The sequence below is a fragment of the Lycorma delicatula genome, chromosome 10, assembly GCF_047948215.1.
Source record: "Lycorma delicatula isolate Av1 chromosome 10, ASM4794821v1, whole genome shotgun sequence".
Taxonomy (NCBI): Eukaryota; Metazoa; Arthropoda; class Insecta; order Hemiptera; family Fulgoridae; genus Lycorma; species Lycorma delicatula.
This window is the reverse complement of record NC_134464.1, coordinates 29,182,734-29,326,912: the sequence shown is the minus strand read 5'-3', so window position 1 is coordinate 29,326,912 and position 144,179 is coordinate 29,182,734. Positions and strand designations below refer to the sequence as shown.

The 144,179-nt window shown below is 29.7% G+C and overlaps 3 protein-coding genes across 3 annotated transcripts; all 3 read left to right on the top strand.

Moving 5' to 3' along the window:
* Positions 1-23,156: 23,156 nt before the first annotated feature.
* On the top strand, positions 23,157-38,961 carry LOC142331164 (endocuticle structural glycoprotein SgAbd-2-like). Its single transcript, XM_075376873.1, has 3 exons — positions 23,157-23,313; positions 34,809-34,948; positions 37,995-38,961. The coding sequence occupies exons 1-3, from the start codon at positions 23,305-23,307 to the stop codon at positions 38,269-38,271; spliced, it is 426 nt and encodes a 141-aa protein (XP_075232988.1). The 5' UTR covers positions 23,157-23,304; the 3' UTR covers positions 38,272-38,961.
* A 16,298-nt stretch (positions 38,962-55,259) lies between these two features.
* On the top strand, positions 55,260-55,952 carry LOC142331696 (uncharacterized). Its single transcript, XM_075377728.1, has one exon. It carries the CDS (start codon positions 55,260-55,262, stop codon positions 55,950-55,952), a length of 693 nt encoding a protein of 230 aa, XP_075233843.1.
* A 17,501-nt stretch (positions 55,953-73,453) lies between these two features.
* LOC142331162 (endocuticle structural glycoprotein SgAbd-2-like) lies at positions 73,454-98,873 on the top strand. Its single transcript, XM_075376871.1, has 3 exons — positions 73,454-73,656; positions 87,528-87,877; positions 98,454-98,873. Exons 1-3 carry the CDS (start codon positions 73,645-73,647, stop codon positions 98,770-98,772), a joined length of 681 nt encoding a protein of 226 aa, XP_075232986.1. The 5' UTR covers positions 73,454-73,644; the 3' UTR covers positions 98,773-98,873.
* The last annotated feature ends 45,306 nt before the right edge of the window (positions 98,874-144,179 follow it).

Sequence of the window (144,179 nt, the reverse complement as noted above, 5' to 3'; positions counted from 1 at the left end):
TGAAATATCTAGGGGTAACTATTGATAGCAATCATTCATGGGAAATATATATTCTTAATCTAATTAATGAAATATTATGTTACGTGAGAAAGTTTTATTATCTTTGGGATTTCTGCTCGACTGGTGTTTCAAAAATAGTTTACTTAGCTTTGGTTGAGTCTCATTTAAGATATGTAATTCAGTGTTGGGGGTGGTGGGTATTTTAATAAAATCCGACCTATAGTGATAAGCTAAAAACATCTTATACATATAATATGTAGAATACCTCTTAAGACACATTCATTCCCGTTTTTTGTGTCTTAAACTTGCTCCCTTCTAGGCATTTATACTTGTTTTAAATACTTGAACTTTTCTTTCTTAGAATTGGAGATAAGACTCTTAATTATAGACTAACTGACCGTGATATTCGAAGCAAGGGTAATTTTGTACTTCCTAGACCCCGGAAGAAGTGTTTTCGTAGATTTTTCACTTACATGGCATCAAAAGTTTATAATTTTTTGCCAAATTGTGTGAAAGATTGTCTAGGTTTAAATTTGTTCAGAATTTCACTTGAGTGCTGATTCATTCAGTATGAAAACGTTGAGTTTTTTTGATTCAATTGTGACTAAAGTTGACAAGTTATCCTAGGGCTTATAGTTTAAAGCGTAAAGCTTAAAGCTTTCGTGAATCACCTTTTGACTTCTAATTACAAACTGAATGATTTTCCTTTTAATATTTTCATAATCTTTTGTAATTGTTTAATATCAACTCAGCAACTTCTGTCTTAATTTATATCTTTATATATCCTTCAATGTTTTAATCATAAATTGATGGTAACTCCTAAACAGGACTTTTGTCCTTAAGGAGTATGTAATTTTCCAAATTATTATTAAATCACAAAAACTATTATTTCATCATAAATTATTGCATCACAGTTTTAAATTAGAAAACTATAGTTACTCTTGTTAGCCTGTTGTAGATCAAGAGAAGAATTTGTATAATTCATAAGCTATGTCTAATTTGTAATTCTGTTGTACGTTGTAAATGATATTGTATTGTTTATCTTAAAAAGTGTATTATTAGTTTGGAAAATAAATTATTATTATCAGTTATCAGACGCCATGAAAATAACCGTGTGTTTTAATTGGTTTACACTAAACGTAATCAACAAAAAACTTCCTTATGTTATTTGAATCAAACCCATTGAAATACAGGCTTTATTGAAATTTATTGTTAATAAGAGTCAATCAGATAACCTACCAATGCGTTTCTCAAAGCAGATACTAATCGTAGTAGATTTTAACGTTTACATAGATCAATAAGTAATAAGGAATGCAATTTCTTTAGTGATTATATCGACTCGTTTATTGACTAAGATTTTTATAAACCTTGAAATCAAGCAGAAACTGATGTACGTATTAAAACGGCTGTGATTGCATCGGATGGAAATGGATAGCTAATTCTTGTCCGATTTTTAACTGCACCCGTCAATTATTTTGATGTGCTTTCAGTGATTACAATATTTATAATCGATGATGGATATTATAACATCGTTGATGGATGTGATGTAATAATCAGCTTAGCAGTGAATATGTCACTACATTAAGGGTATCGAATTATAAATATTGTAATCACTGAAAGCACATCCAAATAATTTCATCTCAGTAATGTAGTTAATAGTAAAAAATTTCACATAAATGATGGATAACTTAAACCTTAGTTGTGACAACAAACAAACAAGCATAAATAACTTTAATTTTAGGTAGATTTCATAAGAAACTTATTGTAATGGGTAGCATGATTTGACTTCCGGAAAATTTCGACATATCTTTGCGTTTCACATCACCCAGACCCCAAAACCACCGTCAACTCAAAAGTTTATGTATAAATTTATATATATAACTTTTTTGTGGACACGAAAACTGCCGTAATTTTGCACCATTCTCAAATTGTTCTTTAAAAATAACTCGTCCAAAAATCTCGGTAATGTTCATTAACCCCCAAAATCGGACCAACGGGGTGGAAATGGGGGGATTTAAAAAAAAAATATTGCTATAACTTTCTTATTAAGTAAAATATCGAATTTGTTTAAAGTTCCTACTATTCTTTTCATAAGGGCCTGAAACTTATTTAAGTAAATTCTTTTGATATCACCATCCATTGTCCCAGGGGGTCGAAAAAAAAAGGGTTTTGTAGACAAAAAAGAATCATACCTCCCTTAATAGGCACAGTATCTAATCGGTTTAAAGTGGTTGTTAGTCCTTTAAACATTACCTAAAACTTTTGTGTGAAACAATTTTTCATATGGCCAATCCTTACGGCAAGGGATGACCAAAATGTTGCTGGAATTGTAAGAAGATGGGACTGTCGTATTCTAAACATGTGAAACTTTTTTCGCATGCAACCATTGTCGTATTGAGTAAATTTGAAGTTTTTCTTAACTTTATGGAAATCGTTTTTATTCCCTACTTAGCACCGGTGAAATCTATCTCCGCCTTTTGAAAGGCCTTTTGCCGAAAGGGTTTTTTTTTATTTTGGATACTTTTTTAAAGTGAGGTATATCAAAAATGTTAATTAGTAGCAAAAAGGTGAAGTAATGTAAAAATGGTGAGAGAAATGATTAAAATTATAAATAAGTACTAAGTAAACGAACATAATTCATTCATAAGTTTGACCAAAGGTAACACTAAAATATACTTCATTTAAGTTACTATTTATTGCTCTCGCCGTAAATATTCACATACAACCTGTTTTATCAACGTAGTATTTTTCCGGATTGTTTAATAGTATTTTATTTTGCAATTTATATGTTTGTTGGTCTGAATAGTTTCGATTTTACATAAATAAAAAAATAAATTATTAAAGAAGAAAAATATCCAGTCAGATAAATTATCAGGTGGACATAATATCAAAAACTGTTATACGACAACGGTGATAATCCTATGCAAAATAAACAGGTCTAATGCAATTTAAATTTTGTGCACATATTGCCAAAAATATTCTCTTTATCATTATATATTTATTTTTATTTCTTAAAAAAAAATTAAAATAACAAACATTTTCTAGTATCTACCTGTTTATTGTACATTGAATTTATTTTTAATTTTAAGTGCGTTATAAATTACTATTCAACTTAAAGTAATGCAACCGTTTATTAAAAATAATTTAATATGTTTTTCAAAGGATGCATTTTATATTGAAAAAAAAAAAACAGATGAAATTTAAATTATATTTTTCTTTAAAAAAAATTAAGTAAAATTCCAATCCACACTGGATGAAGAAGTTTTGTTGTGATTTACTTGTTAAGAATATGTATTTTAGAAAATAATATCATATGGGATCATTAATAAAAAAAAAATATTTTTAACCCTTTTTGAATGTAATATATATTATGTGTATTTTTCTTATAAGACAAAAGGATCCAGTTGATCTTCAAAAAACGTGTTTTATTACCATTTCCAATATCAGGAAGAAAAACAAATATTATTCGGATCTTCTCATCCTACTAATTATGATATGCAGATTTTTTAATTCCTGAATAATTTAGTGCAAAGTTTTCAATAAACATAATGTGATGTATTTATCAAATAGAGGAACGAATTCTTCAGGATTCTAATTATCAATACTTTATTTTGTAAATGAATAATTTACAATAAAACATTGAAGATTGTTCATTGAAATGTTGTGTAAAAAACTCTTTGGGAAATCCTAAATATAACTGAGGTTTGAACTCAGGACTTTCCAAATGAAAAGCTGAAACATTACTGTGGGGAAACTGGCACTTGACTAATGAAGATGATAATTGTTTAAGCTACTTAATATAACAAAAGTAGAAACTTGAGAATAATTCATTTCATATCAATTTAATTTATCCACAAACATGGAGAATTTATGAACATTTGAATATTCTGAAGAGCGAACGCAAGCTTTACAAGACTCTGTTTATTAGTCGAGAAAAACTTAAGATGTTGCATGATTTTATAGATCAATTGGTGAAGCGGCGAGAATTATCTTTTTTAAAAATAATTTTATTTTTATTTTTCTTGCTTATAGAATTCTACATATCTGTAGTTTCGTGGACGTAATACAATTGTCAGAAAGTAAAGAACCTTCTATTTTGTTTCTTTTATAGTTGTTACTATTTGAAAATCTGTATGATTGGATTTACTCCTTTACTTCCTACGTGTAGCAATAAATTTCAAGTATGTGTCTAATTCCAGGCTGAATGGATCTATTTATAATTAAAAATTATAAGAAAAAATCTGATGTGACCACCACATGACTTCCTTTTACACCTATTATATTACATATACACATCATTTCTAGTTAAAAGAAGAGACAGACTTATAGGCCACATACTAAGGCATCCTGGAATAGTCGATTTAATATTGGAAGGACAGGTAGAAGGGAAAAATTGTGTAGGCAGGCCACGTTTGGAATATGTAAAACAAATTGTTAGGGATGTAGGATGTAGAGGGTATACTGAAATGAAACGACTAGCACTAGATAGGGAATCTTGGAGAGCTGCATCAAACCAGTCAAATGACTGAAGACAAAAAAAATAAATCATTTCTGCACTTAATTTAAACTTATTTCATTTGAAAGTGAGATACGATCATCCAGTTTAACAAAAATGGAGAGTTAAACAATTGTTAAAATGTTAGCTTTTATAACATCAAATGTTTCTACAATTATTAATTTAACAGTCTTACCCAAAATATTAGGTTAGAGTAAAAGTCCCTTTATTACTCTTTAAATAAATGTAAGTCTTAATCTATCTAATATTATGTCTTTTAAATTATTATGATGTAACCATCAAAAAAATAATGAAAATAAAAACGAAACAGGAGAAGGTTACTAAATTTTATGGCGATAGTTATTACCAAGAAGACTGAAACAAATGCATAAATAAAAATAATATGAATCTAAATTATAATTTTCAATTAATATTAAATAATTAGATGTTTCACCAAATCTGATGTGGACACCATGACTTCCTTGTACGCATAATTTTAAAAGTACATAAAATTTTATTTCACTAATAACTTCTAATTTTTTCATATATTTTTTTATTGTTATTATTTAATTAATATTTATTGCATTTTTTTTATAATCAGAAGTTAATAATTACTAATAAATCAATACATTTAAATTTAAAAAAAAGTCGGAAAAAGAAGTCGGATTCGAATCGATATGACTTCTTGTAAAATCCAAATATTTTATTAATTAAAATTTTGTTTGGGTATGACTCCGGAACCAGAGAAAATAAGTACCATGTATGATATATCGTTGAAAACCTTTCAATGAGGGCTTATTACTACAATTAAGAAAAAGTACAAAATCCAATCCTTGTTTGGATTTTGAGCATTTTTGGATACTTTTGGTCCAATCGATTGCAATCAAAAGGGGAGGTGACAACTAGATGTTATAAAAATCCTAAATCCAAAATTTCAACATCCTACGGCTAATCGTTTTTGAGTTATGCGAGATACATTTGTACATACATTCGTACAGAAGTCACGCCGAAACTAGTCAAAATGGATATTGGAATGGTCAAAATGGACATTTCCGTTGAAATGTGGAAACCGACATTTTTCGCGATCACAATACTTCCTTTACTTCGTACACGGAAATAAAAAGTTTATTTCAAGAATATATAATATTACCGTAATGACAGTAGGCTAGTTACGGAAGAATGATAGGTGTAGTTAAGGTGTCTTCTCTGGTAGGTATCTCTTCTTTCAAGGTTATAGTAAATAATTAATTTCTTAGTAAAACTTCAGAATTATAAATAATACCTTCAAAATATGTAATATACTTTAGGATAAATAGCCCTAAATACAGTTCTAAATTTAGAGTGCATGAAGTACCTACAGATTGCAAAAAAAAAGTGTAATTGTTTCTATATCAAAGAAAACAGGAATAAATAAGTGTGAATGAGAACTTCACAAATCTGTGATTCAAAAATATTCACTAGGATTATTTACAAGCTAATAGGATCGAGGGTTAAAAAATTAGTTATATATTGAAAATCCATGGACATTTACAAATATGAAAAATGCATTTAATAATTTGCAGTATATCCGAGGAAGAAGTTCCCTTATTCATAAACGATATACTTTGCTGAATTAATACATATTTTAAATATTTATCTACAATTGTATTTGTGAGTGATCTATTCAGTGGATCGTGTATAGAGAGCTATGTTACGAAGCATCTCCAAAGTTATGGTTCAAAAGGCTACTTCTACACTGTTATACTGCTCTTAATTTCTTGTATATAGAAATTTAAATATGAAAAAATATTCATCAGGTGTGAAAAGTTGGGAGCTTTGTATTGGTAGTTGTAATGAGACTAGTGATGCTTATGAATCCCTGCCAATCCAGCGGCCTGGAAATTTTTCATTTAGGAAATCACGCTCTTAAGAGGAAAATGAGCTGAATCCCCATAATAACCATGTTTTGAAGTTGTCATTAACTACTTTTTCAATATTTGTTAATCAGAATCACCAAACATGTATTCTACAAAAAAAAAATTGTTTCGAACAAGTATCATAACGTCATTCCGGCCCAAATCTGACATTTTGTGGATTCCGTTTCAACTTAAAAAAATATAACAAATTTCTTTAGCAAAAAAATCAGATTTTTGGCTTACAAAATGGGTATAAATTTTTGATTTGTAAACTACCCTATATATTACACATTCATCCGAAAACAACACTCACGTACGGATCAAGGCATTTAGAAATAGTGCATTAACAAGGTTAATATTATTATTTTTTGACCACTTTATATTATGTTCAGCCGTTACTTAACGAATAGATTTGATTGGAGATTGTTCAACTGAATCGGCCTCGGTGATACAGGCTGGCATTCAGATCTTTTCTCCTACGCAGCCTAAATTTAACATTGGTGGAAGAAAATGGATGTTTTCGCCAATCAAGGATTTCTAATTTACTAAGAAGATCCTTATTAAAGTGTTCACAAAGTGCATTATTATTTATAAAATTGTTTGCCCCTTACGTCTTCCTTCTTACACCTGAACATATATCACCAAAACATCAAGGCTTTACAAGATACAAAAGAACAAGTCAGTTTCCTACCCACCGGGTTCGTTTAGTGGTGAACGCGTCTTCCCAAATTAGCTGATTTGGAAGTCGAGAGTTCCAGGGTTCAAGTCCTAGTAAACTCAGTTATTTTTACTTGTATTTGAATACTACGTCATGGATACCGGTGTTCTTTAGTGGTTGGGATTCAATTAACCACACATCTCAGGAATGGTCGAACTGAGACTGTACAAGACTACACTTCATTTACACTCATACATATCATCCTCTGAAGTATTATCTGAACGGTAATTACCGAAGGCTAAACAGGAAAAAGAAAGAAATCAGTGTCCTGAGTGGCTTTGAGAATAGGGATACCAACTGTGGTTAAGAAATTATTCTTTAGGAACAAAATACCTCGCGACTTTCAAAACAGTAGCAACATGTTAATTGCAAAGATGGGTACAGGAATTTATGTTTATTGTAAAATTGAAGAAAATTTTAAGTAAAGTTTGAATATATATCTGTACAAAAATAAGATAAGAGTAGAAAATGAAGAAAGTCCTGTGATTCAGGAAAAAATGAAACGAGGATGTATTTTGTCCAAATGTTTTGTCAGATATGCAGAAACTAAAAGACAAATTTGAGAGGGACTAACTTACTATGAAAAAAAATGATTCATCGATTACAAATGAAACCTCTACATGAATTAGAAGAAATTCTGTAATAAATAGATTTATTTATAGGAAATTCGGATCAAAAAGAAAATAAAAGTAAAAAAAAAGATGATAAAAAATAATATGATAATGAGAAACTTAATATTAAGATAGCAGAACCCAATACATCAGAACTGGAAAAATTTTATTATTTGGGAAGTGAAATCACAAAAGATGGACAAAGTAAGGTAGAAATCAAAAATGCCAAATGGCTTAAACAAATAAAGTTTTTATGCAGAAAGAACACTTGTGGAATATAATACAGATTAGAAATATAATTTTCTTAAAAATATTTATGTTGAATAAAGTGCTTTAGGAATACGAAATATGAATTATAGAAAACAATAAAGGTGTTTGAAATGTAGTGATTCAGGAGGATGTTGAAATTAGATGGGTTGATAATATTCGAAAATAATTGGTCTAATTACGAACAGGAAAAGAGAGAAGTCTGTAGCAGAATCTTGTACAAAGGCAAAAACGTTGGTGGTTTACTTATTAAAATATTCAGGTTTAATTAATTTGATGACAAATGGTAAAAACTATAGAAGAAAAAATTAATATTTATAAAAAAAATAATAAATGAAGATGTAGGAGTTAGTTATATACTAATGAAATGAAATTAGCTCAGAGCAGAAAGAAATAGAGAGTACAACCAAATCAATCAAATAACAAATTCTAAAAAAAATAAAAATAAAATATAGGATACCTGACTTAATGAGTTTTCAATCATTATTTATTTGGTTGTATATTGAAATATAAGACTTGGATGACTAAATTTTAGTTTTTCTTTTTACTTTTCCTACGCTACTTCGAACTCCAAGGATTTTCTTTAAAAAAATAATTAATAGATAAATAAACAAAGTAATAATAAATTTTACAGGATTCATAGTAATGTAATGTTAAATACTAATTAATTTAAATATTATTAAAATGACAATTTACATTATTAAAGAATGCACATATAACTGTTTGCATATTTCTTGTGTGTAAATCACAAATGGACAACCAAATGGTATAAAATCCGATTGGAACTGAATAGGCCTATATTACAAAATAGTCATGCTATTAATAATTCATAAGCGGTTATTTCTTTCAGTTTTATAAATATTATAAACAGGTTTACTTACTAGCACTTAATAAATATATACATATATATATATATATATATAAAATACATTTACTGTTAATTGGTATGAAGAATAAATACGTAAGTAAACTATGTTTTACTCACTACACCCAGTAATAAATCTTTATGGAAATTTAAGATTCTTCAACAGTGAGGTGCTGCCTGTAAAGCATGCTTAATGTTATTAATTTATTATCACACAAAAACATCACGTTAAAAAAAAAATATATGTAAATAAATTCTAAATAAAAATAATTCTAAAACTATCGTAATTTCAGTACCAATTCTACAAGAAATATTTTCACTTTAAGTAATAACAAAACATTAGGTTAGTTAATATAACTTCGTCCTAACCTTCTGAAATATTTTTAAAATATCCTAATTTTTTTATATAATGGGATGGTTACATTACATAATATGTAAAAAAGTTTTTTTTTTATTAATTAATATTATCGCCACACAGAACTAAGGAAGAAATAAAAATGTAATAAATATTTCAATTGAATTCCAAAATACGTAAATAGAAATAATAAAGTAATATTATGATTACAATCAATTTATTTAAATTTAGTTGTACGTTGTAAGAACTAAAGAAAAATACTTATTCTAAATAGTTCTGTTTAAGGAAGCATTAAACTAAAATAATTTTTTACTTTAATTTTTATTTTTTCATACGATATTCCGAAAACTCCTGAAATTCAGCAAATTTAATTGATTTGGGAAGCCATATGAAATTATTTGAGTGTACCTGTATTTAATGATTAATGATTTGTCAGGTAAAGGTTGTATTGTTTATTAGAAACCAAAATTATAATAATGCTCGGAAACAGTATCAAAGAACTATCATTAAAGTATTAACACCGGGCCAATTTGTTAACTTCCTATACGGAAAGGCTACGATTTAATCAAGAATTACTCCAAAAAAATGCTTTACATAGCTAATAATATTAGAATTTGACGAAGTTATAAAGGTGCAACATCATGAAGAAAAGCTTTTATCCAGTAAAGACGAGTTGTGGTAAAAACTTAGGTCTAACAAATTGGTTTGCTTGGCATTTCTCCCGTCACCACCTCATTCGCTCATCCTAAAGCAAAATACCGAATGTCTGTGCCACAAACAGGTACTGAGCTCGAAACAGCGACCAGTGTATTAACTAGCTCCTAGAACTAACCTAAAAGCGTAACCGGAATAAGCCTGGTACCATACACCACTCGCTTGCGTGTCCCACCGCCCACTTATCACTAAAATAGGTAGGCGCACCCCGTCAACTACTAAAACATATATAACTATCAATAATTAAATTTAAATTTTCGTTAAAGACACCAATTCGCTGCCACGCCTAAGTCGCTGATTGCCAGCAAGTACCTGTCCACCATTAAAGCGCTTGGAGCCTTAATTTGGCTGATAGCCAGCCATATCTCTCGGTTAGCTTCCTACAACAGCGCGGTAGGAGTCTTCTCTTAGGCAAACTTCTGATGTCGGTTGAACAAAGCAACCGCAACAAGGAACTCCCACACGGTCCAACAATGCGGCTCTCACCACATTGACTCGCCGCTTGTGAGTGGCCAATTTTCCCCTTGGCCAGTAACTTCCAGGGTGGCCTGAGTTTTGGCCCTCTCCCAAGAACTGCGCAGTCGAACATCATGAGCTCGTTCGACTGAACCTTCCCGTAGACGCACAGCTCATCAGCTGCCAGGCGGAACCGAAACATTTTTGGTTTAAATTTACGTGGTTGGAGAGCCCTCGGGTTCCCGTTGCCCTTTCAAGCAAAAGAGAGGCATACCATCCCTCCAGATCCTGTATAAATCTATACAAGGATAATGGCACGCCCTTAGTAGTGGCATGCCATGCTTTCATCGTGAGGCAATAAAGCCTCCTTCGCAGGCGTGAGATGGGCAACTTTTCGAAATTTAGAACCGGTACAATGAGATCACCGTTCCGCTCCGGTACAGGCCCGCCTGGAAACCACATCCCAAATACTTCGGCCTCACTACTTCTTCGCAATTTCCACATGGCCGTCCGAACTTTCATCACTAAATCGATTGGGAGAGCCTTTTCTAATAAATTAGTACCTCGTAGGAGGTTGTTTTAAAAACACCAGTGTATACAATTAAGGGTCTGCGCTGGGCACTCCTTAAATTTTGAATAAGTGTTCTTTTCAACCTATGCGCCCAAATGGACGCCGCGTAAGAGGTCATACTCTCGAAGACACCTCGGTACACCATGTACAAATGACGGCCCGACAGTCCGTAATCCTTTCGAGCAATCCTCCTAAGCTTGTGCATCACAGAGACGGCGTCCGCCGCTACTTACCTAATGTGATTGCTAAATAGTAACTTATCATCAAACAAAGCAGGTCTAAAAGATAATAAATTAAAGTTTGATTTAATAGAATATATAACAGTCAAAAACGCTAGTAATATTCATTCATTCATAGTTTTATGCCTTTAGGGCAGGTCCTGTCATGGCTGCTGCTCTCCACCTCTCATTTGCTAACCTCTTTGTTTTCGCATGTTTTCACTTTTCCATAATCCCATCCATTATTTGAAATCTCTTCCTTGCAATTTCTTTCCTTCCAGTCAGCAAGCCTTCTATCGCATCCACTATCTTCTCATAAAATGTCCCAGTCAGTTCCTTTTCTTATATTCAATCACATTTAGCATTTTTCTGTTCTATCCGATTCTCTTTAATACTTCATTTGTTACATGGTCTTACCATCTGACATTTATCATTCTGCACCACAGCCGCATCTCAAAAGTCTTAGTTAAGGATATAAATAAATGAAATCTTAATTTAAAGATAAAAATAAAATGAGAAAATTTAACATAAAAATATTATATTCCTTTAAATTATAATGCACACAGATATAAAATTTTCTTAAAAAAACTTTTAAATAACTTTTAAAAATTGCTTTTAAGATTTATGTGTTTATTTAAAAAAGATGTTGAAGTTATTAATTTATTTTTGTCTATATTCATTGTATTTTTCTTTCGTTTATTTTTTTTTAAATTTTGAATTGTTTTACTTACTCTTTTCTGTGGTACAATTAAATGAAGAATGCTTATTAATATTTTATTAATTGATTTTAAAATTAACAAAAAAAAACTTAGTTATAATAAATCTAACTGTAATATCAATAATTAAAGGGGTATCTATAAAATGGATTGCGAAAAGCAAAATTATATAAAGTTCTACATAGGAATCACAAACAAAGACCTTTTTGTTTTTTTTTGGTGGTGAGGGGGGCGTTTCAAGCATCGACTACTATGTTCATCAGCCATTTTTCCCAAAGAGAAAAAGATAAAATTTCCTTTTCCTCCAGAACACTAGCGAACTAGTTAGAAGACGTCTTGTCAGACAGATCATCCAGAAACAGACTTATCAAAGGATATTAAAATACCAAAACGAAACAAATGATGAAAAGGGTATAAAGAACCCTTGTAACTTAAAATCACAAAATCCATTTCTAAAGAAATATCAGATCTATCAGAAGAACTGCAAAGTCATACAGTTATTAAAAACTCATTCTTTCATTAAATTTGTCAAAAGCTCACAAATTATTCATGTTTTTTATTTTAACACCTAGGTTTACTCTTAGGTCATCCTTTTTTACTTCTTTTTTCGTCTACCTGAAGGTCTCAACGATGAATTCGAGTGTTTCTTAGGCCTCGAAAATGATTCTTCTGATCCTCCGTAGTAAATTACGGAGGATGTCTTGCTGCCAGAATCAAATGATACCTGTTCCAATGCTGCGGTCAGCAATACATCAGGGTCGAAATGATGTACTCTCCGCTAAAACGTGTGGGACGGCTGGAGTGCTTGCCGTCTCATTTTAAGATGAGAGGGCCAGCACGTAGAAAGGTGACAGCTAGTAGAGGATCCAGTAGAAGCTTACAGATGAGTCATTTCAGAGAAATGATGTAGAGTAAGTGATGACCGTAGACTAAGAGAGAAAAATATTCAGTTTTTTTTCACTAAATAAATTCATAATTTTATGTTAAGTTACATATTAATACTGACATATTATATGAAGTTATTAAATCATTAATTTCATTTTATTTTCCTGGCATCCTAGCTCTAGAGCTATGCTGCAAGAAGGAAAATATGGTAACAAGTAAAACAATTTTGCATTCCTCGACGTTTCATGACCCAATAATTCCAAAATTAAAAAAAAAGTAAGGGGGATAATGTTAATAAGTACGTACATGTGTTGACATGTTTGAAGTTTAATAAATTTTGACTGGATAAACCAATTTTGATGAAATTTGGCACAGATTTTCATTTTATGGGAAAATTTGTTGGTAAAAGTTTGGGGCCAACATCTACGGGGTGCATAGTTTCTTTGGGATCAATTTTCTCAACATTTTTCTAATATAACCCCACTTTATATTAAGCTCAGTACATGCATAAATGCTTATCTTTCAATTTAAAAAAAAAAAACATTTGTTCGCAAATTCTCCCCCTTTCTCAAACATCGTATAAATCTTTTTATTTATTGAATAATTTTAAACCGAATTTGTTTTTACGTCTTCCTAAGCATAGTAGTTGTTGAAGTGTACAAAAAAAAATACTTTGGTGGCATTATTAGAGTAAAGGAAATCAATCAATCATATTTTAAAAATATCGATTTTTTAAATTATTTAAAACATTTTTCATGCATCATTATTTTTCCACTATTTAAGAATAAAACTTATTATATAAGAATAATAAATGCCTGAAAAGTATAACTTTGTTGCCAGCTTTTTTATTTCATAGTTATTTATTCATTTAAATAGCTTAAATTCAATATTCTATTTATTTATTATCTCTCATAGTTTCTACAATATTATTTCATAAAACTGATAATTCTATTTATTAACATTAATAATGACCGCCTGTTTTTTTTATTTATTATTTTTTTATTTTTAAAGTTTATGTACTGTTGTAAAGTTTTTGTCACGATTCCCTTTGATCCTTTCAGACTAGTGTTGAACTCTTTCCTTTTTGTAATCTATGTAGTAGGAAATCTACGATTCTTGACTTTATTATATAATGCATACATTACGCCATGTAATGTCAGATTAATTTTAATTTTGTATTAATTATGTAACATGTAGTAATCTTAAGATATGAATAAAATATTAGTTTAGTCATTTAACTAGATTGTAATATTGTTATAAAAATTTTTATATTTCGATTTTGATTTGATAGTATGTGTTTAAAAATACATATATAAGTGTATACATACATATATGTATGTGTTTAAAATATATATATATATGGAAAGTATGTGACGGTATATAATTTTTTTTCATTAATAAATTAGGAAAAGTTTCACTATTTCGTTATCAACACGGAAACATATACTCGTATATCGTACTACAAAATTAATCATCCATTTTAATAAAATATATTTTCAAAATTTTAGTCTAAAAATAAATTATATAAATTATACTAGTTGAGTTATACCTATGATGATAAGTTTGAAGCTAAATATTGCACTAGATTACAACAATAAAATAATTCCATAAAAATTATCTTATTTTTTACTTCTATCTTTTTACTTGTAAGAAGTAAAGGAAGTATTGTGATCATGAAAGATCGGTTTTCAGATTTCAACGGAAATATCCATTTTGACCATTCCTGAATCCATTTTTACTATTTTCGGCGTGACCTCTGTACGTACGTAAATATGTATGTGTCTCACATAACTCAAAAACGATTAGCAGTAGGATATTGAAATTTTGGATTTAGAACTCTTGTAACATCTATTAGTTGTACACCTCCCTTTTTGATTGCATTCGACTGAACCAAAAGTATCCAAAAAAAGTCCAAAATCCAAACAAAATTTGAATTTGGAGTTTTTCTTAACAGCAGTAATAAGCCCTTCTTGATAGCTTTTCAACGATGTATCATAAGTAGTACTTATTTTCAATGGTTCCAGAGTTTGAACCAAATGAAATTTTAATTAATGAAATATTTAGATCTTAGGGGAAGGCACACTGGTTCGGATCATACTTCATTTCTTTTTTAATTTAATTATATTGATTTATTAATAATTATTAACCTCTGATTGTAATAACATTTTTACGATAATACTTCAATAATAAATAAAAAAAAATATATATAAAAAATATCAGAAGTTATTAATGAAAGAGAATTTGATATACTTTTCATTAAAAAAAAAAAAAAAATGTAAATGTAATTTAATATGCGTACAAGGAAGGTATACGTTGCCCAAATCAGATTTTTTACTTCCTTGCACGAAAGAAAGGAAGTATTGTGATCGCGAAAAATTTTGGTTTTCAATTTCAACGGAAATATCCATTTAAACCATCCCTGAATCTGTTTTGACTAGTTTCGGTGTGATCTCTGTACGAACATATCTCGCATAACTCAAAAACGATTAGCGGTAGAATGTTGAAATTTTGGATTTAGGATTGTTGTAACATCTATTTGTCCACCTCCTTTTTTGATTGCAATCTAATGAACTAAATGTGTCCAAAAAAGCCCAAAAATAAAAAAAAATATGGATTTTAGACTTTTTCTTAGCTGCAGTAATAAGCTCTCATTGAGAGATTTTCAACGATATACAACGATATAAGTACTTATTTTCATTGGTTCCAGAGTTACAGCCAAATAAAATTTAATTAATGAAATATTTGGATCATATAATGGGAAGACAGATCGGTTGGAATCCGACTTCATTTCCTTTTTTCTTTTAACTTTTTTGTTTAATTTAAATATATTGATTTGTTAATAATTATTAACTTCTGATTATAAAGAAATTACGATAGATAATAATAATAATAAAAATTCAATAATAATAAAAAATGAAAATATATCAAAATTTGTTGATGAAATAAAATTTGATGTACTTTTCATTAAAAAAAATGAGTATATGTAATTTAATAGGCATAAAAGGAAGTCATGCAGTGCCCAGATTAGATTTTTTTATTTATTTCAAGTAACATTTCTTGGGCGTTTCTCTTAGCTAATTTTCCCTATAACTCTATGGAATAATTTATTTACAGTTCAAAGAAACTGCATTTTGAGAGAGAAATATGACAGATTCTAGGGCTTTTTTCCTTTTTTTTCTGGGGAATCGGGGGAACGCCAGTTACGGGCGAATTGTCGGGCTCCCTAACTGGTTCCGCAAGATGCTAAAGTGTGTATGTGTGCCTGCGCCCTATTGAGTAAACCTCCTATCTCACCTACTCACCTCCCGGGGCCGGACCCGCAATTAAACATAACACAGCCCCGGGAGGTGCCTTCCAGTTCAGGGAATCGAGAGTTCCCGTGCATCTTCACCGTCGTCCGTCTGCGCAAGGTTGTAGGCTTGTAGTTAGATAAAAATACGTGGTCCAAACCTTAGTCAAACCAGAATTGGTAAATGTACCTCTTGACAACAAAGTTTTTAAGGGATATTCTTGTTATTCCGTTGGCAACATTGAATATCTAAGTAACGTGGCATATATAATATCTTTTTCTTAACGTAGTATACATACTTTCAAATAAACACTTTTAATTTTTTTTTTAAGTGTACATTATATAAAGTTGTAAAATGTAACTATTTATATTGACTACACTTGTATTAGACGCAAAAATTTATTACAACGAGGTGTAATTTTAGAACATTATTTGTGAACGAATTCTTATATGTATTTGTAACTTTATCTGTACATGTAAGGGTTATTTTTGAATATATTTCCTAACATTGATGTGCCGAATATATCGAATTAAAAATATTACATCAATAATTTTAGTACTGTGGGACAGAAACTCATAATATTCGTTTCAGTTGTTCTTCAAACGCTAACGGTCGGAGTTGTTGACGATGTTGTTGTAAGATTTAAAAAACCAGATGTAGTTACACGAATTAATTACCAGAAGAGTTTCAAATATTTCATTAAAAATACGCATACAGTAATGTTTATTCCAATGATGTAATTAGGTTCTACATAAATTAATGCACAATTACGAGTAATATAAGAAAACAATAATTTTTACAGAGATATTTTAATTTTTATTTTTATTTTAGTATCTGAAAAAAAGTATTGTTTAGATAAACAAGATGGATTTACAACACTTACAAACATTTTTTGAAAGAATTTCCTGATAATATCAAAACGATGTAATTCCTCCAGATTTTCTGACACCCATCACCAATTTTTTTCCTGTGGTGGCTATTGAAAAATAGCATGTTTAATAATAATAATCTTTATACTACTGAAGAATTGAGAGCTAACATAAAGAAATAAACTGAACAAATTAAAGAAACTATGATATTAAAAGGCTCAAACATGATTAAAAGAATGTACGATTATGTAGTGAAAGATAACAAACATTTTAAGCAATTACTTTAAAATTCTGCTCTAAAAGAAAATTGTATTGAAATAACACGTTAAAAATATATAGTTTTATCTGTCTATAAATTTCTTTTGGGTATGGAACTCCAATATTTAAACTGATCAATGTAAAATCGTTGATCATTGATTTTGTTGATACTACCCTGCGAAAAGGTACCATGATTTTCCAAGGAAATGTTGGGGAAATGGGCATCTAGTACTTGGAATGAGTTTTCGAATTATCTCTATGAAATGAGTTTGATTCGTTTTTCATACCCTCTATGACCATCACTTTTTCATATCAACATTTTAAATTATACTTGATCACTAGTTCCTGTGGGATTTGACCAGAAATTTGCTGATTACTTACCAAGGATGTAGGGTTGATTCTATTTATCAATCCATCCGCGACTCAATCATGTATTTATAAGTGATTTGTTGACTTTTTTCAGTGGTTTTACAAAATCGTCGTAGAGGTATATTTGTTTGCTTGATAAAATTGGATGTCATACAACTGACCTATTCCTCACTTCATAAATAGCCATTTTTTATAAAATATATTTTAAAAATTATTTAGCTGGTTGAATTTTAAATAATACACTCAGCTGTGTTAACAAGTGTTTCATATGCATATATATAGAACTTTTAGAGTCAATCGACCATTAATATTTGTAATTATTTTTATTAGAAAACCCTTTAAGTAAAATATCTTACGTATGGCCTATAAGAATTTAATAACAGTTTAAAACATATAGATTTATCCAGGTTAAATATAAAAACATAGCAGCGCTAAAAAGATCATTGTAACATGTTATTTTTTTAGGATCTATTTCAATAGTTATTGAAAAAAGACCAGATCAATAAATTCACTGATCTGGATCTGGACTGAGATCAGTCCATTAACCCAGATGAACTTGATAAATTAACAGTTTTATAAAACATAAAGAGAAGTTATGCCTGATAACAACATCACCTACCGGGTTGGTCTAGTAATGAACTCGTCACCTCAAATCAGCTAATTTCGAAGTTGAGTGTTTTAAGGTCCAAATCCTAGTAAAGGTTACTAGGACTTAAAGGTTACTAAAAGGTAACTTTTATACGGATTTGAATACTAGATCCGTGGATATCGGTGTTCTTTGGTGGTTGAGTTTCAATTAACCACACATCTCAGGAGTGGTCGACCTGAGATTGTACAATACTCTCTACATTTCATACATATCATCCTCATTCATTTTCTGAAGTAATATATTACGGTGGTTCCGGAGGCTAAAGAGAAAAAGAGAGATAACAACATGAATCCATGATTTATTGAAAACTCAGATAATACGAAAATTATATAATAAAACGAGAAAATTAAATATAATACAATAAACGAAAGAAATTTCACTTCAAAATAAGATGTTTAGTTGGGCATACAAAACTGAAAAATTTATTATAAAATAGAAACAAAAACGTGAGATATTTTACGATTAAGTGTATTATTCCGATTATCTAACAATAATTTTTTACTAATAAAAAATTGGTTGATATGGTAGCTTTTAAACATTAAATATTTAAAAAAATTGATCTTACAAAATAATGTTAGTGGTAAAAAAGAACTATCAGATTTCGATTATTATTAGTTTTACCATTAATAACGTAAGCAATAGCAGATAATGTGATAAGTAGCTAACTATAAATTTATTATTGTTTTTTTTTTTTTTTAATTACAAGACAATCAGTGCGAGCGAAGTGAGGTCTGTTCGTCATGAGTACAGGACACCCTGTACTCATTACCCTGATGGTCGTGAGAATAATACTGGGTAAATAACAATTAAAGCCTGAAAAGCTCTCTTTCCGCCAACGTTTCCCTTATTCTTGACGTAGAGGTTCTGATACCTCTTCATACCCCCAAAAGGGCTAGAAACCTTCTTGGTTTCTGTTGCTTCTCTGGGATGACACAAATGCATTGTGAAAATTTGAAATCAATCTCTCGGTTGGTTCCAGTGTGATGCTTTGATACCCCTTCACACCCCTCTCGATTATTTCGAAAACTATCAAGTTTGGTACAAAGTGCCAGTTAGTGTCATCAGATCAATTTTGATCCTTTATTAGAATATAACTTTTGTTTTGTTCGATTTCATATTAAAGTTACTGGGCACGCGCGCGCACACACAGAAACATAAACACACACACACATGTGTGATCATAACACAATTTTTTTTTAATAATATAAATTATCTAAAATATTCATAGACAAGTAGAACAAGAGATTTAAGGAATAAAAAGTAAATCTGTACGAGAAAACTATTGAATACTGTTAGCAATTCTGTCCTCAGAATTCTTTTAGAAAAGAGCCTAAAAAAAATCACAACTACTTAAATGACATTTGCAGATCTTAAAATGTTATTTGACAATGAAGTAGAATGAAACAGAATATTTAATATTTTAAGAAAATAAAATTGAAGGTGACAAGGAAGAAGTTTATATATATAATTTTTACTTTCCTGGAATCATAGTTCTAGAGCTATTCTCTAAGAAGTAAAGTATGGTACGTTTCATGACCCAGGGACACCAAACAATATTGAAACATGGGTGTTATGTTCGTTACGTACGTACGTACGTACGCATGTTTGAGGCCCAATCATTATTGACCGGATAAACCGATTTTGACGAAATTTTGTACATGAACTGGTGTATTTGGGGAAGTTTTTGATAAAATTTTGGGGGGGTCAATATCTATGGGGGTGGGATAGATAATTTTTTGGGATTAATATTCTCAAAATTTTGCAAAAAAAATCCCATTTTATATTATGCTCACTACAAGCATACATGGTTTCTTATCATTTAAAAAAAAAAAAAATTGTCCCGAAAATTACTTTCCTTCCCCAAAAATTAAAAAAAACTACCTTTTTATTTATTGCATATTTTTAATGTCTTCCTAGTTATAGTAGTATTGATAATGACACCCAAAAAAAATATTGGGGGTGGGATAACCGATCAAAATTAAAAAATATCGATTTTTAAAATTTTATTATAACTTGTTACTTTCTTGTACGAAGTAAAGGAAGTATTGAGATCGCGAAAAATTTCGGTTTTCAGATTTTAACGGAAATATCCATTTTGACTAGTTTCGGCTTGACGTCTGTATGTAAAATACGTTTCTCACACAATTCAAAAACGATTAGCCGGAAATTTTAGATTTAAGACTGTTATAACATATAATTTTGCATCTCCTCTTTTGATTCCAATCGACTGGACCAAAATTGTCCAAAAGAGCACAAACTTTTCTTTTCTTAACTGACCTTAATTGCAGTAATAAGCCCTCATTGACTGCTTTTCAACAATATATCATAAGTGGTACTTATTTTCATTGGTTCCAGATTTATGCCAAATAAAAGTTTAATTAATGAGATATTTGAATCTTACAAGGGAAGGCACATTCGGTTCGAATCCGACTACATCCCTTTTTTTAACTTTTTTTTTTTTAATTTAAATATATCGTTTTATTAATATTTATTAATCCGTGATTGTAAAAAAGGTGTTACAGTAATAATTATTCAAGAATAACAATATAAAAAATATGATAAAAAAAAAGTTATTAGTGAAATAAAGTTTTATGTACTTTTAAAATTGTGTAGATGTAATTTAATATTCATTATTACATATGTGTATATGTAATAGATTTGTTGAAACATTTGATTATTTAATATTAATTGACAATTATAATTTAGAATCATATTATTTTTGGATATTCTAATTTAATTTCTATTCAATTTTATTTAATTAGTCTGGAATTTCTGTTTAATTTTATCAACATTAAAGTAATTATAGAGTGACCGAAAAATAGACCTTCACAAGAACAACATATATACTGAGACATACATGCGCGAACTTTGATAAATTACAAAAAAATCTTTTCTTTTGGTTCATTATTCCTCTGATATTGTCGGACAATATTCTTCTTTAGTCGGAGTTGATCATAATTTCGTTTATTTGTATTTTGTTACCAATCATTTAATCACTGATTGGTTTGATATAATTCTTCTCTTCTTAATTTGTGTACACGTTTTCTAGTTTTTAAATTTTCTTTCTCTTTATATTCATCATCCTCTCTTAATCTTTTTATCCTATCCTTGGTCTTAACGTTTTCTTCTTCTTTATATTTATCATCTTTTCTTAATGATTTTTTCTTTCTTTGTTTGCAACCCTTCCTGTTTATTTTTTTTTTGTTTTGCAACATTTTCTTCAAAATGGTTTTTAATAATTTTTTTTAATATATATATTTTTTAATTTAAATATAGTGATTTATTAATTATTAATAATTAACCTCTGATTGTAGAAAAAGTTTTAGAATAAATAATAATTCAACAATAATAATAATATAAAAAAAAAAAATTGAAAGAAAATCAGATGTTATTAGTGAAATAACATTTAATGTACCTTTAAAATTGTGTATATGTAATTTAATCGGCGGACAAGGAAATTATGTTCTGTCCACACCAGATTTTTTGGTTTATTTTCATGTATTATTTTTCTAGTATATAAAAATAAATAATCAATGTTAGGAAAGTATTACAACTTTGTTACCTACTTTTTTTTTATATAAGAATTAGGTAACTATAACAAGAATAAAGAATTATAATAGGGAGGCACAGAACAGAATGAGTTGAATTTTTAATTCTTGTACAACAAAAAAAAAATAAATAAATAAAAGTAGAAAAAATGTTTAAAGCGGAATGAAATTCCAGGGATAAAGAGTAAAGCTCTTTATCTTTATATTCGTTAACGAAAATGTTATTTTGTTGGAAAATAGGAACATGGAGAATAACGATATTGATTCATTCATAGAGGGGGGGGGGAGAGAATTCAATTTTTAAAATAAAGAAAAGAAGAAATATAACAGAAAAGTAAATAAAAAATAGATGTTAGGATAAACAATTACAACATAGTGAAGATTTTTTTATTAAAAAAATAAAATTGCAAAAAAAAAACGTTTGATATCAAACGTAGAATTATCAATAAGAAACAAAATTCTCAATATAAATTTTTCCAAACTGTATCCTCTTAAAGCAGCAAAACATGACCATAGGGAGCCAGATAAAAGAAGATCATATGTTTAGTATAACAACAAAATGAAAAACAATTAGATTAGTTTGCAGAGTACGAAATAAAATTAAGTTAAGACGAACTGGGGAAGAAAGAATTTTTTAATACATATATACTTACTTAATTTTGATTTAGAAGTAAATGAAGAACATAGGTAAAAGAAGATAAAGGTTAAAATATTTGAAACAGAAAATTGAGTGTGTAAGGATGCTTTAGAATAAAATAATAATAACGAATGAAGAAGTGCACAAAAGAAAAAAACCTCTATTAAGTCGTATACTTGGATAATTGGAACTGGTAAAACGAGGAATTTACTATATTTCAATTTTATATTTCATATATTTTAGATTATACAGACAATGTAATGCAGTATTATTTGTTAATAATAATAATAGAACATGGTCAAATCACTCATCATAGAAAGTTTATGCATTAAATAATATGCATCTATTTTTTTATATCTACACAAATACATAGATATATGTACACACCCACACACACACACACACAAGTTGTAACTATTTTACACTGAACAACATGAATGACGATTACCATAAAATATGTAAATGGATACAAGAATAGAGAAATGTAATAATAGCGGGAGGGATAGTTTGGAGGAGGGGTAGTGTTAAAGGAAAAAGGAGAAAGGATGATGAGTACACGCAAGAAGAATCAAATGAATAAGAATAAGAAATGATCGGAGGAGGGGTGAGTGGTGATGAGAATGATGTACAATATGATACTTTTGCGCGGTGGCGTTTAGGAGTGGGGGAGCAAATCATCTTCATTTAATACTAATGTTACGTTATTCACTTACTACTGCCCGCTGCCTTTTTTTTTTATCACTATTACTATTATTATAATATACCTTCCTCTTCTATTTTGTACTTGTGATAAATATATAAATACCGGCGACTGATTTTGGTTCAGCATCATTCCGATTTAAAACCAACCACCATAAACAACACAGTGTGTTCGGGTCTTCTTCATTGTACGGTGGTGCAAAAATACATTCATCAAATATGAATATGGTGAGTTTTTGTTTAGTTTTTTATTAAAAAAAAATTCTGAAGTTATACAGTAAACACATTATTTCAGTTCTTCATATTATCTATACGCAAATATAATTTCGAATGCAATATTATGTTGGATTAATTTCTATTATTTTTTTATTTTTTTGGGGAGAGTAAAAAAAAAACAATTTCTTATATGAACCTTAATATTACAATTAATTTCAAGTTTTTATTAAAAAATATATGTATAATTTTTTACATTAATGTACGCTAAGATTTTCACAGTAACGCCATCTATACTTTATAGGTGGTCATAGTTGGAACTAAAAGATTTTCAACGTTTGCATTTAAAATATTAAAATAATTTATCAAAAGGTTCAATATTAATTAAGAATTAATTTAAAATAATTTATCCCTTGTATTTTTATAAGCACTGAGTTTAGCTATTTATGTGTGTGTGTATGTGTATTCACTGGTTTATTATTTTTTGTAAAAATTAATTCTCTACATAAGCTCGAAGTTTCTGCTACGGGAATAAGTAACAGAAATTTTATACTGTATGAAAAATTTCATTTCTGACTGGGATTCGAATCTGGAACTTTTAGATGAAAGACCGAGACGTTATCACTCCTACACTCAGTTTAATTCTATAAGTTTATTTATCCATCCGATATAAATTCTCTCACAACAAAACAAATTTCATTTTTCTTAAACAATTTTTTTACTACATAAGTCAAGACTTGTGCACAGGAATATAATATTTTAAAATATGTAAAATTGCCAATATTTATCGGGTTTCAAAAACAGAATCTTCCGAATGAAACAATAATACTCTGCCACAACGGTCATATTTCAGAGGTCATTATCCATTAGATATAAGAATCACGAGATTCCATCTTCTACTGATTTCATCCCCCTTTAGCACCCTTTTTTTGATAATAATTAAATTATATTTATGAGAAAACCGTTTATTTTAGTCTTCTGTTAAATAAGGATGGAATAAAGGTTAGGTAGGTATGGATTCCAGTATGTCATCCTATTCATTAAGAAGGGATGAAAAATTGAAATGCATAGATATGAAAACATTATGTTTTAAAATTTAAAAGGCAAATGGTTTAATTAAAAAAAAAATGTTTTCCATAATATTTTCCAATTAAACTATTAAAATTTAATAATTAATTCGTGTTATTCGCTTGACCGGGATTTGAACTCAGGACCTCCAGATGAGACCTCCAAAGGCTGAGACGCTACCACTCCGCTTCGGAGATCGGCAATATTTTTATTTCATTTGAAAATGTTAAAATTTGAAAATCAACAGAAAATTCAAAATTTAATTTCAAAGATTCATATTTATAAACCACCTTCTTTTTAAGAGAGAAGTAAATAAAAATAAACAGTAACATAATAACAAATTTGTTCAAATAATATCACGTTGTACCACGTTTATATTGAGTACAAGGATTATCACTTAAGTAGAAAAAATTCTTGTTATTGTTATATGTAATCTTCTCAAGTAACTTATGTTAACAGCCTAAGGCTAGTTTGATGCCCAACAACTACTCATAGTACACATAGAACCATACTAGAATTACGAAGTAAAAACCAGTTCTACTATTAATAGGATATTTTAATTTTAAATACACTAAAAATTTTGTCATTGAAAGAAGAAAATCCATTAAAATTTTTTTTACCTAATATATTTTAAGGCATTGATTGAAATATTTTTTTAATTTAAATATATTTTGCATACATTAAATGAATGGATTCAGAAAATTCTTTTTTTTCTTTTCAATTATTATTATTTTTTTAAAACTTGCCAAATATGTTAATTTGATTAATTAAAATAATTTTTTTTTATCTTTGGCGACTAAATAATTATACAAGGTCCATTCTCCATTCTCGTACGTTAAAGTACTAAATTGCACGAAAATATTTTTCGTACCTGGTTTATGCAGGTAAATATTATAACTCGTTTTTAAAGTAAGTAATTTTGTTTAAGAGTATAAGGTTTTATAAATCTAAACGCGGACAATTTTTTAAAATTGTTGTATTTTTTATATTTCGATTAATTTTTCCGAGTGCCAAATAAAGATCGGAAGGGCCATTACTAAATTCCGAAATATCGTTATAATTTTCCGAAGACACCCCATTGGGAAATATACTTATGTATAGTAGTCATATTATAACATAAATGTATTTATCATCTTTCAAGTAGAAAGAATGAATAATACATAGGACTGCTTCTCAAAAGAATGGATAATAAATTTATTCTTTTACACAATCATTCTTAGTGTTTCAAAAGGCAGTAGCACATGTAAAGCACCTGAAATACAAGAGATAGTAATCAGAATTGCCTTTCTTGAGGAAATAATGCTCATTCTACAGTAAATATAGTGAAGATGTCGCTTGTAGAATTAATCATTTTCTGCATTTTGATAGGCATCTATATCGGTACGAGATTTAGTACATGAATGAAGACAACGGGAAATAATTTTTTCATTGAAATCAGCCATGATTTTCCTTAATAAATCTAGCATGAGATAATTTTTTGAACCAATGAAAATGATTGAACCAATTATTAGGATAAAATGTAGCACATTTCAAATCGTTGAGAAAATAAATATTTTTTTTAGAAAAAAAATGTACCAGTAATTTATATAAAATTTTAAATGAAAATTTAATTAATATTTTGTTTTGTTTCGTAATTTATGTAGAATTTTTGGAAGATAAAAAAAATTGTTTTCTATTACGGCCATTTTTATAAATATTATAAATTTAAATATAACCAATATACAAGTCAGTATGAATCTTACATATTACATACTGGAAACTAAAATTCAAATAAATTTCAATTTAAAACTAATGTACGAAAAATAATTATTAATGTATTCCAGACACAATGGTTACGTTTGAAACTCTCAGAAAAATACATGTTGATAAATGAAAAATCACTGCCTGTAACTAAATTCATGTAGCAAGCAGTTCAGTGGATGTATCTCTACCCTATTCTATCTATGTTACCAGGTTTAAAAGTAGGCACGTAACTTTAAACCATTAAATATATATATATATATATATATATAAAACTATGATAACTGAAAATAATTTAACTGATATTAGTTGTACGAAAAAAAATTATGAAATTTTTCATGCAAAATTATGAAAATCCATCAATTTCATCCTTAAAAGAGACCTAATTAAAATATTTATTTAAAAAATCTAATGTGGACACCACATGATTTCCTTGTACGCCTAATAAATTATATATACACATTTTTACTGTACTTCATTTAAAGGCTTTGGGAATAAAATTATTCTAATATACTAAGATCATGCTTAATGTTAAAAAAAAAATTGTTTTTCGTAAGCAAATTAAATAATTCTGAAAGAAAATAATTATAGTGACCTTTTTCTATAAAAAGTTAAATAATATAAGGACCTAAGATCCATATTACTGTACCTAACAAGGGGAAGACACGGGCTTCGGGACACCGATGCAAACCATTTTGCTAGTGTGAGTAGTACACGGTTTATGTGTCTTCATCGCAAAATACTAACACGCAACATTCAATTATACTCAAGAAAAATGGCCCTAAAAATTTCCTTAGCATTCTATGTTAGTTTATAGATTAATTTTGTTTCACGTCGCTCAAGTAGATATGTGGTGTAAGTGAGAACGTGTTGGATCGGTAACCATGGACACAAAGGTTCGAATCCGACTTCATTTACATATATTTTTTTACCTTTTTTTTTTTAATTTAAATATATTGATTTATTAATAATTATTAACCTGTGATTGTAAAAAATTCTCAATTAAAATGAAAAGTACATGAAATTTTATTTCGAAATAATTTCTGATTTTTTTTTCATACTTTTTATCTTGTAATTATTGAATGATTATTTATTAATTTTTTTTCAATCTGAGGTTAATAATTATTAATAAATAAATATATTTAAATTAAAAAAAATTAGAAAAAAATGTATGTATGTATGTGAAGTCGGATTAAAACCAATGTGTCTTCTCCTTGTAAAATCCAAATATTTCATTAATTAAAATTTTATTTGGCTATAACTCTGGAACCAATGAAAATAAGCACCACTTATGATATATCGTTGAAAAGCTCCGAACTAGGGCTTACTACTGCAATTAAGAAAAAGTCAAAAATCTAAATGTTTCAAAATTGAAACCCCGCTTTATTTAGAGTTCTGACTGTATACACATTTTTGGCCCACTCTATTGCAATCAAAAGGGGAGGTCCACAACTAGATGTTACAACAGTTCTAAATACAAAATTTTAACATATAGCTAATCGTTTTTGAGTTATTCGAGTACATACGTAGGTACTCGAACATTTATCAAAAGTAACCATTTAAAATATGTACGTTATAAATATCTGAATAAATAAATATATACAAATAAATAATAGGAAGATATATCATATAAATGGTAATAAAATGATAATTATTTTAAGAGAATGGAATGCGTTTAAAATTTCACGATTTTGAAAATAGATATCTGAAATTTATTACATTAAATACCCGCAATTTTATTATACAGTATTAGAAACTATACTTATACTATATGAGATGCTATATTTATATAATAATTCGATAAATTAAAAATTGAGTAAAAATTAACATAATGTAAATTGTGGCAAAAGGCCAAAGAATATAATAGATTGGTTTAAAAATAATAATAAATAAAAGGTATTACATGAATAATTTAAATAAATGCATCGTGCAAATCTGTAATTTATAATATTCATCTTCACTCATTTTAAATCCATTATAAGAAATAAAAAGACTCCAAATATTATTTTACAAAATTTAAATTATGTGTTATTATAAACTATTTATTTGTTTGTATTTTTAAAATAATTATTTATTGTTTTGGAACTCATCCTGAAGTACTATAACATATAAAAAAAAATTTACAACAAGTAATGTTGCATATTTTAAATATTAATCAGTAAGCATCACACAATATAGTACCGTAGATATAGATGCAACGCAATACTAAAATCTCATCTTTATTGGGAAAATGAAAGTTTTAACATTAATATGTTTTTTAACAAGAATTCAGTACTTACGAAACATTTAAAATAAGTACTTATATTTTGTAACCAATGAATTATACATAGACTAACACATGTTGTTTCTTACTATTCATGATTTATGATCAAAAATATAATAATAATTACTATTTTTTTTATTGACATGATTCACCTGAAATTATGTTTATGTAATAAAATTGTTAAAACAATCTTTAAAAAGTTTTACACGTTAATTATTGATTATACAACAAATTTAAAATTTAATTTATTGTTAAATTGATTTGTAAATACAATAATTTATGTTTCTTTTAAATAATATATTGATAGGCTACTTTTTAAAGTAATTATAATTAAATATATGTGTTAGGTAGTAACTGACCACTACATTAATTTTTAAAAAAATAAAATGAAAGACAAAAAAAGAAAAGAAATTACAAAAAAAATTTATAACAAAAAAAATTATTTTTCTTTTTTTTAATATTTTTATTTACAATCATTAGTGATTTAACAGTGTTACGTAACTGTACCGGTAGACATAAAAATCATGTCTACATCTTACAAAAAAACTTGGCTTACCATTCCTGAGATGTGTGGTTAATTGAAACCCAACCATCAAAGAACACCGGTATTCACGATCTAGTATTCAAATCCGTGTAAAAGTAACTAACTTTATTAGGATTTGGACCTGAGAACTCTCGATTTCAAAATCAGTTGATTTACATCGACGAGTTTACTACTAGACCAACCCGGGAGGTAAATTAGATTTATAGCTCCTATAATTAAAAAAAAACTCACAAAATAAAACGTGATCATTTAAATCATATCCATGTAAATAATAATACCAACAAAAAAAAATCTAAAGGTAAGTAATAAAAACTAAACTCTGGCTGGCAACTCTATATCTTTTAAAATGGTTTATCAGCACTTAAAAATAAAAACCCTAAACTAACAAATTATTACAGTTAGACTATACATCTACACCATCGTTAAGAATTATGACGTCACGTTTTTCATGTAATAAGCGATTCAGGTGCGTACACAATATTTTGAAATTGTGTATAGTAACAATATAATATAAATTGTACGAATCTTAATTTTCTTTAAACAATTATTGTGGTTCCTCTGGGAATACATTTTATCTATTTTTTTAATTTTGGATTTAATCGGTAGTAAGATTTTCCAAAATTATATATTTTTAAAACGGCTTATTTAAAAAAAAAATAAAACCTTTTAAATTTTTTTAATGAAAATATTCTTTCCCAAAAATTAGAATATCTGATGATGGGGAAATATTAGTTGTTCACTTCTACTAAATTAAAATTATTATTAATAAAAAGAAAAATATGTATTTATAGATCTTATCTAAAGATATATTAAACTTGATCAGGGGGAGAGAGAGAAAGAAAGGGAGAGAGCATATTATACTAAAGAGCATAAAATTAAATTGCCGTTGTATGAATGAAGGTTATAACAGTGAGAATATTAATAAAATTCGTTAATATAAATGGAAAATTTTAGTACTTAACATAATGTCAACAATAAAAGTTGTCTATTTCAGAAGAAATAAAATTAAAAAAACATTTAAAAAGATCATAAAATTATAATAATCAAAAATTATTTATATTTTTTTTAGTTTCATTATCTGATTCTTGTCACAAACATTCCTTAAAAATGGATTATTGCCTTAAAATAATAAAGAACGCATTAAACTATTACAGGGCTATACTATTAATAAAAAAAAAGAAATATATATATATATAATCTGATATATATATATATATATATATATATATATATAAACTTACGTTTATGTGTAGCAGCTACATATTTTATGACAATAAAATTACACTTTTACGACCTGACAAGAAATAATAATTCTTATGCCTACATAAGTACTATTTTACATTTATTTTAAGTTCATTTATTCTTTACAATTCAATTACGAAATCACATGCACACACACATACACACACAATTTTTTTCCCTCTCGCTCTTCTCTTAAAATATGGAAAAAAAACAATAGAACTAAAATAACTGTTCAGGTTCAATTGTTAAATTATTTATATTTTATGCCGACGCGTGTAGTAAAATAACTCTTTACTTTCCTTTCCTGCAGATTAATAGTATTATCTAATTTTTATTTTAAAATATCGAACAAAAAATAGAAAAAGATTTTGCAATAAACATTAAAAAAAGAGTATAATTAAATAAAATAACAATAAAAATGTTAATTAAAATATTAATTTTTAATTATGAATGAAAAGTAAATTAAATATTAAGGTTAAAACTTATGGTGTAATTACTCATAACGAATTTCTTCAGCTATATATTATTTTAATTTATGTAACATATAAGTTATAATTTTTATTATAATATTTATATATTGTGAAATAACATAACATATATGAGTTATTTTAATTCTGTACTGTAAATTATCATTTCCACATTTATTTAGTAATTTTTAATAACAAAAAAACATATCCAGATTTTAATATTAAACTATAACGTACACCTAGTATTTTTAATTCAATTTAAAATTTGTTTTTAATACAAAATAAATAAATTATACCAGTAAAAATTTATATTTAATACTTCAAAATAGTTAAAACATTTTTTTTTTAATTTTTAAATAATGTATTTATAAAATTTAACTACGTCATTTGGTTAAAAATATATAAAAATATTAAATAATCCTTTTAATAGAAGATAAAAGATTCTATTTAATAATCTGTTTGGAGAAACGTATGTAAATGATGCTTTTCAAAGATAATAACCCTAAAGAATTCTTTAATTATATAAAATATTCATTTATTAATATAAAAACAATCTTATAGAGAAATAATAAATATTATTAGAGAAATAGTATTTCTCTAAATAATTTATTAAGGAAGAACACCATTCCAACCCCCATACTGGAAGACACCCGCCTTGTGACGGTTCCGGTCGCCACATCACTACCGACCCGTTCCTAGTCCTGATGGGCTTTAACGGGAATCGTCTTTTGCCCTCTGTACATCTCACTGTAATAAACCAGGCCTCGTTGAGATACCACCGATGTAAATGCCTAGGTAGACATTTGCATCAGTGAGTTAATGACTCAGCCTTCGGCTGTAGGCTTCTTTCGGATAATCTTGACTGTCCTATTTCATTGCCCTCTGAACTAGCTAACCGAATTCTTGGAAGCACGAATCCCGCGCCTAGTTCTACACTTGATAGAACCAATTTATGCGTAAATGTCTCATAATATTTGAGATGGTTGAATAAATAACATATCCCCAAAAATGCTGTTTGCAATAACGAAATTTATTCCTAGTTCCCTTACTGAACTTAACTTTAGTTCATACCCCTGACTTGGTAAGAAGGAATACCATCTCAATTCCCCCCCGAGGGAGAAGAATACCCGCCTCGCAGCGTTTCTGTTCGCTACACCACCCTCTCCGTTGACTGGCTTAATCGGAGGACATCTAAAATTTTAAGGATAAAAATTTTTGATTAATTCTTCTATTTTCTTTAATATTATCTATTGTATAGGTTTTATTAATATTTTGTTATTTTTATAATTTTTATTAAAATTACACAGATTTTAAATCCGATTATTTATAACATTAGATCAACCGATTTATGAAATAGAATTACATCAACTGAGACCAAAGAATTTAAACTAGTATCATCAATTTCAATTAATAATAAATACATCCAACAGATTTCAAACTAACTCTCTTAACATAAAAGAAGTGATATAAATCAATGTTATATATTATCCTGCACAAAATAGTATAACAGTTCAGGAAAAAATAAATTGCCCAGTTCTGCGTAAGAAGACAGATTTCAAACTAACTCTCTTAACATAAAAGAAGTGATATAAATCAATGTTATATATTATCCTGCACAAAATAGTATAACAGTTCAGGAAAAAATAAATTGCCCAGTTCTGCGTAAGAAGACCGATTTTTTGTAAATTTAATTTGATTTTAATATTTTTTTAATATTACAACTATCAGTAGATTCGTAGATAAGGGAACATCAATATCCAAACATGCAGCATCATAACGTACCACTTTTCTAACTTGCTCCGCTCAAATCTTTTCGATCTTAAATTGAGCGTAACTGAAGTACGACTCAACCAATCTTCATAAAATCTTTACATACACAACTTTAAATACAGTTACACAACATATCTAAATTTCAATGAAGTTGATTTAGTATTTTTGGAGATTTTTGAGCCACAAAATTCTATACATAGGCCTGTGTATGCATATATATATATATATATAAGGAAACCCGAATTTAAGTGAACGGTATTTTCATAATGAAAATTCATTTTCACCACTTCTTCCTACCAAGCGACCGAAAGTAATACCGTACTTTTCTTCGAAAAGTGGATAAAAAATTTTTCAAATGTATCTAAAAATTTTTATAATATATAAACATACATAGAAATAGAAAAAATAATTTATTAAAAAAAATAACTAATGATATGTAAATTAAGTAAAAGTTAAATAATCACATTAATTCTGTTTAAAAAAAAAGTATTGTAATATATTTTGAATAATGTAAATCACTATTTATTTTCTCTGCTTTTAAATTACAAAACAATAATATAATCTAAAGACAGGTGGACGTAAATACTGGGAGCTGAAGGGAAGGTGTAATTATTCTTTCATAAGATTATTGTCTCAGTCAGACAATGGAATATACATAACTGTTTTTTTTATCATTATTAACTGCTGTTTTTCTTTAAGTTTATATTCTTGATGATGTGGCTACTGCATAATGAACTAATATAAATATTATGTTGTTTTTTTTTTTTACTTAACATTTTTACGTCGTAAAATGGAATAAATAATAAACTTAACATTTTTCTATACACTATTATTATTTTATTTTTTTGTCTTGTTTCATCTTAATCTTAATTGTAAACAATCCGTTACCCATTATTGCATATTTGTTCAACAATCTCTTCCTTCATACTTCTGACATTTAAAATTGTGCTTGAGTTTGCAATGGATAATATACACACATATATATATATATATATATATATATATACATACTATCAACACAGTGTTTAAGATAACTTAATGATGATTTCACTCAATTCATATAAGTGAATCAATTCATACTCATCTCTCATTCACCTCTGAACCCAAATGGCAAAATGTGGTATATTATTCTTTTTATATGTATGCAATTCTATTTTAAATTATTATTTCTTTTTTTTTTTTAGTTGCTTCGTTATTTAATTATTTTTTGTTTTTAATATTTTACATTGTATATATACATAAACATGACTGGATCACCTTCCCACGCCTTCAACGTAAATATGAAGGTTATATTAAATTGCATTATTAAATAAATTCGTGCGAGTGGTCCTGTAAAGAAATAATGTAAGAAGATTCACATATTTGTAATAAAACAGTACTGTATAGCCATAGGTGTATAAATTATTTTTTATTCTTAAATCTTTTTATTTTTAACCTACTTAAGGTATTAAGTCATTTATTAAAATTATTATTACTTAAAATTTATTTACATAATATTATTAAACTATATGTTAATATGATGATTTACTTTTAGAATCATGATTGTTTTTTTTTTTACTTCAATTATTTTTTAGTTGAAATTTACTTTCTATTGTGATGTAAAGGTTAAACTTTTTTATTATGAAACTTGAATAAATTATTATTAATTACATATTTGGTTGATTCATTATTTAAGCTTTAATCTCGTATGTAGAAATATGGAATGAAAATTTTGTAGCATATAAAAAATACCATTTATTAACCGGGATTCGAACTGGGCACCTTTCCCATGAAATTTGTTTTTTTTTTTACCTCCGGGTCTACCGTTAGGCATTCTTCAGAGGATGAAACCGAATGATTTACAAATCATTGAAAATAGCGTATGTGAAAATGCCATGCCTGACCGAGATTCGAACCTGGGACCTCCGGATGTAAGGCCGAGACGCTACCACTCGAGCCACAGAGGCGGTCCTCCCATGAAATGTTGAGATGCTACCATTTCATCACGGGACTAGAAAAATATTATTAAATTAAATTCACAAAATTTAAAAAATATAATTATATATATACGTATATATATTTTTACCAATTTTCTATAAATATTATGATCAGAAATTATCAAAAATTTATATTACTTTTTTCTTTTTTTTTTACAATTATAATTTCATGTATTATTATTTTTTTTATTAAGTCAAAATTCAGTAATAATTAAAATGAATATATATAAAAAATAATAATTTAAATAAAATGAGTACTATTAGAATAACTTTCATTATTTATTTAATTTCAGATCTTGAACTAAAATAATTATTAAATGGTTGAAATATAAAATAAATAAAATGGATTAAGATTTGCTATAATAAAAATATACTTTGAATTGATAAAAAATGTATAATATGTATTTATAATATAACGAATTTCAATTTTTTTTTTTCAGTTAATCTGTTTAGTAGCTGCATTATTTGGTTGCGTATCAGCCCAACTTAGAGGACAACCGCAGCAATATTCAAACCTGAAAGAAGTACCAATTGTATCTTTCTTAAACGAACACAATTATGATGGGTCATACAAATATAGGTAAATATAAATTTATATTTAATATTAATTTTATTTATTTTTTATTTTATTAATTTATTTATATTTAATATTTTTTATCGTTCCCGTTATTCATCCCCCCTGGAGCAAGATCCGGAACTAAGCTTGTACACAGCTCCAAGGGTACCATCGCCTCAAATTACCTCGGCAGGAACTAAGGTTACCCCTCAGGAAGCCGAGATTCGGTCTTTAATCATTCGCCATGCCTTTAATGAGTGGACCTGAGGGAGTCCCCCCACCGGGACTACGGTCTTACTTTACACCCCGTCATGAAGTTCCAAATGGAGTCCCCGTCCAATCATCAAAAGTAGGACACCTGAGTGTCCCACTCCTCCTGGACAAGGCTGTCCCAACCCTAGATTATATTATATTTAATATTTGTAATTGTAATTTTCAACGATCAAGGAATCAAAAATATGTTGATATGGCAAATAAAATGTTTGAAATATTATTTGTTAAAGACAAATTATTTGGCTAAGTAAATTTTTTACTGAAAACTTATTCTAGATCATGAACAATAAATACGTTTCATTTAGTATATAAACAGTTCCTAAAAGAGTACTAGTTTTAAAAGAAACTTAGCTCATGGGAAATGAGTCAAGATTTATAATTGTATTTAAATTATTAAATTGTATTACAATTGAAATAAATAGAATGAAGTGGTACATCGGAATCAATAGTATAACTTTTACCATAAAATAGATTATTTGGTAGATTGTGAAAAGAAAAAAAAAACATAATTTACCATTTTTACCTATTATTTTTTAAAAATTTCAAAAAAATTTATGGGGCAGATAAAATAACTTCCTTTCTTATAAACTTAGAGAATTTACTGTCTAAAAAATAAAGATTCCTATAAAGATTTCTATAAATCGTCCTTCATAGTACTCGTAATTTTAAGGATAAAATAAAGAATTTGAATAAACTTTTAGCTAGTAAATATTAATGATAGTTTTCAAAATAAATTATGAAAGAGCAAGAAGCTACAGTCCGGTGATAATTGATAACGTATGAAAAGTTGCCTGACCGAGATTCGAACCCGGGACCTCCACGTGAAACACCGAAACGTTACCCATTACGTCTTATTGTAATACATTAAAATGGATTAAAATATAACAGTTATCAATACCCGTTGAATAAATTTTAAAAATATACCTTTTTCCACCTATAAAAGTAATATTATTTAAAAGTTTGTATTTAAAATATAATAATTTTATTTAGTAATATTTGAAATAGTAATATAATGTTTACAAAAAAGAAAAATAATATTATTACTTCTTTCTTAATTTATATTAACAAAAATTTGTAAACGATGTAACTTAGGTATAGAAATAATATTGAAAAATTAATTCAATTTTTTTGGAAAAACTAATCGTTAAAGAAATTACTACTCAAAAAAGGTTGCAAATTTAAAAATATATTTATTGTTTTAAAGGAAGAAAGTGAGTATATTTTAAGGGCTATGTGTATGTAAAAGCTAAATGTGCACTAGAATGTTATTATATAATAAATTATAATAATAATAACAATTTTTTTTACAAATAGAAATTTAAATAAAATTATAATCCGATTAACATTTAGTTGAGTAGGATTCAGTAAAAAAAAAAAAAAAATAATAAATATATATATATTATAAATGAAGATAATATAAATAAAGCTGCAGTTGATGTAACATAAACTCATTCATTAAATCATTGAATGCACTACTTAAAATGCCATGTATGAATAAATAATGGACATGAAAGAGTATTTTATATATGTATATAAAGCTATCAACACGACAGAGTGACATATAAAAATATAAACTGAATATTTTTTTTCTTCCACCTACAGGAAGAGAAATTGCTTCCTGTTAGCTGGAAAAATGATAAATCGTGCTCAACATGTCATCAATAAAAGTATATGAATATAATTGATATTATTAGTTTAACTGAAAAGTAATTTTATATAATTTTTCTCTTTTATTTTAAAGAGGATATATAAATAAATAAAAGTACGAATGAATTAAAAAAATAATAAATAAATAAACAGGATTTTATTATTTTTATTTTTAATTGAAATATGATCACGCTGAAATCTCAGTTTTGAAAACAAAGGGATAAAAGAATATTATATAAATAAAAATCATATAAATTAATATGAACATAAAAAAATAAAATATGAATACGTAATTATGAAAGAAATGTTTAAACTCTACTTTAAATGACAGAGCTAAAAGTTTTACTCGTTAATTAATAGGAATACATAACATAAAAACATAGATTAAAAAGATTAAAACTCACACATACACATACACACACACATTCACACATTAACACACACACACACACACACACACACACACACACACACATATATATATATATATATATATACACGTATATAAATCTAGTATTTTTTATGACTGGCCAAAATATAAATCATCTAAAATAAGTTTATTCTTCCTTTTTCTGAAAAACAATGATGTTCACTATACACCTAATCTCAGTGGTGAACATAGAGAAGGAATCACTTGTTTGGTTGCATATAATCTACATTTATTTGAGTTTTACGTCTTGATTATAGTTTATTCGGCTTAATAAAAAAAAAGAAAAAGAAAAATTAGTCGTTGCACGCCAAATTTTATTAAGAAAGCACAACATAGGATGCTTATTCTTGGGAACGTTTATATTATTTTCAAGAATAACTTGATTCCCATGCCAGGTTGCCTAAAGCCTTTTGGTTTTATGGTGCCCACTTTACATAATATTTTATATATAAATATATATAAAAACTTAAAATACAATTTAAAGTGTACTTGTATATTAAATTATTTTAATTTAATTAATCATAAATTATAAAGGGGTAATATGAAATTATAGAGTAATATGAATGTTTATACGACCTCCTATATTTCAGTTCATCGGTAAAAATATTCATCACGCTATTCGGATATATTCTATACAGTCATTTTTATTACCTTATATATTTATTCGGTAGATATGAACAAACCTAATAGCCTAATTTACAAAATTATTTTTTTTTTCAGCTACGAAACTGGTAACGGTATTGCAGCATCAGAAGAAGGTTATTTAAAAAATCCAGGACAAAAAGATTTAGAAGCCCAAACCGCTTCAGGTACATTTTCATACACAGCACCAGACGGTAGTCCGATCCAAGTAAGATGGTTCGCTGATGAAACAGGTTTCCACGCAGAAGGTGCTCATTTACCAACACCACCACCGATTCCAGAAGCCATCGCAAGATCGCTTCAACAACAAGGAGCAGGACCAGCGCCCGCACCAAGACCATTCGGCAGGAAATAGACTTTAATATGATTACAGAAAACCATGAAAATTCGATAACGAAATCAATCACAAAAAATGACAACTGTTACCTGTCGCCAAAATCAACTCCCTCCCCAAAACACTAACCCCACCTTCGACGATATGAATGACAATGTACCTAAGTTAAAGGATATAAAAAAAAACTGGCTGAAATTTATCTGAAATTATGTTGTATTTTCAGGTGAAATTATATCAAATAATTGTGTTAGAATTTCTATTCATATCTAACAACATTTTTAAATAATTTTTTTTTTCATAAAAATTATGACTATTAAATTCGGAAGAATGAACAGTTTGTAAAATTTAATAAATATTTTATACAATTTTAATATATAAGTTTAGCTTAAATAAAAAATATAATTTTTTTATTATTATAATTAAATTTTAATATTATTATAATAAAAGAGGACTTTCGGCCAGTTTTTCTTTATTTTGACATCAATTTTACGCCTATCATTTCAATATAAATTAATTAATGGGAATGTAAGAATATTCCACTATATTTTTCTCGTTTATTCTAATTAATTAATTATTTATATTGAAATGTTTATATTTTTTATACGTATATTTTTGTACTATAGTTGATATTATTATTTTTTTTTATAATATTGAATGTAATATATTATTATTGTTACATAAGCTGCAATAAACACAAAAATTCGTGTTAATTTTGTTTGTTTTTTTATTTTTTTACTTCTCTACAACTATTGATTTTCTATCCCATAAATACGACAAAAAAACGGAAGAGAGAAGAAAATTTTTTCATTCTGTTCTGGTGATAAAAATTCATAGAAAATACTTACGTAGTAAAGGATATGCCATAAATAAGGCATCTTAGTAACTTTTACTTGGAAAAGTGGTGATTACAACATATTAAATGCTGCTTTAAAATATTATTACGTGGTTACAGTTTAAGTTAAGCTCATTTTATGTTTTTTTTATAAATTTAATTCTATGATTTTAAAAAATTAGTTTATGATAAAAAACTTCAATTTTTGGAGGATTCAGAAGTAAAATAAAATTATCTCTCTAAGTTCTTAAAAAATGGAAATATATTTTTGACTGTTAACATTTTCTTAGCGATAAAAGTACGAAAATAATCTTTATTAACTAAATATATAATAATTTCCACTTATTAACAATTTTTATTATTATGTCCGAGCGCTTTCGGATATTAATCCGTCATCAGGAACATTTATGTGTTATGTATTATAATTACTTCCATCACAAATTAATATATTAGATGAATTTTGAAATTTTTTTTAAATTTTATATTAGCAATAGATTTGTGAAGGTTTAAAAGTAATAGAATTTCATAGCCGTAGTTTTTTGGTTACCATTTAAATTAATTTTATTATTAATCATGGCCCGTTGGTATTGATATAAATTAATTATATAATAATTTCCACTTACCGACTATTTTTAATATTCGAAAGCGTTCGGACATAATAAAAAATTAGTGGAAATTATTATAAATGATCAACGATGATTGATAATAAAATTCATCTTTATTAACCAATAAAATAACCAAAAAATTAATTGAATTAAAAAAATTAAATAATTTAATATGAGATAATTAAATCTACTGTGGAAGAGTTACATGAATTCTAGAACTAACTATTGAGAAATATAACAAAAGTTCCGTTGTTTGCAAAAAATACTGAAATATATGATTATCTGGGATTGCCACCATTCGAGAGAAGCTCCGGCGATTCGGTATAAGATACAAAATGAAACTGAACAAAGATTTAAATTGGTTTATGGTAACCTTCTGGATAACAGCGAAAAAGTAGGGCGCCTAAAGCGACTGCATATAATTTAGATTTGTAAGTTCTCTGAAATTTGAGGTAATTCAGCTACCCTAGGCTGTTGTGAATCGTCACAATTCTTCATTTCGTTTTGATACTTATTTTGTTGGTTTTTTTATTGTTCCACTGTTCCTTTATTTTTGTGCGATGATAAGACTATGTTTGGGTGCTTTCTTTGCTTTTTATGTTCTAAACTTTGGATTTTTATCAATGTCCTTTGTATGTACTTATTTTTGTTTAATATATATTTATTATTCTGTATAAGATATGTTTACGTATGTAACAGTTCTTTGAGGGATTTCAATGGAAAAATAAAAACTTTTCTTGCATGTCATTTTTTTTGTATTCAAATTTACTATGGTTCCGATTAATTGGAATCGATAATAAATTTAACACTACGGCAAAAAAAAGTCAGATTCAAGACATTTAATTTTATTAACTATGTTAATTCATTTTAAACGTAAATCAATCAAATTGTAACTCAAATTAATGTAGATAAATGATGAAAATTCGTTGTTGGTAATACATATCATTTTTGAAGTCATGGTATTACGAATTAATATCCCGATCGTAAATATACTAAATTATATTTTACGCTCAATAGTTTATAGAATTTTAAATTATTTTTCTGTTGATTTTACGATTCGTAGGAATTACAATTCGTTGTTATCCCAAACGTATCTAAGTTATTTTTTTGTTCTGTTTTCAAAATAATTTTCTTGGTTTGCAATCCTCCATCCCTTCATATTCACTATTAATTTTTAATATCAAAATATTTATTAAATGTTAAACTCGTAATTATTAACATAAAACATTTTACATATTTATTTTTCTTTATAATTTTTATCCTCTACATTAATTTCCTTCTAATGCAAAATTAACTAAACCTGAATCTATTTACTATAAAATAGAATATATATATTAAACGCATAGTTTCAATGCATATATTCGATGCTACTACAATTAATATTATTTTTTTTTATTAAATTCATTTCGAAATATTTTTATTTATTTTATACAGTGTCTAATTTCAAAATTCTCTAGAAATAATCCATTTTTAAAAAAACCTTCTGTTTCATTCCCTTCTCATTTCCTTATCATCTAAGTTTTATTTTTGTAAAGGATTCTCCTTCTTTCAAATAATTAAAACAGATTCTTATTAATTCCTAAAACCTATATTTTATACAAACAGATTGTTTTTTTTGAAGAAAATTTATTTTTCTAAAACATTTCTGCTTTTTATCTATTTTCCTTATATAAAACGTCTTTAGTAATAACTGATTTGTTAAATAATGAAATTCTTCAGCTTTTGCTACATTAAGATCAGCTGTTTTGCTTCAATAAAAAACTGATTTTTAAAAGTTTTTATTTACTTGGCTGTATTTACCATTAATTTTATCAGAATTAAATTCTCTACAAGTTTTGTTACTACTTTTTCAACATATATTAGTCATTTAACAAAGCTAAATTACACTACAAACCTAAAAAAAAATCTGATGTTGACACCATATGCCTATTAAATTACACGTACACATTTTTTTTTTTAAATGAAAAGTACATAAAACTTTATTTTATTAACTTCTGACATTTTTTATATTTTTTTTGTTGTTTTTCAATTATTATTCATCTTACATTTTTTTTTCAATCAGATGATAATAATTATTAATAAATCAATATATTTAAATTAAAAAAAAAGAGATGAAGTCGGATTTGAACCGATGTGCCTTCCCCTTGTAAGATCCAAATATTTCATTAACTAAACTTTTATTTGGCTATAACTCCGGAACCAGTGATAATAAGTACCACTTAGATATATTGTTGAAAAATGGTCTCGATGAGAGCTTATTACTCCAGTTAAGAAAAAATAAAAAATTCATTTTTTTGGGATTTTGACCTTTTTGAACACTTTTGGTCCAGTCCTTGCAATAAAAAGAGGAGGCACACAATTAGATGTCACAACAGTCCCCTAAATAAACAAATTTCAACATCCTACGGCTAATCGTTTTTGAGTTATGCGAGATACATACGTACGTACTACAGACGTCACGCCGAAACTAGTCAAAATGGATTCACGAATGGTCAAAATGGAGGTTTCCGTTGAAATATGAAAACCGTAATTTTTCGCGATCACATTACTTCGTACAAGGAAGTAAAAAAAACTTGTTTTTCGACACCGAATTTTGTGTTTTAGTTGGATATCTTAAAAACTACTGGAGTACCAGTTCTGGAATCTATTTTATCCTATTTCCCACCTCAAATTACAGTACATAAGAAACCACCAATTTTACTCCTTAATTTGGGTTCCAAAACAATTATAGTAAGACTTCTTTTTATTAGAAGAACTGAAATCACGGGGAAATATTTCACTAGCCGTAGCTCGAAAACAAAGCGACTTATGTTTAAATAAATCTTTTTCATTAGTTTCACCAGTAGAACATGACCTGAAAGTTTCTCCGTTTCTTTTTTGGGACATATCAGTAAATCAATGTTATGAAATATATCAGTAGCATCTCATTGGACTCACATACTGATATTCAGTGGTATATTTGAATTAATAAATAAGACCACTTTAATTAGTAAATGAAAGATCACTTCACTCTCACTTTTATTAGCAGGCCTGGAATGGAATCCTTATTATTCTTAAAAATTGCAAAATAATTTTCAATAATAATTTGTGATTCATACCAAGTCGTCTAAAATCAATTCGGTTATGGTTTTTAATAATATACGTAAAAATTAATTTATTTTATCCTACTTTTGATTTTTTTAAATTATAAATAAAACACCAATTTTGTTTTTCGCTTTTTTTGTGTATCTCTAAAATTATATTAGTATTTCTTGGTCCCTGAAAATACCTTCTTGTAAAATTTTCATCATTATGTACATAAAAACAAAATATTGTAAAGTGAACATCAGTTTCATATTAAGACGAAAAAGACAAAGGTAATTATTATAGGTATATAGATTTTTGAAGTGTAGAGGTTGTTTAAAATTAGGTGGTTTGATAAAGTTTGAAATGAAAAAAGAGGCTTAAGGTTAATAGGAGAAGAGTGAAATTTGCTAATCTTAATGCTTGATACAAATTTATTGGCAGATATAAATTCAGTACCACGTGAAATGGAAAAGGGGAGGAAAAATGACTAAAATTTACAAACATGAAATACACCTTTTTGTTACTACCAATAAAAAAAATTAGATAAAAGTCTATAAAACCGTTATATGTTTGTTGATAAATTTTGCATATAAACCTTACATTCTAATATAACAGCTATGGCCATTAGCCCGATGGAAATTGGAAGCCGATGAAAACTTGCCATGGTTGATCTGGATTCGAACCCGGGACCTCCACACGAAATGTCGAGTCGCTACCTACTCAGCCACGAAGATCGTCCAAATTAATATTATTTAATTAAAGCTTTTCCCTATTCAAACTAGGCGTTTTCTTGAAAAAAAAATACATTTTTGGTTATTGGCCATTTTGTAAGTTAAAGAAATTTGTATTTATTTTTAACAATTAAAACAATTTGTATTTTCGTTTTAATAAACTCGGTAAAAAAATGGTGTATTGTAGTGAAGAAATGATATTATTACATCGTAAATAGAATTATATTTAATATTTTTAAATACTTTTTCTCCGTGCGGACGATGCACCACAATACATTTTGCAAGAAAATAATAGTTGTTACGTCTAGACTGTGGGCGACACTACCCACATATCAGGTATCATCTTTGTTATTACCTAATCTAACAGAATTTTTTCTGGGTTATATAAGTTGTGTAACACTTATTTTGAAATATTTTCTTTTTACTTCCTTGTACGAAGTAAAGGAAGTATTGTGATTGCGAATAATTTAAGTTTTCAGATTTCAACGGAAATATCCATTTTGACCATTCCTGAATCCTTTTTGACCAGTTTCGGCGCGACGTCTGTACGTACGAAGTACGTACGTTTTTGCGTATGTGTTTCGCATAACTCAAAAACGATTAGCTGTAGGATGTTGAAATTTTGGATTTAGGACTGTTATAACATCTAGTTATGTACTTCTCCTTTTGACTGCAATCGACTGGATTAAAGTGTCCGAAAAAACCCAAAATAAAAAAATTTGGATTTTTGAGTGTTTCGTAACAGCAGTAATATGAAGAGCTTTTCAACAATATTATACAATAAGTATAATAAGTGATACTTATTTTCAAGGGTTCCAGAGTTATAGCCAAATAAACCTTCTTTTTTTAATTTAAATATTATAATAAATAACAAACAAAAGAAAAATATCAGAAGTTTTTAATGAAATAAAATTTTATGTACTTTTTATTTTAAAAAAAAATGTGTACATCTAATTTAGTAGGCGTACAAGGAAGTCATATGGTGTCTACATAGATTTTTTTTTTTATTAATGTTTTATTTCAGTTGTTATATTGATTAAATTTAACTTCACATTTTTTGTATTACTAGTTAACTAATTAACGTAAAAAATTATTTTTTTAATGAAAAAAATTTATCAAGCCTGTTAAAATACTTTGAAAATAGGCAGTTAAGGGACTGCGGCATTACTCCATAATGCGTCACACATGGACTAGTATGTGTGAGAAAAATTAGTTACTAGGTAGAATTTATATACCATTTAAAAAACACTTGAGTGTTTCATAAGGGTGTAAAAATAAGTTTAAGATAAAAAAGTAGTAAAAAATGGTATGTTTTAACTCTATGAATTTTAATAATAAATGATTAATGATTAAATTAATTAATTATTAATAAATATTTACAAATTTTATAAGTTTTTTATATTTTAATATTAATTTTATTTACATTTTTAGATAAAATTTTCATTTTATTTACAAATAAAATGAAGTTGAGTAGTTTAATAGAAAAGTAGTAGGAAATTAATACAAGATCTCTTAATTATTTTACTGTTATTATGAAGCATTATTATCCTTCAGACTCATGGGAAAAGATGTAATAAAACTAGTATAGTATGTTAGTCAATATTTTCTTCTTCTTTTAAACAATCATATATCCTTAAATTAATAACTTTCATAATTACCAGTCACTCCCAGAAATATATTTTAGAACAGCCTTCATTATAAAAGGTGTATTCAAGTAGCAGCACACAGATACACACACACACACACACACACACACACACACACACACACACACACACACACACACACACACACACACATACACACACACACACACACACACACACACACACACACACACACACACACACACACACACACACACACACACACACACACACACACACACACACACACATACACACACACACACACACATATATATATATATATATATATATATATATATATAACGTATATTAAATGGCTGGATTCAAATAGTATCATCAGTACTCTGTACTCCTTGAGACCTTACCATACTGAATTCTTAGAAGATCATGGAATATATTCAAGGTTGCCTTCAAGATTCCAATTATTCTGCTAATTTAAAAATCGAAGTTGCAAATATTTTATTGATTTTTAACTTGATTAAAAAAAAGAGGAGTTTACAAGTCACTGAAACTAAGTAGGTAGTAAAAAAAAAAATTGTTTACACTGATCATGCAGGTACAAATAATGAATAGAAAAATAATAATAATAAACTAGGGAAAGATCTGAATACTGTTAGGTGGAAAACACAAATAAAATTTAAACAGTAGCTAATTTTAATAATTATTACGTTTATTTAAATACATATTTGTATTAAACCCTAGAAATGACATTTTAAGTACTTGTTTAATTTTTACTATTAGAAGACGCTGCCATATAAAAACAAACAACTTGCTAATCCTTATTTTCTGGTCAAAAGTCAAAAAGAGAAAAAAAAAAACGAAAACGTATTAAATTTTTTCTTAGTTTTACTGTTTTTATTTTCTTGTACGAAATAAAGGAAATATTGTGATCCCGAAAAATTTCGGTTTTCCAACTTCAACGGAAATATTCATTTTGACCATCCCTGAAGCCATTTTGACTAGTTTTAGTGTGACTTTTGAACGTACGTATATATATATATATATATAAACATACATACATATTTATATATATATACATACATACATATATATATATATATATATATATATATATATGTATGTATGTATGTATGTATGTATGTACGTATCTCGCATAATTGAAAAACGATTAGCCGTAGGATGTTGAAATTATGGATTTAGCACTGTTGTAACATCTAGTTGTGCACCTCCATTTGATTGCAATTGACTGAACCAGAAGTGTCCAAAAAAGCCCAAAATCCAAAACAAAAATCTAGATTATGAACTTTTTCTAAAGTGCAGTAATTAGCTCTTATTGAGAGCTTTTCAACGATATACCATAAGTGGTACTTAATTTCACTGGTTTCAGTGTTATAGCCAAGTGAAATTTCTGTTAATGAAATATTTAGATCTCAGGGGGAGGCATATCGGTTCGAATCAGACTTCATCACCTTTTCTTTTTTTTTTTAACTTTTTTTTAATTTAAATATATCGATTTATTAATATTAACCTCTGATTGTAAAAAAGCTTTTACGATAAATAATTCAATAATAACAGTAAAAAGAAAGAATATGAAAAAATATCAGAAGTTATTAATGAAATAAAATTTTATGTACTTTTCATTAAAAAAAAATGTGTATGTAATTTAATAGGCGTACAAGGAAGTCATGTAATGCTCACATTTTTTTTAAGTTGATTTTATTTTTTTTAAGGTTTATTTTATTTTACATTTTTTAATTTTATTTTTACCTTGAATATTAATAACTCTATTAAAAAATTTCTTTTAACTAAATATCTCAAGTGAGCAATCGTTTGTTAATTCCTAATTATATAATGCAATTATTATTTTTTAATCAATAAAAGTTACAATTAACATTCGTTCTTTAATAAACATACCTCGAGAACTGAAACTCGCATATCAACTACCCTGAAACATCTACAATAAAGGTGCATTTCAACCTTTACCAACTCCAAGATCTGATACTAAAAAACCGTTACCAAGTCTGAATGTTTGTATGAATCAGATTGACTGGGACCACTAATAAACGCAACACACAAGTACTTGAACGCAAAGGAAGGAAAATCCTAGGCTCAAGGAAAATCGATGATAATGCAAACTCCAAACCTATAAGGAACATCACATACACTATGAAAACACATCGATGTAATCTGAAAGCACAAGATCCAGTTCTATGACCACATTTCTCGCATGAATGATATAACTCACAAAACGTATCATCATGTACATCAAAACTCATAGGAAAAATAAAAAGATCGATGATATTCGTAAAGAGAAGTTAAAAATATCACCGATGAAGAAACACAAGATTGAAACTCATTTTGAAACAAGAAATACAATGGGTTTGAAGAACTAATAAAACAAGCCACTACAACTTGGCGTAGTCTGAAGAGATAAAACAGCTCCATTCACAAATAAAAAAACGAAAAACGATGTATTACTGTAGTAAAAAAATTAAAAAACAGAGGTAAAGTTGTTCATACGGTCCATAGATACGCTAAATTGAGAATTAAATAAGCTAGAAATAAGAAAGATGAGAGAGGTTTGTGGTTGACTCTTGAAAAAAGAAGGCCAAGGTTGATGAACTATATGTTCATATCCATGGTTAATAAATGATTTTGTTCTAGAAGGAAGTTTAATTAGTAAACATAGTAAAGAAGACAAAGATTAGAATATTTTAAAGATTATTATAGATGTAGGCTTCGTTGAAATGATTTAATGTCTAAGAGATTAATATAAAAAAACCTGAAAACAAAGATTTTATACTTTCCTGACAATGGTTATTTATTCTTAAATCGTAGAAAAGTAATTAGATAAATAGCAGTTTTAAAACATTTTAGAAATCGATAGTTTTTACTTTTTTCTGCTCTCCCAAAATCAAAAAATCACCACCCAAGAATTTTTTTTTATTTTTCTACGTTACTATGATTAATGGAAGAAACTTAAAAAAATACCACTGAAAGATGTACAACCAATAACAGATTATCTAAGATCTCTTCTTTGGGAGAATCTCTTCTCTTTGGGAGACCTCTTCTTTGGAGGTGAATTATGATAAAATTTTATTGTAATATTATTATAAAAGTTTAAACAAACTAAACAAATTTTAAAAAATTAAAAAAAACGGTATTTTAATCTTTGATCGGTTCCACATTCTCAGTATTGCCCCAAGCTTTGTTTTTTTGGCCAATTTAAGTACTACTATTTCTAGGAAGACATAAAAATTCGATAAAGAAAAATGCAATAAATAAATTTAAAAAAAATTCGTTTTTTTTTTACATTTTTCAGAAAAAGGGGAATTTTGAGGCAAAAATATTTTTAAAAAAATAATAAGATAAGCATGGATGCATGTTTAGCTTAATATAAAGCTAAATATTGCAAAATTTTGAGGGAATTGACCCCAAAAAACTATCTACCCCCACCTTCTGTAGATATTAACCCAAAAATATTATCAAAAAATTTCACCAATACTTCATATACTTAAAACTCTGTAAAAAATTTCATCAAAATCGGTTTATCCAGTAAAATGTTATTAAACTTCTTACACGCCAACGCACTTACATACGTACAAACATTACCCCCACTTTTTTGTTTTTTGAGGTTCCTAGGGCATGAAATGTCGTCGAGAAATTCAAAAAATTCAAATCCTATTTTTGGATTGATACTGTACTTTCCTTCTTGTAGCATAGCTCTTAAGCAGCAGTCCAATGGTTTTTTTTCGCGTACCCCTAAGACGAAAATAATTATAAGTTGTACCCCATATAATATAATATATTTTATATATATATATATATATATATATATATATGTGTGTGTGTGTGTGTGTGTGTGTGTGTGTGTGTGTGTGTGTGTGTGTGTGTGTGTAGTCAAAAATCAAATTATTTATTATTTATACTGCTTGTTTGGCATACCCCCAAGTATTACTTTCAATATCCTCTGGGGTACGCGTACCCACTTTGGAGACCACTAGTCTAGAGCTAGGATGTTAGGAAAGTTCTAGCGGCGGTTCCTGACGCTAGTAGATATAGGCATACCAATGTATCAATGAATATAATTTTTATAAAACATTGTTAATATCATACAATAATAATTAGAAAATATAAAATACACTAAAAACGGATAGTTGTTATGCTTATACATGTTTTTTATACACAAAAATATTCGAATTATATTGTAAGAAGATCGGTAAAATGAACCTGAGTAACGGATTCCTGCCAATTAAGAAGAAAGTAGTTGAAAATATAATAATGGAAGGAATATAATAATGGCAGAAAGGGACTAAAAGGAACCTTTATAGGAAAGGTGACAGGTTCGTTTAACAATAGTCCTTTGTAATACTGCCTACTGACACACTAAAAACATGTCGTTCCGTGAGAAGAGTTACCGGACCAAGGTTTGGAATTTCATAAGAAAATAAGAGGATGGTCGATCATTTGAGTTGGGTCTGGTCCGGCAGGTAAAGGAGGTAGGAATACAAATACTTTGGGGAAGACCAGTTAAACATCAGTTCCGCGAGAGAGTCTGCCCAGATGAGAGTCTGCGAGATGAAGCCTGCGAATCAGCGAGAGTATTCTGCAAATTCAGTGAAGGAACGAATTTCGAGTGCAGGTTCGGTGCAACTAAGGTTACGCCACGAGTAACTCCAGTACACAAAAACAAGAAATGGGTCGTCGAGTTACTGTAAGACTATAAGTGAAAGAGATAATAAACTAAATTTCATTTATAAACTGTTAGGGTAGTTTTATTTCTGAACAGCGAAGGTATTTGCAGTTAAAGAACTTTATACTTGTCTTATCTATTGTACTGTTGTTGTTAATACAAGACTAGTGGTTAAAAGTGTTAGGACTAGCGGTCATGCTATCTCTTTTTTCAATGGGATTAAATTCTTGTTTTTATAATTTATCTATCTAACCGTGAATGAATCCTGACGATTACTTAAATTCTGTTTTGTATGCAATCTCTGTTTATTATTATTATTGACCTTTACGATTATTTGTTTCTTATTGACATTTAATATTATTATTGTTAACTGTAGCGTGTATTGTCATTCTTTTAATTATTATTGTGGGATTTCTTTTGTTACTATTATTATTATTATTATTGTCTATTACTATTGATTTGTTTGGTTTGTTTGGTATCAATTGTCAATCACTCAATATCCTGATCGAACCGCGAACACGCTACAATATCAATTTTAATTTAAAGAAAAATTTAATATTTTCTAATTAAAATCAACTAAATTGAATTAATTCAGTGGTTTATATCTTTTATCTAAATAATTTATTGTTTGAATCTTTTACCTAAATAATTTATTGTAAAATAAAAGATCTGGATAATAATCTATCGATTCATTTTATTTATCTAAATGTTGTATGTTTAAAGTCTATCCAAGTATAAATTCGTTAACGTATACTACCTTGATTCTTTTTTAAAGATTTTTCAGTTATTTCTTAACATTAATAAATCAAAATATTACAAATTTAATAATACATTTATAAAATCGTTAAAATCATTTTATTTATAAAATAAAAACTTCATAATTTATTATTCAACAGATTTTAAATTACTCTATCCGCTCTTCTGAACGAATTACAAAAAATAAATATTTTTTTAGATTTTGAAACGATTTTTTGTTTAATCTTTGGGTTAGATAGTTTTAGTACTTTTTTAGAAATAGTTTTTACTACAGACAGAATTTTTATGTTTATTTATATGTGTTCTTACATCATTAAACCAGTTATACCGGCATATCCTGAAACGATTTGTTTCAATTGTTAGATAGCATTAATCGTGTAATGGTTGAAGATAACAACGATGACGGTAGTTAAAGTTTAGATGGATTTTTAGACTACATTTTTAGCTTTTGTAAAACTTCTAATGCCATTATTATTTTGTAACTATATTTAAATAGAAAAATTATATAACAAAACAATAAAAGCGTACTAAGAACTAATAAATTTCAAATATAAATAGGCCATTCAACCAAATTCGGTTAAAATAAAACTCACTTTGTATTCTACTGTACATATATTCAACGTAATATCAATTTACACAATTATTTATAGGGTATTGTTGAAAGTTAAAAGTTAATAGAGAGTGGTAGGTTATGACCTTTTTGGTCCCTTTGTTATTCAACAAATTTCATGATCCAAAGATTGATCTACGATATTGAGTATAGGTCACTTTAGTTTCATTAAAAAAAAAGAAAAGAAATAAATGATAACTATCCCACTTATAAATTTATCTTGGAATAAATTAAAATAACTGGTGAATAAAGAAAAAAAAATCATATCGTGATTGAATTTCATGAAGAATTTAAAAAGAGTACACAGTTAAAACAACATAGCACGGATAATAATAATAATAGTTTTAATTTAAAAAATAACAAGGAAAATGTGATGAGCATGTAATACCTCCTTCTGTATAATCGTAAAACTGCTCCATTTACATAATAAATATGAATCAATAAGTAGACGATCAGAATTTATTTTATACACACACACACACACACACACACACACACACACACACACACACACATATATATATATATATATATATATATATATATATATATATATATATAAATACACATATATACACACACATATATATATATGTGTGTGTGTGTGTGTGCCCCGTATGTCCCCCATGGAGAGGTGTACGCCTTTGTTTTAATATCACTCGCCCATACCACCACTGATTCTATTGAAACTTTACAGACATTTTAATAGAGGTTCTAAAACTGATTTGTTAAAATTTCAACCTTCTAGGCTTTATAGAAACAAAATGGCGGGTTTCAAATAAAAACATCAATTTTAGATAAACCACATTTTTTATTATTACCATTCTTATATTAACTCGCTCTTAGACTATGTTTGTGACATGGAATATATATGTGAGATTCATGGTACGGAACCTTTCAGTAGAAAGGGGAACGCGTCTGCAGGACCAAGACCAAATAATGAAGTGCTTTTCCTGTGTTTTGGGGAAGACCTGGGTTGGGACAGGCTGTTGGGAAGGAACGTCAGTTCTCAACTAGGCAGTTAGAGGCGATGGCACCCTCCTGGAACTGTTTTCCAGCTTGGTTTCGGGTCTGGCTTCAGGTTGGGGTAAAAAGCACTTGTACTTATTCATTAGCTCTGAAATTTTGCACACAAGTTTGCTCCTGATTACAACACATTTTAGTAACATTTTCAAGTCGCTAATATACGTTAATTCGAAAAAAAAAATTCCCTCAATAAAGTGAAAAATGTGCCGTTGAACGTATGAACCTCGTTTACATGAATATTTTCTTAGTGAAAGAATTATCTATGTTTGTGATATTGCCGTTCCCCTATTTGTACGAGCTTAAAAACGAAAACAATAATTTTATTTAACGAAAACTGAAGAATATTTTTATCGATATTTAAACTAGACATACTAATTTTTACTTCCTTTTCCGAAGTAAAGGAAGTATGGTGATCGAGAAAAAGTTTGGTTTCCAGATTTCAACGAAAATATCTATTTTGACCAACCCTTAATCCATTTTGACTAGTTTCGGCGTGACGTCTGTGCGTACATATATATATATGCATGTACGTACGTATGAATTTCGCATAACTCAAAAACAATTAGCCGTAGGATGTTAAAATTTTTTATTTAGGACTGCTGTAATATCTAGTTGTGCACCTCTCTTTCTATTTGCAATCGACTGAACCAAAAGTGTCCAAAAGAGCCCAATATACAAAAAAATTGGATTCTGGACTTTTTCTTCAATAATAACTTCAATAATAAACCCTCATTAAGAGATTTTCAACGATATATCATAACTGTTACTTATTTTCATTGGTTCTAGAGTTATAGTCAAATAAAAGTTTAATTAATGGATCTTACACGAGGAAATCACATCAGTTCGAATCTCACTTCATCTCCTTTTTTTTAACTGATATATTTATTAATAGCTATATAATTATTAGCTTCTCGTTGCAAAAAAACTTTTACGTTGAATAATAATTCAATAAAAAAAAAAAAAAAAAAAAAACATATCAGAAGTTTTTAGTGAAATAAAATTTACATACGTTTCACTTTAAAAAAAAGTGTAAATGCAATTTAATAGGCGTATATGGAAGTCATATGATGTCTACATCAGATTTTTTAAGATTAACATTTTAGCAATATCTATTACTTTTTAACTTGAAATACTTAGCAGGAGGCTGCTCCCTGTCACGAATAAAATTGTTATCTTTTACCGAATTACAATATTTAGTTAACATTTTACGTAAAATCAAACTGAATAGTCGAGATTATTAAAGCCCACGACAGAGTTATATCTGCTCAAAAATCGCCGTATGGAATCCAAAGGAGAATAACCGGGTACTGTTACGCCAGAGTAATAAGTTAAATACCTGGTACAGACTGAGTATTAGATTTGTTAGAAATACGACTTTATTTAGATTATGAAATTACTGGAAGAAGGAGGGAGATTACGTAACTGATATTTTTCCAAATGAAATTCCATTGGTAGGAAACAATGATAACTATTGTATATAATATATCAGAGGCCTTAATTTTTAATCCTACATTAGACATTTACCTACAAACTGATACGTAGAAAATGATTTAACCGATTAATACCGTGATGTTACGTATTAACGTGTTTATTTTACTTTTTATGCATTGTAATATATTCTGTTGCATGTTTATTAATTATATTATTAAACGCATCATTAAAAAATCAGTCACGATTTTATCCAGGATAACCGATAGAAACGGATTTATTACAATGATCATCAATATTTAAGGTAAGAAAGCACACACATATATATTTACAGAATAGTAAATTCTTCAGTACACAATCAAACGTATGGATGTGTATATAATAGAAAAACGCCTTGGGTGTATGCCCTCTCACTGGCCAGTAGTAATGTCAAGGCTATTAAAATGGGGAAAAAAGAATAAATTAAAATGTAATTATTAGTTTTTTTTATTGGTTATATACTCTTTGATATATATACACACCACGAGGTCTGTAAATAAAGTAATGAGACTGGTTCAGAAAAACTTTTTATTTACAATCCAATTATACATGGACTATCACCTTGAAAATAGTTCCCTTGGTAAGCCACGCAACGCTTCAAACGGTTTTCCCGCTCTTCATAGCAGTGTTGGAACTCAGAAATCGAAATATTCTTCAGATGTTTGGTTACATTTTTTAATGTTTTCTGCTGTTTCAAAATGGTGTTCATTGAGTTTTTTTAAAGTCAGGAACGGGAGAAAGTCGTAGGGACTCAAGTCAGGTGAGTAAGGTGGTTGAGGAACCACCTTATATCTTTGCCAAAAACTCATTAACTGAGAGTGCAGTGTGACAGGATGCATTGTCATGATGCAGCATCCAGTTGTCTTTGATGGTTGGTCTCACGCGGGCAACTCTTTTCCGTATATTCTAACCTCAAATACACCTTAAAAATCTAGTAAAAAAAAGCTTTTCTCCTCACTTTTTTGTTATACAGATGACACTACAAGTTCACTAAAACACGGTAACTTAATATTACCTATTATAAAAAGTAATATAACAGGTAAAAAACATCATACGAGTAAGTTATTGTTTAAACTCAAAAAAACACAAAAAACTGGGTAAGTCCGTATCTGTAAACTCTTAAAAAGTGGTAGTCCAAGTCCAGAAACCAATCCTCTTTTGTATCCAATAGCCAAATCCAAAAAATTAACCGTAAAACCAAAATAATAATAATAACTCGCGGAGCAGTATACAAACACGTCTATTCACTGTGAAATCTCCCACTCGACGTCAGGATTGTAAAGGCCAGGATAGAACTAACCTCTGCTTTAATAGTGGTGGAAAAGGGCACCTGATAGCTAACTGCCAGGAACCTAAGAAATGTCTTACATGTAATAGTCAAGAACACAGAACAGGGGCTTGGCAGTGTATTAAAAAACCAGAATGCTTAGAATACTGCAGGCTAACGTCAACAGGAGTACGCTGTCTCACAATCTAGTCTCCAGAATAGTTGCGAAAAAGAATGCTGACCTTTTGGTTATCACCGAGCCGAATATCTATGAGGCTGCAAGATCCGGATGGCAGACAGACACGGAGGGAGACGTAGCTTTTAAGGATATCAGCCACAGAATTGCATGGAGACTAATTTACAGAGACAAGGGCATAGTGGCGGTAGAGACGTCTATGGCGCTAATTGTGGGCGTATATATATATCACCTAATGTTGATTGTAGAGTATTTAACAGTTCACTTGATGTGCTGCAAAATGTAGTTAACAACACAGATAAAAAGATTATTATGCTTGGTGATTTCAACAGCAGATTGGTGGCAACCGGCGGTCGACGCATGAATAAAAGAGGAGAATTGTTAACTGAACTTATGGAGACCGTTGGTTGCCATTGCATAAATGATGATACACCAACCTTTGAGGCCAGGGGTCACACCTCCATTCTTGACCTAGCAATTTTGGATAACAGATGGAGGAACCAACAGTGGAACTGGGAGATCCTCCAGCAGGACAAAGCAAGCGACCATTATGCCACGATGTTGATTCTGGAGGACATCAGTTTCAAGAGTAATGATCAAACTCCTGTACTTAGATTTTCCGTTGATCAAATGGACGTGATAACCAACAGAGTGGCTGCCAGACTGTCAACGATGGAGAACTTTGCGCCAGAAGCATTTTCTAATATTATCAAGCAGGAAATGGACAAGGAATCACGCAATGGAGTCAAAAAGCATATGGTTTATTGGTGGACAAGAGAGATAGCGTACCTGAGGCAGACGTTGCAAGCTAAAAGACGCATCAAACAAAGACTCAGACAGTAGGTGGGCAGAGATATCAGGAAGCATCCATTAAATACATTGATGCTAGAAAAGCCCTTAATAGAACAATAAGGAGAGAAAAAAGAGAGCACTGGGCTAGGTTATGTGCTGATTTAGATAACGATCCATGGGGGATTGCCTACAAAATTATTACTAAAAGATTTGGAAGATGTCTCCCCGTTCTTACAAAAGAATGTGCCGAAGCACAAATACCCAGTCTTTTTCCTCGCATGACGGTTGAGGAGAGTATCCCTACTGAGTGTGACAGTAGACGATTTGCCTTAAGTGAGCTGCAAATGTGCTGGGGGCATGTCGGTCGTTAAGAAAAGTCCAGGACCGGACAAGATTCCAGCGGCAATCATCAAGAGCCTTATTAAAAAAGCGCCATGGGAAATGCTTGAGGTGGGCAGCCATGGGCTGATTAATAAATCTTTCCCGGAGTGTTGGAAGGAGGCTAGGGTTGTCTTCTTGCCCAAGAACACAGGTTATGGGGGACAACCGACCTTCAGACCTTTGAGCCTTCTCAACACGATGGGGAAGGTTGTTGAAAAAGTGCTGGCTGGCCGTACTGTGCAGGAGGTGGAGGAGGGTGCTGGAATTAGTGCAAATCAATATGGTTTTTGGAGAGGTAGATCCACCGTACATGCTATCAACAGAGTAGTGAACTGGGCTGATGAAGCTAGAAGCGGCACTAGGCGGACGAGAAGTATTCCTCTACTTGTTTCTCTCGATGTGAAGAATGCGTTTGTCCACCGCATGGAAACATATAAATACAGCACTGGTAGAGAAAGGAATTAGTCCATACTTGCGGAGACAGGTATAGGAGTATCTCAGAGATCGAAGATGTGCAGTCAGTGCACAAGAAGAAGAGGTACTTTATAGCATGTGCGGTGGTGTGCCACAAGGCTCAGTGCTCGGTCCACTGTTATGGGTCCTGGCCTTTGATGGAATCCTCCAGCAGACATACAATGAAGGGGTTCAGCTTTTGGCTTACGCTGACGACTTGGCAGTACTCATTCAGGCCAAAACAATTGATGAGGTAAAGGATAAGGCAAATTCAGCACTCGAAATAGTCGGTAGATGGCTGCATTCAAGAGGACTACAGCTCTCGGTGGATAAGTGCAAATATATCAAATTTACCGGTAGAAGGGTGTTGGAACCAGTGGATATATATATAGAAGGTAATAATATTGCTGAAGTTCAGGTATTGAGATACTTGGGAGTTACTCTGCAAAGAAATTGTCGTTTCACTGAACATGTGTTGAACGTCTGTCATAGCGCAGAGAAAACGATTAAAAGCTTGAACGTTATTATGTCAAAGCACAGATCTCCTAGGGTATCGAAAAGGAGACTACTTGCGACAACCGTGTCTACTTGTCTTACTACTTGTCTTAACCGTGCATTCTGGTATGCCCCCTATTGATCTCATTGCTAGGACATAGGGTTGAGAGGTTTTTAGGACGTGTAGATAATGAAGTCAGACAAGATATTAATAATATATGGCAGGAAAGATGTCTGCAGGCTGGGGTAGCCAGATGGACCAGATCCTTGATTCCTGATATAGTTAAATGGACAGACAGACGCCACGGAGAAATAGATTAACACGTCACACAGTTTTTAACTGGCCATGGGTGCTTTAATGAATACCTACACAAAGTTGGCAAAAGAGATCAACCTACGTGCATGTATTGTAACGAACGTGACGATGTAGATCATACTTTCCTGAATTGCCAAAAATGGCAAATGCTAAGATACAATGCTGGTATTGACGGAAAGACTCCGAGAGAGATAATAGATCATATGCTCAGTAGGGTAGAGAATTGGAGAAAGGTTGTAGAGTTCATAAGGTCAGTCCTTAAACAAAAAATTATAGATGAAAGGAATATGGGTTTTTGGATTGTAGTTTGGGTGGACAGCCTCAGTGGTGAGAGACAGCATGCTGAGGTGTGCTGGTTTCGATGAGCCGCTGAGGACTCCTTGGGTTGACTGTTAGGTTTTCTTAACTAAGTTAAAAAGGGAAAAAAATTCTCAAAAGAGCCAACCGGTAGGCCTGACCTGCCATGCCGGTAGGTTGGGAGGGCTAATTAGAGTAACGGACACTCCCCTGGGTGGCGTAATACCATCAAGTAGGTCCGGCCCAGGGGAGTAAAGAAGTTCAAAAAAAAAAAAAACTCTTCCGTAGTCTTTCAAGAATTTCTCCGTAAAGTGTAGATTTACTTTGTGAATTTAATTTTTTGCTTGCAGGAATTCTGTCCTGTAAGCAAAAACGTTTTATGGACAATGCCATTACTATCGAAGAAACAAATTAACATGGTTTTGATTTTTGATTTGCTCAATTTCCCTTTTTTGGGACGTAGTGAGTTTGAAGTGTGCCAGTCCTTGCACTTGCGTTCTGTTTCTGGGTCGTACTCAAATATCCAAGATTCATCACCAGTAATAACATTTTTTTAGAAAATCAAGATCAGTTTCAATTCACCCTAGAAGATCGCGGCACACTGCCACCCTGCTGTTTTTCTGTTCAACAGTGAGATTTTTTGGGACTTTTTTCATATCCAATTCCGTTTGTCAGAATTTGATGGACTGTGATATAGTTCACATTTAATTGTTCTTCAATCATTCTGACAGTTAATCGTCGGTCGTACCGTATCAAGTCATTGATTCGCTCAACGTTGTCGTCACTTTTTGATATTAACGGTGTTCCAGAGCGTGGATCGTCCGCAACTAATTCCCGGCCATCTGAAAATGCTTTAAACCACCTAAAACCTTGGGCCCATTCGCCCCTTTCAACTTTGAAAAAGTTTCAGTGGCATTCTCACCGAGTTTAGCTCAAAAATTAATTGCACAACCTTGCTCACAAATAGTAACACTCATTTTTGTACGCACAACAAAAACTCGTTTCACGAAAAGTTTGTATACGTCTCACGTGGCAACAATAAACTAAAAATATTAATATGTAATGTAAATCAGCAGTTCATATAACCATATGTTTACTAGCTTCTTTACAGTGTTGCCACTTTCGCTACCAAAAAAACTTTTCTCATTATTTACAGACCTTGTGTATATATTGTTATCACATATATGTCTAATTTAATATCGGCGGGCGATAACGGTAGCAACGATGTGAGAGGGGCACACAGTATACTGACGCGCGGATAAAAGCATCACTCCCACCGCGCAGTTGCATCATAGCGGCGTTGCAACCCCTTCACTCACTCGCTCCAATAAAAAAGCGTGCACGAGAGTGAATTGGCAATTCGTCGTCGACCACCACCTGGAGAAGACCAAGAAGAAGATGTAAGAAAACAGAAGTTCCCTGGCCGGCTCAACGTGGGACCTCCCTGCGGATGCCAATATCCCCGCGGAGCAGCAGGCCTGGTCGGCCCGCCGAGGGAGTCGCTGGATGCGGACGCTACCTTCCCGCTCCAGCTCCAGCTCGCCGGGCTTCAATCGCCCTGGCCGGCGGTCTCAGCCGCAGGAACCGGCCCGGAGTGGGATCACTCGGGGAGAACCGCCTTGGCCGCGCCGGCGAAGGACGACCGACGCCGACCCGACACTGCGGGGATTTGGGGGCCACCACTGCCACGCTGTACTGGGGACCCAACTGCCGCTGAGGGAAAGCCCAGTCAGACTTCAATGGACGAGCCGCAATTCCCCGACTTCGCCGGAGACCAGCTTCGGAACCCAACAGCTCTTCTCAGAGCTAATGCAAAAAACGGCCCTTTTCAGGGCCACCATGAGGTTAGTAAGTGCCACGTACCGTCGAAGCCATTCGGCGACAATATATACATATATATATATATATATATATATATATATATATATTATGTACCCTTTTTTTTTATTTATTAATTTGTATGTGAAGTTTTGTATGAACTAACTGGTATACATCTGAGATGTTACATGAAACTAAAGATTAATCTGAATAGTAATACGAACAATTAGAAGTGCAACCATCTCTGTTAGAGAGCAACCAGTTAATTTTATTCCAACTACACACATGAGAAGGGGAAAAAAAATAATGATTAAACATTAGCATTAATTTACTACACACGAAAAAACTGTATGTAGAGCCAAACTATTTAATATGAGTTTTCTTTTTATAAATAACTTAGCAAATTACATCCTAGCAACAGAATTTAAAAAAAAAAAAATATTTTTATTTTCAGCTTTTATTAGTTATCTCTGTTTAGCTCTTTCTTAGATCTCTGCATCTACAGAAACATTTTTCATTATAAAAAATAATTAAAAACATTAAAACAAAAAAAAGTATACTACAGAGTGTTCAAAAAGTGAAGCAACCATATGGGAAAATGAGTAAGTTACAGAAGTTGTTGAAAGTAGCTTTCATTATGCGATTCTCATAACTGAAACAAATCTTAAACACATGTTGAAACATTTTTTGAGGAATTGCGACAGGAACAGCGACACATCGTTTAATTTCGGTCTACAATTAGGAAACGGCGTGGGGATGAGTTTTGTAAGCAGCATCCTTAAGGTATCCCCACAAGAAAAGATCAAGAGGGGATAAATCAGGAGACTGAGGAGCTCACAATCCCATCGAAATCACTTGTCCGTGCAAACACTGATCCAAGATAGTCATAGTGTTGTTGGCTACATGAGCGTAGCATCGCCTGCTGAACAAAGTGCCCATTCACGAAGATTGTCTGTTACATAATTGATTTTACTGATTCTAATTAATCTTTCATTAAGAAAATCTGGTACTTTTCGTATTACATCAACTCGCATGTAGTTTACACTGTCTGACTGATAATAATCAGGAGACGGTGATTTTATGTAACATTATCAGCAATCATGGTACGGTGAAAATAAAGAAAACTGATAATCATGTGAATATGAAATTATCCATTTGTTTTCCTTTTTTATCCATGCTTAATTTCCATAGAACAATTATTATAAATAATTTAGTCATGTTATTTGTTTTGTTTTATTTAGTAATATTCAATGAATCTTTTCTATATAATAAACAGATATTTAAAAAATTTCCATTGTAAATAATCGTATTTCAATATAAGTAAAAATCATAAAATTTCCAATTCATTTACTAAAAATAAAATAAAAAATTAAATTTTTTATCAACCCCTTTCAAAAAGAGAGAGAGAGAGAGAAAATCGAATAAAATTGGTTCTTTACCAATTAACATTTGTAACCAGTATATAGGAGTTCACTAAACGGAATAGTTTAATTACTATTAACTTTTGTTTATACGACACATCAGAAATCTAATACTTTTGTTAATCAGAAACTCACGAAGATACGAATAATACTGATCTAGTAATACGAGTAATAAAGGGACTTTTAATCTATCCTAATATTTCATTTAAGACTGTTAGTTAATAATTGTATAAATATTTAATGTTAATAAAAACTAATATTTTAACAACTGCGTAACTGTCCACTTTATAAAAGAATTGGGGGATCATATTCCACTTTTAAATTAAATAAGTTTAAGTGAACTGCAGAAAAAAATGTGTATATGTAATTTAATAGGCGTACAAGGAAGTCATGTGATGCCCACATCAAAATTTTTTATCTAAGGACATAAAAGCCGTCACATAAATGTTTTATACATAATTTAAATCTCTAAAAAGAAAAAGTTCACTTAAAGATAAAATCATAAATATAATGTAACTATTTCAAAAGAATATTATTAAATTACGAAATAAATTTACCTACAAGTTCTAAAAATACAAAAGAAATTGTTTGATACAAGTATTTGATGAAATAATATTCTAGTAGTAGTAATAAAGTCTATAATTACTGATCGTAAACAGACATAAAACAAACCAGTTTCTTTTTATTATTATGCTTTTAATTTTTTAATACATAGCTTACTGTTATATAATATCTACACAAAATATAGTACGCTTGGATAACGCTGATAAACTTGTTCATAATAGGATTATTTAATGCTGCCGCGCAGTCAGGATGATACATCTAGTACTATTAAAAGTAAGGCATAAGCTGTCAATTCGAAAAAAAAAAACATTTAATATTCATAAAACGTTGTCGAGATGAAAAGATAAAATATTACTTATCTTTTTTTTTTTTTAAATAAATGATTTTATAATCGGCCTGGAATTATAAATTAATATTTGTATCTTAATACTAAAGAAGCAATGAATCTATCACAGAGAGAGATACACAAATAATATCCGGGCATGTTCATAGAAGACAGTACACATTTATTTTTTCTAATATTAATTTACTCAGAGTTCAATTGATTATCGTTATTAGTTACTTTAATTTTTTTTTTTTTTTTTTTTAATAATACGTTCTGAAGGAAAAAAGCTGACAACTGAGTTGTAAGACTTTCCCGTCACGCGGCTTTTTTCTGATGCACGGTTTACACACACAACTTAATTAAAAATATTTGTAATTTTATTTAAATATAATATTTAAGTTAGTACGGTACGGAACCTGGGTTTTTACCTTGATTATCGTTTGACGTGGAGGGATCATGTTAGGGAGAAGAGGAAGTTCCTTGATATTAAGTTTAAGATGTACTGGGTGTCGGGTACGAGATTTCAACTTTTTTTGTCCAATAAGGTTCTGCTCTACAAGGCTTTCTTGAAACCGATATGGACGTACGGGATTGAACTACGAGGAACCGCCAGTAACAGCAACGTGGAGGTAATTCAACGGGTTCAGAACAAACTTCTACGGAACATAACCCATGCGCCGTGGTTCGCGAGGAATGCTGAGATCCACGATTACGTAGGCATTCCATACGTTCGAGAGGAAGTTAGACGTCTAGTTTCGAGGTATGTGTCCAGGTTGGATAAGCATATTAACCATCTTGATTTGAATCTGTTAGACAACAGCGTGGACATTAGGAGACTAAAAAGATTCCATGTCTTGATCTTGTTGATGGCCAGTTATGATAATCCGGTTTGACGGCTTAGTGCTTTATTGTTTCTTGGATGTTCAAAGTTACTGTTTCGTTTACTGTTCTATTTAAAGTTAATATTTATTTTGTTGTTTTAATGTTAATGTTGACTGGACATTCAAAGGCACTATTAAATGCTATATTACTTATGTTTTACTATTATTTGCTTATGTTATGCTTTGTTTTTGTATTACTTGAGGATTATCATTGGGTGGTTCTCTTTCACATGATGGTTAGTTATATGACTTGCTTATAGCTTCATTGTGAAAGCTGACTGTAAGTGAATAAAGGAATTTAGCAAAAAAAAAAAAAAAAAAAAAAAAAAAAATATATAAAATATATTTTTACAGGTATAAGTCAATGCTACACTAGCGTTCCTTGTCGTGACAAGGGGTACTATTGATACTGTATCCTCCCTTAGCCACTAATTTAGAGCATTTTTTGGTATCCGGGTGCGACTTTTGAAATTCTTTTTGCAAATATTATTATTTTTTAATTGTTAAAAAATGTGCCTAAGAAAAATAATATCTTAATTAGGCGAAATCTCGAGATACTGAGGGTGTCCTTGTTCTAGCCTCACCCTCCTTGACTTTTAAAGTTGAAAATTCAATGGCTTCAATGCCCCATATACAGAAGTAATCTGACCAAATTTGGTCAATATCGGTCCAGTTAGTTCAGAAGATATAAGGTGTGAGACACGGAACACACACACACGTACATACCAACATCCGGAAAATTTCATACCGGTTTTTTGGGTTCCTTAGGTGTCAAAACATCAAGATCAGGTGAAGACCGAAAATGCCCAAACTAGACTGGTTACAATATTTTCCCTTCAACAGCTATGCTATAGCGCTAGACGGCAAAGTATAAATGACAAAATAAAAAAATAATTACTCTTAAAAAATGTGTCAAAGCGGTATTTAACAATCTAAAAAAACATCTTGAACAAAGATTATAGAAATATTTACGGATTTACCTTATTTTTATAGGTATTTCCAATAAATTGCTGCCTGACCAAATAAAAATCATTTATGGGAGAACCTCAAAAGGGATGTTATTTCTTTGTTAGGAACAAAAAAAGTTATTCATTTTTATACAAAAAAAAGAGGAAAGAAAAGAGAAAAACAGGGAAAGAGAAATTTCATAAAAAAAAAAATATATATATATATATATATATATATGTGTAAAAGCAAGTTACAAACAACATTAGAATTATAAAAATATTAATAGTCTAAAGGCTTTAAATTAATAGTAAAAGCTGGCAAAAAAACTATTATATTTTCCTGGAATTTGTTGTTTATTCTTACATAGTTGAAAAATAATGATTCATGAAAAAATTAAAAGAAAATTCGATAAGTTTTAAATCGATATTTTAATTAATAATTCAACAACGACTAGAAAATATGGAACAGAAAGATAGCTTTTTGGGGAAGGGGAGAATCTGGAGACAAATTTTTTTTAAAATAGAAAAATATATACATTTAATGATTTTAATAGAAAGTGAGGTTATGTTTACAAAATTTTGAGAAAATTGTTAACCGTTATTTTCTGCTATTTTTCTCCGTTACATACTATTTTTAAAATAGCAGAAAATAACGGGACAAAAAAGAAATGATCATAAAAATGAATAAAAATAGAAATAAATTAAATGAAATTAAAATAACAAACAATAGGAACCTTTAAATGGAGTAAATTAATATTTACTGGGAAAGAAATTTACCCAAATAAACTTTCTTTTTTTTTTATAAATATATATAAAAATGGTTATAAATACAAGCAATACACTAAAGAAAATTTTTAATAGTAACATAGAAGAAAAAGATAAATTCAACAGAAATGGTATATACAAAATTAAATGAAAATGCAATGCAACATAGATTGGACAGACGGGAAGAAAATTAAAATTAAGATATAACAAACACATGAGATCTTTTAAAGATAAAAAAAAATGATTCTAATTATGCAACGAATTTTATAAAAGAAGGACATATCCCAATGAAAATGGAAAAATCAATAAAATTAATTCACAAATTAATTAAAGGATGAAGAACAAACATTTAAAAAAAATCTAGAAATTTTTTAATTAAAAAGTAACAGTAAAACGATCAGGAACCTCAATTTATTGAAAACGGGAATAGATAAATAAAATTAAAAGATAAGTATAACCATTAATAACAAATAACCAAGAAGAAAGTCAGAAGGCATGATGTCAAAATATAGGGAGGGGCGTTGACTAATCGCTATACAAAAGTTAAGTTAGTTTCCGTGAAGCGAGTGGTAGTGTCTTGGCCTTTCATCCGGAGATCCGGGGTTCGAATCCCAGTCAGACATGGCATTTTTACACGCTACTCGTCATTCATCTCATCCTCTGAAGCAGTACCTAACGGTGGTCCCAGAGGTTAAAAAAATAAATTTAAAATACCAGGACAATAAGTTTTGCCAATGGAGTGGTTCCGAAACGCGTCAACATGTAATGAAAGAATGAAGCTAAGAAACGTAAACAGCACTCAACATTGAAACATTTTTATGTTATATTTATTAAACAATACTCAATCTTAGCAGAAAATATAATAGTAATTATTTTCGTAATAACAATTTTAAAAAAATATTTACTTAACCAACATTATCACCTTCATTACCGAAAATTCTACATGATAGTTTGAATTTTCTCCGCGAAGGCGAATAAGATATTCGGTCTAAAAGAAAACAACAAACCATTACAGAGCAGTTAATAAGAGGAAATACTGTACTATACGATAACAGAATCTGTTACATTAAAATTTTTTTTGCAAGCATAAACGATAAAAAATAACTTCTTTGCGGTGACTATCTAGCAAAATTTCCACGGCGATTATATCTTATTGACAACAACGTCCAACCAGTCTCTCTCAATTTCCTTCAATCTACTTTTTACAGAGTATGTAAAATCGGAATTTAACTTATCTATATGAGATATATGTACACGTAAATCTGTCAGTGGCGTGAGTTATATACCAGCCACTGGATATACGTTCCCATTGGACCTACCAAAAACACACTAGAAGAAATCTTAAATCTATCCGATTATAGGTACAACCTTATTAAAATGTTCTGATCATTGATTGATCCGTTATTCAATTATAGAAACAGAAAAAAAATGTGGTTGGTAAACTAACTGAACATACACATGAGTCTTATGACTATTATGCATTGTATGATTGTAGGATTATTACTGTACTATATGTGTATATTATGTTATTTATTATTTGTATTATTTAATATATTTATTTACAATTCTATTGTTATATAAGTTAGAGATTACAAATCAAGCATTACTAATATTTTCATGTTATTACTATAACACTTTCATTACAATATTAAAAGGGGAAAAAAATCATCTGATTTTTCGACGGGCAACTGCACGTCAAAACATAACTACGTTAAGTCACGTATCCTCTCCTTTTTATTCATTGTAAATAAACTAACTGTTTCATCTTCGTCTTATTTATGTAAAGGTATGTAAAGTTTTTACATTCAGCTGGCCTAGTTCACTGGCTGACATTTATAATATTTCTATTAATTATTACATTGTTCAGTTTAAATTTATTTCTCACAGTCATGAACTAAGATGGCTGAGGCGGCCTTCAAGGCTGATTGTCGACTGTTATTCAAAACGGGTAGGCGCGAGGTAGAGCGTTACCACGGTGTCTTCGAGGTGAGTTCTGAACTATTAAAAGGTTTCGTATCTGAGAGCAGGTGGTTTATTGACTTCTCTTCGTATAAGGTAAAAGAATATGTCGATGTTCAACGTTGTTTCAAGTGCTGCCAATTTGGACACACAACTAAACTGTGTAAACATCTGGTGGTAGTATGCTCCCACTGTAGGGATGAGGGACATAAATGAGAGGAGTATCCTAAGAAGTCGGAGAGCCCGACTATTCTTAGTTCTTGCAGTTTGTATAAACTCCAGACGTCTTTGGAAGGATCATAAGCACTCTGTGAATAGCAAGGATTATCAGAGGGCTGTCACAATGTATTAATATCGTTAGATGGTTAAAACTGGGTAATTAAACGCACAGGTGGTTACGTTGTACAGATTGAACTTGGCGGGAGGTTGGATGAAACTTAGGGTGCTGGATGTTGTCTTGTTGCAGAATCTGTGTGTTGTGTCCGGTGAACTGCCAGGTTTTTCTCGTTGGAAAAGATTTTATTTTGGTTCTGAGAGCACGTCTGCTGTACTGTGCAGAAGGGAACTTGACTGTGTCTTTATTCGATAGCTCTCAACGATCATCATATTTTTATTCATATGGATGTTAAAAACTTGCATCTGTGTGTTACAAGTTCATATTTTCAATATAGAGATCCTGCTGATCGTCATCTTGAGGTCTGGGATTCTCTAGTACCAGTCCAATCCTTATCGGTGCGGATGTAACGCTACGTCACTTTTGTAGCATAGCGGCTTCATCGATGATGGTGGTAAATTAATTGAGGTCCTTATAGCCCAATATGGTCTGCAGGTATATAATGTACCTGGTGAGTTGCCCATCTATACAGGTAATGTAAACGGGCGTCGGGTTTTTGGTGGAATGAACATCGACGTTAGCGTTGATGGGTTTATTCCTGCCAATGTTTGTAACTGGAAAGTGGTTGACGATAGCTCAAGAGATCATCGATAGATTGCGTATGAGATTGTTGGTGGTTGAGTGAGCGCTACCGATGCAACGTTCAGGTACAGCGGGGGGTCGTTTCCTGCACAGGCAGGAAACCCCACGAAAGGTGTAACCGTCAGACTTTTTGATTTACTGCCTGACGATAGTGAAGTAGGTGAGACCACATACCATCAGCGGGTGAAGCGTGAGGTTGCTCAGTTTTGCGGGGGTGCAGTCTCCTTGGAAATTATTAGAATATCTTTAGTTAAGGTACACCTGGATCTCAAACAGGCGAAGATAAACTTTACTCAACATATTTCCTTAAAATAATTTAAGCTTTTTATATATGATGCGCCAATAAATTTATGATATATTTATTTATCATAAGTAAATAATTTTTTTTTTTTTTTAAATAATTTATTTTTATTTATGATCAATTTATGATTATATTTATTATATACATATAGATAAAACTGGTGGTTAATCTGACTCAACTAGTTAAAAAAAAAAAGTATTTTAAATATTTAATAAATAGAACATTTCTTTGATTCTCGTTATGTTTATATTTAATTTCATAAGGATTGAAATATTAAAATTACAACACGTTGCGGTTCTTTTGTGTATTTTAAAACCAAAGGGAAACGTCTCGTTTTACTGCCGTAAGTTACTTACTGAGGAAAATAACTATTCCTAAAGTACATGATAATTTTAAAAGATATATTAATTTGCCTTTCACAAAAATACTTTATGAAAACTACAGATTATCAAACGTAATTTAATGAAAATATTAACGGATTATTCCCGACCCTTTAATGACCAAGATGAAAAAAAAAAAAAAACACATTATCATTGTTGTAACTTTATTTTATGCATGATATCTGTTTTAATGTTTATTAATCTATAAAAATTGTAAATAAATAAAATTAATGGCCGTTTAAAAAAAAATATAAGAATGTAATCGGATGAATATTTCGACTATTACAATCAGTAATAATAAAGGATTAATTTAAACACACACACGCGCACACGCGCGTTTTGTTTTTTCTTTCAGTTCGTTAGTAGCGTTTCTTTCTTTTTACCTATTTATTTTTGTTTGTTTTTTGTATATAAAGTACATAAACAATTTCTTTTTAATGCTTTTAATTTTTTTTGAGGTAAACCTTGTTATCTTTTTTATGTAAGGGAAGCGGATTAAATTGAAGTGGTTAATTATGTGGTAAGTGGAATAAACTATTCTGAGAGTTAAACTCTTTCTTTCAAGTTGAACTCTCCACAAATTGTATTATGCAATTTTTTATATAATCTTATGTTTTTATCCTATAAAGAATTGTATAGTAGCACTTTATTAATGTTTGTTATTGTTTATTAGAACTTCACAGATTTGTGTTTAATTTTAATAGACACATTATTTATATAAATTTCTCAGAATTATATTCTTTACAAAATTAACTAGAAAATCTTTTATTTATTTATTGGTAAATTAACAAAATTATTTCATTCCAAACCTTTTCTTTTTCCTGTTTAGCCTCCGGAAATTACCGTCAGATATTACTTCAGAGGATGAATGAACATGAAATGTTCGAATGTAAATGAAGTGTGTAGTCTTGTACAGTCTCAGTTCGACCATTCCTGAGATGTGTGGTTAATTGAAACCCAATCACCAAAGAACACCGTTATCCAAGATCTAGGATTCAAATTCATATAAAAGTAACTGCCTTTACTTGGACTTGAACGCTGGAACTCTCGACTTCCACATTAGCTGATTTGGGAAAATGCGTTCACCACTAGATCAACCCGGTGGGTTTCATTCCAAACCTAAAAAAATGTATTTTCCAACAAAATGCTTTCGTGTTTTCCCGCGTTTTTCTTAAAACCTAAGTAAGATAGAGGTCTAGGACTACTTTTATTCAATTTTTTAGATCGAAGCACCAAATTTACCCTTCGATTTTACTCTAAGAACTTTAGTACGATTTAATTTCACAGATGGAGCAGAAAGCAGGGCTAAATGTTTCGCGAGCCGAAACTCGTTAACGAACCGTTTTTTGACCTTTGTTTTTATGAACGTTTTTCTTATTTTTGGCTATAGAATCATCTCCTGAGAGATTTCCGTGCAATCTGGAATCACTCTGCATATATTACAAATTTTTTTGAAACCAAAACACAAACTGTTACCACATTTCTGCACGATTTATTCAGAGTGATTTTGCTTTTTTAGATTTTATTATAAATACAGATAAATCCAATTTTGATCGAATCCCTTAAAAGAGGAGATTTTTCTTTTTGTCTAATTCCTTTTTTAGCATCGTAGCTCTAGAACTGTTTTGCAAGATGAAAAGTATTGTAATCAGTAAAAAAAAAATGGGATATGTTTTCTTTTTCATTTCTTGACGTTGACCTATGTTTATATGAACTCTTTTTATTATTTATAGTTATAGAATCATCTCTCGAGAAATTTTCATGCGTGATTTGGAATCACTCTGTATATATTGTCCGTGAATGGATTTTAGGAAAAAGAGTAAAATATTATTTTATTTTTAACGAAGTACTATTTTAATTATATTTGTACTATAATTAATGCATTAGGCATTTATGGTATACTATTCTAATGAGGCTGTTAATTTCAGTGGGATCTACAATACTATGTTAATTATAATTTATTTAATTGGAGTAAAAAAATATGTTCCTTTTGGTATTTAATTCTTAATCGGCCTGTACATACGTTAGAAGTGATCGACATCCGTTCATGTTCTTGGATTATTTATATTTCCGCGCATTAACGCTGGTAACTATTTTTATTACTATTTTCCTAGTATATTTATTGTTCTTAATATATTAAAACGTTTAGTTAAATTTTATAGAATAAATAAAAAAAATATTGTATAAATTAGTGATTTGTTATTTTATATTTATTCTCATTAATGTAAAAGTATAATTGATAATTCTATGTCGTTTAAATAATGTAATAAACAAAATAATCATTTATCAAAGATGTAGTTCATTAAAATATTGAATTTTATAATACTCTTATGTTCTACAGTACATTTGACTGCAAAATTTCCTTACTAACTAGTGTCGTGAACTGACGCTAGTATCGATCAAATAATTTTCATAATTATAATGTTTTATTACCTTGAACTCAATTTAATCCCTGTCATTAATAAGAATTCAAATAATCCATACGTAACAAATACTTTATTGATAAGTTAGTCTACTCGAATGTTATGTTATGTCATTCATCATTATTATCAATAAGGTATCACTAACGTCATTATAAAATTAATCTATTTAGAACGATGAAATCTTTATTATTTGAGTTTAAAAAATAATTAATAAAATTAAAAATGAAATTCATTCTTGTTACATATTTATAACAAATAAAATACAAAGATATAAAAAACATTAAAGAAATAAGAAAGAAAAATGTAATGAAATGCTAATTAATGTTATCATACATTATATACACGATGATTAACACCTAAAACAATAGCATAAAAATTTGCATAGGCTACAGTCTGCATGTATAAGCCTACATAATGATTTATGTACGAATAATTTATTTAAATATTTTAATAAGTTATGACGTAATAACAAAAATATTTATTTAGGCTTAAAATTTAAATGATATAAGAATTACTCTACTACAAACTATTATTTCTATAGGAACTCTTGTTATTAATTTAACAATAAGATCCAAAAAAATGTTTAGGGCAAGTTAGTATGTTTACTGATTACAAGAAGTGATCAATATATAAAACGTTTTGTAGGTAGTAGTAGAAATAATAATATTATTATTATTATTATTATAAATTTATTTTAATATTTGTTTCTTCATACCTCTTACAGCCAACCACATTTTCCATATGGATCGCCAGAGAGAGGCTGTGAAGAGACAATTCGCTAGCCGTAACTGGAAAACAAAGTGTTTCCAAACCTATGTTTTTTCTAATTTTTTCATTATTTTCACCAGTAGAATATGACCTGAAAGTTTCTTCGTGGAAACTCTGTATAACAAAACTACCCGAATGTTCTCCTGTTACAAGGTATCTGAATTTAGTAAACAGATATGTTGATTCAATCGATATACTTGAGAGAAAAGACAATTAAATAAATCCTTCAGAAATAATAACTGAGTTGTCTGCCTGATCCATGTCGTTTGATTATTCTAAACTATTTATTGTATCTATTTTTATTTTTTTCTCCTAATTTTATAATTATAACTTTATTGCTACAGTTTTATGGATTTTGTAGGATTTTATTAAAAAGAATTTTCTTTTCTTTTGCAGTTATTCTACTGGATGGTTTTAAATTTTTATCTGTTACTATTATTTAAGTATAAATTTATAATTTAAGAATAAATTTTATGATATTCATGATATACAGAATGTTCCCGGCCGTATTCGCCGAACTTCAGGGACTGATTCAGGACACCAAAATGAGCAAAAACGTTCATATCCAGATAAGTCCTATTTTGCTTTGTTTTCCTTCTGGAGACCATTTTGTGATTTTTAACAAAAAAATATTTCTTAGAAACGGGAAAAACCTAATTTAATTAAATTTGGTTTTAATTAAATTTGGTTTTAATTAAATTTAATTAAATTTATTTATAATTAAATAAATAAATTTATATTAAATATTTAATTTAAATAAATAGTAGAGTAGTCGTGGGTTGTTTAACATTTTTAATTTTTAATTTATTACTTTTTAAAGATTAGTAGGCCTGTTTCTAACAGTGGGACGTTTATATATAATGCCAAAGACTGCATCGAAATCGGTCTAACCGTTTAGAGAAACATATCTACTGCAGCGCCCCATTGTGGCCTATAACCGAAAAATTAATCCAAGAACTTGCTCTAAAGAGATAACTATGTAATGCAAAAATCCTCATCGAAATCGGTCCAGTAATTTTTGAGGAAAATGGTAACAGACATACACACAACCTCTTACCCCAAATTCGTATACTGTCTCCGTTCCGTTGTGGGTAAAAACAAACAAATAAATAAAAAAAGTTATTATTTTTATTGATGAACAGGTTAACAGCTTCTAGGTTTTCTTGGCATTCTACTTTTTTTTTATAATGTAGGAAGTGGATTTAAGATATTTCACATGTAAAAGTAATTATAAAAAACAGTGCGATTAAAATTAAATGAAACAGAATTTTAAATTACTTTTATAAAAATCTTTTTTTTGAAAATTCAAACAAAAATATCTTTATATATGTAAAAAAAATTCTTTTTATTACTCATTGGGGATATCATTTTAAAAAAAGGGGCAAGAATTAAAAAAAAAGTTTTAAACTATTTTCGTAAAATTCATTTCTGAAGTTTTGAATAAATATTCCCTTTAGAATAATAAATAATATCTGAATAAAACATGATACCCGGAGGAGCACATGGTAATTCACCATATAATTAACTGATATTTTTATAAATTACAGTATGAGAAACCAGAATATCATTTACGCGGGTAATAAACCACAACTATTTTTGATTGTTAGTTAATAATGCACGGTAATTAATGCTTCTTTTCACCGAGATTGTAACCTTAAAACATTTATAATTACAAAATAATACACCAGTGTATATTAGTACAGCCTACATGTGGGAACATATTATTATTATATTACTTTGAATATGCACCAACGTTTGACAATCATGTCACATGAATTGTATCCAATAAGAGACACGATTAGACGCGATTGTATGGTGCATTTTATCGAGTTCAATGCTTTTTTATACAATAAAGAAAACAAAAGACATAAGATTATATTTTATTTGTGTAGATTATTTCATGTTTTACATGTTAAGGTTTAAGTAGTACCGATAATAGTTATACTATTGTTATTATATTGAACCCCGCCCAAAAGTTTGACAAATCGATGAGGAGCGCCTAAGGGGGTATTTATTTGTAGTACCTGAGCACAAGGACTCGTTATATAAACGACTCATTCTTTAACAAAGAACCATCAGTAAGGAGGGATTCTTATCCTTGGCGGTAAACTCATCTTCTCGTCGGACCGAAACAAACGCAACACAACTCGTACGGACAACTTCCATCAAATAGGCCTACCTCTTTCCTTCCTACATAAGCGATCCAGGTGTCCATCCGGCAATTATTTGTGTGCAGCTGACTGTTAGCCAACGCCGCTTCTTCTATCGTCAACATGTTATTACTGGTAACATTTATATATCGTTCTTACATTTATATGCAACCTAACATTCACGAAATAGTAAATAATTATTGATAAGAAGTAAATACTTATAACAAGTAACGAAATCTAACGAGAATTATGTCAATAGAAATTGTATTTATAAGCTCTAAATATATATATATTTTTTTTTAATTAAATGTTTATTGATTTATTCAATGTAGATGCATGTAACTAAATATAATCAACATTTTTCTTTCAATTAGAAATTATTATTATTATTCATTACATCACAAAATCAAAGTTTATACAAGGGAATGTGATATAACAAGTTATTTTAATATAAAAAATGCGCTGACCGAGATATGAACCCAAATCTTCTGGGTGTAAGGCTAATACCCTATTTTTCCTCTGAAGTTTGAATAATTAAATGGTAACTAATATTACTTAAATGAAATTTTTTTACTATGAGTACGATAATAGTGTTATTTATAAAAATTAAAAACCCCAAAAAATAAGTAAATAACAAAAAAAAATTAATGACCCACCGGTTTGGTCAAGAGGTAAACTCGTCGTCATAAATCAGCTGATTTCGAAATCCAAGTTTTCAGGTTCAAATCCTAATAATGGTAGTTGTTTTTATTTGAATTTGAATACTAGATTGTTGATACCGGTGTTCTATGATGGTTGGATTTCAATTAACCACATGTCTCAGGTATGGTCAGCCTGGGTTTGTTCGAGACTACATATTTACCGGTATAATTACATTATACTGATAAGTAGCTAATGATTTTAATTGTTGATGCGATTATAAATAAAAGTATTAAAAAAAGAAAGAGAGATATTTGTAAGAAAAAAAAGTAAAAATTATTAAATACTTTTTTAAATTAGGTATCATTCTCAATACCTAATCAGTAAGTAATCCGATCATGATAATCGATAAAATATTTTCATTAATTATCTAATTAGCAAATATTCATTCATTTAAATGCGTTTCTATTATATATATATTTTTAAATTTCTTGGAGGAAACTGCTCAGGTGAAACCGCTTTTACTCTTTTATCATATAAGTAAATTTTTTTTTTAAACTAACAGTTACATAGTTTTCATAGACGATTTGAAAACAATTAAATTGTTTTGTCTTCATTATTGCTTAGCATTTTATTATTTAAATCAAAATATTTTGCAAAAAATATTTAAAAGCATTTAAATTAGGTTAAGGAAAGGAAGGAAAGGAAGTAATTAGGATAGGTTAGGGCAAAAAATAATTTATATTCCTGTATTCCCTAGAATCCCTAGAATGATAAATACTATTACTCAGTTAAACGATTCTTTACATCATTCCTCTACATCCCTTTCCTTAATTTTATCAAAACGCAGGTTTCTCAACTTGGTATTAACTGCGAATAACGTTTTCGTATAAGCTTGATTAGAATAAGATTTCGTGTAGTACAAGATTTTATAACTAAGTCTATTTAAAATAGAAATTTAAGTAAAAAGTGTAAAATAAAATAAACTTTAGAAAAAAATAATAAAACATTTTTAAAGGTCATTAAAAATTAAGAAATGATACTTTTTAATTAAAAATAAAACAAAAGAACTATGATAAATATTTGTTGAAATAATTTGAAAAACAAGCAAAATGACCAAAGCAAGTCGATGCCCATCATCTCAAAAAAAAAAAAAAAAAAAAAAAAAATAGTACAGATGTAAAAAGAAGTAGAAATAAAAAAATATATATAAAAAAAATGTTTATTAGTTCGTGACAAGAAAACTAAGTTAGAGATTTTAGTGGTTTACATGTTTTAAGCTAATTTTACGCTTACAACTGGGATTACCCAAAATGACCAGTCTATATTTTTTATGTTTATAAAATAAACACTGACAGAAGTATTGGTTTTGTAATTACTGTTTATCCATTTCTTCATATTGCACATTTTTAATTTAATTTATTTAGTTATGTTTTACATTATCTCCTCACTATTTTTTGATTGCGTTTGTTTAAAAATCAAAATAGTTGCAGATTTTCTTTGTGAACAGTTTTCCAACGTTTTCTTTTTTCGATTTAGTTATTAAATTACTTTATGGGTTGTTAAATTGGTGATGTATTATTTAATTTGGCGCTAAAATATCGAAATTTAAAAATAACAGGAAGTATTATTTTCGATTTTGTTTAACGTTTGTTTGTAAAATATATATAAATGGTATTTAATTATTTATAGAATCGTAATAATTTTCAAATTTTCTTTTAGTTTAATATTAGTTTCCTAAACAAGGTTTGATTTATATTTACTTTATTTATATAATTTTTCTCAGAATTAAAGTTTTTACAGAATTTGTTACAAAGTTTTAGTTATTTATTAGCAATTTCATAAAGTTACTTACTTCAAACTTAAGATATTTTTTTATTACTTTTTGTTTTAAGTTTTCGTAATTTTCCTAAAGAAATATCAGAAATACAGTTCTGGAAATTATTTTCTTAACAATTTTCAGATCGAATTTCATTCAAATATACTAATATTAGTATATACTAATATACCGTAATTAACGTCCAAAAAGTTTACTACTCGTATTGTCTGTGGAGAAAATCTCAGGATGAAATCTTTTGAACTCGTATTTTTGGACTTAAGTTTATTAATTTTTATTCTTATTTTTAATTCTAGAGTTACCTCCCGAAATAATTTCCTTCCCCTGAAGAACACACAAGGGAAAAATAAAAGAAGGAAGAGAGAGAGAGAAAACTAATTACAAGTTTTCAAAATGACGTATATTAAAAGTAGTAACATTTAAAAAAAAATCTAAATTAGAAAAAATAATAACCTGTCTTTTATAACTCTGTAATCTTTTAGTTTATCTGTAGAAATGATGTAAATTTCAAGAATACTAATGATAAATTGTAATAATTTTCCAGGAGTATTCTATTTAAAAAAAAAAAAAAAAAATCTGATGTGGACACTACATGATTTCCTCGTACGCCTATTAAATTACATATACACATTTTTTTAAATGAAACGTACGATTTTATTTCATTAATAACTTCTAATATTTTTTCATATTTATTATTATTGAATTATTATTTATCATAAAACCTTTTTACAATCACAAATTAATAATTATTAATAAATCAATATACTTAAATTAAAAAAAAAATAAAAATAAAAAAGGAGATAAGGTCTGATTTGAACCGATGTGCCTTACTCTTGTAAAATCCAAATATTTCATTAATTAAAATTTTATTTTCTTATAACTCTAGAACCAGTAAAAATAAGCACCACTTGTTATATCGTTAAAAAGCTCTCAATGAGAGCTTATTATTGCAGTTAAGAAAAAGTCCAAAATCCAAATTTTTTTGGATTTTTTGGATTTTGGAGTCGATTGCAATCAAAAGAGGAGCTGCACAACTAGATGTTACAACAGTCCTAAATCCAAAATTTCAACATCCTATGGCTAGTCGCGTTTAAGTTATGCGAGATAATACGTACGTACATACGTCACGCCGAAACTAGTCAAAATGGATTCAGGGATGGTCAAAATGAATATTTTCGTTGAAATCTGGAAACCAAAATTATTTGTGATCACAATACTTCCTTTACTTTGTACAAAGAAGTAAAAAGAGTAAATATTATAATCTTTGAAAGTGTAAATTAAAATTTAGATACTAAGATCCAAGCTGTGAAAGTATATTTTCTATTTTTTAATGTTCTGAATTATTTATAGTGCTGTAATGGATATAATAGACATAAATTAAGAAAAAAGTAAAAGAAAAAAACGGGAGAAACTTCTGTTATAAAATTAGTTCTTTGCAAATGTATAAGATTCGATTTGTAAACATTATCCTGATAAAAACGTTGCCAATTTTTCATTACAGTGCTACTAAGTAAATTAATTAGCATAAGTAGTAAAATGATTGATAAAGTAGATTTAAGTTTCACAATCACAATACTATTAGAAATAAATAGGAAAAATATTACCGTTAAATTATCATAAATACATAAAATTTACATTGTTAAAATAAAATGTAGCGTATAGCATTGTAAAATAAGCAGTGATGTACAACAGAATTAAGAAAAATGAAAGGAAACACACAGATACTCATTACAAAACGCTTTACATGCGAGGATCGTTCAGTAATTAAAGTAGTTAAACACGAGGATCGTTCAGTGTACAAATATTATGATTTATTCAATAACAACGAAACGAACGCTAATTTTCAAATTAATTCCCGGCTACATTTATGCAATTGTCCCATCTTTTTGTTATTCCAGTAGTAAAGAATTGTTCAACTCGGAGTCTGAGCGATATTTTACACCCGTTCTTAACCCGCTCATTGTGTTCAAATTTAGTGCTATGTAAAATTTCTTTGAGAAAATCAATAAAAGAAATCTGATATTCAAGATCGAGACTGTTAGGTGGATGTGGTAACACCTCCGACTTTTGAACCCATCCCTTATCAGGTGGGGGGCATCATCGTACAAAAGAATTAGGCTTTTTTGAGATAGAATCGGGATGTTTCCTCTTTTCTGGAGGTATCACTTTATTTTATAACATGTCACAATATAATACTTTCTGTTGTTTACACGTCGTTCTTTCAAACAACTTCAATTGATTGGGCTTTTTAAGCCCCAAAACACCGTCAGCTCTTCATCGGCTGACGAATACGTCATGAATTTTTTCCTGACTGGCCAAATTGGACGTTTCCATTCCATACTTTTACGTTTAAATTCCGACTCAAAATAATAATAATACAAAATTTCTTCAAAATTAAAAAAAAATTACTTTATACGTTTTAGTCATACTTTAATCAAATTATTATCATACATTGCATGAGTTTAATTAGTAGGTTAATTTGGATTTCAAAAGATAACATCATATATTGAAATTTCTAATATATTTATAAAATAAAAAAAAAACGTTTTCAATCAAATATTTACTATACAAACTAACGAAATAGTGAAGTTTTTATTTCATTTACTTAGTTACATTATTAATTAAGGAGCTGTGGCTCAACATACTGCCCGGAAAAAATCATTTATATATATATCATCTGAATATATGTGATGACGAATTGTTGTCAAATTCGAAACCCCAAATATTCCCGTACCAAGTTTTTGCCTTTTTTTTATGTCAAACGGCTATCAGGGTTTGTCATCTCCGACCCGAGTGTTGGCAATAACTAAATTATACTTCGTGAAAAACTCATTAAGTCGGTCTTCTCTTTCATTCCTTCACCAACAATATTTCCTTTCTTGCATTTTCCGATGCTTGCATTCCAGTTTCCAACTATTACTAAATTTTCATCTCCTTTTATGTGTTTAATTGCTTCAACAATTTCTTCGTATACACACTCTACCCCTTCACCATCTTTTGATTCATAGAGGGATATATATGTATATGTGTATACTCGTATATAGGCCTACACAGATTTTAGTCTCAAATATCTACATAACTACTGCACCAATTTCACTAAAATTTAGATATGCTGTAGAAGTGTATCTGAAGTTGTACGTCTGAAAATAAGATAAAAATTGGTTGAGTCGTTCTTGAATTACAATCTAAGGTTGAAAAACAATTTGCAGTTATATTGACTGTATAGTAGTGTATTTTTCATACGCGCTTATGCAGTGGATCACAGTGATGAGTGATGAGTTGAAACTTGACGCTTGTATATAAGGTCTATTGGTTAATTGAACGTATGTAGTGCGTTGTACTCTAAAAATCAATGCGTTTATCACTGCAAATTAGTGAGGGCGTCGGAAACCAAAAGTCGGTCTTTTTGCTCAGACTGCGGAAAAGTTTTTATTTTAAATTTATTATTAACGAATCCACTATAAAATGATGGGTCATTGTTTAATATATATATATATATATATATATATATATCGAGAAAATGTAATTATTTTAAATTATAGTTCGTAGTAAATTCATACCAAAAGACAAAGATACAGATGATATACATAAGGAAGATTGATATTCTCAGTTATCGTGTGTCTGTAAAAAAAATAATGAATAGCTTTTCTCCACATAAAAATAAATAATATTGGGGGGGGGAAATTAAAACTTTTCGCACGCGCGCACGTGTGAGTATAACATTTATGTGTATAAAATAGTATTAAAATATATTACTGGGTGTGGTGTAAAAGGAAAAGAAAGCTATTAACACTTTTGATAAAATCACTTAGACCGACGCGACGGTGCATATGATGTAAGAACAGGCAGTAAAGACTAAAAAGCGGAATGTTGTTTTTGAAAGGAGTTAGCGACAGCAGTTTTATATAAGGGAGACAACGTTCCAATACAGTACAGTAACATTAGAGTTCAAGATCAAGGTAACGGTATGTACAAGTTAATAAATAACCTAAACATTATAAGATTAAAGTAGAGCGTTAAACGAAAGCGAAAGTAAATTCGCTTTCTTTATTATTATTACTACACTTTACTCGTTTTACACTCGTAAATGTAGGTCGTTTCATCGTTTCTTAATAAAAATCAACTGATATTATCATTAAACTTGAATTTATAAAGAATAACTTCATTTTAATGAAATATGTAGTAATAAATTGTAAATTTATCATTTTAAAAGCTGTTTAAAATTAAATAAATTTCAATTAATCTAATAGTAATAATTTTATTTATTTATTTTACATTATAAAGTGCCTCGTTAATTTTTATAAATTGTAAATCAAGTTCTTTTATTGTTATTTTTATTTTTTTAATGAGAAAGGCCATCTTAGGACCACGTAAATATCACTCTCTTCTTTTCCAAATTTTTTCTTTTCTTCATTTTCTCTTTTTCTCATTTTTTCCGGTACGGTTTCATTTTTGCTTATTTTTGTCATAAGAATATACTTTGTAAATTATTTTTTAGAAGTTATCTCTATTACAACAATTATCTTCTTACAAGCCTATCCTTTGGAGGTCCTTTTCCAATTATTTCAGGTAATTCGATTTGCTTTTCATGTTCTACAGATTGTCAATGATATTTTTGTTTAATCTGTTTGGGTCCATCCTGATCATACGTCCCAAAAAATTTACCTTCTTTTCATTATGACTGTTTCTAGGTCTTCTTCATTTTTGTAGATGTCCTTGTTAGATTTCAGTCCGTATCCTTCCTTTGTTATCATTGACCATGGTTTTTCCTTAGTAATCTTCTATCGATCTGGAGAAATTATTCGAGATTAATCAGCTGAAATGTTTCAGTGCAAATAGAATTACTGATCTTATTGCAGTTGTACAACGTCTTATTTAGCGATCTTTTAGAAATTCTTCTTATTGCAGATATCTTTGGTTTTAGATTTAAACTTCCCCAGTTTTAATATTCTATTTTCAAATGACGCTTTATCTAATCCTGTTCTGCTTATAATCTCTCGTAGGTACTCAAAGTGGTCGGTGACTCTCATTTTTCCGTATTTAGTCCCTGTTGTTTTTTGTAATATTTATTTATTTTTAATATTAAATTTACTGATTTTTTCTTACTCTCTCCCCTAGTTGTATATTTCTTATTTTACGACTAAAAGTAAACTCAAAAGTTTCGACTATGATTGTATCAAAGCAGATATTTTTATAAAATTAGCAACTTTTGTATAGTTTCTATCACAAAAATTTCTGTTGAAACCTTTATGACATTAAAAAATACTCATATATATATATATTTTACAAAAATATTACACATGACACATATATTACATTCTTACAAAAAGTTATCTTTAAAATCGTATTTAAAAAAAAAATTGTGTACAAGAGCTGTCATACTGAAGTAGTCTAAAACTCACATTATATTATAGGTAATACTGGAATAAAAGCTTAAGCTAACCCGATTAAAAAATCTGTCTCGAAAGAATATATATTTATAAAAACTGAATTTATGGATGATAGGATTGCATCCCAATCCTTTCTAGTTCATAGATCAGAAAAATTAATTGGGAAACTTCTTGGAAGAGTTGCAAAGTTGCCTCATACTCGCAGAATTATTCCCTTTCAACCCGTCGACTGAAAACCATTTTGATTCTACAACTGGTAGTCTAGGAAAATCCTAACTGCTTATACTAGTGAAAAGTTATATCCAGAAATTTTTAAACTAGGAAAACCCTCAATAAATCACTTTTCACTAATTCTCCAACATTCGTTTAGCTAGAACATGAAATTTTGTTTAGATATTTCGAAGGGAAAAATGAAAAGTAAGCAAAGATTATTTAATTAACAATAAAGAAAATTAAATTTAAAGGGATTTAAAAAGGAGCCGAACCTGAAGAGGCAGAAAATTTAAAAGTTCCATAATAGTTGTAGGCGAACTAAAAAGAATCACGAATCGCTCCCAAAATGATGTAGATATTCTCAAGAATGTCATAGTTATTAAAGAAAATAAGCTATCAATGAAATAGGGAAATTTCCTTCATTAATTTTCAAGAGGGGAGCTTTAAGGACAGCTATAGGGCATATTAAAGACCTGGATGCCGAGGTGTTGGAGGACAAGGTTATGGACGCGGTGAACAGGTCATTGAGTGACACTACCTCTGCCAAGGTTACGTAGTTGAGGCTGGCGTTCGGTCGCATTCAAAACGCCACGGTGGTTCTGTCGCCAGGTGAAGCACGGACAGAGGCTGACGGACAGTGGGAGAATACTCATTGGTCGGCAGTCATGCTGGCTGAAACCAGGAGGTCGGAGGTAAACTGCTTCAGATCCCGGAAGGTTGGACACACAGCGTCCACGTGAAAATGAATTGACAGAAGTCGTTCCTACTATACTGTGGTGGACCTGGCCACCATAAGGCAGACTGTAAGGAGTTACCTAGATGTGTTCGATGAGATAAAGCCAGTCACGTAATGGGTAGCCGGGAGTGTGAGCACAATAAATGAAGTACTTATATATGGAGAGCTAGAACCTGTGAACACACCTTTTACAAAAAAGGTGCATACGCTGGATACAGACGACGGAGAGGCTGGGACTAGGAGGACTCTCTCCAGAAAATACTGTCATGCTGACGAGAAAACAAGAATGGGCTGAAAAAATGGGTTGAAAAAATGATAGACCTTCGAGGATTGGGTGCGGATTAATGCGGATGTAACAGCCAGGAAGGAGGACCTACGTTTGAGCATAGATGCCTGGAATAAAACTTCCAAGGCTGAGGAGAAGAAATAGACCGGAGAGCGAAGGGGTGGAGGACAGCTCCATGCGGAGCCGTCATTGGTCCGCGTTTGCGTGGATCGGCGACGGTGATGAGGCACGGAGACTCTAAATCTCCTGAGCCTGATGATACCCTCCGGGGGCTGAGTATGCTTAATTGCGGGTCCGGCCCAGGAGGGGAGGAACAGTGAGATAGGAGGTTTAGTCGGTAGGGCGCAGGCACGCAAACGCACTCTTCATAACATCTTGCGGAACCTGTTAGCGTGCCCGACACTTCGCCCGTAAATGGGGTTCCTCTGACTCATCCAAAAAAAAGGGGTGAAAAGAGGTATAACAGATATTTCAAAATCAACCTATTTCGTTTTTGTGCGACAATAAAATATATCAGGAGTATTAAACTTGATAATATTCAGAGTAATATTTTTTTTTCAGAATTTACTAATTTCTTTTAAAATCACTCATAATAGAGCAAAGGATTAAAAATTAATTACTTATTTTCATATATCTTCTGAACTTGTGGTAAAACATTGAGATTAATCATATATAATATCACTAACATTAAAAAATCAGATCACGGAGTTTCCTTCAAATCATCTTCAAAGAAGTAAAGCCAGATGCATTATTTTCAAATTCATATAGATTTGCCTGGTATAATTTTTCTGAAGCTACAAAGGATAATCCTAATACACAAACTGTATCCGACGTATATTCCCCCCCCCCGTTCTATACACAGAATGATTCCAAATTGCACGTCAATATCTAGGAAGATGATTCTGTAGCCAAAAATAGGAAAAAAGTTCATATAAACATAGATCAGAAAAAAGGTTCGTTAGCGAGTTTCGACTCTCGAAATATTTAGATTATTTAAAATTTTTTTTTTGAGCTAAATTTGAGGAAAATCGGTTTAGTCAATCCTGAGATATAAGGTCATATAAGTAGTGCGACAGGTATGCGTAGATAAATCCTCTCATACGTTTTTTGGTCTATATGAACCAGTTTGACCCAAAAATGTAAAAGATTTGAAAAAAATCGCATACCCCATTTTTGACACGATTACCATACTTTTTCTTTAATATAGCTATTCTAGGTATATTCGCCACGAAAGTAAAAACGGAACATATTATTTATTTCTACTTCTACAAAGGGTGTTCAATTTTTCTTCTTATAAAATAATTTTTTGTGTTCCTACAAATCCTTCTATCATCTATTCCTCTGCCACTAAATAACTCTAATTCTTCCCCCTATTAATCTCTCTTATCTGAATTTTTTTTTTGTTATATTTTACGTTAATTAAAAAAAAAAATAACAGCTTCTAATCACTACATTTTTTCCATTAATTATTATTTTTCATATATCTACATCGTATTCTTTAATACCCAATCGCACTTCTTAAATTGGACGAGTATACTCTATTTTAAGTATAATATTTTTTTTCCTAAATAACCCCAAGAGTCTATCCACATTTTTCGTTAGTTTAGAAACTCATTTTTTGTCAACCGGTTAAATAGTAAGGCTACTTAATGAGCTTTAATACTTAATGAGTAAAGCCTAGCCTACTATTCCTCCAAAATAAAAACATATAAATAAATAAACTAAACTAACATCCGAATGGAATTAATTTGTATAATATAATACAGGTCCTTAGAGAATAGTTATTTGAATAACTATCCTTAAAATACAATAGCCAATGATGTATAGTTTGTTAAGATTGCTAACATAAAATTCCTGTATGTTCAAGTTAATATTCTATACAATATTATCATAGCTTTTTTTCTTTTTTATGATGTATACATTAATGTATTGTGTATATATAATAGTAGTGCATAGTGTATTCTAAGAGAAGAATAGAGAAGTAGGCATCATATCGATGAAGCAATGAATGAAAAAAAAAGCATTAAAAACAGAATATATAGAGAAGGTGACGCACCTTCAAACAGAAAAGAAATAAAAATCTATATGACTACGAGATGAGCCGAGGGACAACAAGATGAAGAGTATTCGTTTAAAAAGGTTCATTTAAAAGAATGAGTTTTTAAAGTAATAAAATAACAATAACTATAAAAATAATAATAAGAAAAAGTAATGAAAGAAATAAATAAAAGAATCAGAGAACAGACAGGTGAGGAGGTGGTAGACGTGTTTAATTTAGCTCTATTGTCCGTTGTGATATTATTAGCAAATTAGTTTTAAACCCGTTCTAGTTTTTTACACACTCTTTCACTTCAGGAGAATATTCTATTTACGTAAATTCCACTTTATTGAAATATTCTTAATATCAAAGGAAACTAATTCGACGCAAAAATCTTTACACCCAGAATTACGGATGCTGTTGGAGGGGCCTTTGGAAACTATCTGGGAATAGGATTAATCTTTAAAATTAGATTTAGTAACTCTGAAAAGGATATTTATTATATAGTTATATACTTAACTCATTACTTTATTAGTGCGAATTTCACTTTAAAAAAAAGTATTTTTTGAAAAGGATATTTTTTACCACAAAAAATTACGCACATGTTATCAATAAAAACATATATGTATCTAAAAAACGGTTAAAGAGAGGTTACTATTATCTGGGATTGCAAAGTATGGTAAATAAATCCTATTTTTCACGAACCAATGTTGTTTCAAAGAATTTTGAAAGATATATTCACAATAGTTTTTTGTTTAGATAATTATTTAACCACAAAAAGTTCCAATAAAATTTGTACGATAAAAAGTTTTAGCGCAATAAAAATTTTAAATCTGACCGGGATTTAAACTTCTGGATAAAAGGAAGAGACGTTACCACTTCATCACACAGGTCGGCATGAGTTTTTTTTTTTTAATAAGATCATGAAAAACAGGAGATACGAACAAATTTATTTTTCATCAAAGAATAATAAAGCCTCCAAAAAAAAAGAATAAATTTAATTTTTGTTACTATAACGCATTTGATAAAATAAAAAAAAAGATATAAAAATAACTAAAAAAAAATCTGATGTGTACACCATATGACTTCCTTGTACGTCTATTAAATTGCATATACACATTTTTAAAATTACATAAAATTTTATTTCATTAATAACTTCTAATATTTTTTTATTTTGTTGTTTTTTTTTTGCTATTGAATTATTATTTATTGCAATTTTTTTTACAATCAGAGGTTAATAATTATTAATAAATCAATATATTTAAATTAAAAAAAAAAATTTTTAAAAAGGAGATGAAATAGGATTCGAACCGATATGCCTTTCCCTTATAAGATCCAAATATTTCATTAATTAAAATTTCATTTGGCTGTAACTCTGGAACCAACAAAAATAAGTACCAATTACGATACGTCGTTGAAAAACTCTCAATGTGAGCTTATTACTGCAGTTAAGAAAAAGTCCAAAATCAACATGTTTTGGATTTTGGGCTTTTTTGGACACTTTTGGTCCAGTCGATTGCAATCAATAGGGGAGGTGCACAACTAGATATTACAACAATCCTAAATCAAAATTTCAACATCCTATGATTAATCTTTTTTGAGTTATGCGAGATAAATACGTACATATGTACGTACGTACAGACGTCACGTCGAAACTAATCAAAATGGATTCAAAGATGGTGAAAAATGATATTTCCGTTGGAATCTGCAAACCGAAATTTTTTGCGATCACATTACTTCCTTTACTTCGTACAAGGAAGTAAAAAGAACTTCAGAGGTTTCAAAACTTTAAAATACCAAAAGTTTCAAAAAAAAATCTTAGAAGCGAAGAGACAGCATTTCAATCTTTTCCAAGGTACAAATCCTAACCAGCTTTGGGATGTTTTACACGCTAAAAACATTTTTCAGCACTTATACCCATTTACAAACCTCAAATTAAAGTTTGTTTACAAAAAGTATTAAAATAACGAGTGAATAGAATTATATTTTTCTTTTATAAAGTTATTTACTGATGAAAAAGCAAACAGGATACAGTAAAAATTGTTAATAAAGGAAGTACCACCAAAGGACTAGTTTATGGAAATGATATATGTCTTCTAATTGTCTTTCACACAATTAGACTCGCCTACTTTTCTCATATGCAAGGAAAATATATGAATCCTAAAATATTAAATGTATCAAAACTACGAACTGAGGAATGCATTTTCAAAAAAAATTATGTGATTATATATTTCAAAAGTAGACAGATACATATAATTGAAGAAATTTATATAAACAAACATACATACCAACACACATACGTTTATAACAAACAACAATTCAGTAAGATGGAGTTGCATTTTCTGTTTAAAACGTAAGAACGTATCTTTAATTATTTTACGATAATAACCGCTGGTTATTTTATGTATTTTTATATCTGGCCTTTTTCAAATTGATCAAGGGAATTTGAAAACTGAATTTGAATTTAAAATTTAAAATTTAGAGTTTTTCGCTCTTGCTATTTTCAGTGGGAAAACAGAAATAAACTTTTGACAAAAATAAGGAAAAATCAATTTGTAATTTTATAAAATTTTTTCTAGAGAAATATTAATCATTAAAATATTAATATTCATTCCAGAGAAATATTTAAGAGATATTGCTAAACAATCATTTATCTTTAAATTTTGTTCATTTTATCTTGTTCATTTTTGTCATTTTATCTTTAAATTCTTTTTTTAAATAAATATCTCCTACCTATTAAATTACATCTTTTTTCTGAGAAGATGAAGAAGATATATTATGAGTATTTTAAGTTAAAATATAACTTTTATTTATAAATAAGCCAAAAAAATAAAAATAAATTAAAACTGTTATACATTTTTTTACAGTTGTTTTTGTCATCAGTTATGATGTCGAGTATCATTTCTAGTACACCTCAACATTCATATTCCTCATTGAACAGCTTATTTCGTCGCGGTAGCCCGCAACCTGTATACGCAGCTCATCCGACACAATTACCTTTCGTTCAAACTCAACAACATCGTCAATATCAGCAGAATCAATACCAATTTCAACAACAAAACGAACAAAGAGAACAAACATATCAAGAAGAACAGCAACAGGAACAGCAAAAACCTGTATTTAGGGCTACGGCTGAAGGCCTTAATCCTCCAAAAGATGTCGTACCAATAATTGCCTATTCGAACGATCTGACACACGATGGAACATACTCTTACAAGTAAGTAAATATTAATTTTATTAGTTCACATTATTTTGTAGTTATATCCTTTCTTTTCATAATTTTCAGATCCTATAATACAAACAAATCATTACCCTTTCATTATTTAGAAGATCGTGCTTATTTAGAAATCTAATCCTGTTTTCTACCAGTATTTAAGTTCTTACTATTAGGTAGATTTCATAAGAAAGCTACCTATTGTAATGGGCACCATGATTCGACTTCGGGAAAATTTCTGCGAATCTTCGCGTTTCGCATCTTTCAGACCCCAAAACCACCGTCAGGTCAAAAGTTTGTATATATATTTCACTTTCTTGTGGACACGATAACTGCCGTAATTTTGCGCCAATCACTTTCAAATTGATACATAAAATACAAAATCTTGATATAGTTTGTTAATGGGCAAAATCGGACCATGGGGTTGGAAATGGGAGGGCTTTTTCGAAAAAAAACAAAATATCGCTATAACTTTTCTATTAAGTAAAATGTCGAATTCGTTTAAAGTTTCTACTACTCTTTGTATAAGGGCCTAAAACTTATCTAAGTAAAGTTTTTTTATATACCAATCATTGGCCCAGGAGGTGGAAAAAATGGAGTTTCGATGACAAAAAAATCATAGCTTCCTTAGTAGGCACAGTATCGAATCGGTTTAAAGTGGTCGTTAGTCCTTTAAACATTACCTAAAACTTTTGTCTGAAACAACTTTTGATTTGATCAACCCAAATGGCAAGAGATGATCAAAATGTTGCTGGAATTGTAAAAAGAAGGGACTTGTCGTATGCTAAACTTGTGAAACTTTTTCACATGCAACCATTGTTGTATTAAGTAAATTTGAAGTTTTTCTTAAGTTTAAGGTGAAATCTTTTTTATCCCCCTACTTAGCACCGGTGAACTCTACCTCCGCCTTCCGACGTACCGAAAGGGATTTTTTTCCTAGTTAGATAGAAATCATCCCTTTTGCCAATAATGAAAAATAAGGAAATTCAAAGCAGTTTTGTCATAGACAATCTATTTTTGCTTGTAAAGAAATTTCAGGGTAAATTTTTATAACAGAAATTAATTTGTATAACCTTATTATGGCAACCTTATCTACTGAAAATGTTGAGCAGTCTTTATGACTGCTAATTGATATTTATAAATTTTGTATATTTTTTACTAAGGAACGGAACGGAGTGCAAGGATAACGAAGAATGTTGGGCAAGAATGCCTGGAAATCAGTTCTTTGCTGTTGGGTTTTCTATTTATCTGAACATTATTGAATTTTTAATGATCATAAAATATTTATTTATTTTTTTTTTGTTTTTAAGATAGATGGAATTTGTAATTCTGTCCTGATCATCTGTAGATTGTATTTGTGAAAAGTATTTTTACTCGGGTTATTCCTTAAGAGATTAGCAAGATATTTGTTATTTGCTCCCGACGCTATTCTCCTTCAGCCCGTCCGTTTCGGTCTAGCAGGAATGCGCCTGATGGAGACCTAGTTTTTTGGAGAATCTAATCCACTCTCTTCGCAGAGGGAGTCGTATCAGCAAATGCCACAACAACGTATATGTCTGATTTTGTTCGAGTTTATAGACTTGTAACAAATATTTTAATAGTTCTAATTTTTCTAATAATGTAATTAAAGGCTGATAAAATATCTTTATTTGACGATTATTAAATATAATAATTACGGTTTATGATTATGTTAAGCGGTTAAATATATTCTTATGCACATTTTAAGATGGAAACTACTAACAAAATCCTGACCGCCTTAGAAGAAGACCCCGCTTTCTGACGATCCCGGTTGTATTTTAGACACTCCAAACTTGATAACACAATTTGAATTCTGTCAGGATGCCACCGATGAAAATGCTTTGCTGAAGTATGAGCTGACAAATTAGTTTCAAAATTGGGTTTAGAAAGAACAATTTCACTACTTTCAGTTGCTTTTAAGCATATTTTAATTTTTTTTTCCTTTTTTATACAGGTGTAAAATAGAATTAAGTTAAAAGATAATAAAAATATTTTTTTCTTTCGATTTTCTTCATTTTCTTTTAAAGGCTTTTAAATACGATAAAATAAAATATATATTATTATTATTCATTTTGTCCTTAAGGACAGTATCTAACTAGAAGAATGTTTCATGATTATGCGATCCTAAATTATTTTCTCCTTCTTTCTCTCTTCCCAAAATCTCTTCATTCTTTGACTGTGTTCCTGTTTCTTTTGTTCTGTCCACTTTGTTCCTGTTTTCTTCTATTCTTTTACTTCAAATTTCGTGTTCATAATTTAGTTTCTAACTTTTCTTCTTTTCCCCATCATTTCCCCGTTGATCCCTGCTTATCTTAGGTCCTCTTCTATTTCGTGATACCAACTGGTTTTCCTGACTGAACCGTTCACTACATCAAAAACCCTCTTCGTGACTCTGTTGTTCATTCGCTATATGTGCCCGTAAAATGTAAGTTTGCGTTTTCTGATCATGTCTGTGAGTGTGTCCGTTCGTTCATATAATCCCCTGGTTGTTCTCTTCATCCATATGCCATCTCTAAAATATGTATATTAATTACGTTTTTAAAAAAGTGATTGCGGAATATTTTTTTTTAATGAATTATCACCATATTGTCGTAAGGTTTGTACGTGGGAATATGATATGAAAAACTTGTGTACGAAAATTCTGACTGGAATTCCATCCCACAACTTTCAGCATGAAGATAAATATCATTCTGCTTTTCGGTACAATGTACACACACACACACACACACACACACACACACACACACACACACACACACACACACACACACACACACACAATCTTTGATCTTTTTATCGTTATAATAAAATGAGTTATTAAGCTTCAACTCGTAAACAAAGATGTAACAAAAATAATACATTAAAAAAAGGTTTATGTTTGCGGTTTGTAACTTATTACATTCTCGCATTTTGAATTGCAATATACGAATAGAAAGACAATAATATGTTATTTTTCTTACCGGTAATTATGTTTTCCGCTACAAAATAACGATTGTTTGCAAATTGTACTTGATGTAAATTAAACAAAAAATAATAACAGTAATAATAAACGGCAAATAAAAAAAAACAAAACATCTTTGTATTAAAACTATGAAAAGTTATTTAACATATGCTTAGGTTATTACTACATTTGTCATTAATCTGCCTACAGACTATTGTGTGGTACATCGACATAAAAATTTTTCAACATTGTTTTATCAATACATCAATAACAGTTATGTAATAATCATCATCAATTCTTGTTGAAATGTTAACATTTCTTAGACATGTAAAGGATGTTATAATTCATAAACACTAATTATATTGCTATTATACAGCATCAGATTAATAAATAAAAGATAAAACAAAATGTTGAAAATAAAAAAGGTCATCCACAGGCTCACCTGTACTTATAATGCGAGCTGATTAATGAAAATAAAAAATTACCTTGACGAATTTAACTTTTTTTGGTCTGACGATAAAATCGAACCAGTTCATAGAATTAAAAAAAAATATATAAAAATATTGATGGATTTTTTCTTTTAATGTAATGAAAGTTCTAGCATGAAAAGTGGGATAATAGATTTAGATAACGTACTGGAAAAGGATGATGAGATTCCTTTACGAATTGCAATTTTTTTTTTCTAACAATTATCTGTTTATTATAAATTAAAGTAATTTTCTTTAAAAAAAAGAAAAAAAAATTAACTAATCACTAAACATAAAAAATGAACAATTTATAAAAAGCTGAAAAAAAGGTTTTTATACTCTCTTGACAATGGTTATCTATTCTTATAGAATATAAAAATAATGATAGATGAAAAAAGTTAAAAACACAGAAAAAAGTACTTTTCCCCCACCCCCAAAATCACCTCCCATGAAAATCATTTGATTTGCGTATGTTCAATATATTAAATGGTAGAAACTAAAGAAACTTCTATAGAAAAAAGTACAACCAATAAAACGTTACCTAAGATTAATTTTAGGGAGGGGGTAAATTATGATGAAATTATATTGAAATATTAAAAGTTTAAATAAACCAAAAAAAAGTTTTAAACAATTTAAAAAAAATCGATATTTTTAAACTTTGATCGGCTTCCCCACCCACAATATTTCTTCAAAGTTTTTCTTTATAGGTCACTACTATTATGCATAGGAAGAAGTAATTAAAAAAAAAAATCAGGTAAAAATTATGTTAAAGACCGAGACCCGGCCGTCGGGTGGGGGTTTGGGAACGACATAGTAGGGTCTGGCGATTAGAGGCTGGCAGTGCAAAAGACCGAGACCCGGTTCCTGGAGGGGGGCCCGGGAACGACGTACTCGGGCGCGGTTACTCCCCCTTCTAGGGATTTGATGTAGGCGCAAAAGATCCAACCGGGAGTACTGAACTGCCGTGCCGGATTTAACCCGGTGGATAGGGAGGCTCCCTTTGAGTTCAAGAACACTCTGGACTGTTTTACTTTTTTCTTTTTTTTATGGGCGAAAAATGCCTGTGCGTTATCATCGCCCGGAATTTTTATTAATAAAAGGGTAAAATAACTCTAAAATAATAAAACTTATAAGGTGTAAAATTAATATAAATCATATGATAATAATCAAAAGGTGAAATAAGACAAAAGTCAAAAAGGTGAAATAAAACCCAAAACTAATACTGCAGACGAAGTCTTTAAAATATAAAAGTTAAAATAATCGAATAAAGAAACTATATATAATTTACCTAATTCCAAATGGTTGTGCAAAAGGCTCCCTTGTCGGATAATAAAATTAAAGACATAGAACCAAAAAAATCAAAATTGAAAATAAAGGTTAAAAATTATCACAACTCTTCTAGCATAAAAATATATACGATAATATTACATTTTTTACAGTAACTTGGAACTATGCAAAAACAGAAACATCCGGTCCAAAATTTCGTTATTATTGTACAAGAGATCACGGATGTTTCTAGGTAGATTAAACTTACGACTGTTTTACTTGATTGTATGTCCGGCCCAGGGGAGTAGGAAAAAAAGTACAAATTATGCAATAAATAAAAAGATAGCCTTTGTTGATTTTTGGGAAGCGGGAATTTTGGGACAAAATTAAAAAAGAATGGTAGGATAAGCATGCATGTAAGTACTGAGCTTAATATTAAGTGGGGTATGTTTGCAAAATTTTGAGAAAATTGATCCCAAAAAACTGTCTGCCCCATTCCCCGGAAATACTGAGCCCAAAATTTTACCAACAAATTGCCCCATATACATGAGGCTCTGAACAAAATTTTAACAAAGTTGCTTTATCCAGTCGAAATTTATAAAGCTTTAAACACCCTAACACACGTACGTACAAATATTACCCCCACGTTTTTGTTTTTTGAGGTCCCTGGGCTTCCCTGGGTCATGAAACGTCAAGATATGAAAATTTCTTGCTGCACAACTCTAGCTAGAGCTATGATGCAGGAAAGAAAAAATGAACAAGTGTTCATAAAAAAACGAAGTTTAAATAAACTATAAATAGAAGCAACAATAGTTCTTAAGAAAAATAGTAGGAAATTGATGCTAGAAAAGCTAAAAAAAAAAAAATCACCATATTTTATAAATGATATTAATAGATATAATTTCAAAGTTGATTAAAAACTAAAGAATATTTATTATTATTTTTTTTTAATAAGATTTGAAAATCTTGCTATTATTTAAGAAATGACACTTGGATTCAAGCCAATTTGAAGAAAAGATGTTTAAAAGTAATAAAATATCATAAAAAAATATTTATTCTGTTAAATACACATACTACGAATATTTACATGCTAAATAGCCCGGCTTTGGTATTCTTCATGAAGGTTGTATATATTTAATGTCTGGAAAAGAACTCTTAATCAAAACTAAAAAAAACCTGCTTTATAAAATGATTTTTTAAAATTTTATTTTCATTCACTTCCCTCCTAATATCTTTTACTAAAATTTATATAAAATGTTTAAATTACAAAAAAAAAACTGTCCCCGCAGGACAGTTTTCTGACGGAAAACCATATCAGACATTCTCAAAATATTTTGTGTAGTGACAAATAATTCTGTTTGCTTTAATTCTCATCGTATGAAATGTTTTGATAAAATATATTTTTCTAAAAATTACAAAATAAGGGACAGGTTAAAGTTTTTGTTTGTAAAACGCATTCTGAGGCAATAAATGTCGGAAGTGGACCGCAGTGTAAGCGGCTCACTGGTACATATTTGAAAATGAAAAAAAATCTGATATGGACACCACATGACTTCCTTGTACGCCTATTACATTTTATATACAAATTTTTTTTAAATGAAAAGTACATAAAATTTTAGTTCATTAATAACTTCTGATATTTTTTCATATATATTTTTTTTATTGTTATTCTTGAATTTTTATTTATCGTAAATTTTTTTTACAATCGGAGATTAATTATTAATAAATCAATATATTTAAATTTAAAAAAAAGTTAATTGATTAAGATGTTAAATGATTAAATTAAAAAAAAAAAGATAATTCGAACTGATATATCTTGTAAGATCCAAATATTTCATTAATTAAAATTTCATTTGGCTGTAATTCTGGAACCAATGAAAATAAGTACCATTTATAACATATCGTTGAAAATCTCTCAATGAGGGCTTATTACTGAAGTTAAGAAAAAGTCCAAAATCGAATTTTTTTTTGGTGGACTTTAAGGGCTTTTTTGGACACTTTTGGTTCAGTCGATTGCAATTAAAAAGGAGAGATGCACAACTAGATGTTACAACAGTCCTAAATTCAAAATTTCAACTTACTGCGGCTAATCGTTTTTGAGTTATGCGAGATACATACGTACGTACATACATACATACATACATACGACATACGACTAGTTTCGGTGTGACCTACAGACGTCACACCGAAACTAGTCAAAATGGATTCAGGGATGGTCAAAATGGATATTTTCGTTGAAATCTGATAACCGAAATTTTTCGCGATCACACTACTTCATTTACTTCGTACAAGGAAGTAAAAGATATTTCCAAGATTTTAATTATTTAAATTGTTTAATAATTGTTGTTTAGTTAATTTCATTAAAACAGATAGGTTGTTAATTGATATTTCTAAATAAGCCGTAGAGCAGAAAAAAAAAAAATAATAATTGCCTTATACTGAAGATAGTCCATTTTTTACAGGATTATCATACTTTATTCTTTAATATTCTATTCTAGGTAGGTATATTCACGGCGAAAGTAAAAACGGAACATATTATTTATTTCTACTTGTACAAAATGTGTTCAATTTTTCTTTTTTTAATATAATTTTTCGTGTTCCTATAAATCATTCTATCTATTCCTCTGACTCTAAATAACTCGCATTCTTCCCTCTACTATCTCTCTTATCTGAATTTTTTTTGTTATTATATTTTGGGTTAATTAAAAAAAAAAAAAAAAAAAAAAAACATTTAATCACCACATTTTTTCCATTAATTATTATTTTTCATACATCTACATCGTATTATTTTATGCCCAATCACACTTCTTAAATTAGACAAATATAGTCGATTTTAAGTTTGCGAAAAAAATAATTGCCTTATACTGAAGAAGAGATTCTTTAACTTTAGTTTTGTGTAGAACCAAATATAATATGAAATAAAATATTTCATCATAATAATTTACGGATGGAATTTTAATTATAAATACAAAATATAGGTAGAGCTTGCCAAGAAAAATTAGTATCTTGATTACATAAAAAAATTGCTTGTATTTCTAAAAATAAATTAACATTATATTTATAAATAAGATATCAAAATAAAATTCAATATTTTTCTTAATTCTACTTACAAATCCATATAACTGTTACATAACATGATCTAATCAATGACTCAAAATTGTATATATGCTTCTACCGGTTGTAGGCGACTTGCCACGAGTCACAAGCTATTCTCAAAAATGACTTAGTATCCTTAAGAATAACACACATCCCAATCCAGGTTTTCTCGGGAACTTAATGATTGAAGTGCTTTCCTTTTATCTTCTTTTTCTAAGCCCAATTATTAATATACAGTTGTATGTTTTCATGTCAAACCCACGGAAATACAGATGATATTCTATCTAAACGTAGACGTCACCTTCATTCTGTTCTCTATAATGGCTTGCTGCATAGTGAAAATCATTACTCTCGGAGACTACAAATCTGACTGATGTCTTATCTATTTTCGGTGCTTTGAATTTATTACATAATAAGAAAGATGGGGCAGATAATTAATGGAATAGATTCAAAGTAACAGTGAATTCAGAAAGTTACTGTGCACTGGATTTATGGAAGTGTAATGACGAAACTTTCTTAATTATTATCTTGCATTTTTATTTCATTATTCAATAGAAACGGATATTACAGTAAATGGAATAGTTTATAAAAGATGTTGAAAATGAACTCCTCCAACATCAATACAACACTGCATACGTTTCAATCTGTTTTCTAACACTTTAATCAGCTGATGTAATGGAATATCTCGTATGTATGCCGTTACTGCGGTTTTTAGTTGGTCAATCGTTGCGATTCACTGCTTGCTTTGCTGTCCTCCGTAGAAAGTAATCTGGGGTGATCAAAACGGGCGATGGTGCAAACCATAAACCCCTCGAAATGATTTATCAAAGACATTTTGTAAAAAAAAGTCATTGACCTGTTAGCTGTGGCGCCATTTTGTTGTGACCAACCGGGATTGATTTCCAATTTGTTAACTGAATAATGAAGTTTGTTAAAACAGTATAATAAGCACTATTGACTGTATTTAAAAAAAAAGATTGGACCCGCCATGCGCATTCTACTTACACTGACCCAGACTCTAATTTTCGATTTGTGTAATTCATGGAGGTTAGTTGTCGACCACAGACGTGTATTTTATGAATTAATATACCCTCCCAGATGAAATCATGCTTCATCTATAAAAAAAAAACGTAATTCGAGGATACTTCTGGAATTTTAAACATACATTGTATTTGAGGAAAAGAGCTTTATGTGCGATAGCAATCCGATATCTTGCTACTGTGCTAATTTACGCATTGACTTTGATGGACTTTTAGCCATAGCATCAGAAATATCAAGCAGCTTCTATTCGTTTAGTTTAGGTGGTCTTCCACTTCGATCAATGTTTTCAGTATAGCTTATAGTCTGAAAATGTTCAATAAGAATTCGAACTGCATTGCGATGAGGAGCAGGAGTATTTGGAAAATTTTCAGAAAACTTGTGCTTCACTAAATCAGTATACTTATCACTTCACAAAAGATGCGTTTAAGAAAAAAAATTTCTCGTTCTAATGGTTTTTTCTCAACCGAAAGAACAATTACATTTCTCCCAACTATTGATTCCAAAAAAATGAAACAATATGAAATGAAAAGAAGCACATTCGATCACAACTCAACAAATGACATCTTGCTGAGAAACGCCTATTTATTACTGAGAAACGCCCTACTAATCCACAGGGCAACCAACCTTATGCCGCACCGAAAAAATCGAATACACAACATAATTTTAAAGCAACCTACACAGTGACTTTCTGAATGCACTGTACTGAATGAATAAAATGACATGGTAAACACACTCTGTTTAAACTTTATTGCTCCCCAATTAATAGAATTATCTGGATAAATTTACGCCCATTGTTAAAAATTAACAAAAAATGACTAAAAGAATCATTCAAATTGGTCCAAATGGCTAATGAGGTTTACAAAAAAAAACTTCTTCAAGCACTGAGAAAATATGTACGCGCGAGATTTTTAAAGTGTATACTGTATAAAAACTCTACGCATTACATTTTTTGTTAATTCTGTGTAACTTAAGATCCGAGATCTTTCATTCATGGAAGTATAATTAGTTTATTGCATATTAAACAACATCCGCGTCATGTTTTCTTTCTTTTTTTTAATGAAATGAATATTAATTGCTAAAATTATAAGGTGGTGAAATGTGTAACGTATAATTACTGTAGTAATTACTTAGTAATCTATTAATAAGAAAATGAAATAACAATTGCTAATTTAAGATAATAAAACAGTTCATTATCATTCTTTTTTACACAAATTATGATATAATTTATCAATTTCTCACCTTATTAATTTAATACTACAATAGTATAATATTGAAAATAGTTTTTTTAAAAATAATGTTATTATATTTTTACAATTATTATATTATGTTATTTACATATAGTATTCTTCAATGTTTAATCTCAAAAACTTTTTATTGCAACCTAATTAAAATATTGCGTAAAAAATGACAGATCCGTATTTGGAATTGAATCTGAGATCAGTTGACTGAACAGATTCAAAAATTAGAATGTAACAGAAGTAATCAAATCACTGAAAAGGGTTGTTTTAGTACAGAGAGAAGATAAAAACTCGACAGTGTTCTGTCGGATGGCTGAGTCTCTTAAATTGCCATTGTCTTTAATTTACCCCATTAGTATTCTCTGATTTTGTTTTTATAAATCATATTCTTGATTTTGCATATCAATTTTATTGTTTACCTTCCTTTCCTTTCCTTCAATTTTTATTATATGATAACAATTTACACAAATGAATTATTTATTTAAACAACTTTTCTTTTTTTGTTTTAACAGCTATGAAACGGGAGACGGTATGTCAAGACAAGAAAGCGGTGTAATGACAAATCCGGGTACACCTGAGGAAGCTCAATCAGTAACAGGTTCATATTCTTATACTGCACCTGATGGTACATTGATAGAAGTAAATTATATAGCAGATGCCAACGGTTTCAGAGCAGAAGGTGCTCATCTACCGACCCCACCACCGATACCCAATGCTATACTTAGATCTTTGGAATATATAGCGGCTAAACAACGGGAAGCACCCAAGCAACAAGATCAATATGAACAATTACAACGAACTTATCGTAAATCTAGGCGTCATCAAAAGTAATTTTATTGTATTATAATTAACTGTTCTCATTAAATAAATTTTCCATTAATAATAAATTTCCTATTGTGCTATTATATTTTATAATTTTGTAATAAATTCTTTAATCCTAAAAATTATTTCTGTTTATTTTATTGTGCCAACCTACATAGTGCTTTGTATTGACTCATTACAACTGCTATTACACTCAGGAACACCACACGTAGAACTCTCTCTACTCTGATTTCTGTTTAGTTGAATCACCTTTTTTTTTAAGTGGTGGAGGAACCCATTTATGGGCGCCAAATCAGGGTCAGACTCGCTAACAGGTTCTGCAAGCTGATACAGAAAATGTGTATGTATTCCTGCCCACTACTGACTAAACCTCCAGCCCTGGTGACCCCATCTCCTGGGAAATCACTTATAAAGCAGTACTTCATGAGGGGGGTAAGCACCCACACACACATTCAGTCTCCATAAGCAAACATCATCCATACCAAACCACTACACGCACTCACTGTACACCACAAATACCTAAAGGAGTAAAACATCTAGAAACATAGTACACCTAACAACTACTAAGATGTGCCACATACATTTGTACATTCATACAATCAAGCCAACACAAGACAAGCACACAACAATCATGAAGACATGGCCTAGTTGAATCACCTGGTCATCCATACAAAAGTAATTCAAATTTACAGCACACATTAAAAAAAAAAAAAATATCTTCATTCCACAATTTGATTGTATTCTCAAGATGATCTATAAACATATTTTTACTTTTCTTTTGAAGGATGTGAATTCGCATTACAGATTTTGAAAATTTTTAGAATTACATATTTCAGAGTTCAAAAGTGGAGTTATATTTTTATTATTCTATTGTTTGATTATATTTTCTTTGTAATTTTAAGTAGTTTCATATAAAATATATTTTTATCTAAATTATTAGTTTTTTTGAATTAAGAGTAATGAATTAAATGGTTTTATTAAGGGAGGTAAATGAATTTATTTCATAGAAAAACACATCAAATTTGTTATCCAACATTCACTTTGGTTCGATATGGCTTCCATTTGTAATGCAACATACATCCCACCTGAAGTCGATATCATTCCAGACTGTAGCCAGCAAGTTGAGTGTTGCCTCTGCAGTTGTGGCGTTAATTTGAAGTCTAAGCTCAACAACATCACACGCAAAGGTGGTATATAAACCCAATCTTTAATGAAAATCCAAAAGTAAAAATCTAGCGAAGTGAAATCCGGGGAACGAATTGGCCATATAATTGGACCTTCGCAACCAATCCACTGACCTGGGAATCCAGTATCAAGAAAATCTCGAACTTCTAATGAGGTGGTGCCCAGTCTTGCTGATAGTAATGGTGTTCTTCTTGGTCATCATCATCTAACTGAGGAATTAGAAAATTTTTAAGCAACTCCAGGTAAACAATAAAATTTACGGTTGCTTCCTGGAAGAAGAACAGGCCATATAGTCTTTGTTTGCGTAGGGTACAAAAAACATTGACTATAGGGCTATTACAAATATACTGTAAAGTTTCATGAGGGTTTTCACTACCCCATATTCGGCAGTTATGGATGTTCACCTTGTTACTGATGTGAAACGTTGACGTAGATCACTAAAAATTACATTGTCTAAAAATATATTATTGTCTGCAATTCTATCCATTACTTCCAGACAAAACTGCAGCTGAGCAACATTGTCATCATCTGTAATGTGTTGAACCATGGTTAGTTTGCAAGGTTTCAAGTACTACTATCTCATGTGACGCACATTGAGTTGATTTCTTTGGATTATGAGCAAAACTTTCTCTGAGTTCTTCCACAGCAGCTTCAGGGACGTGTCCTGTTGATTTGGTATGCTTAACAGAACAATCTCTCTCAAAGAAGGTTTGTACCAAAAGTAAACTCTATGCCTACTAGGAGGCTCCCTTCCATACTCTTTATGAAAATTATGTTGAATTGCAGTTACTGATTGCAAATCGCAAAACCAAAACATAGCAAGCACGTCTACACCAGTAAATGTATCAATTTTTGATAATTGGTGCCAGCACTGTCACCAATTCGATACTAATGAACTGTTTATTGTTTAATGAGTCTGTTTACTTTTTATCACTACAATGGAAGTAAAAATTGATGGAATTTTTTTAAAGAATTAAAATGTAGCTATGATTTCAGACAAGGTTGTTGTATGTTCAGGATGGATTTTGTAACTGAGGGTTCAATTTTCACATGTGTGCATGCACACACACAAAAAGATCACATATACAAACATTACCATAGAGAGAGAGAGAGAGAGAGAGAGAGAGAGAGAGAGAGAGAGAGAGAGAAGGATGGTTTTATAAGTTGACAATAGTAAAGAGATTCAATAATCTATAACGTATGTTTATTTTATAAAAAGAAAATAATAAGAAACTGAAAAAGACAATTAATGAAATGTAATAATTTCTTTTTTTAAACAAAGATTTTGTTGGAATAATCAAGTAACAATATACAAACCTTTTAAGTCTATTCGATGATAAAATAACACTACAAATTTTAATAAAAACAAAAAATTTGTAGTCATGAATTACATAATGGATAAATGCATTTATGTAACTCATGACTGAGCAAATACAAAAATCTTCTTTTCTTTTAATGGCTATGTATATGAGAATGTGACTGTAACTCATGTAATAATACTACATACTTCTTGAATAATCAATCAGCTTTGTCAAGGAGTACTTACATTGTAAATATACTAATGCTTAGGAACTACTCACAGACTAGAATACTTTCACAGTGGGAGAAAAATTAATTTACTAGCTTATTACTGAAAATTTAATACAATATGAAAATATTCAGTTAAAGTAATATATACTTATTTATTTAGGTAATGTGACTACAAATTATCATATAAATTGAATTTCTACTTAAAGTGGTTAAAGTCAATTTAACATAGAATTAAACAACTACATAAATAACTAAATAAAACAATTATTTTGTTATTATTATTTTTAATCATTTATTTGCACATATTACTTATCTTTTTTTAATATAATTTAACATGACTAATTATATTTTACACACCACCCTCTCTAAAAGAGTAAATAAATTTAAACTTTTTTTTTTATTTAAACAAGTTTTAAACTTTATTAGAAAATTATTCTACAAAAAAACTATAATAATTTACTTATACTATATGGTTATATTCAGTATGGTATTATATGATTACATTTTGCTTTTGATCAGGTGAGCAGATCTGCATGAATATACTTAAAAATAATAATCCTTGTCTGAAATTATAGCAACATTTTAACTTTTTAAAAATTCCATTCAATTTCTAGTTCAATGCAGTGATAAAAAATAAACAGAATTAAAATTGTATTGACTAAATTAGAATATTTTATTTAATTTAAAAAAAATATTCCTATTTACTCTCCAATTTAGAAATAATTGTATTTTTATTTTTTTTAATATGAATTTACTTTATTTTGTTGTGAAGGGGAAAGCTCTCCCAACCGCCATCTGCCCATACAGACAGAAAAGGTCAGGCTCTCACCAACTAAAACACCTCCCCCTTATACAACATGCCCTGATACTTACCTTTTGGCATTACCTGGAGCGTGCTGTATACTTTCAGGCCTTCTTAGTTGGATTGAAGAGTTCTGGACACGTCAGCAGCAATGACAACCTCTAAGCCCCGAACTGCCTCTTTGCATCAGGTTTATGCAATGAATTATAAACCCAACATGTTTATAATTCATTGCATCAAGATATATGAACATAATGTAGTTTATAACATCAAAATTGTCTGTATACAAAGAGATGTTAAAAGTAAATATCCTAAAAAAAAAAAACAATAAAAATTTATAACAGAACTTGTAGTTTTATTTAAAAAACTTTTTAAACGTTTTTAGAAATACCACATCTTTTCTCTTCCCAAAGGACAATCCATTATGAAATAAAATACATAAGTTCTTAATAAAAATATAGATTCTTCTTCATTAAAAAATCAATTAAAAATTATATACTGTTAAAAAGTTATCACATGTCTTTGAACTAAAGGGAAATTAATGAAGAAATTAGGTTCTGCCCATAAAAACAAATCTTTGCTTAACTGTATATCAAACTATATAAAAGCTTTAAAAAAAAAAAATTCTGTTCCCTTGTGAATATGTAAAAATTGCAAAAATTCAAAAATTGCGAAGAGATTTTATTTTCTGACATATAAATGAAAAGAAAGAAAGTATCAAGGGTAGTATAATATTTTTGCACAGTATTCCTTTAAAACTAGTCAATCAAAAACTGACAAATGTTCACAATGGAGGTGGGTGATAAAAAAATATTTTCCTGCTTTGAATCATAAAATTATATATCACTATTTTCATATATGAATGTTTCTGTAAACTCTCCAATTATATAATATTTCTATGTTTTAATGAGTTTTCTATTCCTTAAGTTTGGAAAAAAAACTTTAATTTTAAATGATGATATTATTGGTAGTATAATAATCGACTGAGGAGTGGTTGTCATACTAGTTATCATCTTTATGAATAATTTAAAGTAAACCCAGATGAGTTGTCTACCTGTTAATAATTATTAATAAATCAGTATATTTAAGTTAAAAAAAAAAAAAAAAGTTAAAAAATGAGATGAATTCTGATTTGAACTGATGTGCCTTCCCCTAAGATCCAAATATTTCATTAAATAAAATTTTATTTGGCTATAACTCTGAAACCAAGAAAATAAGTATCACTTATGAAATATTGTTGAAAAGCTCTCAATGAGTGCTTATTACTGCAGTTAAGAAAAAATTCAAAATCCAAAAAAATTGAATTTTTTGGATTTTGTGCTTTTTTGGACACTTTTGGTTTGGTCAATTGCAATAAAAAATGGGATGTGAACAACTAGATGTTACAACAGTCCTAAATCCAAAATTTCAACATCCTACAGCAAATTGTTTTTGAGTTATGCGAGATATATTCGGAACGGAACGCAAGATTGGCGGGAGTTTCAATATTTCTCCCTACAGATCGCACAGCCTGGACAATGTCCCTTGCTGCTGTATCTTTCTATTATCGGGCGGATTTCATCGGTTATTTAGTGGCGGTTATAAATTTTAATCTTTATTTATGGACGGATTTGGTAATTTGCGTTCCTATCCGTGAACCAGCGTGAAATTTATTTACTGGTTCTGACCGTGAGAGACTAAGCTTTTGAGCCTAGTAATCCCGGCGCGATTCGCCTTCAGTCCATCCGCTTTCGGTACGCAGCACCGCTTTCGCAAGTCCTTTCGGTACCAGCACCTATGGGCTAGCAGGAGTGCCCCTAACGGAGCCCTAGTTATTTGAAGGGAGAAATGCGCCCCGTTCTCCGGAGGGAGTCGCATATGCTGACTAAATGAAATTGTGGCCTCTTCGTGGGACGGTGTGGGGTGTTGTCTAGCTTTTTATAGTTTTAACAAAATTTAATTGCGAAAACGGTCACTTTCGCGCGGTTTCCATTTATAGGTTACACGATATAGAGGCTCCTAAGCCTGTTTTGTCATTTTTTCACTCTCGTACCGCCTTTTCAGGGTGGTTCGTTTAATACGGCATGAGGCCGTTTTCTTACACCATGTGGAGTACGGTCCTCTCGCCAGATGTCCCGGAGATGGCCGTGTTTGGACACGGCCGCTCTCCCGAACAGTCTGGGTGCCTGCGCCACCCCCACCTCGGATACGGTGTGTAGTCCCGCATCGTAGTGAAGAGTGACGTTTCTGATAAACCACGATGCTCCAAATATCGTCCGCAACGCTATGTTTTGGATGGCTTCTAATTTTGAAGCGTGGAGTTCAACAAAGCTCCCCATTTCGGGTAAGAATATGTTAGAATCGGCAGGACGTATAGCCGAAAAATGAGCAATTTGGTCGCCAGTGGATATGGGCTGGCACTGTTCAGTACTGGGTTTAATGAGGCCCTGACGGCCTTTGCCCTTTGGGTCACATATTTAACATGTTCTCCTAAGGTAAGCCATTTATCCAGGACTACGCCCAGGTACTTGACTGTTTTCCCAAAGGGGATTTTCTCTCCTGAGATTTCCAGCTGCCTGGCTGGAGTACGTGTCTTGTATGTGAACATCAATGCCACCGAGTTTTGACCGTTGGCCTTGATTCTCCACATATCGAGCCACGGCTCTACTAGATCCAATTGCCGTTGGAGTCTCTCGATCGCGTAATCTACACTTCCGGATTCATAATAATATACCTTGTCGTCTGCGTATAGAGCTCCTTCCGACAGCGGCATATCGTTGACGTAGGCCGTGTACAAGAACGGCGAAAGCACTGCTCCTTGGGGATTCCAGCAGCTACGTCTCTGGTGGAGGAGATTGTTCCCCCTACATGTACAACAAATTGTCGGTCTAGTAAATAAGACCCTATCAATCTGACATAGCGACAGGGAATGGTCGTATGTGCGAGTTTATACAGCAAGCCGCTATGCCAAACTTTGTCAAAGGCTTTAGCCACATCTAGAAAACCGATTGCAGTTACCGCTTTTCCATTTAGGCCTCCGACAAGACTGTCGATTATTTTAACCAGTTGGAGAGTCGTCGTGTGGCCCTCCCTGAACCCAAATTGCTCAGGCCGTACTCCTTTTTCCAAATGTCGCCTAAGTCTCTACAGGAATATCCTTTCGAATAGCTTTGACAACACTAGTAATAAGGAAATCGGTCTGTAATTCTGGGGAAAGAGCAAACTTTTCCCAGGTTTGGGTAGGCATACCACCTTTGCAGTTTTCCAGCAATTCGGAAAATATCCAACGTACAAAATTGACGTGAATATTGTGGTTATGGTCGCTATAAAAGCGGGTGGAACATTTCAGAATGCGCGGGCACCGATCCCGTCAACACCCGGAGCCTTGTGACTTTGATTGCAGCGGAACCTCCGTCTCTCAGTAACTTGGTCTATTTCTAGTGGGGCGTCCTCCAACTGTGCTAAATAATCTACGAGGAAGGACCCCACCTCGGTTGTGTGGTCGTCGTTCGAGGCGGGAGGGGGGTTTGGAGTAAATTGGTTCTCCAGGTGTCTGCGAAAACCTCCGCCCTGTCCGCCTCCGAATATGCCAGAAGGCCTTGTTGCCCCACAACCGTGACGGGGCTTCTTTCCTTCTCGTAGTTTTTTGTTTAGCCTGAACACCGAGGAGTGGTCGTCTGAGACCGAGGCGAGGTATTCATTCCATGAATCCTCTCGATGTTGTGCTGTTTCACTCTGTCCGTTTGAATATAAAAAGCCCTTTTATCATCGGGGGACAGGGTGATTCGGTATCTCCTCCTCAGTCGGCGCTTTTCTGCTATGGCATCAGAGACGTGAGGTGGACGATTATTACGGATAGGCCTCGTGATCTTTTCCGTAGAGCTGTTTGACAGAGCCTCGATCATTGACGATGTGACGCGTTCGACCGTGTTGTCGATTTCCTCCGGTGTGGTCAGGAGTTCAGGATGCGCTGGTCTGTAATCCCGTTGGAGAGTTTCATAGAACCTTTTCCAATTCACTGACCTTCGGGGTATAGTTGGGGGGGGGGGTCTTGGCCGCCCCCTGCTTGGCCCATGCGAGATAAATATGTACATACATATATACATACATACGTACAGACATCATGCCAAAACTAGTCAAAATGGATTCAGGGATGGTCAAAATGGATATTTCCATTGAAATCTGGAAACCAAAATTTTTTTTTATCACAATATTTCCTTTACTTCATACAAGAAAGTAAAATTGTTTTCATAATATATAAAATGAAGTTAGGATTGAGGATCAAATAAAATGTAAAAGATCAGAAGAGATGTAAGAAAAATATGTGGAATATTATCACATCTATTCAATATTTAGGAAAATAGATGTCAAAGAGAGCCAGTGAAGAATGCAATAGTTTTATAGCTAAACTATAAACTAAAAAATAATTTTATTTATAGATAATCAAGTGGAAAAGTAGATAATCTGTAGAAAGAAAAATAGAATTATAAAGAAATCAAATTAAGAATTTTTAGTACTGGGGGAGTTTTGCATAAGAAGAAAAAGCTCTTAGTTGATTATTGTTTCTTTTCTCTAATTTCCTAATGTAAACACTGAAATCTGATCAATTAGTGAACAATAAGCAACCCCTCCCTCAATGGTCCAGTGAGATGAGGATAATAAATATGACATGTAAATGAAGTGTAGTTGTACAGATACAGGCTGATCATTCCTGAAACCCCAACCTTAATGGTTGGGCTTTAATTAAACCCCAACCAAAGTACACCAGTACCCATTGTCTAGAATTAAAATTCATATAGAAGCAACCAAATTTTACTAGGATTTGAATCTGAGAACCTTAGACTTCAAAAATCAGCTGTAAAACAAGTGATTTTCCGCTACAAAACAAGTGATGAGTTTACCACTAGACCAGCTCGATGGGCTGCTTATCGTTTTGATTACTTTGTTTTATTATCCTTATATTGAGTGATGATGATAAATATAACCATTCCCAAATATCCTATGAAGTTAATTAATATGAACTGAGATCAAGAATTGTAAAATCACTCCTTAGTAGTATGCAACCCTCTAATCACAATAGCATCACCTGAAGTATTAAATTAAATTTAAGGATATTTGTATCCAGTTGTTTTATATTATCCCAAAGTTCTACAATGAAGAACAAAATTCTATAAAAAACATGCATAACTATTTTTTTTTACATATCCTATTTTTATAAAGTACAGAAAGTATGACTATCAATATTACTGTTTAATATTTATCAGATAAACTTAAGTACCTATAATTTTTCTGATATTTAACATTAATACATTATTTATACAATGAGAAAACTTATGTATAACTTTATCCCCCATGTGCGAGATCTTTAGAAGAAAACCTTGTATTTCCCAATATGAATACTGCTTTTATGAACATAGCTTAGATATCAGCCTAAAAACTGGTTTTAACTGTTTTAAAAATGCCTAAGGGCAGTGTTTATGTAATCTAGATGTTGAGCAATTGAGTTGCTGCTTCTTTAAATGGAATGACTGATGCATTATTCAAATAAAAGTAAGATTGAATAAATTAGGATTTACTATATACAGAGTAGTTATAATTGATCATTCAAAGCTTGTATTGAAGATTATATTACATCTTAACAAATTTTATTACAAATATTTTGGGTAAAATTCAAGGTGGCACTATCATTTGTGCAATAGTTTCAGTACAAGTAATCTAAAAATGTGAAGTTACATATATTCATATATTATTCTTATAAATTTAATACTTTTTAAAGTCCGTTACAAATTATAAATTTTAATTGATTCTAAGTCTTCATTACAAGATTTGTTTTTCTTATTTATGTAACATAAAATTATAATTATAATGAATTTTTGTTCTAACATTAATTACAATTTTATTATTTATCTCTCTTGCTAAAAAAAAAAAAACCTTATGAACAGTAAGATTTAATTTTCATTTTATCAACTATTGGTTAAAAATACAAGGAATCAATATTTACAAAGCTAGTTGACTGGACAATAGAATGGAAAATGTTAGTAAGCATGTTAAGGATGTCAAATGATGTTTATCATTTAAAAATAAAATAAAATTTTATCTTTAAAGGATAGATGTACACAGATGAAAAACACATCTGGAAAGCATATAATAATATTGAAATAGATTTTTACTTAAGAAAAAGAAATTGCTTTAGTATTAATTTTTTTTTTTTGTCTTTAGTCATTTGACTGGTTTGATGCAGCTCTCCCAAGATTCCCTATCTAGTGCTAGTCGTTTCATTTCAGTATACCCTCTACATCCTACATCTCTAACAATTTGTTTTACATATTCCAAACGTGGCCTGCCTACAAAATTTTTTCCTTCTACCTCTCCTTCCAATATTAAAGCGACTATTCCAGGATGCCTTAGTATGTGACCTATAAGTCTGTCTCTTCTTTTAACTATATTTTTCCAAATGCTTCTTTCTTCATCTACTTGCCGCAATACCTCTTCATTTGTCACTTTATCCACCCATCTGATTTTTAACATTCTCCTATAGCACCACATTTCAAAAGCTTCTAATCTTTTCTTCTCAGATACTCCGATTGTCCAAGTTTCGCTTCCATATAAAGCGACACTCCAAACATACACTTTCAAAAATCTTTTCCTGACATTTAAATTAATTTTTGATGTAAACAAATTATATTTCTTACTGAAGGCTCGTTTAGCTTGTGCTATCCGGCATTTTATATCGCTCCTGCTTCGTCCGTCTTTAGTAATTCTACTTCCCAAATAACAAAATTTTTCTACCTCCATAATCTTTTCTCCTCCTATTTTCACATTCAGTGGTCCATCTTTGTTATTTCTACTACATTTCATTACTTTTGTTTTGTTCTTGTTTATTTTCATGCGATAGTTCTTGCGTAGGACTTCATATCTATGCCGTTCATTGTTTCTTCTAAATCCTTTTTACTCTCGGCTAGAATTACTATATCGTCAGCAAATCGTAGCATCTTTATCTTTTCACCTTGTACTGTTACTCTGAATCTAAATTGTTCTTTAACATCATTAACTGCTAGTTCCATGTAAATATTAAAAAGTAACGGAGATAGGGAACATCCTTGTCGGACTCCCTTTCTTATTACGGCTTCTTTCTTATGTTCTTCAATTGTTACTGTTGCTGTTTGGTTCCTGTACATGTTAGCAATTGTTCTTCTATCTCTGTATTTGAACCCTAATTTTTTTTAAATGCTGAACATTTTATTCCAGTCTACGTTATCGAATGCCTTTTCTAGGTCGATAAACGTCAAGTATGTTGGTTTGTTTTTTTTAATCTTCCTTCTACTATTAATCTGAAGCCTAAAATTGCTTCCCTTGTCCCTATACTTTTGCTGAAACCAAATTGGTCTTCTCCTAACACTTCTTCAACTCTCCTCTCAATTCTTCTGTATAGAATTCTAGTTAACATTTTTAATGCATGACTAATTAAACTAATTGTTCTGTATTCTTCACATTTATCTACACCTGCTTTCTTTGGTATCATGACTATAACACTTCTTTTGAAGTCTGACGGAAATTCCCCTTTTTCATAAATATTACACACCAGTTTGTATAATCTATCAATCGCTTCCTCACCTGCACTGCGCAGTAATTCTACAGGTATTCCGTCTATTCCAGGAGCCTTTCTGCCATTTAAATCTTTTAATGCTCTCTTAAATTCAGATCTCAGTATTGTTTCTTCCATTTCATCCTCCTCAACTTCCTCTTCTTCCTCTATAACACCATTTTCTAATTCATTTCCTCCGTATAACTCTTCAATATATTCCACCCATCTATCGACTTTACCTTTCGTATGATATATTGGTGTACCATCTTTGTTTAACACATTATTCGATTTTAATTTATGTACCCCAAAATTTTCCTTAACTTTCCTGTATGCTCCGTCTATTTTACCAATGTTCATTTCTCTTTCCACTTCTGAACACTTTTCTTTAATCCACTCTTCTTTTGCCAGTTTGCACTTCCTGTTTATAGCATTTCTTAATTGCTGATAGTTCCTTTTACTTTCTTCATCACTAGCATTCTTATATTTTCTACGTTCATCCATCAGCTGCAATATATCGTCTGAAACCCAAGGTTTTCTACCAGTTCTTTTTATTCCGCCTAAGTTCGCTTCTGCTGATTTAAGAATTTCCTTTTTAACATTCTCCCATTCTTCTTCTACATTTTCTACCTTATCTTTTTTACTCAGACCTCTTGCTATGTCCTCCTCAAAAATCTTCTTTACCTCCTCTTCCTCAAGCTTCTCTAAATTCCACCGATTCATCTGACACCTTTTCTTCAAGTTTTTAAACCCCAATCTACATTTCATTATCACCAAATTATGGTCGCTATCAATGTCTGCTCCAGGGTAAGTTTTGCAGTCGAGTTGATTTCTAAATCTTTGCTTAACCATGATATAATCTATCTGATACCTTGCAGTATCGCCTGGCTTTTTCCAAGTGTATATTCTTCTATTATGATTTTTAAATTGGGTGTTGGCAATTACTAAATTATACTTCGTGCAAAACTCTATAAGTCGGTCCCCTCTTTCATTCCTTTTGCCCAGCCCGTATTCACCCACTATATTTCCTTCCTTGCCTTTTCCAATGCTTGCATTCCAATCTCCAACTATTATTAAATTTTCATCTCCTTTTATGTGTTTAATTGCTTCATCAATCTCTTCGTATACACACTCTACCTCATCATCATCATGGGCGCTTGTAGGTATATAGACGTTAACAATCGTTGTCGGTTTAGGTTTTGATTTTATCCTCATTACAATGATTCTATCACTATGCGTCTTGAAATACTCCACTCTCCTCCCTATCTTCTTGTTCATCACAAAACCTACTCCTGCCTGCCCATTATTTGACACTGAATTAATTACTCTAAAATTACCTGACTAAAAGTCGCCTTCCTCTTCCTACCGAACCTCACTAATTCCTACTATATCCACATTCATCCCCTCCATTTCCCCTTTTAAATTTTCTACCCTACCAACCTTTTTTAAGCTTCTAACATTCCACGCTCCGACTCGCAGAATGTTATTTTTCAATCTTCTGGTGACCCCTTCCTTAGTAGTCCCCACCCGGAGATCCGAACGGGGGACTATTTTACCTCCGGAATATTTTACCAAGGAAGGCGCCTCCATTATTGTTATGTTAAAATGCAGAGAGCCACATTTCCTTGGAAAAAAAAAACAACTGTAGTTTTCCATTGCTTTCAGCTGCGCAGTACTCAGAGGACTGAGCAATGTTGATATGGCCGTTTAAGTCATTGTGACTCACACCCCTAACAACTACTGAAAGAGCTGCTGCCCTCTTTCAGGAATCATTCCTTAGTCTGGCTCTCAACAGATACCCCTCTGATATGGTTGCACCTTCGGTCCAGCTGTATCCCTGAGCACTCAAGCCCCCTCACCAATGGCAAGGTCTCATGATTCATAGAGGAGGTAGTATTCCATACCAGTGAAATAAAATTTTCAAGGAATATTAACAAATAATTATATCTACAGCATACTTCTTTATAGGAAAGAATTATGGATGTTAATAAAGAAAATAAGAAAAAGTTAAAGGAATTTGAAGGACTTTTGTGTAGACGTATAAAAATATAACCTGGTAGATACAAATTTATAGAAATGAATGAAAAGAAAAAGCTGAAAAAAATGGAATAAAACTGATACATCCACTAAATAAAAAAATGTTCGCTGGGTTGTGTATGTAGAGAATGTTATCTATAGTATCAGATAAAAGAAAAATAAACATGAAATAATAAAATTAATAAGTGATATAAAAGGAAATTAAATTTCTCAAACAGTAATTGAATACAAAAGAATGATGGCTACAATAGAAACAAAGCCGCTAATGTCTAGAACGTACTCTTGTATGTTTGGGCAGAATGGCATACACTGAAAACAATTTTATCAACCAATTAAGACTCCAATGGAAGCCTTACTAAGGAGTTCTTTTTGGTCAGATGGATATACAACACACCAAACAATCCTGAGGATGGGTTAGGGTTTTTGTTACAAAGTCTAATTCTGTTTGCAGATGACTCTTTTTTGTTTGAAAAAAAAAGAAAAATAATTTATTGTATTGCTGAGTTAATCAGTGCAAAATACAGTGATCAATAATGAGCTGTTCTAACTCTGGGAAAAGATATCCCTGACATATTGTAAGTTGGATAGGTGTTCACTGCCTGTAAGGGATTAAAATATTCCATTTTGAAGTGTATTTTGTTTTGTGGCATTGTACTTCTACTAGTAAATATTCCTTTATTAGTTTCTAACAATATTCCTTATTATTGAAACCTTCCTCCAAAATCATATTATCTGATTTTGTCTAAATACTCACTGGATCCTTAATTCCCAGTACTGTAATCTTATATTTATTTGATTTACTGAAGGTAGCTCAATTCTCAGAATAAATAAAATAAGTATATATTTATCTGATAAAACTGGGCTTTCTAATTACTAATAATATACACATATGATACTGATGTAAAATACTAGAATTAATTATTATAACTTAATTACAAAACAAAAAATAGTCAATTAAAAAAATAAAATAAGAAATAGTCAAAAAAAAAAGAAAAAGAAATAAAATAAAATATCCAAACACTGAAAATTTGAAAGCAATGTATTATTTTACAGTTATTAAGACATCATTAAAGAAAACTTTATAAATCTGTATCTTATGCCAGAACAAGGCTAAAAAACTCAAAAATTATAAAACCATTCAATTAGTAATATATATGGAACATTGATGCCAGTAATTGATAGTTTATTCTAATTGAAAAATATAAAATAAAATTTTTATATTTTTTGGAGATCTTTTTAATGTTCATTTGTTTATCTGTTCAACTGTATAACATATACGCTTAAAAAAGGTGGATGTGCTATTCCATGGATAACAAAAGGAACTGCTCTGGCCTTTGCCAAGAAGGACAGAAGAAAACCATTGAAAAATAATCAGAGTAGCATGAAAGATAAAATTTCATTCATAATTTTTTAATTATTTATCATCAGAGGTGGTTATATTAATTAATAATATTTACAAGAAAGCTGGCAACACAGCTGTAGGACTTTCCTGTCATCCGGCTTACACACGCATATACACACAATTTAATTTAGCATGTCAGTGCTACACTAGTCCTCCTTGTGGTGATAGGGAGTACAATTGATGCAGTATACCCACTTAGCCACTAGTTTAGAGCATATTTTGGGGTGGGGGTGCGATTTTGCAAATATTATTTTTTAATTGTTAACAAATGTGTCTAAGAAAAATAGGGCCTTAATTAGGCGAAATCTCGAGTTACTGAGGGTGACTTGCTCTATGGCCTCTCTCCCTTGACCTTTTAAGATGAAAATTTAATAGCTTTAATGCCCCATATACAGAAGTAATCTGACCAAGTTTAGTCAAAATAAGTTCTGGAGATATAAGGTGATTTAGAATGCGACAACAAACATACGCACATTCGTACAAAAATCCAGAAAATTTTCATACAGTCTTTTGAGTTCCTTACATCAAGATCTGGTGAAAACTGCATCTGCCCAAATTGAACTGATTACAATACTTTCCCTTCAACAGCTATAGTTCTACTACAGCGCTAGACAGGAAAGTTATAGTAATTATGTGAAATAATACTGGAGCCAATCTAGACAGGAAAGTTATAGTAATTATGTGAAATAATACTGGAGCCAATCTGTTAGAGCATAAGTTATGAACTATCAATTCAGAATATAATAACCAACTTAAAATTATTATTTGAGAATTATTTGAATATATTTTTATGGTATTGTTTAATAATATGCAGAAAAATTCAGATATAATTAAAATCTCATTAAAAAAATATCTTTTAGATGGTTATGTAATTCTAACTGAAAAAATAAAATGAACATTTTCTTGGATATGGATTTTTGTCAATAAATGTTTTTCTTTTTTTTAACAAAATTTACATCTATAAACATAATCATATGGAATGTTAAAGTTTTAATGCATAAAATATTGGTCTATAAATACATACATATTTGGTTTCCACTCCTGGACACTGGAACTTTGGAACTAAGCATTAGACAGACCTTTCCTTCTTATTTTTCTAATGGTCTTCATGATTCATATTTAACAATGACAAACAAGAATCTTACTAGTCCAATTTGATATCCTGTAAACTTATTCTGATTCTTTGAAGGAACCCTGAAAATATAATATTATGTTTAAACAGGATAGTATATATTTTAGATAGGCATAAAAATATTTAATAATGATAATTTTTTATTTATATTAATTTGATGGTGAATGTTTTTTGTTTTTTAATATAAAACTGCAGTTGCTACAATGCAGTAACCTAGGAGTGACTCACTGTTTAATTATAGGCGTGAAGTAATGGACTGGAGCATCATAACAGTTTTAAAACAAGGAAACACATCATCTGTGAACACCTGATGTGATATCATGTTTTTACATTAATGTATAATGGGAAAAATGTAATAATTAAGGGGGATAGATATTCCTGTATAATGTTAATTTTTATTTATTTTTTTCTAAACATCAAAAAAGATATCTGTCTGGAATCTTTTAAAGTTTATTCCTCGTAATGTCTTACTTTAAGTGATAACTTAAACATCCTTTAAATTAAAAAATAAATCAGTTATTAATTAATTTTTATATAATTAATAATATCTTTAAACTGTTTTAAAAAATAAAAAAAACATTTTAAAATTATTTCACAATTTCCTAAAAAATCCTGTTCCATGTAATTAAAGAGGAATATTTGCTGAAAAAATTTTAAAAACAATTTCTTTAGTATTTTTTCTCATTGCTGAAAAATTATAGAAAAATCTACCTAACATTTAAAAACATGACTTTTTTAAAAAAACTGACCTCAAAATAGTTACAACTCCAATGTCATTGTTTAGAATAACTAGTTTTTAAACACATATTTTATTGATTTGTAACAAATTTTCACTAAATTATACAAATCTTATTGTAATTTTTAAGTTTTGATTTCATCAACTGTTCCAGAAAAATCTGAATAAATGGAGAATGAATTTTATAAGTTAAAAATAAAATATTGTAATCATTGTAAACTTTAGATCACAAAGAAACCATGATAATTTGTTGAAAGATGTGAATTAATTTACCGCTTTATGGTACCTACACTGTAAATTCAATAAGAAAGAAGCACTAATCAGAGCTGATTTTTATTAGACTAATGATTTTTATTATACATGTCATTCTCTGTGGTGAAAATCTCACTTGAAAAGCTGAATATCATATGCATTTTGGTGAACATAAAACGATACATGGTGACTTGCAACAATATTTTTATTTCATTGAGGATTCATTAAGAATATGAGTAATATAGGCTAATAAGCCTTATTGAAACTCTTATTATCATTTAGAATGGCTGCATCATTTATGAAAATGTTTCATGTCATTTTACGTACTACTACTACTAGGTTATGGCACTTAAAATATATAAAATAACTAATTTTTTATCAGTAAAATGTTTGGTTATGAAACAATTTAGATACATCATCACTTTCATTTGTACAGAAACCACATTTTAGCTGTCCAACTCAATTATAAATGATAGTTAAACAGTACAACCTTTCTGCACTATATGAACTCAGGATATATTAAGATTCATTTCATAAGAAATGAATACAACAGGAGGAGAGAGATAAGGTAATACAAATATATTTTGACTGATATCAGTTTACAATATGGAAAGGGAACTGATTAGTAACAAATCTTCTGTCATCTTCTCACATTCATCAATAAATCATGGTTACGAGATAAATGAGAATCCATATATCTAATCCATAGTATTAAGTGAAACAGCAGTTTGTTTATGCTACAGATTTAGTAAATTTATGTGTTTATTTGCTAACTTTTAATTAACTGGCTGATATTTCATTTTACAAAATGTTTTTTTTTTTTTAGTCTAGAGTAAATATAAAAAAAATTAACATTAGTTACGAATTTCACATCATACAGATAGCTGTGCTTGATTATAATAACAAATAAACATAAATTTTGCATTATGTTTGACAAAACAGTTGAAAAAGCATTAACTAATCAAACTGTTTTTGGGAAATAATAAACAGTATCATATACGAAGCTATATTTGTACATTAGTTACCTATTTGATGATGAAGTGCACACTGAAATCTGCAGTATTTTAATTTATTAAAAACTATAACATACCTGCATAGAAGTACCATAGATGGAATATTTATTTTTTTTTAACTTGATATATTTATTGCTGCTAATGTGATTTATGCAGCAGAAATTATTTTTATTCCATACTACTGTTACGTTATTTAATGTATAGCAATATTATTCTTGGCCCATGTTGGAGGTAAGAATATTGGCTTGAGATAGATTGTGTTACAGCATTCAGAACAATCCGAAGTTAATAACAATCCAAATAGTTTTAGTAATGTACTTTTCTAGTAATATGTGTATCTTATGAGAAGAGTAGTATGGGGGTTATGAAGATCACGAGGAATTTTCAGCAGATGTGTTAATTTAAATTTCAAAAGAGATATATCACAAAACTTGAGGAAAAGAAAACATAATTACATATATCAATAGAAGTGACTGGGGTGAAAGTACAATTGGTACATTTCTTTAGAAATTTCTAAATGCTGATAAATACTTTGTTAATGATCTGAACTATAAATTTATTAATACTGTCTAATATTATTCAAGAAGATATTTACCCAAAATAACAGTCAAATAAATATGAAGAACCCATATTAAAATTTTGAGAAACTTTGTCAGATCTAATCTAGCAATGATATAATAAATGATTCAGATCTTTATCTGTATAATTTTACTATACTGGGTCCAGTACCTTAATGTTTGTGAAATAATTCTTTTCATATAATTTCTAGCCTTGATGGATATCTAACATCTGCTATTTAATACAAGAAATTAGCACAGTATGTGCTGAACAACATTATTATTATTTTACCTTTAATATGAGCTCTTCACATACTGCAATTAAGGAATACAGCCAAATATGTAAAAAATTTGTTTTTACTGATTTGTTTTAATTTCATTTAAAAATTTATTTTCAAGTGTAACATTTAAATAGATAAAATCTATTTACAGATTAAATCTATTTACATTGAAGATACACTTTTGGCTCACATTTAAATAGATAAAATGGGTGTTAAAAATGTAAATTTTTATATTTGTTGTAAGTTTATTATAAATTACGATCAATCAAACATAATTAAATACAACAAAAAAGATAATCATGAAAAATCAAACGATAAAATAATAGAACAAAATAAAGTAAAAGATATAATAATTTAAGAAGTAAAATTTCAGAATAAAGTGATGAAGGTATCAAGAGCTAAGCAGAACACAGGAGAGCTTTCATGAAGAAAAAATCTGTAAATATCCACTTTAGAAGTTTTATAAATTTTAAAAGAAATTCTTTTAAATTTTAGTATGAAGTAAAAATATTTTATAGCAGATAAAGGTATACTAAAAAAAGGAAAAATTGACTAAAAACGGAAAAACGGTAACTTTAGACATGGTAAAGGAAGACAGTAACATTAATGTGAATGTTTGAAATAAGGAGAGGTGATAAAGTAAGAAATTATGACATCTTAAAAGAAATCATAGAAGAGAAATATTTTTTGAGGCAATCTACATATTAAAAAGAAGTAATATGCTGAGCTACAATAAATTATGGCAACCAAAATTAGTTTATCAGTTAAAATTTTTTCAGACATCCCCTACAGAGCTCAACAACTGGCATGGAAATACTACATACTTATTTTCCAAAATCCTTTATAAATATTATATAATCATTATTTTCAGATTCCTAGAATATTCAAAGAACTGATTTAATTTTGAAGATGAAATGAGAAAAAACTTTGAACATTACTTTATAAGAATTTGAGGATTTTTTGGTTTTAATAGAAAGTGTAACTGATTTGATCTATGAAAATTGTGAGGTAATCACAAATCTAAGAATGTAGAACTGATATAATTTGAATTATGTGGTACAGAATAAAGGAAATAAGGATAGAATAAAAATAACCTTTACACAAATCACATTAAATAAATCAATGAAGAATACAATATAACAATAGAATGATACACGGGAGGGAACAGTCATATCAAAATTGAGATATGGATGAAACTGGACTCCTTTTATTCAATGCTACCTTTTATGGCATTATTAGACAAGAATAATGATTGTAGTTCAAATTATGAAGCTTTTATTAAGAGAATTATTATAGTCCATGTGTAATAAAATAAATATTACTGGTCTGCTCAGCTACAATGTAACATTAGTAACCACCAGATACCAGTGATTTATCAGAAGTTTTAGATAGGTCTACTGTGGATTGTAATTACATGAACATAGTTGTTTGTAATTATGTCTTTTACTGAATCTGTTGTATTTTATATAAAAATATATGAATTTCTTTAATACATAATCCAATTTTTAGTAAGTATTATTAGCCATGGCTGACCAGAATTTGAATCTAGAATGTACTAGATAAAATCCCTGCCTGCCATGGAAGCTTATACAGGTTTTGTTTTAAAAATATGGGGATTTTCATAATTGTTATGGAGTCCTTGAAGCAGTCTGTATAAATCCAGCAATTAACTAATGTACTATGCCTAATTAACTAAGTTCCATCTTACACCTTGAGGAGTTTACATAAAAATGAACAATGTATGTAAGTAATATCTGATGCCATGTTCAGTATGAAAACAGCAAATAATCTCCTTTACCCTCCAATTATGAAATCAACTAGTGCCATTGGGTCTCCAATTGTTTGATCATTTACTTCCCTATCAGTTATTAATTAAATTTATAGTTGGTTACCTTATGTATATGGTAAAATTGCTTATACAAAAAAAAGATTAAAATTTTTTTCAAAAACCTTATGAGATTAAATACCATCACATTTTTTATGCAAGTATTATGTGTCACCAAAAATGTCATTACTTTTATGTTTAATTCAATACAGCTGACAAATGAAATAAATTAAAAAAAAAAATTAATTTATTTCAAAAACAAACACACACACACACACAGATATTTATATAGTCTATGACACTCTTGGTAACGTAAGGATTCTAATGCGGTGTCATATATCTAAATCGATTCAGCCGTTGAGCTGCTATGGTGGAACAAACATACATACACCCTAAATACATTACACATCTTTTAGGGCAGTCATGTAAAAAGTGAAAGAAAATAAAAAATTTCCTAAAATAATAACAAGATCTATCTCTACAAAATCATGTAACAGAACTATTTTTATGTAAGCATGACACTTTGCTTTATGAGAAAGAGGAATATTATTCATTTGTTTATTTATTATCATCAATAATAGGCTAATGCTCAGTAACTGTTGTGTTGGATTATAATAAATATTTTTAAGATTGTTAAAAATGACATGCCTACTGGAACTCAAACCCAGAACTTCAGAATGAAAGGCAGAGATGCTAATACTTTGCCACAGAGATAAGCATATATAATTATTTTATTAATACCTATTTAATTACATGTAAAGAACTTCCCATCAGTTTATTTAAAATAAAATATTTTCTTTTATAAAGCCTACATAACTCAGTTAAAAATCTTTAATCTTTTAATTAAAAAAATAAAAGTTTTAAAAATATTAATTAAAAAGCTTATTTAAAAATTTGATTTTCCATCGCTTGTGTTTAATATGTACAAATAATAATAAGTGCTGTAATGTCACCTCTCATTATCCAAGATCTAAATCATTATATCATCTTCTAAGTAATGTTTTTCTTCTGTACTGATTTAATTTTTTTATTTTCTTTATGTATTTGTTACTGTTATTTTATATACAGTATTAATTATTTTAATACTAATTATTACTTACAGTATTAATGTAGAATTTTATAACCTATATGTATATAAATTAAGTAATTTAACTATAATAGTTTTAGGCAATCTGACATAAGTCACAAACCACTCCTAAGAATAACAAACAACCTATACCAAGCTTGCTAAGTAAAAATGAGAAATAAAGTGATTTTCTGCTGTCTTCTTCACCAAGCTAAATATACAGTTGCAGATCATTAGGCCAACCCAACTGAAATGCAAGTGAAAATCTGCCCCTGCAATTGATATTCACTCTCTTCATCACTGGGACTGGCTGTATAGCAATCATTATTACTCTCTGAGAAATAATTTCTTGCCTATTGCTTTTCTACTTCAGATGGTATTTTATATGTGTTGAAGCCATAAGGAAGACAGGTAGTACAAAGCAACAAATTAGAGTACCATCTTCTAGTGAAGCAGTAGGTTTTATATACAGTGCTCCAACTACCAGAAAAAAAAATATATGTATTTCTTACTGCGATTAACTGTGTACTTTTTAATGCTATTCTGATCAAGGTTCTTCCAAAATCTCCCTTTTCCATGAAAATATTTAGGCTGTTATATTTTTACCTGTGGACTAATTTACCTAACATGATGTTATTTTCTAAATACAACCTTAGTTTACTGTCAATCTAAAACTTCATTTAAGAGAATAGCAAGGATTTCTTCACACTATTTATGTGTCAGATTATTTTTATCAGATGCTATGATTCAAGTCCTAAACATTATGTAATTAAATGTGAATGAAATTGGTTAGAATGGTAAGAACATGTTAATATTCATAAGTAACAACACAATCTGCACTAAAACTGTTTAAAATACTGTTTTAAAGTAGATGTAAAGTGGTTATATAAGTTATTAACATGATACATTTTTTATAATGTGTTATACTGATAGGATTACAAGCCATAGTCCAGAGCTACAAGGTTCTATAGTGTATTTATGAAATAGATACAAGCCTAAAGAGAGTGGACCTTTTGTTGGCATATCCGCTGCCCTGGAAAGCATTGCTTCCTTGTTATATTATCAGGAAGAAGAAAACAAGGATATGGAAAGGGGAGAGGAAACAGGAAGACGGTAGACTCTTCCAGAAGAAAGAGACACAAAAGAGGAGCATGACCCTAGGAGGAATATAATAAGAGTTTCGCTTGGAACTCATGAACTTCCCCCCATCAATTTTACCACAAGATAATTAGGAACTAATCTACTCCAGGCTGCTGGTTCTTCCAAATTAAAAAAGGGGTAGCATAGGATTATTATTAACAAATTAACCAGCTGCTAAAGCTGCAAGAATATGTTTCCTTTCTAATTGACAACAGCATTTTATTAATTTTTATTTTATATTTTTTTAAATTTTATTTATAAAATTAAATAATAAAAATGTTAAGTGATAATAATAGGTTTAAAATACATCACATTTTTTATGCAAGCATTGCTTATCACCAAACATTTCATTACTTTTATGTTTAATTGAAATACAATTGACAGATTATTAATTTCATCCAGCAGGACCATTCTCAATCCAAAATTATTTTTAATATGGTATAAAAATTCAAGCATTTATTTTTGTTAGTTACTGTTATGTATGGGGGTTCTAATAAAATGTTTACATTAGTAAGCACAACATGTGCGACTGGAAAAGCACCCTCTGATCTTTAAAAAAATTTAATTGGTAGCAAGAATATAAAAAAAGGCAGAACTAGATAAAGGTGAAAAATTAGTACACTATCAGTCTAATATTTCAAACATAAAAAAATATTCAATATAAAATAGTTTACTGGAAAAAAGAATGTATGATACTGGTTGTATTAGATGAAGTTATATTTCATAAAGAGAATGGTATAAGAGCTCTATTCCACAAAACAATTTAAAAAATCAGATTAGGAAGAATAAAACAACCTACATGGCATTTCTAGATGTGGTGAAAATATTTAGTAATATACTATAGAATAAAAAAAAAGATGTAATTTTAGCAAAATCAGAGTTAAATACAGGAAAAGAGAGTTATTTACAATTTGTTCAAAATAAAGTGCCAGTTATAAGAGTAAAAGATGAAACAATAGGGAAAATACAGTTTTTCCTTTTCAATTCACACTTAGATGAAGCAATAAAAAAATTGAAGGAATAATTTGTGAGCAGAGTAACTACCCAAGGGAAAAAAAATATTGTTAAGATTCACAGATTGCATTATTCTTTTGACAGAAACCAAAAATTAATTAGAAGAAATTAATTGCATAATGAAATGTAACAGAAAGAAGACAAATCCTGACTCACAAATAGAATTTTTAAAAAATGACGAATGTGAAGAATTTTTATTTTTGATGAAAAATTATGAAATATTGTTAAAGAAAGGTTGATATCAAAAGTGACTACTGCATGAAAAGAGAGCTTTTATACAAGAAATATGTTATCTTAATCACAAATAAATCTGAGAATTAAAACAGAATTGCTGAAAATATTGTGTAGAGTGAATATTTTTATTGTAGTAAAACAAAGACTATCAGAAAAAAAAGTCCAGGACTGGTATTAAAGGAAGATAATGAAGATTATCTTTTTGTAAGGGTTTATAAAATTTACAATGAAGAAGAGGTTTTAAAAAAAACAGGAGAGAAATCTGTGGTAGAATTTGGAAATCTGGAAAAGATGAGTTATTTGATGACATGCCTTATCTGGCCTTCTTCTTGTTTTTTTTTTTTTTATTAACAGTTATATTTATATTTTGATTTTTTAAGAAAATCAAAAGATTTAGAGGATTTTATAACAAAATCTTTCTTCTATTTCCTGTTTCAGTAAATTGAGGTTCCTTAAAAGGATGCTTGATTGTTTGTTCATTAATGATGGTTTTATTGTTCCTTTTTAATTTGAAGATTTTTAAATTTTCTAAAATGTTCATTCTTCTATCTTTAATAAAATTATGAATTAACTTCACTGATTCTTCCATTTACAATGGAGGTACTTTCTTCTTTTATTAGAAGCACTCACTCCATAATTAGAATCCTGTTTTCATTTTTAAAAGATCTCATGTGTTCACTACATCTTAATTTTAATTTTCTTCCTGTTTTTCCAATGTATGTTGCATGCAATTACATTTTATTTTGTAAATATCATTACTGTTATAAATATCTTTTTCTTCTATATTACTATAAAAAATCTTTTTTAATGTATTATTTGTATTTATATAAAGGTAACTAAAAAGGTAAAATAAAAATAACAAGTAAAACAATTCATTTATAAAAGTAACATAAACCACTGATTACGCATTACAAATACCAGAAAACCCTTTGTACCCTATTAAATTATATTATAGTTATAGAACAATGTAAATCATTTCTTTAACTTTCTCATAATATTATCAAAGTAAAAAATTTCCACAATATTTAAAAAGCTCTTTCAATAACATTAATGTATGACAGTTCTGGACTTTTGTCAAAAAATCTATTTATCAGTCAAATTTTACATGTATGTACTACAACCACAATGTTTGCGGACAATCTGACATGAATCAATCGTTCCACAAAATGGCATAGCCAACCCACTAAAGCTAACTAAAGATAGTGAGAAATGCAGTTGTTCCCAGTTACCTTCTTCACTGAGACGATTCAGGCAAATCAGGATGTCAAATCTACGAACTTAAGTAATATTCAGTACAAATTATACTTCAGTTTATTTACACAGGAACTTGCTATTTGAATTTAAGTCCTCAATAATAAAAATACGAGTATTTACTACATACAAGGATAGACCATTATGTTAACTTTTAACCTTTAATCACATAACCTTTAACCTTTAACCTTATTTTTTCACATGCTAAATATTTTTCCTGTTTATTAAGAGTGCATACCACAGCTTTGTGCTTCCAGGTATTTTTCAATAATTTAGCTGAGTTTTGATATATTTAATTCAAAAGTGCATTGAACTCTTTATAGATAAAGGAAAATACATCCAACTTATATAGCATTTAAATGGGTTAATGTGAATATTTAATATTTATGCATAATATTTTCATAACAAAATAAATACTTTAAGACTGCAAGCAACTTCACAATCTAGTAAGAAAAGAAAGACAAATTTCATGCTGAAGTGGTAGAAGGTAGAAAAAACCTTAATGCAATGAAAGCTTAATTATTTTGTTTGAAGATATTGCTGATAATATTAAAAAAAAATCATTTGAAAAAACTAAGTATGTTTGTCAACAGGAAAAGTGGCTAAAAATAGTGAAATACTAAATAACTGGTTGAATGTTTCAAAACCATTTACTAATGATGTAATCCTGATTTATTGTTGAAACATATGAATCCACTCATCATGCATTAAAGAGAATTATTTATAATAAAATACAGAAAAAGTTTACATCAACTTTCTGTAAATGATCTCCATGATCTCTACTTGGTTTGTAAACTTCTGTTACAGACCAAGTAAATGTTACCATCTGATAATTACAAACCTTCTTTAAGACATTAAATATTCAGTGTTCAGGATATATTTTAATTTTAATTATTATTTTGTATACTTGGTGTAACTCAGATTTTTTTTTTTTTTTTTTTTTTGTCTTCAGTCATTTGACTGGTTTGATGCAGCTCTCCAAGATTCCCTATCTAGTGCTAGTCGTTTCATTTCAGTATACCCTCTACATCCTACATCCCTAACAATTTGTTTTACATATTCCAAACGTGGCCTGCCTACACAATTTTTTCCTTCTACCTGTCCTTCCAATATTAAAGCGACTATTCCAGGATGCCTTAGTATGTGGCCTATAAGTCTGTCTCTTCTTTTAAGTATATTTTTCCAAATGCTTCTTTCTTCATCTATTTGCCGCAATACCTCCTCATTTGTCACTTTATCCACCCATCTGATTTTTAACATTCTCCTATAGCACCACATTTCAAAAGCTTCTAACCTTTTCTTCTCAGATACTCCGATCGTCCAAGTTTCACTTCCATATAAAGCGACACTCCAAACATACACTTTCAAAAATCTTTTCCTGACATTTAAATTAATTTTTGATGTAAACAACTTATATTTCTTACTGAAGGCTCGTTTAGCTTGTGCTATTCGGCATTTTATATCGCTCCTGCTTCGTCCATCTTTAGTAATTCTACTTCCCAAATAACAAAATTCTTCTACCTCCATAATCTTTTCTCCTCCTATTTTCACATTCAGTGGTCCATCTTTGTTATTTCTACTACATTTCATTACTTTTGTTTTGTTCTTGTTTATTTTCATGCGATAGTTCTTGCGTAGGACTTCATCTATGCCGTTCATTGTTTCTTCTAAATCCTTTTTATTCTCGGCTAGAATTACTATATCATCAGCAAATCGTAGCATCTTTATCTTTTCACCTTGTACTGTTACTCCGAATCTAAATTGTTCTTTAACATCATTAACTGCTAGTTCCATGTAAAGATTAAAAAGTAACGGAGATAGGGAACATCCTTGTCGGACTCCCTTTCTTATTATGGCTTCTTTCTTATGTTCTTCAATTGCTACTGTTGCTGTTTGGTTCCTGTACATGTTAGCAATTGTTCTTCTATCTCTGTATTTGAACCCTAATTTTTTTAAAATGCTGAACATTTTATTCCAGTCTACGTTATCGAATGCCTTTTCTAGGTCTATAAACGCCAAGTATGTTGGTTTGTTTTTCTTTAATCTTCCTTCTACTATTAATCTGAGGCCTAAAATTGCTTCCCTTGTCCCTATACTTTTCCTGAAACCAAATTGGTCTTCTCCTAACACTTCCTCCACTCTCCTCTCAATTCTTCTGTATAGAATTCTAGTTAAGATTTTTGATGCATGACTAGTTAAACTAATTGTTCTGTATTCTTCACATTTATCTGCCCCTGATTTCTTTGGTATCATTACTATAACACTTTTTTTGAAGTCTGACGGAAATTCCCCTTTTTCATAAATATTACACACCAGTTTGTATAATCTATCAATCGCCTCCTCCCCTGCACTGCGCAGTAATTCTACAGGTATTCCGTCTATTCCAGGAGCCTTTCTGCCATTTAAATCTTTTAATGCTCTCTTAAATTCAGATCTCAGTATTGTTTCTCCCATTTCATCCTCCTCAACTTCCTCTTCTTCCTCTATAAAACCATTTTCTAATTCATTTCCTCCGTATAACTCTTCAATATATTCCACCCATCTATCGACTTTACCTTTCGTATTATATATAGGTGTACCATCTTTGTTTAACACATTATTAGATTTTAATTTATGTACCCCAAAATTTTCCTTAACTTTCCTGTATGCTCCGTCTATTTTACCAATGTTCATTTCTCTTTCCACTTCTGAACACTTTTCTTTAATCCACTCTTCTTTCGCCAGTTTGCACTTCCTGTTTATAGCATTTCTTAATTGCCGATAGTTCCTTTTACTTTCTTCATCACTAGCATTCTTATATTTTCTACGTTCATCCATCAGCTGCAATATATCGTCTGAAACCCAAGGTTTTCTACCAGTTCTCTTTATTCCGCCTAAGTTTGCTTCTGCTGATTTAAGAATTTCCTTTTTAACATTCTCCCATTCTTCTTCTACATTTTCTACCTTATCTTTTTTACTCAGACCTCTTGCGATGTCCTCCTCAAAAATCTTCTTTACCTCCTCTTCCTCAAGCTTCTCTAAATTCCACCGATTCATCTGACACCTTTTCTTCAGGTTTTTAAACCCCAATCTACATTTCATTATCACCAAATTATGGTCGCTATCAATGTCTGCTCCAGGGTAAGTTTTGCAGTCCACGAGTTGATTTCTAAATCTTTGCTTAACCATGACATAATCTATCTGATACCTTGCAGTATCGCCTGGCTTTTTCCAAGTGTATATTCTTCTATTATGATTTTTAAATTGGGTGTTGGCAATTACTAAATTATACTTCGTGCAAAACTCTATAAGTCGGTCCCCTCTTTCATTCCTTTTGCCCAGCCCGTATTCACCCACTATATTTCCTTCCTTGCCTTTTCCAATGCTTGCATTCCAATCTCCAACTATTATTAAATTTTCATCTCCTTTTACGTGTTTAATTGCTTCATCAATCTCTTCGTATACACATTCTATCTCATCATCATCATGGGCGCTTGTAGGCATATAGACGTTAACAATCGTTGTCGGTTTAGGTTTTGAATTTATCCTTATTACAATGACTCTATCGCTATGCGTCTTGAAATACTCCACTCTCCTCCCTATTTTCTTGTTCATCACGAAACCTACTCCTGCCTGCCCATTATTTGACGCTGAGTTAATTACTCTAAAGTCACCCGACCAAAAGTCGCCTTCCTCATCCCACCGAACCTCACTAATTCCTACTATATCCACGTTTACTCTATCCATTTCCCTTTTTAAATTCTCTAGCCTACCAACCTTTTTTAAGCTTCTAACATTCCACGCTCCGACTCGTAGAATGTTATTTTTTACTTTTCTGGTGACCCCTTCCTTAGTAGTCCCCACCCGGAGATCCGAACGGGGGACTATTTTACCTCCGGAATATTTTACCAAGGAAGGCGCCTCCATTATTGCTTTTTAAAATGCAGAGAGCCACATTTTCTTGGAAAAAAAAAACAGCTGTAGTTTTCCATTGCTTTCAGCTGCGCAGTACTCAGAGGACTGAGTGATGTTGATATGGCCGTTTAAGTCATTGTGACTCACGCCCCTAACAACTACTGAAAGAGCTGCTGCCCTCTTTCAGGAATCATTCCTTAGTCTGGCTCTCAACAGATACCTCTCCGATATGGTTGCACCTTCGGTCCAGCTACTCTGTATCCCTGAGCACTCAAGCCCCCTCACCAACGGCAAGGTCTCATGATTCATAGAGGAGGCTAACTCAGATTAAAAAAAAAAAAAAAAAAAAAAAAAAAAAAAAAAAAAAAAATACAAAAATATATTTGATTACATATAAAAAATTATTTTTTAAAAAAGGTTTTATTTAACTAATATTAATATTAACATTAATAAAGAGAAGGAACATAAAAAAAGGAAACAAATTAGAAAAACCCTCTAAAAAGTAAAAAATAAGAATTAAATCAAATGAGAATTTTAAACAAAAAAAATATAATATATTAACAAATATAAAAATGCACTAAAAAGTAAAAAATAAATTATATAAATAACCAATAAATAAATGTGATAATTATTACATTTTAAAATTAAAAGTAATGAAAATATTTAGTTAAATAAAAGCGTGGCGCAGTTTTTATAATTTATTTAAAACAACACAACATTTATTTTTACAACACTTAATCTTCATTTTAATTTTCAATAACGACGCGAGGAGGTGGAAAGATCTGCTGGAACCTCTTCAGTTGATACTGACTAGCAAGTAACAATCTGGGAAAATGCACCCACTCGCTTTCTTTGTACATGTTCTCACATAGTTGAAGTTCATCTTTGAATTCTACTTGTAATCTAAGCCAAATTTAATGCACTCTTTCCGCTAAAAGTTTCATTTTAATTAATTATGAATTTTTATTTAATGAATTCATAATTACGATTACAATTATAATAATTTTTCAGATTACCGTCAAAATGTAATAACTTTGCGCAAGATTTCTAAATTTAATTTTTATTTTTAATCTTATTAACCCTAAAAGGTCATCTCGGTGCAAATTTGAACCATTAAAAAAATAAAAACTTGAGTTATTTTATTACAGATAAATAAAGTATATACATATACTAAACAACCTCATTAAACAAAAAATATATTTAAAAATACAGCAAATAAATACTTATTTCAAAAAAGGAGTGCTATGTGGAAATTTCATTGCTGAGTTATACACAACAAAGGAGTGGTACTGATAAATTATGATGTCGCACTGTATTCGATAAAACAGTGCAAAGGATTAATAAATGTATTGTAAATAGCATCTAACCCCTTCAAGGAGTTAATATAAAACCTGCAATAAACTATTGTTTTGCAAACAGTATCTATCATTTTGAAGGACACTATATGAAATCAACAATTACAAGTTACAAATATTGTATTCCTAGTTGCAGCTTACATCTTGAAAGATTTGATATTAGTATCAGTATTCGTGATTTGATATTAGTAATTACAATATTGCAAATTATGACTGCTGTGTTAGATAAATTATTTGTAAAAATTACAGTAGTTTATTCATGGTCGAAGATAACTCTTTGTAGAGTTGTGATTAATCATATTATATAATGTATGTAGATTAAAATTACTCTGCTAAAAGGGGCAATTATATAAAGTTGTTTTTTTTTTTAATTCAATCAAATTTAAACGATAAAATTTATGTTTATAATTAAAATTAAACTGTAGTATATATGAGTAAGACTGAGGTTAAATTTTATTTTTTGAAAGGGGCAATAAAATTTTAGCATTGTATGGTTTTTAATGTATTTAACTTTTTTGTGTTACAAGCAAAATATTGTTGTTTTAAAATTTAAGAAAAAACTACAGTTAACATGGATATAATTATCTGGACAAAATTTTCTTCAGTTTCATATGACATTACTATCATATTCATTTTTAGCTGTTGCTGAAATTGGAGACATCTTAAAACAGCCGCAATAAAAGAAAGCTCATTCTTCTTTACTTTATTTTCTCAAAATAACAGCCCTTGAAACTGTAATCTATCTTTATATACATATATACATAATACATGTATGAATTAAATATAATAAATATATATGTATGTATATTTTACATTTCTCTTTGAGTGAAAACATATTTTATGAGAATGAGCAAAACAGAATGAAGTAGCTGTTGAAAAGTCTATTGTTGAGTATCTGTATGAAGTCAAAGTTCTAACTTCATGCCTGTGGATTTTCTTAAAATTTTACCAATACTGAATATTACAATTGATATTGTGTATTATTAAAGACAACTTTAATTTAAAATTTTAACATACAAAATTTATCAAAGAACATAATAAAGATTTATACTTTCACACTAACAGTTAACCTTTAATGTAGAGACTGAATTTAAAATTTGGGAAGATTATCAAGAAATTTTAAAAAGTTATAAAAGTGGTTACAAAATTTAATAAAATAAAATTGCTGAAATCAATTTATAATAATATGAATATTAAAGAACAGAGATCACAAACTGTTTCAATTATATGAAAAAAAAAATTACAGAATAACTTTCAAATTGAGTAACTCTTTCATTTTGAACTTTTTAAAACTATTTAGTTGATATTCTTTTAGAACATCTATTCTTTCTGTTTTCGCTTTATCCTAGTAATACTGGATCTTCAGTAAACTTTTTTTCCAGTTCTCATTTCATTTTCATAACCATCTTTCCTGACCACTTGTCAGTCTTAACAACTTGTTCTACATATGCCTCTAACCTTCTAATATGCTTTAAACTCCAGTAGCCTTAAAATGATTTCCCCTTCCATCCACCACATTTGCAACATTTATGTCACATTGAGTTTTCTTCACAACAGACAACTGTTTTAAATTTTTTCTAATTTTAAAATTTATTTTTTATTCCAGTTTTTTATACACAACATTCTTAAAATATTTCATTTCTATTATAATTTGAAACACAATTTTAGAGTTTACTGGCCAAATTTTTTATTCATGTAAGAGTGTAGATAATTATACAGTATTACAGATCTCCAGTTAAATTTCAATAGATATTTCTTTCTGTTCTACAAGAGCTGTGTTTATTTGGTAATAAACACTATAAATAGATGTTATATATTCTGTGGTAGGAGTCTTGATAAATTTTGTTATCTCTGTTGAAAACAATTCCCAGATAATTGAATCCTTCTACAGTTCTCAATTTTCAATCACAAAAGTTACTTGCTTTTCTCCTCTTTCTTCCATAATGTACAGGACAAGACTTTTATTGTGATTTTTTTGTAATAATTTGTGTTTCAGGCCGTTTGTCTACTCATGTGTTTCACAACTATTTTCACAACTTTTAGTATTTATATTACTTATTTTATTTACAACTATCAGTATTTATATTGTTGGTAAGAACAACATCAGTGTATGTTAGTGCTTAGAGGTAAATTGGTTGTAAATTCCAGTGACAGTCAGAGTTTTGAACATTCTGGATTTATTGTTACATTCTTTTGCAATTTCATTCATAAAAGGAAAACAGCAATAAACATTAGCTAACACCCAGTTCAAGAGCTGTCTGTAGTTGGAAAATATCTAAATCCCTGTATTATTCTTACTCTGGCCTTACCTCACTGCACGCAGTTTTTATTTTTAATTTTCCAGGTAACTTTCTATTTTTATCCTGTTTTATTTTCATCTAGCATCCTCATCGGATTTCATCTTTCTTATGTCTGTTTTTCTTATAAATAGCTCCAGCTTAAAAAAAGTCGGTGTATCTAAATATAATCTATCTCCACCAAATTTTTTAAATTCTTTATATAGAGTTATTTCCAGGAACTCTAAAGCAGGAGGAGTGGTCAACATCCTTCTCACACAGCTTTCTTTAGTGGATTTTACTTTTCTCTATTTTCTTCTATTCTAATCATTGTTATCCAGTATAGGTTATTCTTTTCATCATCTTATAATTATTATTATCTTATTTCTTATGCTTATCTTGTATAACTATTCTTTTTTCTTTATCTCAATTCTAATCTTTAATGTTCTCAAACTCTATTAATGTCATACAAGTACCTTTGTTTTATTTTTATCTGCCACAAGAAGATTTAAGTTGTGACTTCCCATCTTCTTTCTGTATGCAAACTGGTCTTTATCTATGTACCTTTAAGGTACCTTCAAACAACTCATGCTCGATCATTTATACATAATGAAAATTAAAGTTTTGTATGTGTAACATATCATTCTGAAGATGATAAGATAATTTTTGCATTTATCTACTCCTGCTTTCTTTGGAATACAATTCACTTACAATTTTTACAGCTGTAACTGCTTAAAGATATAGTCTATTTTTTCAATGAAAATTATTTTGTTAAGTGAAATATCCCAATAATTAGATATCTCTTTTAAGTCAACACATTAATAAAGAGCTCACTGGCATCACACTAAAATATTTACTATAAAGTAAATATTAACTAAACCATTAACATAGATTTTCAAACTCCATAACTAAAACCTTTTTTCAAGTAGGTAAATATAAACATAATATAAACCTATTTTCAGGTTGTTGCTCGTAAATTATTGTTTACGCAGGTTGAATGAAAATTAAATATTAAAAAAATAAATATTAAATATTATTAATAATTATATTATGTTAATATTTATTTATTAATAGTATATTTAAAATTAAATATTAATTATTTTATGTTTTGTGTATGGTTAATAATTTTAAAAGAATAATTAAGATTCAAGATTACAATTACCTAAGTCTGTGTTTGGGTAAGCATCAAGAATTTGCTAATTATCATATAAAAATATTGCTTCTTGAGTTCATACATTGATCACTTTATCAATTCCACCTTAACAATGTTCTTTAGCATCAGTTTGTCCTGCAAATTCTACTGGTGTTTCAATTGTTGGTAAAAATATTGTCAATTTGAATATAAATTTGGGGATGTTACTCACTATCCGCTATGAAGCTAACTTTCTAAATCCACATTAGGAAATTATTTAAGAAAAGAAAAATAAGTTGATTATTACATAAAATGAATAAATTCCTTAATTTAAAACTTCTATAACTGGTTATTTCTTCATTATTATTGCCTAATATGATATTAGTTTAAAAGCGTTTCTCAACCTATCAGTATTTGCGACCCAATTTCCTATCTTAATTTTCACTGCGCTCCATCTCTCATAAAATAACAATGTATACAATAATAATGTATTTTGAGTACTTTGTTGCTAAAGCTATAATACGACCTTAATTACAAACCTTAAAAATTACCAAGAATAAGTAAATTTAGTGATATTTATGCAGTGATCCACTGCATTGACAAAACCAGAATCGATGCTTCTGTATTGCTTTCTGCCTTATGTCCACCATATTGCACATTCTCATGGCTTCGGAAGAATTTCTTATTTGTCTCGAACATTCTGGAATGTCTACATGACCGTCTGCACAAATGTATGCAAATGCTGCACCTCATTCAATTTCAGCCAGTCTCAGTCAAGTTAATCCTTCTATTGCTATTGAATATATCTTGAGTGTATATGATGTAATTTGTGTGTTAATTGAAGTTCACAGTATTAAATATTCACAATAGTAGATTTATCCAGAATCATGGATAAATTTTTAAGTGGATGTAAGCAAGCATTAAACAATAGTGAAGCATCAGCAAGTGCACAGATGAGTGTGGTTCCAAAAATAAAATCCTAAAGAAAATATTCTCAAGACACTTAAATTTTGGGTATACCAGTACTGAAGTAAATAAAGAAGAAAGGCTCTTGTTTGTCATTTGCTCAACAATTTTGGCAGCAGACAGCATATAACCTAATATACTTAATAAACCTACTAAATGACATTTGGAAACGCTTCGTAGTGAGTATGTTAACAAACCCTGAGAATTCTTAAATTAAAATTAAAATCATATTAAAAGCCAACATCATTTAAAAAAAAAACTTTATGAGTAAAAATGCTTTACTTTCCTCTTACAAAGTTTTATATAAAATAGCCAGATGTAAAAAGCCTCATGCCACTGAGAAAAAGCTTATTTTGCCAGCTGCTATTGAGATTGTAGAAAATATGTTTGGAGATAATTTTGTGAACAACTGCAGTCCATACCTCTATCAAATGATACTGTTGCCTGATGAATTGGTGATGTAGCTGAAGTTGTACGGCATCAGCTTTTCAAGAAGTTGCATGACAAACTGTTTTCAATTCAACTTGATGAGGCAACAGATAGCAATAAGAATGTTCATTTCATTGCCTATGTTTGATTTTGTGATGGTATATCATCAGTAGAAGAACTACTTTTCTGCAAACCAATAGAATTCAGAGCAACAGCACTAACATTATTTACTATCTTGAGACAGACTTAAAGTGGAAAAATTGTTTCAGAATATGCACCAATGGTGCTCGTTGAATGTCTAGAAGATTCCAAAGTATACATACACTGGTGAAACAAAAGTCTCCACAATGTGTATGGACACATTGCATAATCCACAGAGAAGCTTCAGCTTCCAAAGAAATGAGTCCTGGTCTGAATACTGTGCTAACATCAGTTGTAACTCTATTAAATTATATAAAAATGAGACCCCTAAAATCAAGAATCTTTTCTGCACTTTGTAAAGACATGGGTGCAGTACATTCTAGCATTACTATTTTATTGCGAGGCAAGTTGGTTATCATGTGGGTAATTTATACAATTTGTTCTTATGAATTAAGAGATGAAATCAACATTTTTCTAGAAGAGCATAACCGACCAGAAGCTGAGAAGTTTCAAGATGGTTTATTTGTGATGGAATTGAGTTCCTTGGTTGAATATTTGAGAAATTAAATACCTTGAATCTTCAACCCCAAGGAGCAAATATACATATGTTGAATACAAGTGATAAAGTTAATGCTTTTTGTAGAAAATTGGAATTGTGGAGCAGAAATTTAAAGTAAAAAATACCTATAAATATATGCAAGTACATTCCATGGTTTAATAAATAAATAAAATAAATACATTCCATGGTTTTGAAATCCGTTTCAAAATACTCTGTAGGGCTTTCAACTGCCGAAGAAGAAATCTTCATAGACTTCACGGTAAGTGATAAAATAAAAAGACAATTTAGAAACAATCATTCTTTGAATTTTGGGCAGGGGTGGATGATGCGTTTTCTGCACTAAAAGCAAGAGCATTTTGTACACTATTACCATTTTCAACATCCTATACTTCTAATATTAAACCTTCCTTCAAAAAACTTTTCTCTGCAAGACAGGCCCAAGGAAGTCACTAATAATTATTAAAGTTGTTTTTAATGTATTATTGATAAGTTAATTATTAAATATATTGTGCAGTACTGATACAATCCTATTTATAAGTGTGCTATATCAGTGCAAATGTGTATTTTGTTATTTATTATGTCAGAATGTATTTTGTTTTGCTTTCCTTTCAGTAAATTAATAAATGTTTTTAATAATATTTTCTTTTTGATATGCTATTTAGTGTTATCACAGTCTCTTTGGGGGATGCACCCCATAGGTTGAGAAACACTGATTTAACTTTTATCAACTTATTCTGTTAATATATTATTTATTTTACTATGAGCATTACTGTAAACTGATGAAAATTTTTCAGTTTCATAAATTTTGCACATTTTTACAGCCTATTAGATTCAACTTCAACTAAACATCTCAGTAATTTGAACAGTATATAATTTATTCTTACCTTACTCTTGTTTAAGTCATTCATAACTTTATCAAAAGTAAATAGCAATATGGTGTTTCCTCCCAGTTCATTATAAATTACTTTCTACCTTCAATGTGTCATCAAATTTTGTTTACTTCTCTTTATCATTTTTCTCTGTATTCATGCCATCATTTATCAGCTGTTTACTTACTTTTTCCATATTATTTTCTATGTATACAGGTAATCTGTAAAAAATTTAATAAAATAAAATACAATTTAAATTTACTTCTTAAAGTGTTTATGACTATTGATAATATAATTTTCAGTGTGATGATTTAAAAGCTATGGCCTGAACAACTGCCACAGTTGTACTGCAGATCACAGGAACGATTGAATGATATTTACTGGAACCGGTTCTGAGTTTGACTGAAATGGCACAAATCTGCAATTTTTTTTCATTGCATTATGGAGATATTACCAATAATAAAGAAGTTTTTAATTAACAAATTTTTTACTCCCTCAAACAACTCCTTTTCCTCCATAATAATAAGTAGTTTATATAGTTATAGATTTCTGATTAGATCTAAATATACCTTGAACTTGCCTTATACTTAGTACCGAGTTACTGGGGGATGGTACTTACAATAAAAATAAAAACAAACAAAAAATTAATTTTATTAGACAAATGTTTTTAACAATCTAAATAATTAATAAATCAATTGTAGGAGAGAATATTTATACTCATTGATATACTAAATAAAAAAAAATAAAAACAGAAACAAACTTTAAAAAGAAAGAAAATAATTGCACTTAAATTTTGTTTCATAACAAATATTTTATTGGCCTCTTGTAAGTAATTGTATCAGTGACAAATCTATCTAACCTATTGATAATTTATTTTTTTAACTATGTATGACTTATATTTAAAATGTTATACATTTTCATTAAAAACTGTTGATAGACAACAAATTAAATCAAATTTAAAAATAGAATGTTTTTTAATAATTTATTTCAGGATATTTTGTAATCCTTATGATCATTTTCAGTGACTGATACTCACTCTGGCATCAGCTGATGTTATTGCTTGACATTCATTTTGGGTTAAGAAGACAAATATTTAGAATGTTGGCAAAAAATGAGTGGAATTTGAATTGTGCCAGTTCATTTAAAATGCCATATACTGTTTTGTGTTTACTTTTCATAACATTCAAATGTGGTCCTTCTTTTTGTGTGTTGAATATCCTTTTTTTTGTCAATGTTGGATCTGTACTCATAAGATGGTTGAAAGTCGTGACTACAATCCATGGAGAGTGTTCTGGATGTCTTTGTGTGGATCAGTAGATTGTTTGACCTGTACAGACACTGTGAAATTTAAATATTACAGTTTATTTATTCCAGGGACATTGTGTTTATGTTTTTTGTTGTACTTAATGGATTGTTTTGTTTCACACATTCATCTACATTTTTATCTACATATGTTTTGTATAATAATATATATTTAAATTATATTACTAATTACGTGCTATCATTTAACTTCAAGTGTTATCATTTTACTAATTTTTAAGCTATTTTCATAGAATCTTTGCTTATATATAAAAAGGCATCTAGGAAAGTTTTGCAATATGACAGAACGGATCATCACAGGCAGTTAAAAGTTAGCATGTGTTTACACAACTTCCTACCTGCACTGTAGCCATTCTAGTTACTATCTCAGTATACTAGAATGCTATTTAGCTGTGTTAGTGGAAAGAGGTAGCAATATTGTGGTTGAAAACTGAATACTGGGCAAATTTGTGCTACAATTTTATCCATGGGGTGAGTGTTGATCATTGTTTAAAGAAAATGACTCCTGTATTTGCAGAGGGGATGTCCTCATTCTACAATAATATTTAGGTGGTACTGAGAGTCTAAAAGAGGAAATTTTAGCCTTGAGGAATCTTCAAGGTCAGGTCAACTTTCTTCATTTGTAATTTAAGGAAAACATTGCTGTGGAATGAAAAATGCTTGAGACAGACAGGCGTGTGACCAATCACTCAATAGAAGTTCTTTGGGCATTAATACACCAATAGTTTAAGCTAGTCTGTGACATTGTCTTCAAATTAGAAAGCTTTGTACCCTTTTTCCTTTTTCTGTTTAGTCTCTGGAACCACTGTAGGGTATTACTTCAGAGGATGAGTGAGGATATGTATGAATGTAAATGACGTGTAGACTTGTCAATCTCAGATTACCATTTCTGAGATATAAGATTAATTGAAACCCAAACACCAAAGAATGTCAGTATCCATGATCTAGTATTCAAATCCGTATAAAAGTAACTACTTTTATATGGATTTGAATACTAACTAGTAACTAGTTACTTGAAAAGTAACTACTACTTATAGTAGTAGTTACTTTTATAAGGCAGTTGCCTTTACTAGATTTGAACTTTAGAACTCTTGACTTTGAAATCAGCTGATTTGCAATGATGAGTTCACCACAAGACCAACCTGGTTGTACTTTTGGATCCTGCATAACGACTAATGATCATATGGCACATCGTGTTTCATAGTGCTGTGAAATGCTAAAAAAAGTCTGACAATGAGAAATCTTTCTATATGAACAGCATTGTGATAGGAGATGAAATGTGGCTGTATTATTAGAATGTCCTGGCCAAGGCTCAGAAAAAAAATGTGGGTATGTGAAGATGAAGAGACCCCTGTGGTTATTTGAAAATCCAGATCAGTGAAGAAGAGAATAGTGCTGTATTTTTTAGTGTGATAGGAGTTTTAGAGCAAATTATGTTGGAAAACTCAGAATACAGTTACAGGGAAGTAGTATTCTGAGAAAAGCCTGTCTAAAGTTGTCGAAGCTCTCAAGAAGCTCAACTCAAGAAACTCAAGGATAGCCACATGGCTTCTTCATCACAATAATACATCAGTGCACCTCTCCAAAATTTGTGAGTATTTGGCCAGTGCTGGAATAAAACTGTTACGAGTGGCCTTTCTGCAGTCTGACCTTGCTCCATGTAATTTCACGCTGTTCTCCCATGAAAAGAACAGACTGAAAGGGAGATATTTTATAAGTGATGGTGACCTTCTAAGGACTTGAGATGATGAGTGTGCCTAGATCTCTGACAAATCATGACAGGATTTTTTTGATTTGTTTCAAAGGATGGAGACACGTATAATGTGTGGTGGTAATTATTTAAAAAAATTATAAAAAATAAAGTTTAAACCTTTCCTAGTGCCTTTTGTATAAATGTGATGTATTTTTTCTTTGTTTATGATTGTTTTTATTTTTATTAATTATGTGTTGGAATGTATCAATTATTGTGCTGTTAAATCCATTCATGAGAGATAGCCATTTTGTGGTTTTAAATTTTATATAGTCTGATGACAAGGGTGAACTGAGTAAACTGTGGATTATACTTCTAAATACTAACGTTTTATGTGAAGTTGAGTAGTTAAGAGTTGTTATGAATCTGTGAAAAATGCCATACCTGACTGGGATTCAAACCTGGGGCCTCCTGATGAAAGGCTGAGATGCTACCTCTCTGCCACAATAATCAACATTAGAAACTCAACACATTCTAAAATGTGTTATGACTGAAGTTTCTTGTAAGATTATAGGTTTTAAGTATGTTGCTGTTTAATTTTCGAGCTACTTAAGGGTTTTCCTGGTTTATGTTTAATGACAGAATCACTCACTGTTAAAATCATATTGGCACAAAAACACAGAGCAAAACTGAAATTTATGAAAATAACTCTGAATAAAATTATTATAAAACTATATCTGGGTATATGGATCACAGACCGAAATAAGACTGACTGAAATTCTTTCTTTCACTGAACTGATTAATAGTGTGAAGTACTACAAATGATATTGTTATTTAACATCAATAACAAAGGACTCAACAAAATTTGTAACTGCTTATCATCAGCAACCATGGCGCCAGACAAATGATAGATTACAATACATTATTATATGCATTAAACTATAATTGTACTTGCACATGGGAGTGACAGAATGATTCAGCCTAAATTACTCAGATATAACTCATATATGCTGAATTCATATTTATATCTGCATCATTTTGTGATACAAGGATTAATTATTATACCTTGGAAATACGGTTTGGTGTTGAAACTGTGAAGCTTACATGTGCATAATATTTTCAAAACTAATAGAGCAATAATTAGGTTACATTAAAATAAAAATTTAAATACTTGATAATATTCTAAAGTATGAAGAAGAGTGTAAAAACCTTTAGGGAAAATAAAATGAATTAATTTGTAGTAAAATAAATATAATTTAAAAGAGTAATTAATTGTTTGATATTATGTTTTCTACTCTGACTGTGATGTGTTAAATATCTGAGGTAGAAAAGGCACCAATCAAAATTTCTTTTCCTGAGAGTAGTGATGTCCATTATATGACCAATCCTTTTGTTAATAGAAGGAAATGAAGATTGGGACACCTTCATTCTATGGAAGGACTAGATATTACCAACATTTGAATGCCATATATTTGTTGGAAAAAAGGCAACATGATCGTAATAAGCTCCAGACTTACTTGAGAAAATGCAAGAATGACTTGTAACTCATGTCAAATCTTCAATAAGAATTATGTTTATGGCACCAAGATAAGAAAAGTTTTATACAAAATAAGAGGCTAGCTTTATCCAGTAGGTACCTCAGCTGCTATTTTACATTTTTAAGTAGTCCTGGGATAGGAAACAAAATGATTCTTTGACTGTTCCACAGAGACAGAATGCTACTATCCTACTTAGCTTCAGTAAAGAAGAAACCTCTTCTTAGTTGATAGGGCAGCCACCTTATCGCATCAAAGATACCAGCATGATGTCACAGATGCTACCAGGGTGGTAGCTGACCCAATTTCCATTATACTCATCAAACAAGAAGATATAAGTAATAACTAAGTGAGAAGTAGAGAAATAACCAATTGTAATATTAGCTATTGCTCATAAGAAATAAAACAAATGTAATAATTATAATTGGCCAATTATTTATTTTTTACCTAAAAATCCATGTAGTTAAATAACAAACCTTTTATTTAACTTAATGCACTTATAAACAATATTTAACTTTTTTCGTTAATCCAACATTGTTGAAATTTGAAATAGTAATAGAAAAAACAATTATAAATGTTATGTTTATGTAAATCCAGTTAAAAGATCTTTAATTGAATCTGGACCAAGGATTGGTGGATTACAGAACAAATAATCAGGTATGATTACAACTGATTAGAGATGTTGTTAACTGGTTATCTAAACAATGAAATTTATATATTTAACAATATTAAATGTGTAATAATAGAAAAATACTGCATTACGGCAGAATACTGCATTAAAGTTTTGTCAAAGTAAATAAAACTACAAACAATTGGAATTTTAACAAAAAAATATCTTGTTAAGCCATTTATGTTTACAAATAAAATCACTTGTTACTCAATTTGACTTCCATACTCTTCAGTAACAAATGGGCCAATCATTACTTTGTAGTGAATGTTTCTGAGCTAAAAAGGATTAGGTATATTTCATAACTTTTAGAATGATATACCTTGCCAATGCTGAGAAACAAGTGATGGTAATTAATAAGGGTTTAACAAGCCTTTTGGCTAATTATTTATTAATATAAGTCTAACTGTCTTAAAAGAAAATTAGAATAAGGATACTTTTCCATTTAACTGAAAGGTTTTTCTTAATCTCAAGAGTACTTATACCACAAGTAATTTAGTATAGGAAAACAGTTTAAATATAAAGTTGATTTTTTTTTTTGTTGAATTTACAAGCTATTTTTGTGATGAAATTAATTGATAATAATCTAAGCAGTATTACGCTGGCTGTAGTTAAATAACTGAATTTGTATTTTATAATGATTAGGGAACTTGGCTGTAACAGATAAAGATTTAGCCATTTGATTTATTACATAAATAAATAGATAATGGTTCTCAAGACCTGGTTAAAAGAAAGATTCCCTAAAAGATCACACCAAATGTTCACAGACTATGAGATGGTCTAGGATCCTTGGGATGGATATAACAATAGAACTGAAAATGGGGAATAAGGTATCAAGGATAAGGAAGAAGAATGGATTATAAGAAAGAAAAAATCTATGCTTGTAGGAACAGCACTTTAAAATAAACAACCCTACCTAAAGAAATGATTAAAGTCCCTTCCAGCCAGTAGAAACTTATCATATTAAGAATTCCTTTAGAGGTAGAAGAATTTTTACCCACATGGATAATCAGGATACAAGTGATCAATGGTTTTACATTGACCAACTTAAATATAGACAGCAAAACTATTACATTTCTTTCAGAACTTAAAGAGATAAAATAAAACAGTTATGTAATACTTAAAGGTACATTCATTTTCATCTCCAAAACTGTAGGCATGTCAAAAATCCAACTGAACTACAGACTGTTCATTTAGACTCTCATTACAATTGAATAAAAAAAATCCTAACTACAGACATCACTTATCTGTAGCACTGGAAAACGAGAGAAAATATTTCCAATCTTCAAGTATCCAACTACACAAGTGTCAGTAAAGTAGTATGAATATTTTAACATCAATTCAGCAAGACAGAAATATTTGTTGACTGGAGAGAGATACAAGATATATTTTTGTCAGCAGTTTTGAAATCCCTGGAGTCTATAAAAGCAGGGTGGCATTCTGCATGCAGTTATAACATGTAATGTGTGTGTATCTGAATCTAATTTGCTAAATATCTAATAAATGGAAGAATATAAAAATATTGCATCAATAACAAAGGAAATGAGAATATCCCAAATAATTAAAAGACTGTTCAAGGGAAGTGTAATTTTTAATCTTACTGGTTCTGTTCCTTTGAACGTCATAATTCTGAAGAGAGATTTCACAATTATAATCATCAATACAATTATGTATATATATGTACTTCATTCTATATATATATATTTTTTTTTTAATATTCAAATAATTCATTAACAGTTTGACAACAACTAAAAACAGTAATTAAAGTTAAATTTACCTTATTTCTTTCTATAAGTTTATGTGGTGATATCACCACATAAACTTGAAGCTTGCATGAAGGATATGATAATTTTTTAGCGTATGAAAAATGCCACGCCTGACTGGAAATCGAACCCAGAACCTCCAGATTAATTTCCAATAACTGGTTTTCACAGTAACCTGCATATTTAATCAGTATTAAATTCTTTGTTTATTACATTAAAACTTATTCCTTTCTATGATTTGTTTTTTTTTAATTGAGATTATAATATTTTTTATTGTTATATTTTAAATTATTATAAACATACATGTTATTGTGTTGTCCAGTACTGGAATAAAGGCGATTTATATTTCATATAATATATGTATGGGGCTATATAGTTTTAATATCCTTCTAGGTCTAATGGATAGAATGGACAAAAAGAAGGAAATTATTTTACACTAGTATTTGATAGTTTTTATGAATATTTGAGAAATTAGGTTGTCTTCATTGATATACATATCTACAACACAACAATTTTAAAAACATTGTGAGAGGTGGTGGGGTAAACCTAGCTTGGAAAGTTATGCAACTATTTTACTAATTTTTTTAAACATTAATTCGTAACCTTTTTTCATATTTAATTAATGTTTGATGGGGAGAACTCCCCTCACTCATAATATTCCTACTGGAAAACATTTTAATGCACACAATAGATACCTTGTATTTATCTTCAATATATATATATATATATATATAGTATAACTCTAAATCCAAAAAAAAGTTATGAAAGAAATGAAACAATGAAAAAATATTTCAAAACCAATACATAAACACACACACACACACACACACACACACACACACACACACACACACACACACACACACACACACACACACACACACACACACACACACACACACACACACACACACACACACACACACACACACACACACACACACACACACACACATATATATATATATATATATATATATATATATATATATATATATATATTAATAAAAACCAATTTTCAGAAATAATAATTTTTTAATTATCATATTTCAAATTATTTTAATGATAATTTCTACATCTCATTTAATGATAATTTCAAGCATCAAAATGTAATTGAAAAACAAATCTACAATTTATACAAATAAAATATTTAAAAATATTGATTAAATATTAAAAAAAAAATGTTTAAAATATTTTTAATTAAAATTCCACTGAATTTTTTGTAATAGTTTATATTATAAGAAGAAAAAAATATCTTAAATTACATAAATGTGTTAGTAGGTAGACTAAAGTTCTTAAGGCTATCTACATGAAAATGGGTAGGTATGTATGAAAGTAGTGAAAACATTAAATACATTAATAATATAAGCAAATATGGTCATAATCTGACAAGGCAAGTGAGTATGTAGTGTGTGTGTGAGTTTGTGTATGTGTGTGTGTTTGTGTGTGTTAAGACCACACCTACAATTTCCACGTGTTTTACAGATGATATAATCACAAACAAAAATAACGAAGAGATTACACACACAATATAAGCCCGTATTTAATGATGATGCAACCAACAAGCTACTATAAATTTATATCGGAATGATTTTACCAACCAAAGTACTTCTCAGCAGTACACAACGTACATATATTAAATTGGTTACCATTAAAAACCTACCACGAATAACTATAGTAACTGATTTTTTTTCCAATACTGTTGTCTACGCACAGCAAAACATCTATTATGGTTTAAATCGCTAAACATTACCTCTTTTTATTTTTATTTTCAATTATTTTATTACTTATAAATTGCAAGA

What these genes read in the sequence shown, in the direction of transcription:
- LOC142331696 (XM_075377728.1), top strand. Translation starts at nt 55,260, where the DNA reads ATGGAGACTAATTTACAGAGACAAGGGCATAGTGGCGGTAGAGACGTC.
- LOC142331162 (XM_075376871.1), top strand. An exon ending in GATGGAACATACTCTTACAA is followed by an intron (nt 87,878 to 98,453) that starts GTAAGTAAATAT and finishes TTGTTTTAACAG; the next exon opens with CTATGAAACGGGAGACGGTA.
- LOC142331164 (XM_075376873.1), top strand. An exon ending in GATGGGTCATACAAATATAG is followed by an intron (nt 34,949 to 37,994) that starts GTAAATATAAAT and finishes TTTTTTTTTCAG; the next exon opens with CTACGAAACTGGTAACGGTA.